Here is a 144179-nt window from a genome sequence, read left to right as displayed (position 1 = left end):
TTATTTATTGTTACACCTTAGCATTCAAGGAAAGGTGGCAATTTTAGGCCATTTCAAAGTGAAAAGAGTGTAAAAATTGTGGTTGGTAAGATTCAGAGAGGAAAACAAAATGCACAGAGAAAATAGATGGATAATGTTGTACCGTATAGTTTGTTTGCTTTCATCTATGGGAACTAAGTCACCCCTATAACTTAAATACTGTCATGGTTGCATGAACTCTGATGAACCTTGGTAAGGACATAGGCAAGGGTTTCATGACTACTAGTCAAATTCATCCTCCAGTCTGACTACACTTGGCCACGAACTACGCTGCAAAGGGGTTGCGGATCTTTGTCAGATGAAAACAAACCAACAATAGTATGAAATGCAACCCCAGCCTCATCTGAATGGGTACACAATGGATTGCAGGACAAAACTGCCATGTTTAACACTTCACAATCATCCTTCTGGCAGGGAGGGAGGGGACTGAGGGTTCTTTGCATTACTCGGCAGCTTCATCAGCTGGCCACATTGGCGTCAAATGAAGGCTTCCCCCTCCGGCACCCATGAATAATGTACAATGCAGTTTGATCAAAGAAGAATTACTAGGTAACAAAGAGGCTGATGATGATGACAATGGTGATAAGACAGGACACAAAGAATCATGAAAGATGGAAGATTTTTAAGTATGACAGGTAACTTTCTATCAACAGCATGTTTTCAGACTCCATTTACTATGTCCAATTCTTAAATATGCAGCTGTTCTCCAGAAGCTCTTCCACAGTCCATTTCTACAGGATTCTGCAATTTTCTAGGTCCATCATCCAATCCTATGTTGTCCCATGAGGAGTGTAAGAGCCCAGGACTAGGCAAGTTGGTCCTGACATTTAAGATGAGTGATCAGCCTCACTCATCCCTGAGTGGCATTACGTGAGCAATAAACCCCAACCACCCCTTGGATATCAAACGGCACAGGCTTAATCCGACTGGAGCAACTTAATTACCCACTTAACCTCCCCGGATCCATAATCTGGTTATGTGGTTATCACCCAGCGTAGTACATGGTTTCCTGGTGTACAGGAAACCATTTGGCTTGTCACTCAGTGTAAAGTCTTCCACAGGCATAAGAAAGAGGAAAGAATGAAGGAAAGAAAGACAGAAGAGGGAGTGTAGAGTCACCTACAGGCAGAAGGGGAAAGAATGACAGAAGAAAGACAGAAGAGGAAGGAAGGAAGGAAGACAGGAAAGGACAGACACCCAAAGCAGCACTACATCAAATGAGCAGCCCCATCAACCTTGGGAGGTGCTGCTATGAAAGCGAAGTGCAGCTACAAGCTTAGTGATTATAGCCTATTCGATCTCATCTGAGAGAAGAACCTTATACTTTTGGAAGCTGGCAGCTGATTAGCTGACTGAGTGCAATCATTAGTAACAATGTACAGTATTTTTAATTTTTATTGTATGTGTTACAATAACAGTTTCTGATGATAAGACTGCTTAATTAAATTATATATATATATATATATATATATATATATATATATATATATATATATATATACAGTATATATATATACAGTATATATATATATATATATATATATATATATATATATATATATATATGTATATACAGTATATATATATATACTGCATATATATATATATATATATATATATATATATATATACACACTCAATCCTCGTAAATCGCGGCAATTTGGGTCTGTACCACTGCCATAATTTACGAAATCCGTGATTTATGAATAATAACTCTTATGTGAAAAATTAATTTGGGTCTGGACTTTGGCCAACCCGCCCCCACAGCACCCTACCTACACCTATCTAGGCACCATCAAACACAAACATACAAATTTAGGAATATTCAGTGCATGTATTAAATAGAAATAAGCCATGTTAAGGGATCTCACCTTAATCCTATGACAAAATTGCTTAAGTGAATGGAGTGGGGTGGTGTTGGGACGAACTTAGAACCTCTCAGCACTTGTTCTTCCCAAACTCTTTCGCCAGTTTTGAAAACTTCTCTCCCCTCTCAACACAACGAATGAGCTCCAAACGTTGACTGTACAACAACTGCGGCAGCTTCTTGACGCCATACTGCTTAGAGCGCTTCATTGGGGGGTCAGGAGGGGCCATGGCAGGTAGGAGGCGGGGGGAAGTTGCACAAAAAAGGCAGTTAGCTCTCGTACTCCACGGCGACGGTCTGTAGTGTGCGGACTGGCAGGACAAGAACAACAACAACATGGCGGCATTAGTATCCGCATATGCCACCAGGGATGCGCAGTGATTGGTTGTTGGGTCGCGATTTTCAATTTGAATGCCGCGGTTTACAATTCTCCTTGGAAAAGGCTCACTTGGGTGCCTAGATCCGCGATTTTTGTGACTTAACAGTGATTTAAGGTTGCCGGCAGTCTGACGGCCACCTAACTGTGATTTATGAATCCGTGATTTATGAACACACGATTTACAAGGATTGAGAGTATATTTATATACTGTATATATATATATGACAGTTTCTAAGATTCACATACAACATAATCTCTTAATGTTAGCAATTCTTACCTTTTATTATTAAAGAATGGCATTTGTTCTTGAATACTCTGTATAAGGATATGCATACAGGCTTTGGAGAACCTGTACCATAGGGAAAATTCGTTGTCAGACGTAGCTTCAAAGGGGTTCATGCTGTCAGTAACAACCCTACAAATTCGCTCAGCTGGTCATATCGATTTTGAATATATTTTTGCCCCACATGCTTGTTTCTGTCATTTTTCTCACCCAGAACCCCGAAATCCCACCAGTCCCCCAAGACACTTGGAGGGAGGTGGGAGTTAATGTGAAAACCAATCACAAGCACCAAAAACAAGGGTCAAATTCATTCAAATCACACCAGAAAAAATATATTGCCAAACCAAAACAGTGCGTACTGGTACAGTACTTGTAAAAGTTTACCAAACGCAAATGTGAGACTCTGTAATTCACAGTAATTGGCTGTGCACAATTCATCTGTTTAGGTAGTACTCGGCCATTCTTTACTGTAGGAATCATTTCATGAACTAATCACACTAATTCCAAAAGTATCATGCATCATATCTGATAAACAGCTTGGTAGAAATACTGAAAAATAAAATGGAAGTGGATACAGCATCTCATCTTTGTTTTCGTTTTGTTGTAAATTAACCATCTCCGGAAAAGCGGTGAAGTCTTTTAAAATTATAAAAATATTAGACACTTTTTTTATTTACACAATATTTATATCATTAAATTAAAAGTCCCATCACACAAATTATATGGTCCTTTAAATTCTACATAGTTTTCTTTGCACAAGAGTACTATAATATGATGAAGGGGCATGCAAAAGGGGGGCTATGAAACTCCCCATGGATCCCAGTACTACACTGCAGTAATCTCTCCCGTTCACTGGGGAACACTCTCCCTTTCGTGCGTTAAGACTACCAGAAGATACAGATAGAGCAAGGTGAACACATGCCCACAGTTCAAGACTACAGCCCATAGTTTCTTTCGACATGTTGCTCCTAAACTATTATGGCTAAGAGGCTGTAATTTAAATCAATTATTGACCTACATGAGAGATTGTTTGTGTATAAGTTTCATCAAATTCGTTCATTAGATTTTTATTTAGAGATTTTATGTAAAAAATTTCTAAATTATATAAGAAATTAACAGGTTCCTAATGTAATCCATAAAATTTGGCTTGCTATATGGCAAACTAATCATAAAGAGTTGCTTTACGGATTCTCTAATACAATTTATAATAGTCGCATTAGAAGAATATCAATGATTTTTTATTTTGATGAAAATCTAAGTTTCCTATTGTACCAATTTCCTGGATGTCTGGCAAGCTCTGTACACCAGCCATATCATTATAAAAATATTCCAATTACAAAATTTACAGTAAATTTTATGGGCTTTCCTGTGGTACCTTTACTTTTTCTGTAGCTTTATTAGTTTAGGAGCTAACAGAGTCCAAAAGTCAACCCCTAAAGTACCATGAATTACGATTGTCAGTTTGCTAGTTTGCCACGTACAGTCATATGACCGACGATTGTAGATGGTCTGTCAAAAACTGCCGAGCACTAAGCCAGCTCCTTTTATGACATAAACGGTTCCTACTCAATCAGAGCTAAGGGATGAAGTGGTGGGAAGGAAAAGCCCACCCCCTCACCAAGTCTGTGGGGGGATCCCCCCCCAGCCACTTCTCCACCTCCTTCCAGCTGATTGGATACAGGCAGCTCTGTCCCCTCCCACCCAAATTACTCACCAATACCACATCAACATCATATGGGGGGGGTGTCTCATGCCTGCTCACCCTGCCCAAGCCCCCTCTCCTCTATCCCCCACTTCCTATCGAATGACATGGCAATTTCCCTGTTATGACTTATGATCACTTGTTTGTTTCCTCCCACCAAAGACCCCCCACCCCACCTCCACCTTCCTCCCTCCCTATCCTTTGTCCTGAATATGATGCGGTAATTTCCCTGTCATGATCAGACTGTCTGTGTATTCTTACTAAAAATTTTTCCTGTATTATTTTTTTTTTTTACTTTCATGCATACTCCTGCACCTAGTTTCATCAATGGAAACATATTGTACATTGATTTCATTGATTTTGGTAGGATTCTTTACCAAATATATGTTTTTCCCCATTTTTTTTTTTTTTTTTTTACTCTCATGCTCACTGTACACCTTGTTTCATTAACAAAAACATATTGTACATTGACTTCACTGATTTTGGTAAGATTCTCTAGCAATAATTAGGTTTCCACGGATGTTTTCCTGTTTTCTCCCTAACCCAGAGGGGGGTCTTTCATAATCTTTGTTGGGCAATTTTGTGGCAACCATTAGGTCTAGGGGACTGAGATTGCCATTTCCAGGTGTGTAAACTCAAGCTCTTCAAATCTGTAAAAAAAAAAAAAAAAAAAAAAAAGGTAAAATCTGAAAAATTAACCACGAATTGTGGCTGGGGATGAAGACAGCTTCAGAAAAATGCGGCGTTTAGGAGTTAAAACACACGTTCTCTGAAAACACCCATCAAAGTTGTCAGGTCGTGGAACACTGAGCAACACATCCTCTCTCTCGTGTCTCTGGCCGCACTGAGTATACAGCTGCGACTAAAAAAGATGCCAGATGTCGAGAGCAGGAGTATTTAGTCGACAATTTACCTAAAAAAAAAAAAAAAAAAAAAAAAAATGTATATTTTGCACAAAACTATATCATGAGGTGTGTAGGAGCACTGACATTGCACTTGAGTGCTTGATATAGGTGTGCAAAATGACAATCTTAAAACATTTATAGCTACATTTCTGAAGATGATATCACTCTGCACAGAGACAGAGGATGGATGCCAGAACTTTGTGGAATTTTCTCAGAATATTAAAAAATTTCAGATTTTTTCATCAAAAATGAAGACAATCGCCTTAAAGGTGCTGTCACCTCACTCACAGGGCACCAAATCATCTCTGGCATCAAGGCACATTGACAGTAACACACTTTTCCTGGTTCTTTTAAGTGTCCGTTTCAACAGCAAATCAGCATTTTTCGAGAAGTCTTTTTTTTGTCTTCATTTCCAATCCTATAGTAATTAACTTTTTTCCAGCAACCTAAGAAGTATGTAGTTCTGTAGCATTCAATATTTTTCTGGCAGCCTCTGAAGTATCCAGTTTTGCAATGCTAAAATCTCTTCTGCAGACATAGTGTGATACAAATCCTTAAAAGTATGGAAGGTGCCAGTAACACCAAGTGCCTGTAGCTGCTTAAAGGTGCTGTCACCCCACTCATGTGCCACCAGGTCGTCCTTGGTGCCGTGGCACATTAACAGCGGCGGCCGATGCACCGCGGGATGCTGATGCAGCACCTGGGTGTGACATCATTATCAACATCCTAGCCTATACATTTTTCACCACCACCACCACCACCACCACCATCATCATCATCATCATCGTCACCGCTGTGACCATTATATTGCTTCATTGTCAACATACAGTAATCTGAACACTCACTGGTATATCAGCATCAACATTTAATCACCATCCTGATCCTTTTTCTCCCCTAAACACAAGGGCACTGCAAAGACCATGAAAATGGGGTAACCAAGAGGTGGTTAAGCCTAAACATGGGGAGGCCACAGCAAAACCCTTTACGGGGTCTCGGTGATTTGACCTGGAAATCAGAGATAGCCAGATAGCCACTGATGTAGCTAAGCACATTTCTGGGGTATCCAATGCCACCCCTCTGCTTATGCCATTGCCTAAATATTTTAGAGCCATCTCCAGCAATTCCATATTATACACTACACATCTGTTCCTAAAAACTACTGTACAGTATTATGTGAAAATTGTTTTATGTGAGCATTCTGCTCAGGCAAGGAAGATTATCTTCTCAAACACTGCATCATTTAAGGCTGGAGATGAGGATCAAGATATTAATTTTCATAAGGAGTTTAAAAACTAAGTGATATATTGAAATACTACTGTGAACTGCATCATCCCTAACCATCAACTGCATATCCTGTCCACTTTATTCACCAGGTTTCTTACAGATTGGCCAGCAAAACACAAGAGAGGCGACATGCTACAATCAGTTTGTTTTCGCCTGACAGACATCCCTTTCCCCTTTCAACTTAGTTGATGGCCATGTGTAGTCTGACTGAAGGATAAATCTGACTAGTAACCAAGAAGACTCATTCCTATCTCATCACTACAGCAATGACCTCTGCTGTTAGACTGCCATGATCTTTTTCATGTAACCGACTCAGATCAATCTCATTAATAAGGCTTATCAAATTTAATGCAACCACAGCTTAGTAATCAAGGTGTGAGAGTGACCCAGGTCCATCAAATGAAACCAAATTGACGAGTACGTGAACCCTGAACGTGCCTGTAAAACATGACATACTGCACCTCATAAACCTTTGATCCAGTGTTGAGAAAAGATGAACACGCAATTATTCCTCCAAGGTCCGGACGGAAGCGGTAGCCCATCTGTAATGCCATGCCACCCCCCATTGAGAACCCTCCTGCAGCAGTGAGAAAACATTATTGTTATTGTTGCAGTTGTGACCTCTGGATCATCTGACTGTGAACCCAGTGGACTGCAGCCCAAAGCTGCTCTATTCTACTGCAATCCACCATATTTTCAGATGGGGGATAGGAATTTATGGGGACATTTGGATAACTAGGCAGTGAAGTTCCCTAGTTATACAATTGCCACCATGTGTAGGCATCCCTCTTCAGGAACAGATGAACATGCAATTATTCCTGCAAAGCAGAGGAACCACTGGCATATCTGCAGTGCCATTCCATCCCCTAATGAGAACCCTCCTGTAGCAGTAAAAATACATTTGCAGACATAAGTACTCCTCGTTTGATGCTAGTTTACTATAGTTCTTCACCTTAACTCCAGAAATGGAGAGCATGAGAGGGAATGAGAAGGCATTCTACTAAGAAAGAATTACAGAAAACATCTAAATAAGATACACACTTAATAAGTCAAAAGGTGAGAGTAAAAGAGAATGAAAGAGTAGAATACTGTACTGAGAGAGAATGATACAGCAATAGGGATTTTTGATCATGTCGACCTTGGTTGAAGGCCAAGTTTAGTCAGATAGGAGGGGTGATTTGAATAACAACCACACACACACACACACACACACACACACACACACACACATATTGATGTGAGTTAATGATCCAGGTTTATGCTAATACTGTATACATGGTGGCCCAATGGTAGAAAGCCTGACTAATGGACCGAAGAGTTGTGAGTTCGCGCCGCGCCCGGGTAGGCTGCCATGCCGGGAGAGGTAGCGCTCACCTGTCACCTAGCTGGTTGTTGCAGCCATGGCTCAGGGGGTTAGAGCGCTCTGACCAAAGGGTCAGAGCTTCAAGTCAACCCAAGGGTCATTGCTAGACATCAGGAAGGGCATCCGGTCATAAAGTGTTACACACTCTAAAAACCAAAGTCTTCTACCCAGGGGCAATGCCTTGGCCCTTATCGACAAAGGGGGACACGGCATAAGAAAAAAAAAAAAAGAAATGCTTCATTAATGTCTAGATGTTAACAGGCAAGATAATGCTTCAGTCCTTTCTTTCCACAGGACATCCTTTTAGTTTATTTTTCCTCCTACCAGGAATTTTATTAAATTCAAATAACAATAGTAGTTGTAGCCACAGGTTTATATGAATGTGAACCCAATGAACTGCAGACTACAGCTGTTCCTCTCCTGCAGCCTGCCATCCTCCTTTTGGAGACAAGCAGGGTGCTGAGGAATATTTGCATAACCAGGCAGCTCCACTGCCTGGTCATACTGGTGCCATTACATGAAGGCATTGCTCTCCAGCACTATTCAACTCAATAAAGAACTCATACTGAAGTAGTTACTGAGGCTGCATTTCCCTTCAGTTCAAAAATTCTAAAAGGCATGAAATAATTTGGATTCACCTTATGTCCCTCAGTTCCTTTCCTGTCCCCTCAAAAGAAGGACTGTGAACTGCAGATGGGCAACTTTTGCCTCCAAGTCACTGGGTTCACATCCAGATAGCCTGGGGCCAAAAAAATATATATATATACTTACCTAATATTATTCTGTCAATACTAATTCCCTGCTTAACTTCTTGATCAATCACTCGGTTAATTTCTTCTGCCATGGGTTCTATGGTTGCTAAATCCTCAGGTATATCTTGTGACAGCTCTTTTCTGGAAGGGCAAATTAAATAGATTATCCCCTTACACATCTGGCCAGCAAGGAAGTACACTTATGGGCCAAAAGTTGATTTATGATTCCACTGTGTCTACTTCACACTTACAGCATGTCTGTCACTTTCTTCCCTGATGCATCCTATCAAAGAGAACAATTTATCGGCAGAGAATATATCTAATCTCCCTCTCAACTAAGAAAACTTACTCACCAGAGGAAAGTGAGAAGCAGAAGAGGTGAAAAGGCATGTCCATCATATTTTTCCCTAATGCATCCTATCAAAGTGATTCGTTTTAGGGCAGGGATATACAAAAAGCCTCTATCTCAACTTTGGAATCTCAGCCAGCAGAAGAATGTGATATACAGAATATGGTTGACTATTAGGCAAACTTTTGTCCCCAGCTGTAATAAGGCAAGTGCAGAATGCTGTAATGGTTGTAACATTAATTTAAACCAGTGGTCCCCAACCTTTAGTAGGCTTCGGGCCACATTTACCAATGTTAATTTAGTAAAGGGTGCTAAAAAAAAAAAAAATCAAATTCAAACAAATACACACACACATATACATGTATATATGTACAGTACATGTGTGTATATATATATATATATATATATACACTCAACCCCCTGCTATCGTGCGTTCAGCTATCACGTTTATCTGCTATCACGCACACATCAAATGCACAACCATACAGGGTATCATGCACCCCAAGACCGCTATCACACGTCGAGTCTGAAGACAGGCTAAGCGAAACTTATTCACACGGCACTTCATACGAGGTTTGCCGAGGATACGATGGTTAATCGGAACGGTAACGTGGTAAAATTGCCGACGATACCACTGGCATTTGGAATGCATCTGAATGGATTCCTGCCGAGGATACGACGGGCAAAACAGTGTGAACAAAACCCATTCGACTCGAAAGAATATATCGTACTACAGCATTGAAATTTAGCCTAACACTGAATACTTATTAATACTGTATTTTAGAATAAATATCAATCATTTTGAAACCCTTATAAAGAGTTAATGTTTCCTATGCCGAGAAAACTGTGATGTCGATAAAGTAATCAAGTGTTTACAACTAAGACGGGGCTCTGGCAACAGTAACAGGAACGTGTGTGATAGAGTGCAAGTTTTGTTCCACTTAAATCTTCCTCGGCTGTTCCTGATACGATGTACCGTGTGATACCCCCTTTAGCTGTGGACACTAAGAAATCATGGAGACAGCTAAAGAGATCTGGCAGCAATTAAGCCACTCCTAAGCCTCGGAACCCATGAAACCACCCAAGCCTTAATTCTTACAAAAGTTTGATGGCCATTTATGCTGAGGTGGTTTGGCCATGTGGAGAGGATGGAGGGTGAAAGACTGATGAAGAGAGTGTATGTGAGTGAGGTGGAGGGGGGAAGAGGGAGAGGGAGGCCGAGGATGAGATGGAGGGATGGGGTGGAGAGGTATATGAGAGAGGGGGGTGTGAGTTGGGAGCAGGGCAGTGAAATGGCGGGGGACAGGGCGACTTGGAGGCGATTTGTTTGTGGCCACCCCAAACGGGATTGAGGCGTCTGGCAATAGATAGATAGATAGATAGATAGGTAGATTTATTCATTATACTGTTATTATTAATATAATAAAGCTTTATTTCATGTTGGAGGAGAGATTGACAGGAAATCGCAGGCATAAAGTAGTTAAAAGTTAGAAAAATGGGCCACTGAAAAACCAATTAGAAATTTTCCCATTGATTGTTCAGTTCAGCTATCGCGTATTCAGCTATCACGCGCGTTTGCTGTGACCAATTAGGCATGATAGCAGGGGGTTGAGTGTGTGTGTGTGTGTGTGTGTGTGTGTGTATATATATATATATATATATATATATACTGTATATATATATACAGGTGCCTGGTGGTTTAGTGGGTAATTATTGCGCTCCAATCGGATTGAACCGGTGAAGGTTTACATCCAAGGGATGGTTGGGGTTGATTGTTCATGCAATGTCACTCAGGGATGAGTGAGGTTGGTCACTCTCGTCTTAAATGTCGGGACCAATTGCCTAGCCCCAGGCTCCTACACTCCTCATGGGGCAATGTAGGATTTGATGATGGATGGATATATATATATATATATATATATATATATATATATATACAGTATATGTATATATACAGAATATATAGTTGGCCCTCCACATTCGTGGGGGTTAGGGGACACAGAACCCAGTGAATGTGGATTTTCCATGATTGTTTGGTGCAACCCCCCCAAATGCCTCTACAGCCACTAATCATCCCATGAGCAAGTGTGCACACACTGTACCTAATAAACCGTATCTGGGACCTCAAAGCAGCATAAAATATCACAAATATTAACCGACCAACTGTATAAAAAATAGAGACCACAATTATTGGGCACAATAAGGAAATTACAGGAGGTTTGGCACGGCAGCAAACAGGTAGCAAAACGACTGTGACAGTGGCAGGAGACAGACTGAGGGGGAGACAGAGGAGCACAGAAGCACGGTAGTTTGGTGCGGAATGACCCACGAGAATTCGCACTGCTACACTTTGTGACTGTGAATGAAATCTTGGCTCCACAAAGGGGCAATCCACGAATCTTCGAACTCCGTGAAAGTTGTTTCCACAAATGTGGAGAGACGACTGTATATTCATTCATTCATCCAATCCTACGATGCCCCATTAGGAGCACAGAAGCCAGAGGCTAGGCAAGTTGGTCCTGACATTTAAGATGAGAGTGACCAGCCTCACTCATCCCTGAGTGGCATTATGTGAGCAATATACCCCAACCACCTCATGGATATAAACCTTCACCGGCTCAATCCAATAGGAGTGCAATAAATACCCACTAAACCACCAGGCACTAAAATTTGATTACATGGTTACCACCCAGCGTAGTAAATGGTTTCCTGGTGTACAGGAAACCATTTGGCTTGTCACTCAATGTAGAGTCACCCACAGGCAGAAGGAAGAGGAAAGAACGAAGGAAAGAAAGACAGAAGAGGAAGTGTAAAGTCACCCATAGGCAGAAGGATGAGGAAAAATCAAGGAAAGAAAGACATAAGAGGATGGAAAGAAAGAAGGATGGAAGAGAGGAAAGGATAGACACAACAGAGCAGCACTACATTGAGTGAGTGGATGGTGAGCGCCCCCACCTACCACAGATAACTGTATATACAGTATATAAATGAGGAGTGATAAAAAAATTTGGTGAGTTAGAATAACGGTATTTTATTGAACATTAGGTGCATACATTAGACATCCCCTTCAAAATACTCCCCTCCTGCACACAAACACACCCACTTGTTCCACAGTTCCTGCCACTGCCCAAAACATTGCTGGAAGTCATTCTTCTTGATCTCCTTCAGAAGGTTTGTCATCTTGGACTGGATGTCTCCAATCGTTTCATAATGACTCCCTTTCACCGTGCACTTCAGTTTCAAGAACAACCAGAAGCCACAAGGTGTCAAGTCAGATGAATAAGGTGGATGCGGCACGTGTGGAATGTTTTTCCCCGCCAGAAATGTCTGGATACAGTAAATTGCTCAAACATCAACATTTCCACAAATGCATCAATAGCAGCAGACATGATCTCACCCTATGTTCTGCCACAGCACACTGGCCTGTGCTGTTGTGGTGTCCGGTGACAACTAGGAAGGTGGACAATGCAGCAACCACTAACACCCAGCCCTCTTGTGTTATCAGATGAGGCTGGATGGCTCAGTTGCTGATGCCTGTCCTGGATGCAACACAGCACCCCATTCTATTAAACAAATTACGGAAGACTGCATTTCACACAATCACCTGCGCCAACAACACAACATACACGCCTTGAGAGCTCTGTGGGAAAGCCCAGTCTCAGCCGTGACCTTTCTTAGGGACTCAGGGTTGTTCGGCCAGACTGCCTAGAGAACAACTACACATCTGGATGGCTTTCCATGTCAAAAGACAATGATCATGTTGTGACAGTGCATGCTATGATCTGTGAAAATCATCATCTGACAGTCCATGAAGTTTCCAATGAAGTATGGATCAGTAAAGGTTTGTGCCACATGATTCTAAGAAACTGAAGATGCATCAAACTGCCACAAAATTTATATCACATCTGCTGATAGATGAGCAAAATCAGTCATGAGCTGTTTGATTGTTCAACTGCTAATGAAAACTCTCTGACACAAGTCATAACAGGTGATGGATCATGGGTGTACGACTACAATGTCAAAATAAAAGGGGAGTCATCACAGTGGGCTGGAATATCATCATCGTGACCAAAGAATGCAAATCAGAGTAATTCAAATGCGAAGGTGATGCTGATCATATTTTTTATTAGAAGGGTGTCATTCATCATGAGTTTGTTCCACGTAGTCAGTGAGTCAATAATGAGCTTTACTTGGACATCCTGAAGCCTTTGAGGGAGGCAGTGCAAAGGATGAGGTCTGATGCATGGACATTCAAAACCTGGATGCTGCACCATGACAATGCACCTGCTCACATATCACTCCTTATCTGTGATTTTTTAGCAAATCATGCGACGACTATCATCTTCCTGCTGCCCTGTTCTCCAGGTTTGGACCCTGCAGACCTTTTTTTGTTCACAAAGTTGAAATTTACCCTGAGAAGTTGCCAATTTCAGACGATAAAAGAGACACAAGAAAATTCACCAAGTGCACTAAACGCACGTTCATTTAAGTGCGTGTACGTGACATGGAGTGATACAGCTAGTGTTAGACTAAAACCCCAGGTCACCACTACACGGTGTTCCCATCGCAACCACACTAAGCTGGCTAGTTGCTATGCTATTTAAAAAGTTAGGTTTCTTTTTGGACAGACCTCATATATACAACAAAGAATCTGGGAAACATAAATGCTCTTAATACATATTTTTCAGTATTAACCTTTTCACCCCATGACATAATTTATATTCCTTTGTTGCTACCACTACATGACTATTCAACTCTGAAGACTCTTTTCGAACTAGAAGAGTTACATATTGCCTTCAATATCCCTCCAATAGCTCTTACCTAGGCTGAATAAAACTGTCTGATGGTAACAAGAATTAAATTAAAAAATACTTGACTGACGGGGTTCATCTATTCAGATTGCACCACCAGACACTAATATTCTCATAGTAAAGGGGTTAAGAATGAGGAGGAGGAATCCACCAAGCTTGGACTAATGGACAATACAGGAGAGGAAGAATGACTGAAGGAAAAACATGAAAGGGTACTTCCCTCACCTGAATAATGTCACTTGGCAGTAGCCAGGCATCTCAAAATAGATGGACCCTGATTCTGTAATTCGGTTTAACTTTCTTAGCTCAGGACAAATTTTGCAAGCTCTTGGACACTTTTATCTGAACATAAAATACCATAATAAAGTTCAGTACACAGCTGACATCTTGCCCTACAAAGGTTAGTAGCTACTGAAGTTACAAACAACAATGGTAAGTGGGATGCCTTCCTCTGGTGGACTTGAATACAGTACTGTGCAACCATGCATCTGTGCTACCTGGCTATACTGGTGTCCCCCAACTCTCTCCCTATCCCAATTGGGGGGGCGCGGTAGCACAGTGGTAGTGCGCCGGACTCGTAATCGGGGGATTGCGAGTTTGAGCCTCGGCCAGGCTGCCGTGCCGGGAGTGGTAGCTTGCTCCTGTAACCCTAGCGGGGCTATATAGTCCAATACAGGGCTTAGCTCGGGGAACTCCATTTCTCCCATTTCTCCCTATCCCAAGAAAGGTGGATGGTGGACTGCAGAAGAAGACTAACTTCAGCCTGAGGCCACAGTAATAGTGAAACTGCAAAGTAGGGTGCATAACATTACCTATCAAACCACACATGCATCATACTTCCAGCAGCAAGAGTGTATGGTCTTTGTGGTGCTGTGGGATACAGGATGCGGATGTGAGGGAAGCACAGGTGTTGTCCATAAGCCAGCCTGATGCCATCGTCACACATGCTCCCTGTACCACCTGACAAACAACAGGAACAGGAATTAATGCTCCCTTTACCACCAAACTAACAATTAAAACACAAATTCAGGCTGTCTGTATCACCTGACAAAGAACCATATCACAAATTCTGGCTGTCTGTATCACCTGAAAAAGAATCATATCACAAATTTAGGCTGCCTGTACCAAAAGATAGAGAACCATTCTACAAATTTACCGTCTGTTCATACTACAAATTTACCATCTGTATCACAAGTCAAAGAATCATAACAGGAACTCATTACTGAGCGGTAGTAATGTCCTATTCTACCACTGAGCTACGGGAAATAAGCTCGAAAAGGTTGAAAATCTCTGCCTAGTTAAAATGAATGAACTATACAAGGCAATAATGAATCCTGAGCAACTTTAGGTGAAGAATATCTTAAGTATTAACTTATCACAAACTTAATAATAAAACAATTTTATGCATGCACAAATGCACATGCATCTGCACACACACACACACACACACACACACACACATATTACTTACCAGAGCCATGCAGAAATATTACTGAAGCACTGTGGATGGGTTTCGTCTGATCCACTATCTTCATTCCAAATATCTTACAGGCCATCCTGGACTCTTTAATACCACCCTGTCAGCCAACAACCTTGAGCACTGAGACCCACATAATTAAAACTGAGGATGTGAAGTTGTGGATAAGCCAAATATTTTTTAATGAAAATTTTTGTAACATGATGATGGCAAAATATATGGGACATGTATGTACTCATGCTGACTTATAATGTGAGACAGGCTGTGTAAACAGTATTAAAAAATTACAGAATTCCATAAATATATCTATCAATCTACAGCCAGACATCTCAATCCCATAATGGATGGCCACAAACAAATTGCCTCCCATGTCGTCCTGTCCCCTGCCATTTTGTTGCCCTCCCTCCAGCTCACACACCCCCTCTCTCATATACCTCTCCACTCCATCCCTCCATCTCATCCTCAGTCTCCTCCTCCTCCCCTCCACTTCACTCACATACGGTACCCTCTCCTTGATAGTCTCTCGTTCTCCATCCTCTCCACACAGCTAAACCACCTCAATGTATTTGTAACACTTTCTATCACATCCACATCCACACCACGAAGTTCCTTTACTTCCTGACTGACTGTCAGTGTAGTAGCAGTTGCGACCCTTGGCTCCTCTAATAATGGTATGTGAGACCAGTACTACTGGATCAAACTGCCCCTTTCCAGCAGTCCTCATCCTCCTTTCGTGAGGCAGGGAGAGAGTTGAGGAACATTTGTATAACCAGAGAGTAGAACCACCACATGAAGGCATCTCTCTCCAGCACTTGAGTCAAATATTAAAGATATGTTCATGCCTTTGCACCCCCAGCTCTAATAATACAGGCAGTCATGACAACACGATATATGGTTCACAAGCCATGATCACTTGTTGTTTAGGGGTGAGGATGACCAAACAGCTGTATTCACTCTGTTGATGGGTAGGGCCTGGGAATGGGGTGTGTTAAATGGATTACCATAATATTTCTGCACCACTTATCAGATTTTCAAATTTGCTACTGAAAAGATGTTAACAATATTAATCATTTACATTAGACTTTACCAATCATTCTACTAAACACCAAGGCCTGGGCTAAAATGGAAACCTTGAAAAAAGGAGCTTTATGATGGCATATGAACTAGATTTAATAATACAGTATTAATAATTTTTTACAACCAAGAATTATACCATCAGGATTAACAAAGCTTTTTTTTTTCGTGTGTGTGTAGTTGGGAGTGGGGGGAAGTAATATTCAGAAAATTACCAAAGGAACTGAGGATGATGACACTTCTCTCTGCCCAGGCTAAAGGGAGTCTCCTCCATTGCCTAATTAGTGGACCAGATGCACCTGGTATTTAACTTTGCAGGAAGAGACTGAGTATGCATATGGATGTCATCTGTAGGAAGAGTGGTGGCAAGTCCTTAACCAAACAATATGGTCAGGATGATAAATAGGGATATCCCTGCTGCCAGGAGCATGGCCTATAGTTTGTACTGTATGTTTTCATTAGAAAGAACTGGGTCATCCATAACTTCAATACTGACTGTCGCATGCATGAAATCAATAAATCTCTGTTATGAGGTAGGAATGAGTCTCCTTGGGTATTAGACAAACTTATCCACAGGTATCACTATGCTTGGCCATCAACTACTGTAAGTTGAAAAGGAGTTAAGCTACAGATCTTCATCCAATGAAAACAAGCTAACTACAGTATGGACTGTGTGGTCAATGAGGATAGTGAACTACAGCACTATCGACAGTAAGAGTAGGAGGAACAGTATTTAAAAAAAGGAAAAAAGAAAGAAAGAGAAAAAAAAGGTCTCTATCATTCCAACTCCTGCGTGAAACAAGCCGACACAACAAATGTGATGGAAGGCCTGAGGAACATTCCTAGATTAATATAAATATATCTTTGCTAAATCAATTACTTCTCCAATACAGTACTGTAGTCCTACTTGGTGTATAACACATTCACATTTACTAACCATACTGACACAGCTGGATTGCTTAGTGCAAAACTCACCGAACCTCCGGTAACCATATACAGTATACATTTTTGGGGTCACATTTTTTTTTCTACTGTGCGATGAGGAGAGGTAGATTGAGATGGTTTGGACATGTGGAGAGGATGGGGGATGATAGTTAGGTGAGAAGTGTTAATATTGGGGGTGGGGTTATGAGGGGTAGACTGAGAAAGACATGGGACGAGGTCATTAAGTGTGACCTCAGGGTTAAGGGACTGTACAGGGAGGCTGCAATGGATCGTGCAGCGTGGAGAGCCGCCATTAGGTGACCAAGGCCGACACATGCAAGCATGTTGGAGCCTTTAAAAAACGAAAACGATAAAAACAAAAACGATGTGTACATGTCCATGCCTTAATCACCTAACAACTAGAAAAGGCACTATCGAGCTGACCGATGCTTAACAGTGTCTCCAAATGTTACATGCAGTATCATTCCATATCACTCAAACTTCTGTAACTTAAGATAAATAATCACTAATTGGTCAGATTGACACTGGAGCTTATTTAACATACAGTTAATGAACACCAACCGATCAGTAATTCTGGACATGCCCTGGGACGGTAAACATGCACTTTACTTTAAGCAGTAAAAGCACCTTGCCAAATCAGTTCTTCTTTTCTTCCTGGTAGTCTGTTATATTGTTCTTATTATTTCTGGGGGGTAAATAAAAGTTTCTTGTTAAATCTGTTTCTCCGTTGTTTTTAGCCATGTACTGCTGTGTCAACTCATCTGATTCATCTACGTAATGACAGAAGCGACCGGCATTCACGGCTTAACATAACAGGAATTTCCACAACTTACATGAAAGAAAGTTCACCAACCTAACGAAATATATTCATTAATTTTTTTACCTAATGGGCATGGTCTTTCCATACTTTCAACCGAAATGAGTCTTTCATAGGGTAATCGGCACCTCTCCTGGATTACCATACTTACTGGGGATTTTTTAAAACTTACCTCTGGAAGCTTTTATTTAGGATTTTGAATTCAGTGGTTAGTGGTAGGTGGTGGTGACCATCATCCACTCACTTTTTTTTTTTTTTTGTGAGGAAGAAGGAACCAAAGGCCACGAGCCTGCAGTAACTGTTCCCTCCAAGAGAAAAACAAAATACAAGAGAGAGCCAAATTCAAGATGTGATCATTTCGAGATGCCTGGACACATTGCATTTGAAAGACTGGAGATCATAGGAAGCAGGAAATACAGACAGAGGGAGACAGCTCCAGAGTTGACCTGTTGCATAAATGAAGAACTAGGAGTAACGGTTAACTCTTGCATTAGAGAGTTGGACAGAGTGCTGCCTACTTCTTCCTTAGCCTTTATCATTCTTTTTCTGTGCCTGCCCTCCTCTCTTCCTATTTCTCCCATCTTTCCTGTCACTTCTTATTGCTTTTCTTTCCTTTACAGGTGGCTTTACACTGAGTGACAAGCCAAATGGTTTCCTGTAAGCCAAGAAACCATTTACAACGCTGGGTGGTAACCATATAACCAAACCATACGTGCTCCCTGCGTGTCAGCAAGTGGGTTGGTGGAGGGTTAGTGCCCCTCCCCATAAAACAAATAACTCAAAGTCAAATGGCCACCCCTTATGGGATTATGGTGTCAGGCAATAGATAGATAGATAGAATTCAGTGGCAGGTGGTGGTGACCATCATCCACTCACTTGATGTAGTGCTGCCTATTTCTTCCTTAGCCTTTATCATTCTTTTTTTGTGCCTGCCCTTCTCTCTTCTGATTTTTCCCATTTTTCCTGTCACTTCTTATTACTTTTCTTTCCTTTACAGGTGGCTTTACATTGAGTGACAAGTCAAATGGTTTCCTGTAAGCCAAGAAACCATTTACAATGCTGGGTAACCATATAACAGAACCATACGTGCTCCCTACGAGTCAACAGATGAGTTGGTGGAGGGTTAGTGTCCCTTCCCATAAAACAAATAATTCAAAGTCAAATGGCCACCCTTTACAGGATTATGGCATCTGGCAATAGACAGATAGATAGACAGAATTCATAAATATTCCCTCAACATCGCCATATCCATCACTGGAGGTCAAACGCTGAGTATACATGTTTTCCAAATGGTGTGTCCGGGATGTATGATTACTTTGGGGAACTGTGTATTACCTGCAGTGGTTTACATCAACTGCTTCCTTTAATATGCAGCCATTTGCTTATCAAGGACACAAAAAACTGCAAATGGCATTCCACAAGTTGCTTTTGGCAGCAGCTGCTCTTTATCTTCCTGGATATTAACTTCTTTGTTTTGTTTTGTTTTTTCTCTCTTACTTCAGGTTCTTACTAAGTTGAATTTTGCTAAGATGGGTTTTGAATCTCCAATATAATATTTCATGGCAATCCCAATTTCAGGGGGAGTTAGGTTAAGATGGATTGGTTTATGTTAGGTTAAAAGTATGGGGGGTTTGGGGAGGGTGTAGCCCCTCTAGTTAGCTTTGGCAAAGTTAGAGTAGGTTGCATTAGGTTTGGTTAAATCGCTATTCCATAGCTTTGACACTTATTCGTGTTTTCTTTTGGGCATTTTTGAGTATGGTTGATACACTGATATATCTAGTCACAGCAATGGTTGGTAAACAACTGGGGCAGTTGGAGAGACTGTTGATATACGGTACACGACATGGGCAACCTGGCCGCTTCTTTAAATACCAAAAAATGTGTATTTTGTGTTCCCAGTCACTTCCTGCAGACCTATCTATCTATCTATCTATTGCCAGACGCCTTAATCCCGCACGAGGTGGCCACAAACAAATCGCCTCCACATCGCCCTGTCCCCTGCCATTTCACTGCCCTGCTCCCAACTCACAACCCCCTTTACTATATCTCTCCACTCCATCCCACCATCTCATCCTCGGCCTCCTCCTCCCTCTCCCTCTCTCTCCCTGGCTCACATACACTCTTCTTGTCAGTCTCTCACCCCCCATCCTCTCCACAGGGCCAAACCATTTCCTACATAAATCACACACCTAACAAGTAACATACTGTATATCCTAACCCACCGGAACATACGCAAACCTAACAGATTAACTAAACCTAACCTAACCTCCAGTTGGGAAATAGGAAACGGAATCTACCTTTGAGTATGGTTCCTCCATTACGCAGGAAACAAACGATCGTGGGTACGGCCTAAGAAATGTGATGATGACGGGGAAAATATTCAGCAGGAAAAGGGCACTTACAATCTTAACATAGAAATACCAAACTGGACGAATATGAACTGAACTGGTCAAGTCTTCCTGCTGCTTGAAGTAAAGCATACCTTTACTGCTGGGGCTTACTAACGTCAGACAAATTACATTACATAGCACTAGTCCGCCACAGCCAAGCAAATCCTGCTGGCCCAGCAATATAGCTCCATCACCATTAGTCCATCTAAAAACCCCCCGAGTAACTTCTGGTGTGGTTGCCAGTGCGGTGTAAATATCGCTATTCGCTCAAACGTTATAGGCAATGGGAAAGGTGGGACAGAGGCCATGAGGCGTTTAGCACGGTTTAGCATTACTTTACCTTAGGCCTTTGAGACTGTACTGGCTACTTAACCACTATCCTCAGATACAAGGCAACTGTATCATCACTTCCCTTAAGGACCCCATACACGGTCAGTCATGACTGCACAATCAAGATGATTGTGCAATCATTAGTTTTGACACCAATCAATATTTGACCTCTATCGCTGATGGCTTTGGCTGATGGGTCGTGACTCGGCAGCTTTGCTAGCAATGATAAACTCTCGGCTGCAGCTAGAATAGTAAAAACTCTGGAGCTAGAGGGAACTAGTGACCCTACAGACCCTTTCTACAGCGTCTCCAGTGAGAACAAACGCTCACTTGATGAGGGATTTTTGCCATATGGAGGCTAGAAATTTTCACCCTTTTAAATCAGCCATGTAGGTGCAAGGCTACAGAGGAACGACCTGACGTGATGGCAGGCTTTCTCATGGGTAGCACCCCGTAATTTATGTAGCCGCCGCAAGGGCGACGCTGGTGTAGCAGCAGCCATGTTACACCACAGCCGACGCCCGCGTAGTACTGAGCTGCTCTGTGGCTGTGGGTTTTCGAAAGCAGCTAATGAATCCGGAAAATATAGTGCCATGGTCCACTGTGCAGCTTACGGAAACAAAAATGGGTCGATTGCACGCTCATACCTGCCTTAGTGCCATAAAGGGTAAGTTCACTGCAGCAACCTTTTTTGGCTACATGTACCCGACATAATTAGTTGAACTAGGCATAAAAAAATCATAATCCATATATGTTTTTGAATTCTAAGCGACGAGTGTGTATTAATAACCACTGCTTAGTGGAAATAAAGTATTTGAATTTGGATTTGACTGGGGGTGTTCCAATATGGCGGCCAAAATCAGACGCTCGCGTCGGAGATGGTCTTTTATGTGGGTGGCATCGATGTGATCTTACCCCGTTGAACAAACGGTGATCATCATCCTCCCTATCCCTCGAAATGAGGATGGTCGGCTGCAGAAGGGCAACTTCAGCATGCAGTCCACCGGGTTCCCGTATAGCAGAACCTAGGGCCACAATGTAAACAACAAACCATCTGAGAGAAAGAGAGAGAGAGAGAGAAAATACGTTAATACTATTCAATTCAGCTTGCTAGAGAGGCCTTTCCAATTGAAAGGGTTAAATGGATTTCCATAATCCCTTCTCAAAAACAGGTTGTTCCAAAGTAAATGAAAATAGCTTGGAAGCAGAAGGAATAATTATCATAATATAAGTGGAATAGGGGGAATTCGAAACATCTACCTCTTAGCGAGTTATTGTTCACATTTGACTTTTTTTTTTATTAACATCACTTATGAAAACCCTGTCGATCCAGGTATATTGAAAATAAGTCGCTAAGGAAGCCACCTAAGCAGCGATCGAAACGCGGGGGGGGGGAGTCTGCCCTCAAATACGATGGAAAAAAAAAATGGAACTACAATACTCAGGAGGACCCACCGTAGGTTAAAAATAAATAAATAAATAAATAAATAACCTTCAGATAAGTAACCTTTACTCTTTTTAGAGTTAGACGACATAGCAATTCACTTGCAGCCTATCGGCGATATTCATCCCTTTGCGAAGAAGTGAGGACGTTTAAGTACTTGGATAGTGTGATGAGTAAGGATGGAGGTTTGGAAGGTGAAGTGCTTGAAAGGGTACAGCAGGGAAAAAAGGTTGCTGGTTCTTGGAAAGCAGTGATAAGAAACAGGGAAGTGAGCATGGAAGTGAAAAAGTTACTACATGACAGTATTGTGATACCAACTCTAACGTACGGAAGTGAAGCTTGGACATTGTTGGAAAGACACAAGTCAAGAGTGAAAGCAGTGGAAATGAGTTATTTAAGAGGAGCCTGTGGAGTCACATGGAGAGACTGGCTGACGAATGAGAATATAAAGGAGCGTTGTGGTGTGGATGTGGATGTGATAGGGAGCGTTATGAGGAACACACTGGGGTGGTTTGGCCATGTGGAGAGGATGGAGGGTGAAAAACTGATGAAGAGAGTGTATGTGAGTGAGGTGGAGGGGGGAAGAGGGAGGGGGAGGCCGAGGATGAGATGGAGGGATGGGGTGGAGAGGTATATGAGAGAGGGGTGTGTGAGTTGAGAGCAGGGCAGTGAAATGGCGGGGGACAGGGCGACGTGGAGGCGTTTTGTTTGTGGCCACCCCAAACGGGATTGAGGCGTCTGGCAATAGATAGATAGATAGTGAAGAAGACTGGAAATTGCTGAGTTTGTAATACCGGTTCCAAACTTGTTGCATGATGAAATTTAGCCACCTCAGCTTCGTTGGGGGGGGGGGTATGGAAACACTTGAAATATGCCAGAATTATTAAAGATTTTCAAAATTTTTCATCCATCCATCCATCATCCAATCCTACATTACGCATGAGGTTTTATGGGCCTTGCTGTGTACTCTTTCAAACACTGCTCCTACGCTGATGAAAATACGAATGACTCACTTCTTTCAACACAGGAAATCCGTGGTAACATTCTTTTTCGCCTTCGTTTACAAAAACCTACTTTCATAATGGAGAGAGAGAGAGAGAGGAAAGGAGGGAGGACGGGGAAAAAAGGAGACAGGAAAATGTTGGGATGCAATAGGGGAGAGAGAGAGTGAGAGAGAATATATATATATACATACATATATATATATATATATATATATATATATATATATATATATAATGTATGTATGTATGTATGACAGATAAGTGTGTGAGGATGAGAAGTATGCAAATTGGTGAGGGTAAGAGACTGACGATTAAGAGACGGAACAAGATGGATGAATTTTGTGCGAAGCGTAATAACCAGGGATTTGGCACCCTTTTAAACGTGACAGCGTTCAGACTGGCTCTATCAGATAGGTATATGTGAAGCTACAGAGCGTGCTGATTTTTTTTTTTTTTTTTTTTTTTGGCCTATCTCATGGAGCCAGGATTCCGTGGGCTTAAACGACGAGTGAATAGAACCGTGGCCCATTGAACTGGGCAAACTTGGGCTGTCTGGACGTTGCTACTCCTCACCCTGCCCTAGGATGGGAAAGGAGGTCCGGATGATGATGATGATATGCCTGTTAATGTATCTATATCTACTGTATAATCTGTATATATATTAACCTTTAATATCTTGCGAGTATTCTCTCTCTCTCTCTCTATTCAGACTTACCACGGACGATTTTATTCAGTTATGTATATAAAATTCGGGCAAATAAAAGTTTTCAAGAATCAGCTTGCGTATATGGGTGAGACATCCTGTCAGATACGTGTAGACAAGGTCTCTCTCTCCCTCCCTCCCTCTCTCTCTCATAGATATATATATATATATATATATATATATATATATATATATATATATATATATATACACACACACAGTCTTTCTCTACCGTACATTCTGTCTAGAGAGATACATACCCCTCATACACTGAAAGATATATACATACAATATACACATTCTGACATACACAATCTTCCTCCCTCTCTTACCCTTACCATCTGTTTATGTATTCATCTTTATCACACACACACACACACACACACACACACACACACACACACCATATTCGCCTTCCCTCTCACTATGTGTTTATCATACACATATACATTCTCTCATACCCCCCCCCCCTCTCTCTCTCTCGTATCCGGCCCAGCACCACGTCCTGCGGAAGGGCGTAACAGATGGCTGGTCTTCTACGTATCCTACCTTGCACTCCACCCAGCCCACCAGTTCACCACAACTCTCACTCCACCAGAACCACCACACCAACCGCATCACATCCACACATCACCACAGCTTATCAAAGTACTCTAATTTAGTCGCTGTGTGTTATATAAAACATCCCAACTTCTACATTCGAAGTTGAATTTCATTTGGCCCTTTAACCGTCCTGTCTACTAAAGCTATTCTACCACAGCCACCACAACCATCACACCACCACACCATATCTACATATCACTACAGTTTATCAAAGCACCCTAATTAGCACCAGGAGTATTTCATATAAAAGAAAATGCTGAAGGTTGTTTGTGCTTCGGTGCTCTTCTTGGCCTGTGTAGTGTCAGCTCGGAGAAGTTTGGCGCTTACCTCACGATCAAGTAAGTATCTTGAACTTTAATACCTTCGGGTCGATGAAGTTTTTTATTTTTTTTTCTTCACCCTACCATGATTTTATTCACATGTCCACTTGTACTGAATGGGTTAATGAAAACTATATCTAACCTCTCAGTGGAGTACACAGACTACTTCGGGGGCATGGGCCTTGGCTAAGGGGAAAAAAAAAATGGGGGGGGGGAGGGGAGGACACCACATTTCTTGCCGGTTACTGCTGGAAATATTGGCGATGTCACAGTGTAAAATATGTCTTCGAACACTAGGCCTCTTGAGATAAATAAGCACATTCTCGTTTTCTACTTCATCACTCTAGCTGCTATGACACATTTGGATAGCTGAAGGCAATATAGAAGTGTTTAGCTGTTTAGGCCTCTCCCAGTGACACTGTTGCTTTTAGAGAAGAAAAAAGTAAGAGAGAGAGAGAGAGAGAGAGAGAGAGAGTCACTTTGTAAACTGCCTGTGCGCAACCTCTCGAGTTGGCAAAGTTTAGAAAAGAGTAGAATCGTCTGGAGGTAGCAAGAATAATATTAAAAACTGCGACATCGGAGTAACGTAAAATCTGAAAAGGTTAAGGGTCAATTTTGTGTTTCCTGTTGAGAGAGAGAGAGAGAGAGAGAGAGTAAAAATTAATCCCACCTCTCCTCTCCCTTCTTCTTCCCCAAGACCGTTGTGCCCTGCATTCCGAAATCACAGCCCTCATCGACAAAGGACACTGCCGGCCCGTCGATCAACCCGTCCCTGTGCCCGTCCCTGATGGTTATGTATCGGTGAGTATAGCGACTAAGATGAGAGTCTGGAACATACTTACGATCGATTCTCCGCCGTAACTTAGATGTGTGTGTGTGTGTGTGTGTGTGTGTGTGTGTGTGTGTGTGTGTGTGTGTGTGTGTGTGTGTGTGTGTGTGTGTGTGTGTGTGTGTGTGTGTGTGTTTTACAGGAAGAAGGGAAGATTTTGCACTCTTTCCCTGATCATCCCTGCAGTAAACAATTATAACCTTAAGTAATTTTCATCTCGCGACTAAGATTCATTTATGAAGTTTGAATAGGAGACAGGAAGATACGACAGCCTCCTTGTCCTTCATTGAAATTAACACCTGCGTAATGACAAGGAAATAACCCATTGTGCGTTTGTGTATCCCTGTTCTGGATATTATAGTCTATAGTTCTTTCACCATAACTTGACCCTGTTTGTTGTTCATTTAATATCACGTAGCTCAGTGGAAGGAAAAAAGACTTCTAAGGCTCTACATTTCTTTCAGAGCATTTCCTCGTGGCTAGCATTATACTGTGGTGTTAATCTGTTGCTGTGGTTTATCATTAAAGATGGAGGGATGCTTTAGGCCAGATTAAAGTCAAATGAGTATAGTCAGCCACTTCGCCAAAGCTCAGTTCAGTTTTATGTATTAATCCTCAGGCATATCTATCTACTGCCAGACTCCTTAATCCCGTAAGGGGTGGCTACAAACAAATCACCTCCGTGTCACCCTGTCTGCCATTTGACTGCCCTCCTATTTCACACATCCCTCTCGCATGCATCTCTCCACTCCATCTCATCCTTGGTCTCCTCCTCCACCTCGCTCACATACACTTTTCTACTGTAGTCAGTTTCTCATTCACCATCCTGTCCTCATGGCCAAACAAACCGACTATACATATATATTCATTTTATGCAGGTAACCCCTTCTGTGGTGCTGTTGCCGCGGTGTGAGGGACTGGCCTGCAGTTCTCAAGCTCTAACTTGCATCCCTCACCCAGAACACATCGTTAACATCTCCATTGCGGTGAGCTACCTTCTGTGTGCAAGGGTAGTCTTATGCCCATACACTAGCCAGTGGATGTGCTTGTAAACACCTACAGTAGTCGGGTAATGTATCTTCTAGTAACGCAATACTGGATGGTCCAAGTAGTTCGATGCAAGGCCTGTCTGAAGCACTTCATTTTGGCCATCGCCAAACGACTTTAATTTAGCTGAAGAAAAACCTTGCTATCTAAATGGTTATTCTGCTGCACTGTTATAACAGCTTGGGGAGGAAATCCATCCAACCGTACATAAAAATAGGCTGGAGATAGAAAGAACAAACTATTTTAAAAATATTGTCTTGAATGAATCATTCAGGTCATTGTAATCACCATACTACATTCACTGTGCTACACTATCCTGTATTGATAATTTAGTCTTATCTTCACTCTCTTATTCTTTTTACTGTAGTATGGTGTCCGGTTAGACGTTCAAGCTCCTCGATCCCTACTAAGCCTCCGAAAGAAGGGATAATAGGCTGGAGAAGGGCAAATTCAACCAGCAATCCAGCTCGTTCACGTTCAGATGAGGCTACTACTACTACTATTACAAAAACAACAGCAACAACAATTACTACTAATAGTAGTAGTAGTAGCAGTTGTTGTTGTTGATATCCTTATTTTTTTATGTGAATCAAGTTGGCTACAGGCTTAAATTGCCCTTATACAGTCCACCATCCTCCTTTTGAGAGATAAGGAAGTAGTTGTGCGACATTTGTATGACCAGGCAAGGGAGCCACTTGTTTGTGTCGGTGCCACCACATACAGGAGTCCGTCTCCACAAGGACAGGGTGGCCCATGAATGACTCTCCACTTTCACTCCGCCGTGCGTTTGTTGTCCAGCAGCATATTTTAGTGTTAAATCTATTTTTGCAATTCAGCATTCAAGATGGGGAGATGATAGTCTTAGGCCCGATTAGAGATTAGCCCAATGAGCCGTCCCCTCAACACACAAAATACTGCCAAGTGAGCTTCTAGTGGGGCACTATTTTTCGGGCCACCTCGATATCCTGTCGTAACCTAGATTTGTTTTTGCAGGAAGAACTTGAGAAATGGGAATATTCTTCATTCTGCTCACTTTGTACTTTCTGCAGAAAGCATCTATAACCAGTGATGATTTTCCCTCTCGTAGATTTTATTATTATTATTATTATTATTATTATTATTATTATTATTATTATTCAAGACCAATAGGAGACATGGGAAAACTTGACACTTTCCTTTCTGTGTCCTTCTTTGAAAAATAAATCAAAGTCGCGACAGGGAATCGATCGTAAATATGTTCGAGAATCCCCCTTATGTTCATTCAGGTTATTCTTTCCAGGTGTACGCATACACGGCACAGCGCAGGCGTGAGTGTATCAGGGTGCCTGTAGTTACACACGAAGGATGTATGTGTGGATGCCCTACTACCTGTCCGCAGAACCAGGTATTCAATTCTGCTTTACATACAGTTTATCACACATCTCTATCACATCTTCTTAGTAAGCTTTTTCTCTATCACGTTTCTTTCGTACATATTTTCTGTATCATGTCTTTTTATTACGTTTCTCTATGTAGCATCTTTATCACATTTCTTTATTGTACCTATTATATCGATATCACATTTCCTTATTGTACCTCTCGCATCATTATCACAGTTCTTTTTTTTGGTACCTCTTTTTAGTGCATTTTTATCACATTTCTTATCGTATCACCCTTTATTACATTTGTACTACATCTCTCACACGACGGCTGCCTCATCTAACTCGTACTTACTTATTACACATTCATTTCTTTATTACACCTCCACCTCATTTTTTTTTTTCACAATTACATTTCGTTTTATTATCTCATTATCAAAATACTTTTATCACATTTATTTATTACATCTTTATTTTTATCACATCCCCCTTTTTAATGCATCTTTAACGCGTCTATGTATCGTTATTTATTGCATCTCTGTAACACGAAGGCTGATTCAGTGGAAGTCCTACAACGTGTCCACAGAATCACGTAATGAATTCGATTTTCTTTATTAGGCTAGTGGAAGGCATTAAAATTTTGAGAGAGAGAGAGAGAGAGAGAGAGAGAGAGAGAGAATGTAACTATTTCCACGTGCAGCGTAGTGACAGGCAGCGCCATGGCGCTGGTGACGTGTGTGTGTGTGTGTGTGTGTGTGTGTGTGTGTGTGTGTGTGTGAGAGAGAGAGAGAGAGAGAGAGAGAGAGAGAGAGAGAGAGAGAGAGAGAGAGAGAGAGAGAGAATTTAATTATTTCCACGTGCAACGTAGTGACAGGTGTGTGTGTGTGTGTGTGTGTGTGTGTGTGTGTGTGTGTGTGTGTGTGTGTGTGTGTGTGTGTGTGTGTGTGTGTGTGTGTGTGTGTGTGTGTGTGTGTGTGTGTGTGTGTGTGTGTGTGTGTTCTTACCTAATTGTTCTTACCTAATTGTATCTTTACAGGAATGAGTCAAGCTCGTATTGTCCCGTGTCTTAGACCATATTTATCGTACATATCCTTAAATTTGTGAATTGTTTTGGCACACACTATTTCATTCGGTAGTGCATTCCATTGATCAATTGCTCTGTTTGGGAAACTGAATTTCCTTACGTCTTTATCACCTCTCTTCTTATGCAGTTTTTTGCAGTGCCCTCTTGCTGATGCTTCTCCATATGTTAAGTAATCATTTATGTCTATTTTCTCCTTTCCTGATATGCACTTATATAGCATTATCATGTCACCTCTTTTCCTTCTCTCCTGTAGTGTTGGTAGATTCAGTTTATTTAGTCTTTCTTCATAGCTTAGGTCCCTTAAGCTTGGTATCCATCTTGTAGCGGCCCTTTGAACTTTTTCAATCTTGTCTATATGCTTTTTGAGATGAGGACTCCAGACTACTGATGCATATTCCAGGGTTGGTCTAATGAATGATGTTATTATCCTTTTTAGCATGTCTTCATTTATGTATGTGAATGCTACTCTCATATTTGCAAGCAGTGTATACATGTTCCGTACCTTCTCGCTGATGTGGTCAGCCGGAGATAGTCTGTTATTGATAATCACACCTAGGTCTTTCTCTCTTTCTGATGTGTATAGGGTTTTATTTCCTAACTTATAATCCCAATCAGGTCTTTTTCCACTTTTACCAAACTTGATTACATGACACTTGTCCACATTGAATTCCATTTGCCATGTACTACTCCATTCATGAAGTTTATTTAATTCTTCTTGTAGCTCCCTACAAGAGTCTGTGCTAGTAATTCTCCTTTGTATTTTTGCATCATCTGCAAACATATTCAGGTAGCTCTCATTTCCAGTGTTAATGTTTATATCATTTATGTACACTAGAAACATGATTGGTGCCAGCACCGAACCCTGTGGTACTCCACTAGTCACTTCTTTCCATGATGAGTAGTTTCCTCTTAGTACTGTCCTCATTTCTCTTTTTATGAGAAAGTCTTGCATCCAACAAAACAGTTTGCCTCGAATTCCTCCTTGATGGTACAGCTTCCATAAAAGTCTTTGGTGTGGTACTGTGTGTGTGTGTGTGTGTGAGTGTGTGTGTGAGAGAGAGAGAGAGAGAGAGAGAGAGAGAGAGAGAATTTAATTATTTCCACGTGCAACGTAGTGACAGGTGTGTGTGTGTGTGTGTGTGTGTGTGTGTGTGTGTGTGTGTGTGTGTGTGTGTGTGTGTGTGTGTGTGTGTGTGTGTGTGTGTGTGTGTGTGTGTGTTCTTACCTAATTGTTCTTACCTAATTGTATCTTTACAGGAATGAGTCAAGCTCGTATTGTCCCGTGTCTTAGACCATATTTATCGTACATATCCTTAAATTTGTGAATTGTTTTGGCACACACTATTTCATTCGGTAGTGCATTCCATTGATCAATTGCTCTGTTTGGGAAACTGAATTTCCTTACGTCTTTATCACCTCTCTTCTTATGCAGTTTTTTGCAGTGCCCTCTTGCTGATGCTTCTCCATATGTTAAGTAATCATTTATGTCTATTTTCTCCTTTCCTGATATGCACTTATATAGCATTATCATGTCACCTCTTTTCCTTCTCTCCTGTAGTGTTGGTAGATTCAGTTTATTTAGTCTTTCTTCATAGCTTAGGTCCCTTAAGCTTGGTATCCATCTTGTAGCGGCCCTTTGAACTTTTTCAATCTTGTCTATATGCTTTTTGAGATGAGGACTCCAGACTACTGATGCATATTCCAGGGTTGGTCTAATGAATGATGTTATTATCCTTTTTAGCATGTCTTCATTTATGTATGTGAATGCTACTCTCATATTTGCAAGCAGTGTATACATGTTCCGTACCTTCTCGCTGATGTGGTCAGCCGGAGATAGTCTGTTATTGATAATCACACCTAGGTCTTTCTCTCTTTCTGATGTGTATAGGGTTTTATTTCCTAACTTATAATCCCAATCAGGTCTTTTTCCACTTTTACCAAACTTGATTACATGACACTTGTCCACATTGAATTCCATTTGCCATGTACTACTCCATTCATGAAGTTTATTTAATTCTTCTTGTAGCTCCCTACAAGAGTCTGTGCTAGTAATTCTCCTTTGTATTTTTGCATCATCTGCAAACATATTCAGATAGCTCTCATTTCCAGTGTTAATGTTTATATCATTTATGTACACTAGAAACATGATTGGTGCCAGCACCGAACCCTTTGGTACTCCACTAGTCACTTCTTTCCATGATGAGTAGTTTCCTCTTAGTACTGTCCTCATTTCTCTTTTTATGAGAAAGTCTTGCATCCAACAAAACAGTTTGCCTCGAATTCCTCCTTGATGGTACAGCTTCCATAAAAGTCTTTGGTGTGTGTGTGTGTGTGTGTGTGTGTGTGTGTGTGTGTGTGTGTGTGTGTGTGTGTGTGTGTGTGTGTGTGTGTGTGTGTGTGTGTGAGAGAGAGAGAGAGAGAGAGAGAGAGAGAGAGAGAGAGAGATAATACTCACAAACGACATTTGCAGGTGCTCCGTAGTGATCTTTGTGGGTGTGAATGTGACAGAGAGCAACAAGCCAAATGCGAGTCACGCCAGCGTCTGTGGGATCCCTCTGGCTGCTCTTGTCTGTGCCCCATCGCTCAGGCCCCGCGGTGCTCCTCTGGCCAGGTGTACATCAAGGAACTCTGCAGGTAAATGTATAAATTGATAGATGGATGGATAGATGGACCGATGAATGGATAGGCAGACAGGTACAATGATGGGTAGATGGATGGATGGATGGGTGGATGGATAGGTAAGAAGATAGATGGATGGATGGGTGGATGGATAGGTAAGAAGATAGATGGATGGATGGGTGGATGGATAGGTAAGAAGATAGATGGATGGATGGGTGGATGGATAGGTAAGAAGATAGATGGATGGATGGGTGGATGGATAGGTAAGAAGATAGATGGATAGGTGGATGGATAGGTAAGAAGATAGATGGATGGATGGGTGGATGGATAGGTAAGAAGATTGATGGATGGATGGATGGACCGATGAATGGATAGGCAGACAGGTACAATGATGGGTAGATGGATGGATGGATGGGTGGATGGATAGGTAAGAAGATAGATGGATGGACGGATGGACTGATGAATGGATAGGCAGACAGGTACAACGATGGATAGATGGATGGATGGATGGGTGGATGGATTGGTAGGAAGACAGATGGATGGATGGGTGGATGGATAGGTAAGAAGATAGATGGATGAATGGGTGGATAGACGGATGGATGGATAGGTAGGTAGACAGATGGATGGATGGATGGATGGACGGATGGATAGATAGATAGGTAGATAGACAGAAGATAGATAGATATAGGCGATGGATACATATGCTGTATAGGCAGATAAAATGATAGATGAATATAAATACATAAATACACTGATAGACACAGAAATACAGATAATTAGATAAAATGTCTACCTATCTATCTATTGCCAGACGCCATAATCCCGAAAGGGGTGGCCATTTGACCTTGCGTTATTTATTTTAAGGGGAGGGGCACTAACCCTCCACCAACCCACTTGCTGACACGTAGGGAGCACGTATGGTTTGGCTATATGGTTACCACCCAGCGTTGTAAATGGTTTCTTGGCTTACAGGAAACCATTTGGCTTGTCATTCAATGTAAAGCCACTTGTAAAGGAAAGAAAAGCAATAAGAAGTAACGGGAAAGATGGGGGAAGTAGGAAGAGAAGAGGGCAGGCACAGAAAAAGAATAACACAGGCAAAGGAAGAAGTAGGCAGCACTACATCAAGTGAGCGGATGATGGTCGCCACCACCTACCACTAGATAAAATGTAAGATATAGATAATAGATGAATAGACAGATAGGCATTAACGTACAGATAGATACATACATAGATAAAAAGTAACAATTAAATAGCCAGATAGATATTCAGATAGATATAGATAGCCAGATTAGACAATGCTCTGGTGCCGTAGTTCTCATCCCGGGTAGGAACTGTGCGGGGAGATAAACGTATTACAGGTACACACACATACATTGAAAAAAAAAACTGCCTTACATACACATATGCATACAGGCTTTCTTATTGTCTCAGAAGCACACACACACACACACACACACACACACACACACACACACACACACACACACACTCTCTCTCTCTCTCTCATCTTGCCTACCTATCTGTCCCACTGTCCAGGTGTTCATCCGGCCAGGTGAAAGTCCAGACGCAAACACATGTGCACAAGCACACACACACACACACACACACACACACACACACACTTTCTCTCTCTGTCTCATCTTGCCTACCTATCTGTCCCACTGTCCAGGTGTTCATCCGGCCAGGTGAAAGTCCAGACGCAAACACATGTGCACAAGCGCGCGCGCGCACACACACACACGCGCGCGCACACACACACACACACACACACACAAGCATATGCAGTCACATGCACACGCCCTTAAGCATGATCCCCACTCTCAGCATATATATATATATATATATATATATATATATATATATATATATATATATATATATATATATATATATATATATATATATATATATATATATATATATATATATATATATATATATATATATATATATATATATATATACCCGTATAGGGGAGAAGATGAGAGAGATAAGAGAGAAGTATATGTGAGCAGGAGAAGGGAGGTGAAGAGATTGGTGAAGGTGAGTAAGAAGAAAGTGGATGAAGAGTTTGGGAGGAATCTGAGTGTAAAATGGAGGGAGAATAAGAAATTGTTTTGGAAGGAGGCAAACAAAGTAACAGTGTGAAAGGGGAAATTGTAGGGGAGTGCAAGATGGGAATAATAGATTGTTGGTGGAGAAGAGAGAAAAATTGAGGAGATGGAAAGAGCACTTTGAGTATTTGCTGAATGTAGAGCGTGAGAGCAGTGCGAGTATAAGTGATTGGGGAATGGCTGGGAGAAGATATGAGAGGAGGGAGGAAGAGATCAGTAGGGCGAAAGTGGTGGAAGCAATGAAGATCAAGATGGGACAGGTCCCAGGAATTGATGGAGTGTGTGGTGAAATGCTGAAGTATGAGGGTTGAGACTGTTGTGGGGTGGATATAGAAGTTGTGTAGATTGGCTTGGGAAGAGAGAAGGGTTCCAGAGGACTGGAAATCAGGTATAACTGTTCCTTTATACAAAGGAAAAGGGGAGAGAGAAGTGTGTGGTAACCATAGGGGTATTTGCCTTCCTAGTGGGACTGGAAAAATATATTGTAGAATACTCATTGATAGGGTTAGGAATATAACAAAGGAGCTAGTTGGAACAAGGGGGATTTAGGAAGGGGAAAGGGTGTATAGATCAGATTATTTGTTCTAAGATGATTAGTGGAGAAGTATCTAGAGAAGGGAAAGAAAGTGTATGCTGCCTTCACGGACTTGGAGAAAGCTTATGACAGAATAGATAGGCAAAGTATGTGGAAGGTATTAAGAATATATGGAGTGCTGTGAAGAGTATGTACGAAGGAGCTATAGGGCTACGGTGCGGGTGGATGGTGAGCTAAGTTCTTTAATCTGAATGAGGAACTGAAACAGGGATGTGTGATGTCTCCATGGTTGTTTAATATATACATGGGTGGGGTTGTAAAGGAGATGCAAGGTAGGGCAGTGGATGTGGGGATGGCTACAATAAATGAGGGTGAGATGTGGAAGATTCCAGTGTTGCTGTTTGCTGATGATACAGTATTGTTGAGTGAAGATGAATGGGAGATGCAAGGTTTGGTGAACGAATTTGGGACAGTGTGTAGGAAGAGAATCTGAAAATTAATGTAAACACGAGTAAGTTATGGTGTTTGAGAGGAATGAAGTCACAGAATACACAGTGAGGTTGGATGGTGAAGATACGGAGAATGTGAATGGGTAGTGTGATGAGTAGATGAACTTTTGGGGATGAAGTGCTTGAAAGAGTACAACAGGGAAGGAAGGTTGTTGGTTCACTGAAAGCAGTGATGAGAAATAGGGAGGTGAATATGGAAGTTAAGAAGTCACTGCATGATAGTATTGTGATCCCTACCCTGACGTATGGAAGCGAGGCATGGACCTTGCTAGAGGGGAACAAGTAAAGACTGAGAGTAGTGGAAAAAGAGTTACTTGAGAAGAGAATGTGGAGTGACATGGAGGGACAGGTTGACGAATGAAGAAGTGAAGGAACGTTGTGGGGTGGATGTGAATGTGCTTGAGAAAATTAGGAGAAATACATTGAGGTGGTTTGGACACGTGGAGAGAATGGAGAATGAAAGACTGACTAACAGGGTGTATGTAGGTGAAGTGGAGGGAGGGAGAGGGGGGGGGGAAGACTGAGGGATGAGGTGGAGGGATGGAGTTGAGAGGTATATGAGGGAGGGGGGAGTGAGTTGAGGAGAGGGCAGTCAAATGGTGGGTGACAGAGCAACTTGGAGGCATTTTGTCTGCGGCCACCCTTTGGAGGATTAGGGTGTTGGGCTATATATATATATATATATATATTTATAAGTCGGCTGCACATACACTGACAGATCATTCTCTCTCTTCCGCGGAATAATGGGTGACAAATTCTAATCTATCCTTTGGCCAAGGAAGCAGGCAACTGGTGGCTCTCAACTCAGGTGTCCAGCCACCCTTTATGGGTTGGCATGTAAAACAAATACCTGGATTAACACCTAAAGGAGGTAACTATGGTAACCTGTATGATAAAGTGACCTTGTATCGCAGTGAAGTGGGTGATTAATTTGCCACATGCCCAAATGCCTCATGACATCTGCCATATCTCCACCTTTTTACCTTTTAATAAAATTTTTTAAAAAGAGTTTATAGCACATATGTTTTTCATTCCAGGTGTGAGAACTATTAAGACCAGCTGCCATGAGAAGGATGCTTCTGTCATATGCACAGAAGTCGAACATGGGGATGTCAAATATACTTAAGATCAATTCTGTCATAACTTAAACTGTCTTTGCAGGAAGAATTAGAGACATGGTAAGATTATGCATTCTCCTTTCCCAGTCTTACATACAGAAAATAGATATAACCTATAATAATTTTTCTCTAGTGTCTTTTTTTAAGGAAGAACAGAAAACATTTAAAGATACTGTGCTCTCCTTTTCGTCATTCCTGTAAATACAAATACAGTACTGTTACAGCTGGGAATTGATCATATTCATAGGCTGGTATGTGTATCTAAGCCAGTTATGAGAGGGATTTGATTGTAAGTTTTGAATCTGGGCCATGCTGGAGTAATACGAACATGGGTGCTCATACTACAGCTGCTTTGTTTTCATTTAACTGGGCCATTCATGCACTTAGAATACCAAGCTGTAGTTAACTGAAATTTTATGTTCCTTAGTTATGATGCAGAAATGAGCGTCTCTGGTTATTTATCAAATCAGCTCCCCTCTAGTCTGACTACACCTGGTCATAAGCTGAGATGAAAGTAGCTAGGGATGTTTGTCGGGTGAAAAGAACCTGACCACAGCAGATCCAGCCCAAGGATAAAGGAGGGAGAGGAAGAGTGGGATAGCATGACCAATATTCTCATACATTTAGGGGGCTTGTAGTATTTCTTCCTTACTAGTTTCGCTCTGCACATGATATGCACATGTTTCCTTATTTGTCATTTGACAGACAAATGAGGAAGTGGAGAATGCTGTGCTGTTGATGTGGATGTGCTTGAAAGCTTTAGGAAAAATACTTTGAGATAGTTTGGCCATGTGGAGAGGATGAGGAATGAGAAAAGGATTAGGAGAATGTATGAATGAGATGGAGGGGATGGAGGAGGGGGAGATCAAGGATGACATAGCAGTATTGGATGAAGAGTTATATGGCAGAGGGGGTGTGACATGGAAAGAGGGCAACCATTTGGCAGAGGAGAGGGTGACATGGAGGCAATTTGTCTGTGGCCACTTGTTGTGGGATTAAGGCATTGGATGATCAATGGGTAGACAGATAGTAGTGACCCCTGCTATATGGTGATGTCTTTATTTTATTCTTGCTATCTTCAAACACTTTTATTCAGCTTAAGAGATAATTTATAAACTGGAACTGTTGATTATGACCTTAACTAATCCTTTAGTATGAAAGGGCTTTCCAAAAGTTGTGCAAAAACAACCTCAAAACAAAACACCTAAAAAATAATGTCACCCAAGTCCAAAAAGTTATAGCAAAATATCTCAAAGATGGAATGATATAAATAAAACACAATAGAATATTGATGCTAAGCAAGTAAAACAAAATCCCTAGAAGGAGTCACTAGAAAGCTTCCTAAACTTACAAAATTATGGACCCAAATCCTTGAAAACCCCCCTCCTCTTTTTTTCACAGTATGGATGATGATGATGATTCTGTCAAAAAGTAGCAATACTGCATATCTATAGAATCATTGCATTAAACTAAACATAACTAAAATGCATGGACTTTTGTCAGTGATAGGCACAGGACTTACTGGGCTTAAAAAAAAAAAAAAAAAAAAAAAAAAAAAAAAAAAAAACTGGAGGTAGGGAAAGTAAATGAATCACTGTATTGAAAGAATTACTTGAATGCCTGTAACTGTCCTCATGTAGTTGCCACTTGGTATCTCCCCCTTCTCCTCCTCCTCCTCCTCATCATCATCATCATTTTCGGATTTGCATACCTTATTGTTTTATCAGCATGGTTCAGAAGGGGTCACCTGACAGCACTCCAACATCCTTGCATGCTATGTGCCAGCTTGCCAGCCTCTAGTACTGTAACATCTCTAGATCTGGTCCTGATACAACAAGGAAGAGAAAACTGCAAAGTATGTCAAGAATATATTGTGTAAGAGTGCAGATCATACAAAGAATTCACAGTTTTTAATGCCATGCATATTATGTAATATGTGATTCTGAAACTTTATTAACTATTCAAAGGCATTATCTTGGAGTGTACAGTACCTTGAAAAATGGAAAACAATGTTTGTGATGGAAACCACAAGGACTATTTTATATATACAGTATATATATATATATATATATATATATAATTAAAACCAAAAACCATCACCTTTAGTTTATACTGCTTCTGCAGTCCATGTATCACCTAATGTCTACTATAATTCTAAGCCAGATACGATCACTGAGAAAATTTTGTGAACGAGAATTCTGTAAAAATACAGTACAGGTACTTCTGTATTTACCATAATGTACATTGTACATTATTAATTTTGTATATGCAAGAACACAAAACACAGACACAGTGTAAAAAGGACTGCTACAATCCCATTATCAAAAGTTGAACTGGACTGATATATCAAACAATGCTATACAATGTAGTCATAAGATGTATGTAAACTTACTATAAATGCAAACTGTAATTTCTGCAATAAAAAAATGCCAATTCAGCACTGAATTACTGTACATACACTTTTTAAACAATATGATCCACAGAGGAAATACTGATGCTAAACATTGCTTATATAATATAATATTTCTTTTTTCCATGCAGCTATTGCACCACTAAGATACTGCAATAAATATGTGACACTAATACATCATCCTAGTGGTGCTTGTGACAGGCTCTGATGAAACAGTCAGGGTCATTTAATAAATTTACTCATTTGAAATGCTGGATAAGGATGCTTTCCTGAGGTGACACTGATGTAAACAGGTGGCTCCACTACCTGCTATGCAAATGTCCTTTATTTCCCTCCCTATCCCCCAAAACAAGGATGGTGGACTGCAGAAGATGAGCAGCTTCAGCCTGCAGCCCACTGGGAGTAATGACAGTAACTCATTTCTGAACTTCAGTCTTGGATTGTTCAAGACATTGCCTTTCCCTCACTAAACCTCAGGTAATGTGAAATATTAACAAAATCATTACCATCACCATCATTACCTAATTTTTCACCATTTACATGAAATGGAGTGGCACTGTCATCATCACCATCATCATTTTCCTGATCATGGATGGGGTGAGGTAGAGTCCAGAGGCCAAGAAAAAACATGAATGAGGATGAATTATCAAAAGCATGCCCAGGTAATTGGCCAAACTCTCATTCACTAACCATTCAAGCACCATGAATTCCAACTCCATGGGCATATACTAAAATACAAAAACGTACACACAAAAGGAGGAGGACCTGTTACTTTTGTAGCATAATGCGCCAAATACCCAATCCCTATATTTTGTTTATCTTAACTTGTATTATTGTCCTCAGCTGTGGAGTAAGTCAGTAATATGATTTTACATTCATTCCACTGCACTTCTTCATAACTAGCACCATATTCTAAAGTTAATCTCTTGTTACAGCTCAGTGCTCAAAATGGAGAGATGACAATTTCAGGCCAAGTTAAAGTCGACAGCCTTCCAAATTCTTGTCTTCATCTCATTGATTACTTCCTCTCTCTCTCCCTCTCTCTATCTATCTGTCTATCTATCTATCTATCTATCTTATTGCATGCAACAGCATCAAGGTCCAAGGTCAGGCTACTCAGTCCAAACATTTAAGGTAAGAGCAGCTAGTCACTTGCCGTTTACTAGCAATGTGAGCAATAGAACCTAACTCTCACTAGATGTAAATCTTTATGGACCATATCTGACTGGAGCGGCTTAACCCACTAAACCACCAGGTGCCAATCTCAAACAAGTAAATTAAGCCCTGACTCTGACTGTACCACAATCATTACAGACATACTACACTTCTCATAACCATGACTACAGAGGCACGTGTTATGTGACCCGGGAAGGAATGCTGAATTCCCTCAATCCAATGACATTTTAAAAAGTTTATTCTTGGGATCTAAACACAGCTTTTTTTTTGAAAGAGATTTTTGGCAATGAAGGGATGAATAAGGTGTGTATCCAACCCTTCAAGCCTGAAAGTCTCTCATAATCTGAATAAAGCTGTCTGGATACGGTAAGAATAAACCAAAGAAAACATCATGTGACTGAAGAGGTAAAACCTGAAATAGCAAAGTGCAATGCAGGCTCCTAATTGTTGACGGTTGTTTAGGTAGTAGATGAGAGGCTCCCACTGACCCTAGGAGATATACTACCATAAGAATGAAGTGTCACTACAGGCAAGGTAACTAACCACACAATCATCACTCTGTGGCATACAACATTCAGCCACAAGGAAGTAGAGGCAAAGCCCAAACTGAAACTCTCACATTGTCACAAATCTTATTACGCATCTCAGATTCTTCCCAATAGTTGTTGGAAATTGCTGGGAATATTCATCTGATTTGGGCTCCTGGTTTAGTTTCTAGTCTACAGAGTACATCAGCTGCACCATGGTAACTTTCAGTGTGTAATTAGAAATTTGGAAAAAAATTAAATTAAAGCCTTTAACTTCAGACAGTCTTCTATGAACACCTGTGGTTATTAGGTATGGTCAGTCTGCATCCCACATCAGACTGCAGTCAGCAACTGTAAAAGATGATCAAAAACGGTCCATTTGCATCACATGCTTGAAAAATTATCATCAACAACTGGAAGTCTGCACTCCACTTGTCAATACAAAGCTTCAGCATTTGACCCATGGAAATAAAAAAATACCCTCATTTTGTACCAGCTCAGTACAAATAGGCACAGATATCTCGGCATTTGTTCAAATAATTTGATACAATGACGTCTTTTGTTCATGCTAGCGGCCAGGCTATCTTGTTCAGCTTAAGGATAAGCTCTCATACTCCAACTGGGGCTGTCTTCATAAAGGATATCAGCCAATTCTTACAATAAGTGATTTTCCACAGAAGTGAAATATAAGAAGAAATTTTGCTTTGTTATCTCTTTAACATTATTAACCACTCTAGATTGGCTCTGAAGCATCTGGTTGCAACAGGAGTGAAGTGACATTTGGCCCTGTGGTAAGGATAGTGAAAGAGAAGCTGACTAGGAAAGCATATAATTATGACTAAGGTGGATAGCGGGAAAGGAAGTGGGGGGGGGGGGAGACATTGGATGAGATGGTAGGATGGAGTGGTGGAGTATATGAGAGAGATGGGTAACAGTTGGAGAAAGGGCAAAGGACAAACAGATGGAAGAGGACAGGATAACAAACAGGTAATTTATTTGTGACCACCCATTACAGGATTAAGGTGTCTGGTAATGGATGACATACAGTAAAACTGTAAACAAATGCAACTTAGACTCAAGAAAGTTTATGAATCCAGTTCCTTGTCTTTCCTAAACTGAACAAGAGTGCCTGGGAGTAGCAGAAGTTGAATACTGAAAGACATCACAGCACAAAGGCATTAAGGGGGCAAAAAGCAACATTACATCATACAGAAATACATAATAAACAACTTAAATTACAGGAATCACAACCATTACCTTTCCCTAACTAAAAACAATAAGGTTATGGGGTATGTTCTAGATCACACAAGGGACTTCCTACCAGTCTCTTCTTTGTGGTTCATTAGGCACAGTACACCTTATTATTCTCTTGCATGTTATTTACGTGGTTTTAATATTAATGCAGTTTGTATCAGTAATATGGAAAAGGACACTGAGGTGTAATATGCAGAATAAATAACTGAGGAAGAGTTGCCAAGCAATCTCCTATGTCATCTAAAATAACACTCTATACTGTAGCTCACTCAGTACAATAGCACAGCACACTAATAAACTCTAGCAGAAACTGTAACATGGATTAATATAATAATAATAATAATAATAATAATAATAATAATAATAATAATAATAATAATAAAAGTAATAATAATAATAATAATAATAATAATAATAATAATACACACTGCATGACAAAACTTCAATACATATGTGACCAAAGGTTGTTTATGTGTCCAAAATTTATCATACTAAAAAAAGGCATTAACACAATATTATTTAACAAGAATTTTTGTTTGCAGTGGTGAAAAAAAGTTATGTGAACTGTCCTTAAACAAATGATAAAAACTAACACATAATTGCTAAAGGAACATATATGGGAGGAAGGGAGGAGGAAGAAAAGGGAGGGGAGGGGAAGGGAAGGAGGTAGGAAGGGGAGGCAAAAGGAACTGGAAAACACAGGAAGGGAAGTAGGAGGGGGGGGGAGGTAGTAGGAATGGGAGGATGGAGGAAGGAAAGGAAAAGGTAGAGAATAAGGAATGAAGGGAAGGAGAATCTGCATAATATAACTCATTTAAGAATCCCCAGGGTCACTAAAGGCAAATTAAGTTGATAATATTCCATAAAGGAACAACAGCTTATAAAATTCATATGCAGAATCAACCATCATCAATTTGACTTTAGAAAATATTGTTTTTGTCACTTTCGTCTTAAGTGTTTATACAATATACTGTATATATAGTGTACTGTATATACATAAATATAATGGTTACAAAGGTACTATCACAATCAAAAGTTCACAGGCACTTCCCTGCTGCTTATGGCAATAATGTAGGTTGTTACATGAAGATTTCAGATACAGGACAGACAGCAAAATGAAGTACACAACGAAAAATTAACAAAGAAGAATGAAATAGACCGACATTCAGGGTGGAACACGAAATGTTCATAGACATAATGCTGGTATGGGGATTGTCAGCTAGGGTGCAGCTAAGACTGGGTGACTGGCTCTAATTATGAGGTGACCCAAGGTAGTACAGTATCTGGCCACTGGAATAGCCAGGTATATTTCAAAGGTGGTGAATGTCACCCCTCTGGTTATGCCACTGATTGTTGCAAACTTTTGTTGGTGATAGTACTGCTAAGAGAGACTATCCTGTAATGCCTGACTATGCCCTCAACAAACTAGGACTCACTCACTTGGATAAAAAAAAAAAGGGGGAGGGGACTCGGGTACTGTATTTCTTTTGTTCTGATGTAAAAGGAAGAAAAGTTAGGTTAGCTGAGAGCATTCAAGACAGCCCCTCTCAACAATATCTGCTTTCTATGCATAAGACACTGGGAGAGGTCTCCAAAGAATTATAACAGACATAAAATGTGAAGAAAACTATAAATGCCATAATGGGTTGCAAAAAGCCATAAGGCTAGGGAAATTCACTACTGTATATCCATTGTCAGTACACAGAAAATGCCAACAGTCATCCCATTTTACCCACTCTGAGGTGTAGGGGCTCATGGCAGGGCTACCATAGACCAGTACATTTAAGGGTAGATGACCAGTCTACTTCCCTCGGTGGCATTACATGACTGATATGCTTCCAGTAACCTTTTGAGAACCTAATCTATCCAAGGTTCTCTTTCTGACTGAGGCATTCTAACCACTAGACCACCAGGTGCCTTAGAAAAATTATAGTCTCTTGCACTGTTTTTCAGTAATAACATCTTTTGGCTTTACAAAACAATTTACAGCTATCATTCCATCAAACAAAATGGGTTATATTTCAGGCAGTACAAGAGGCTTCACAGCACCTCTTCCTAGGCGATTTATTTTGTATATTACACCTTAACACTCTTTTATATGGTATTTATGTACAGTACTTATAATATCAACACAGTTGGCATCAATAACAGACAAATGGATACTGAGGTGTCAGGTGGAGAATATATCATTAGGGAAATGGAGTACTGTATTGAAGTATCCAAACCACTTCAAATATGACCCAACACAGCACACACTGTAAACTGCATTTGTGAACATCTGTTAACTGCAAATACAATATACTGTAAATACACCAGACATATTAATAATAAAATACTATAGCATATTTAGTCAAAACTTGTCACCTATTAAAGATAATGTACAGCCAGGGAAAAAAGTTGGCCTATTAGTTCAATGCATTTACTTCATACTTATGGCAAGTCCACCACCTTCATCTCAGATGCATCTCAAGGAGAGTCATCTACGGGTAAAGAAACATACCAGGCATCATTCAGCTTAGAAATGTTAGCTAGCAGAAGACAGTGAGAAGCAACAAGAAATGACATACTAAGGAAACTTTTGCCCCACACTGTACAGTTAAGGTAATGACCTATATTATAATGATTCAATTTCTGTATGTTTGTGTGTTTGTTACTGTAACACACCAAAAACGGTGCAACGCAGCACAATTTTTGTTAGAGCAAGGTACTGTTAAAATGTTCTAACTTGAAGAATAAAACAATTTCCAGTCCAATCAGGCCACCGGTTCCTGAGTTATGACTCATTTCTGGCATTTTGCTTCAAATTTACTATTTGCTTTTAATGGAGGGGACGGATTTGCCCTTGGTCCAGCAATGAAATTACCAGCATGACACAAGAGTGACGTATTTGTTGCATTATCACTCTTGCCTCGCCTTCCTCCCTCCTTATATTGTACTCCTAAAATTGTATACTATAATGCTGTAGTATAATAACCTGTCCCCACTCCAGAGTGGGTCGGGGACGGGTATTGTTTTCACTCGGTTTGTCTGTTTGTTTGTCTTTACGTGAAAACTACTGGTGCGATTTTGACAAATTACAGGGATGGTGGGCTATGACCTTCTGATCATCCAATTAAATTTTGGGCCAAATTGGGCCAACAGCCTGGCTGTAGGCCCAAAAAATGTATTAAAAAAAAAAAAAAAATTGCCACCACAACTTTCAAATTCATCATATCAATATGAAACCAAAACCTAAGGTGCATCTTTCAAATCCACATCCTATAACATGCTTCATTACATCAAGGGGGTTACCCCCCAAGTTAGCGGTAGCAGGGTCAATGTCAAGTGGGCTGGGCCTAAAATTTCAAATGTGCATATAATTGTCAATTTTCACCTGATTTACTCCAAATTTGATACGTGATATCTCTGACTAGATATCCTGTCGTGTTTATACATTAGCACTGAAATGACTGCCGGGGACTGGTTTGCTATACCTTGGCACCGCTTCTAGTTTAGTATAATACCAAACACTACTACCCTGCCTCTCTCTCTCTTTTCTCAATGGGTGTCCCAGCAGGATAAAAGTAAGGGAAAATTCCTCGCTCTATCTCGTTCATGGCATGAGTAATTCAAATTTCTATTACCTTTCGACTGAAAATAGGAACTGACATAGAGTGGAGCCCGCTGAAGGTGGCCTTTAAGCGAGTAATAACAGTAATATTACAAGTAATAATAATAATAATAGTAATAATAAAAATAATAATAATAATGTTCTATATTTCTGCAGCATTTACAAACAAACAAATGCACTTCAGTAAATTATTAGACCAGTACATTCAAGGGTTTCAGGATTTTCAACAACTGACATGTAAATAACTCAATGAGAGATTAAACTTTTACTCAATGCATTTCTCTCACAGATTAATAAAAACTAATCTAACCTGCCTTACAGTAATCTGGGTATTAGGGTAAAAATGGCATCCTCTGTGCGGGACTTGAATACAAACATCATCATCATCATCCGGACCTCCTTTCCCACCCTAGGGCAGGGTGAGAAGTAGCAATGTCCAGACAGACCATATCTACCCAATCCAATGGGCCACACTTCCATTCACTCATTATTCAAGCCCCCGTAATCCTGGCTCTATCTGATACGCCAAAAACATTCACCAAATTCTGTACCTTCACATAAACATATCTGATACAGTCGGATCGCATATAAACAAACACAAATATTCTAAAAGAATAATGGTGAGTTTTTGAAGAAGCTTATAGGAGAAAAAAAGTGGTGAATTTATTACACAACCACATTACACAATACTGTATATCATCATCATCATTACCACATCATCCAGAACTCTTTTCCTGCCTAAGGATGATGTGAGGCTGGGCTCAAGAAGCAGGAAAAGCTAACAGATGGAGACCTGTCAAATTAAATGGGTCACACACTCTCACTCATCATTCAGGTCTCCCCAAATCCTGCTCCACTGTATAAAAATTACCAAATCCATGACTGTACTAACCTAAAAATTTTCTTGGATTACTACAGCACTCCTGCAGCCTCAATGATTATCCTTGTCCTATCATCAACAGAGATAACTATTTTGATAATGAAAGCATGTGCATGTGAAAGGGAAATACACAAAACTCTTTTTATATTTAACCTCAGCATAATGAATTTGGGGTTTAAAAACTCTCTTCACAATAAACTTTGACTTGCTGAATTTTGTTTTTTTTAATGAACTCTCCGAGCCAACTGAACAACCTCCTCATATAATGAGATAGTGCAATGTAGTGTAGTATAATGTAGTGTAATGTAATGGTGTAGTGTAGTGTAATGTTCCATAGTTCACTGTTATGTAGTGTTGCATAGTTTAGTGTAGTGTAGTGTACTGTAGTACAGTGCAATGTAATGTAGTGTAGTGTAGTGTAGGGCAACGTAGTTAGTGTAGTGTTGCGTAGTGTAGTTTAGCGTAGTGTGCTTTAGTGTAGCATAGTGCAGTGTGATGTAGTGTAGTAGTGCACTGTGGTAGTTTAGCGTTCTTCAGTAAATAGTAATGTTCAAATCCTTGTCTATCAAATTTTCATCATAGGGCACAAGAAGAGAAACAGAAATCTTCTATTCATAAGCATGATCTGTGATAAACCTAGCATGTAACCCTACCTCCTTTTTTTAAAATTTAAATGTAATGTTCATTATATGAACAATTTTTTAGAACACATTCCTGGCATAATGAACAGTAATAATAATAATAATAATAATAATAATAATAATAATAACAATAATAATAATAATAATAATTATTATTATTATTATTATTATAATAATAAATTTAATTCTAACTAACATTTCATCAGGACTTAACAGAAAACATAAGTACATAAAGAATTGCACCAGAGGATATAATTTAAAATGCAGCACAGACTCTCAAATCCAAAAATCCACTTTCCAAAAACCTCTGTTTTCCAAAATATTTTTCATCTGTTATGGCATACTGAAATCAGTTCTCACACCATCAAAGCATGTTTGAAAACTTTTTTTTTTTTTTTTTTTTTTTTTTTTTTGTGGACACATACAACAATATGATAAATTACTAACACAGGGTAATGTACTTCACTATATATACAGCTGATGGTACTGTAAGTCATTTATTACATGATCTTCTCATTAACTTTCCTTATGATTATACACTCCATAATTTTCAGTTTTACATTAGGTTTTTAAAAGGATTCAAGCATATCAGATATGAAAGTCTGTACTATACTGCATAATACTCATTACAGTACTATACTGTCAATTACATATGTAACTGAATACACTAGGTCCTCAGTTTACAGGGTATTGTTCTTAATGTGGATTTTAATTATGGACCTTCCCTCAAAAAAAAAAAAAAAAAAAAAAAAAAAAAAAAAAGCTGATTTTCAATGTACTATTTCTTACCTCTTATTATGATCTCAATTATTTTCAAATTGTGTCAGGAGTTATATCCTGAAGGAAGGAAGGATGGAAGGAAAGAAGGAAAGAAAGAAAGAGGAAAAGAAAGAAGGAAAGAAAGAGGGAAGAAAGGAAGAGAAAAAGAAATTAAGGAATGAAGTAAGGATGGAAGGAATGAGACACGGAGGGAAGGAAGGAAGGAATGAGACACGGAGGGAAGGAAGGAAGGAATGAGATAGGATGGGCAGGAAGGAAGGAAGGAATTAGGGAGGAGTGATAAGATAAAGACTAAAGAAAGTGAGCTTCATCTCCAACATGACAGAAATCCTCATTGGGAAAAAAAAAAAAAAAAAAAAAAATCAAGGGCCACAGTATAAACCTTCAAAAATATCATAACAACCTCCTATGTGTAAAAAAAAAAAAAAAAAAAAAAAAAAAAAAAAAAAAAAATTGCTTTAGATCAGATGCATGTATGGTAATGATTGGTTAGTGCACCAACTTTTTTTTTTTTTTTTTTAAATATCATGTAACATCAAAATCTTATACAACATTTAAGTACATGATCTGTGTTGTTTTTACTCCTATCCATGGTACTCTTTAATATGAAACTTCTGCAAAGCAAATTTACTAGTGATGAACTTTAAGCCCTTCAATTTGATTTTTTTTTCTATTGCTGCTATCTCCAAGCAGTTTCACTGAGTTTTAGAAAGAAGTGCGAGATTGACAAGGGGAAAGTATGTGAGTGAAGTGAAAGGGAGAGGTGGAGACTGAGGATGAGATGGAAGGATGGGATGGACAGGTGTATGATACATGAGGATGTAAGCTGAAGAAAGGGCATCCTGATGGCAGAGGACAGGGTAGCATGAAGGAGATTTGACAGTTACCACCCCTTATGGGACTGAGGCATCTGGCTACTGATAAACATAGATTATAAAGCTACTGATCAAATAAAGCTGTCTGGAGATAGCAAGAATAAACTTATCACAACAAAATACTACAAAAGCATACACAAGCATCATTATCTGTTGTTTTGGATCACTTTTAAGCCAACAACCCATTCAAACTGAAGGTTCCCCCCCCCCCAAATGAATGTAACTGTTTGGTGGTTTAATTCATTCATTTTAACTTGGCAGAGAGTTTTGTCCTTCTGCAGCACAATTCTCATAGCTTGACTGTTGAATAAGATAATACAATTGCTCTAAATCCTTTCTAGAGAACTTCTTCATGACTAGACCACATTGCAGTACAGTATGAATTTCCTGGTAACTCTCCACAATCAAGATGGAGAGATGGCTGGCAAATTTGGGCCACATTAAAGTGAAAAGAGGATACCTGGAACACAACAGTAGGATACAAATGGATCTGAATAGAACATAGAGACAGGCCATAACTCACCCAGACACAGGGGTTTTCCTGTACCTAAATAAATGACTGACCAAGTTAAGCAAAATAAATATCCATAAACCACCAACACTTGTTTATCATCATCATTCAGACCTCCTTTCCCACCTAGGGATGGGATGAGGTAGAGTCTAGAGCACAAGAAACAAAGCTTGACAGAATGAGAACATTTGTTTAAACTTTGATAATTTACTCACAAAACAACTGAACCTTTATACTTCTTAATGTAGTGATCCTGAGGAGACTAAAGGCAGCATTTTCAGTGGCTCTGGTGACTTCTTAACATCTTTTCCTTAGTTGTTCTATTCTCCACCAAATCTCATTATCCTCTTGTAAGGTGTTCAATATGAACTAGGTTAGTACTAGTTGTTGCTACTCTTGTAGCCTCAGGAATTGGACATAAACCAAATGGACTGCAGGCTGAAAACTCTCTCCTCCTGCAGTTGACAAGTTCACCATTCTCCTATTGGGAGACTGGGAGGGACCTGAGCAGTTTTTATATAACCAAGCAGCTCTGCCACTCAGTTATATCAGTGCCACTACTGGAAGGCACCCCTCTTCAGCACCATGTTGATATTAAAACAGTATAAATAACATGCAAGGAAATGTTAGGATACAATGTGCAAAATAAAACTACTATGCAGGGGATGCTATGAAGTTATCTGTGCCACTCTTGGGCCTACATTCTCAGCGATTATGGAGGATCCCCAGCACCTCCTCCTTACCAGCTTATTTCTGCATATGACACACTAATATTCTCTAATGTGTTATTCATGATATATGTGTAGATATTACCAAGATTTGCAAAACTACCCATGCAAGACAATATCAAGGTGCAGCATTTCATAATAAATCATTGAAGAAGTGTGTGTGCTGGAGGGGGATGCCTTCATGCAGTGGCACCAATATAGACAAGAGATGGAACTGTCCATCATACAAACATCCCTCAATTCCCTACCTATCCCCCACAAGGAGGAAAATGGGCTATGGGAAAGGTAAAATTCAGCCTGCAGTCCTCTAGGTTCATGTCCAGATGAGCCTGGGACCACAGCAACAACAGTAAGGAAAAGGTGCCAGAAAGCCTCATAAGTCCACAAGAATATGGACCTTACATACAGGCTGCAATGTCACGCACATGTCGTGATGTTACATGTGCACCGTCTCCTGCCTGTGGAGAGAGAAGTGCATACGGTTACACACAGGACAGTCAACACCTTCACCACAGGGACATCTTTATTCTTGCTGCCAGGAGATGATTTTACTATGTTTAAGAGTCTGAGTCGGAGAGAAAGCAGCCTAGATGTATCCAGAGATGGTTTGGCCATACGGAGAATGAAGAATAAGAGACTGACTAGGAGAGTCTATGTAGGTGAGGTGGAGAGGTATATGGATGAGGGTGGTGTGAACTGGAGGTAGGGCAGCCTGACGGCTTAGGACAAGGTGGCATGGAGCTGATATGCTTGTGGCTGGCTCCTCTGGGATTAAGGCATAAAGTTACAGATAGATAGGCATATAGACAGGGATAAACATATAGATATGTGGATAAACAGACAAGTAGGCAGAGGGGCACAGATAGATGGACACAGAGAGAGACAGATATACAGACAGACAGATATACTATATTGACAGAGGTGAGACTTCAAACATGAGGTGTTAGATACAACCTTATCATCCACCTCCACTGTAGTACTAGGCTATTACTCTGGGCAAAAATAAAATAATCTGGCAGCAGCAAGAATAAAACAACACATGACATCCCAGGGTTGAAAGGGAACTCATCTTTTTATCTCCACAATCTTTGAGCACAAATGAAGACTGCTTTGTACATGACATTACCCCCACAGACATGCACCCCACCTATTTGAGTTTGGGCACAGAATTATGGTTTTGGTTAATCTTTATTATTTATCTTTTCTACTTTTCCTTTTGTTTATGTTTTCACATTTTGTACACCATATTAAGCTGGTACAGTGAGAAACTTGGTTATGACTGATGATGAATAAGTCAGATCAAATCAGACCATATGATAACATTTTTCCTCTTAAGTAATATCCACGTTTTTGGAGGGCCAAAGTAGAGAGATATTTTCTATGATTTGGAAGCTAAATGAAGTGTCAAAAGTAACTATTTCAAGAACACTTGCTGAAAACTTCTGAGGGAAAAGAAATCTGAGGTGTGTTGTAAGATTTGTAATAATCTCTGTGAGCTTCAGATTGGACTTTGGACTTACTTGTGGCTGAGTTTCATGCCTAAGAGAACTGACTGTGTGGGTGGTTACCAAGCTTGTTGCAACACATCACTCCAGAAATTTTGTAATGATCTGTGTGAGCCTCAGTTTGTACATTTGGACTTACTTGTGGCTAAGTTTCATGCCTCAGGGAACTGACTGTGTGACTGGTTACCAAGCCTGTTGCCACACCTTGCTCCAGAAATTTGTTTGGATGTTTGTTGAGAGTGATTTCATGTACAAGCAGCACTATGTCATATAGAAATATGTGCAAGAAGGAATGGAACAGTGTACAGGCATAGGATTACATGATATGTACAGTGAAGTAAAAAACATGCAGGACACGATATCTCACTAATCCAGGTTAGGTTAATAAATCAGTACCTGCTGTAACCTTCTCCACTCCCTCAGAATACACCCTTATAGAAGCCACCTTAACCTGCTAACTTCACTCTCACAGTTCCAAACTCTCTCCCAATCTGAGGTGAAAACAATACCTCAAGTCACTCATGGTTACTCCTACAACTAAAGTGTGTTTGTCCTAACCTGACGAAGATTCCTAACCCCTTTCAACTCAGTTGATGGCCAAGGGTAGTCATATTGGACAGCTGATTTGACTAGTAACCAAGCAGACTCATTCCTACTTCAGTGCCAAGGCTCATCATACTTCATGCCACAGAAATTCAGCTTTCAAGTTAAGGAATGGCCCAGTTCTGTCAGGTGAAAACAAACTGACTATAACAGGGTACAGCCAAGGAAAAAATTTTGCCTAATATTTTACCTCTTATAACTGCACTTTCTCCTGTTGTTACCATTATCATTCCAAAGTTGAGAGAGGTATGTTTCTCTGCCCACAGATAAATCTCTACACTATGATGTGTCAAGGAGGTAAGTGATGTACATGTTCCAACTGTGAGGCAGATGCAGTGGAACAGCAGATTAACTTTTGTCCCTGACTGTATAGTAACTCTCTTCATGCAAGAAACCCCCTCCCTCCTTTTTATGAACGTAGTCAGGTCAAGACTGTCTTTAATGTCATTACATGCAAAAATTTCACTGTTATATTGTCTGGCCTATGCTGAAGTTTATTTATCCATGTAATTTTTGAACTTATCTTTAATTCAGATATCCATTTCTTCATGAACATTATAATACATGCTACTGTACACTATGCACACTTCTGGCAAAAGACATCAACTTACTGTATATCTTGAATTCATCACACAATTTTTTATGTAATAAAAATTACTTTTAAAGAAAACTTGTTGGAAAATGTGAATAAGTTGTATGAGTTGTTGTCGATGTTGTTGTTGTTGTGACTCCTGGTTCATCTGGATGTGAAATCCAGCAGACTGCAGGCTAATGTTACTGTTTTCTTGCAGTCCACAATTCTCCTTTTGGGGAATATGAAGGGAGTGTTGGAATGTTTGTATAACCGGGCAGTAGAGCCATCTAGTTATTTTAGTGCCACCAAGTGAAGGCATCCCTCTCCAACATGGAGTTCAGATGGTGATGTATGCATGTGTGTAATTGCACTGCAATCTCCATGAGGCTACCATGTCAGGGTGCATAGATCAAGCAGTACACTATGCTGTATGGCAAGACATTAAGAATACATTAAGCTAAAGTTTTTTGGTGATACTGAAGATGAAGAAGATAGTCACATAGCACTGGGTCATACCCTAAGTGGCTTTAGAGATCTCATAGTAATCTAGCAATTAATTGTGCATATTACACCCCAGTATCATTTTGCATGTTACTGATGAGAACTAATTTGTTATTAAATGACAAAAATAACATAGAAGCTAATGTTATGGTGTACTGGTAATATGTAAAGGGAACTGCGAAGGAAGATGTGCTATGAAACCTCCTATGCCACTTAATACATCAAATATGTATCTGTGTAACTGCAGGCCCACCACTGCAGTTCAGTCTCTCAGATTAACCCCATGAATCTCACGATGTATTCTTTACTATACTGTATTCTATTTCCTTTAGACAATTTTAGTCAGGATGGACTTTTTGGACTGAAAGGGTCAGATATCATATTCACTAACCCTTTAAAGTCTTTCAGCCTGGTGATGCATTTATTTTCTTCTTGGTATTTTTTGATAAATATAGTAAATTCAGCTTTGGAGAAAATTTTCAGACTGGAGAGAATAGATCAAGCCTTCATATACCCTTTCAATACAAAAGGTATGCCCCAAAGTTGAACAAAATTGTCCAGAAAAGGATGAATAAATTATCTATCTTTCTATCTATATATTATACACACACAAACACACAGGGTGTATGTATCATTGGACTGAAAAGGCAAATCTAAGAGGCTTTTCTTAAAATGAATAATATGAAAGCAACACAAATAAAGTAAAAAACTATATCATCATATTTAAGGAGCTAATTATTTCTGTGCTATAAAGAATGAAACATGCTACACCCATTCTGCTCTAACTTGGTCTAAAACTGTGATCTACTGTATCTTAAATTTTGAGTTGTAGCAATAGATTAACACTAGAATATGATGCTAGTCACAAAGAAGTACTCTGGAAAGGATGCAGAGCCATGATATTGTTTTGTTATCGAGTTATGCAAAAAAAAAAAAAAAAAAGCTACACGGGGACAAAAATCTGGACTAAGTTAGTGTAAAGAGTATGGCACTATAACGGAAATGGTTGAAAGGGTAGTCATGTTTGAATGTTCCCCCATGTTAGTTCCATCTTGCTTATGTCATCCTGTAAACATACTGTACACAACATACACACACACACACAAACACACACACACACACACAGTATATACCTGTACAATATAAACGACATTATAAAAGATGGTGTGCAGTGTAACACACTACCACACCTCACACCAAAACACCTCCTATCTTCTGCACTAAGACATGTCTTATATCCTGTATACATTATCTATCCACCTATCAGTACATTTATCTATATACACTACATTTACATATTAGCAACATATATCTATATACTTCATATATATATATATATATATATATATATATATATATATCCATCCATCCATCATGCAATCCTACATTGCCCCGTGAGGAGCGTAGGAGCCCGGGGTTAGGCAATTGGTCCCGACATTTAAGATGAGAGTGAGATATATATATATATATATATATATATATATATATATACTGTATATACTGGTATATATGTATATAGAAAGTACATTGCTAATGGCTACTATCACATTAATGTAAGAAAACTATCCAACACCGTAGAAAGCACACCTACAAGAAAATCTGCCTTTAAGTTCTCCATAAAAAAAAAAACAAAAAAAAAACTACTACAGCGCATAATTTTGATGTGTTGTCAGTAAAATAAATTATATATTAGTGGCATGACATCATTCTCAGCATGAAGCAACGTACTGTCAGGGATAAAAGTTTGCCAAATTTTTCACCTCTTCTACTTGGCACTTTTCTCTCCTGTCAAATGTTCCTAGGATGAGAGAGACTTGGCATGTTTCTCTGTGCAAAGGTGATTCTCTTTAATGTGATGTGTCATGCAAGAAAGTAATGGGCATGTCCTACTTGTAATGCAGATGCAGTGGAAGTGTAGGCAAACTTTTGACCCTAACTGTCACCTTTATTAATGATAAACAGGGCAGGTTAGCATTAAAACATACAGATTGGTTTTGTATGACACATTTCTGTAACTAAGACCCACATTCTCGGTGGCATGGGAGGCTTCACAGCACATTTTAGTTATTTATTTTGCATACTACACCTTAATATCCTTCTTCATGCTCTTTACATCGCTTTAATATCGACATATGTCACATAAAGAACTTATGATATTAAGGTGCAATGTACAAAATCTACTGCTGGAAAAGTGGTGTTATGAAATTTCCAAAGCCACATAGATTATGGCCAATAAACATGCAATGCAAAAAGGCTCAAGCATCATGCTCCATAATAAACAGTGAATATTATGGCATAAATATCAACACAAAATACACTTACGGTTTATTTCATGAGCAGTGGACATATAACCTGCTTTTGTATGGCTTAAAAAATTACTTTCTTTCTTATAAGACAGCTGCAGATATGTCAGGGAAGTTGAATCTGTAGACACAGGCTTGCACACAATATGAGAAAACGAGATATGGACAAAGTACATTTAAAAAATACAGTGAATCACCATTTCTGGATATATATGTCCGTTTTCAATGTAGTATGGGTAAGATAGGTTCACCAGATAGCACTCCTTCATCTTGCTCTATTCTTTGCTAGCTCTCTAGTAATAATTCTAGTTCCAAGGTCAGCACACACCACCTCATCCCATATAATCCTTGGTTTACCCCTCTTTCAATTGCCTGTGTATTTCTACCTCATTCTCCTTGGGTCCATCCTTTCAACATGACCAAACCATCTAAATCTCTTCCTCTTTGCTTTCTCTCTAATGATTTCCACTGTCCTCATTTACAATGGTTTCTTTACTAAGATGGTGAAGCATTACCATCTTTTCTTCACATATTGTTTATGGGACTGGATGATGGATGGATGTAGGGATTATTATAAAATTATTCCGAGGTAATTTCAAATTCTGAGCATTTAATCCCTCAATCATGAACTCAAAGCATTTCTCACGGTCATTTATTAGTAGTGACGTGAAAGCAAGTGGCAAGTAGGAAGACTGCTGGGCATTAGGGACTGGGCTGTGAAGCCTACTCTCTGAAGCTGATGATGATGATTATGAAAGTAGTCTACCTTTGTGTTTTTCCTATCCCGTTTCTATGAGTCCACCCACCCTTTAGCAATACAGTAGTTAGTTGTGGTATGATCCCTACAGCTTATCTCAAAGATGTTCAGCCCCTTGTGCTTTGGATTTTTTCATTTCATTTTTGCTTACTTGCCTGAATGTTATTTTAAGACTACATATTTTTCAACCCTGTATTCTCTACAGTCTTCCTTCCTTCAGTACAGTACCAATACAAAATAAAACTAAAAACAATTCACTATGCCCACACTAATGCAGCCATCCATTACACAACACGTTGAACTCAGGTACCTCACTATCACAACACAGTCTATCAACATAACCTCAACAAAGATCTCGGGAGCATCTGACTGAAGTGGCTGGTTTTCTGTGGTCCAATGGGTTAACATCCAGATGAGCCTGGTGTTGCAGCTATTGCTAGTATGACCATGCTACTATTATCATGGGGTTGCAAGATTTCCTAGCACCTCTTCACTAAGGTTACCTTTTTCCTTTATTACATTCTGCCCATTGAATAATAATTTTGTGTAATTTGCAAAAGCTCTCTAGTACTGTACAGGCTAATGAAGGCAACAGTCCCCTTCCAGCCTGAAACGTCTTATACATACATACATCATCTAATCCTGGGTTGCCCCATGATAGGTAGAATAAAATAATTTGAAGGCATCAATAAGGTAATTCTGAGAGTTAATCTTTTGTGTCCACCTTAAATGTTACAGTATTTGTCTTTGTAAGACTGACCTATAGTTGTCTATCTTCAACTGGTGGAGATTTTTGTTTGCAGCTTTCCAATAGCTCAAAGGCAGAGTAAGTCGAAACAGTACTACAATACTACTTCCTATTCACTGCACTTGATGACAAGAATAAAATTCTAGTGTAATATCTTGTTGCAGCTCAGTATTATTCAAGATGCTGAGATAGCAATTTTAGGCCATTTTAACATGGAGAGAGCACAGTTTGCAAAACAGATATGAATACTAACATACTATGTGCAGAACTAAATTGTCAAGGAAGAAGTGCCTTCTAACATAAGTTTTGTATTATTCTTGATTCCCCCCCCCCCTTTTTTTTTTAACTAGAGGGATTAGATACAACCTTCATTAACTCTTCACTTCTAAGGAGTTCTCCCAACTTAAAGGAAACTGTCTGGTAATAAAAATGAAAAAATCAATCAATCAATAAAAATACAACCAAAACTTTGTCAATAAAGGGGAAACCTTCCAAATTAGTGGGACTACATACAAGTACAACCTTCATTAACTTACGTACAAGTACAGCTTTCATTAACTCCCTTAAGTGTTAGAGGACATTCCTAAGTTGAGTAAACTTGTATGGTATAGTCAGCTTGTTTTCACGTGAAGGAAATTTGCCACTCCACAACATGAAAATTATAGTTTATGGTTGCATGAAGTTGGATAAGCCTTAGTAGTGAGGTAGGAACTAGTCTCCTGACCCTCCATTCTAACGAAATCTGGCCACCAATTGAGCTGAAAGGGTTAAGGGATTTTTCCAGGGTTAGAACAAATGCACCACAGTAGAAAGAAAGCATGTCATCAGATTGAAGGAGTTAACCTACCATGTGGAAACACATTGCACTCCTTCATGTGATGTGCTGTGCTGTACTGATGTAGTTCTGGAACACTCCCTATGCTCTTCTCATTCACTATACTCATTTCTAACTCTCCCTCTAACCCAAAGGAGTTATCTTTACATTTGTTCCTTTAGGATTTCATTTGGTATTCCACTAATAACTTTTGTCTCGCTTTAACTGTATTGTTTCTGGCTCATGGTCAACCTCTGTCATCATCATCATCATCATCATATTGCACTAATCCAACATGCTCCAAAGGTGGTTAATATTCATCAATACCATAATTATAAACATCATCACCAATCATCACTGTCATAACTCAATATTCCACTACTATATAGGATGAGTTGGGGTGCCCATCATCCACTCACTCAGTGTAGTAGTACAGGTACTCTATTTCAGGGTAGCTCTACTGTACATGGTGTGGCAAGCCAAATGATTTCCTGTAAACCAGGATATCATTTAATATGCCGGGCAGTAACCTTATAACCAACAAATGCATGTTCCCTATGTGTCAACAAGTGGTTTGGCAGAGGGTTAGTGCCCCTCTTCGGAAAACAACGAACTAAAACTACAAACAAGGAGCCTCGGACCAGGACTGACAAACAGGTGACGATCAAGGACCGAACAAAGGACATGGTACCGATTGCAACATGGAATGTAAGGGGTGCGAGCGATGAGGTGAAAGACAGAGATTGTCCAGGTGCTTGAGGGTGCAAAAGTGGATGTATGTGGACTAACTGAGACTAAATGAAGAGGTAAGAGTGTGATAAGGTGGAAGTGTGGATGGGGTATACAGTATGTGTGGGAGTAGGTGAGAATGAGAGGGCAAATGAGGAAGTAGGTATTGTTGTGCAAGAGATGGAAGGAGAATATAAGACAGCATGAATCAGTTGGTTCAGAGATTGTGTGGGCAAGACTGAAAATAGGATTACAAATGTGGGTGACTGTGTGTGTATATGCTAACACAAGATGGTGCAAGCAGAGTGAAAGAAGACTTCTGGGCAAAATGTGGAAGCATGCACGGAAAAGTCTGAAAGGAATGAGAGAGTGTTTTTCATTGGAGATATGAATGGAAAAGTTGGGAATGTGAATGTGGATGGAGTGGTTGGTGAGTGAGGTATGCCTGCAAAAGTGGATGAGAATGGCAGTGCCCTAGTGGACATTTGTGCAGAGAGGAAGTAGTCCATACAAGGAGGGTAGAAAGGTTATAAGAGGATGGACAAAGGGCAGAATATCAGTGAAAAGTGGAGGAGTGATTGGGTAAATATGATTTGGTGCAGATGGAGGTGGAAGGTGTGTGCAAGATATTCCATCCATCCATTCATTATCCAATCCTACATTGTCCCATGAGGAGCATAGGAGCCCAGGGCTAGGCAGTTGGTCCTGACATTTAAGATGAGAGTGACCAGCCTCACTGACCCCTGAGTGGCATTACATGAGCAATCAACCTCAACCATCCCTTGGATATAAACCTTCATTGGTTCAATCCGATTGGAGCACAATAATTACCCACTAAACCACCAGGTGCCAAAATTTGGTTATATGGTTACCACCCACTGTAGTAAATGGGTGCAAGATATTCACAGAAGTAATCTGTGCAGCATGTGGGATGGTGTGGAGTGAAGAGAACACAATAGAGGATGCAAGGAACGGCACGGTGGAATGAAGCGATGAGACAAGCTGTGGTGCAAAAGAAGAAAGCATACAGTGAATGGATGGCAAGCAGAGGCATGGAGGAAGTTGAGAGACGGAAGAGAGAGTTATCTGTAGAAAGGAACAGAAAGGTGAAAAGATTAGTAAGATAACAGTGGATGAGGAATTTGGAAGGAATTTGAGTGTAAAGAGGAGGGAATGTAAGAAAATGTTCTGGATGGAGGTAAAGAGAGTTAGGGTGATCAAGAAGTTAGTACGGGAGTGAAAGATAAAAATGGTAGATTGCTAGTGAAGAAGGGAGAAAAAGTGAGCAGATGGAGAAAACAATATAAGGAACTGTTAAACATAGAGAATAAAAGTAATGTGAGTATAAATGGCTGGGAGAAGAAGGTAGGTGAGAATGTAGGAAGAGATAATTAGGATGAAAGTAGTGGAAGTACTGAAGAGAGTCAAAATGGGGGATTGCCCCACGAACTGATGGAGTGTGAGAAGAAATGATGAAACATGGGGGAGATAGTAGCAGAATGAATATGGAAGATGTGCAGATTGGCCTGGGAGGAAAGTAGAGTCCTGGAGAATTGGAAGTCAGGTATAATTACTCCCCTGTACAAAGGAAAAGGGGAAAAAGAAGAGTGTGGTAATCATAGGGGCATTTGTCTTCTTAGTGTAATAGGAAAAGTACTGTATATGCTAGGATTCTTACTGACAGAGTTTGGGAAATAACAAAGGAATTAGTTGGAGAAGAATAGGGAGGTTTTAGGAAGGGAAAAGGTTATGTAGATCAGATAATCATCCTTGGATCTTTAGTGGAAAAGTTTCTAAAGAAGGGAAAGAAGCTGTATGCAGCCTTCATGGATTTGGAAAATGCATGCCAGAGTGGATAGACAAGGAATGTGGAAAATATTAAGAAAATATGGAGTAAATGGGAAGTTGCTGAATGCCATGAAGAGTAAATATGAGGGTGCTAAGGCTGCAGTGCATGTGGATAATGAACTGAGTGAATTTTCCTATCTGAATGTTGGATTGAAACAGCGATGTGTCACATCTCCATGGTTGTTCAATCTGTATATGGATGAGGTTATAAAAGAGATACACGGTAGGGCAGTGGATGTTGGAGCAGCTGTGATGAGAGAGGGCATTTGGAAACTCCCTGTACTACTGTTTGCAGATGATACTATATCGTTAAGTGAAGATGAAGAGGAACTAGGCTTGGTGAATGAGTTTGGGAGAGTGTGTAGGAAATGAAAGCTAAAGGTGAATGTGGGGAGGAGGGGAGGAGTAAAGTTATGGTCTTGGAGAGAAATGAAGTGGCTGAATGTACAGTGAGGCAGGATGATGAGGAAATGAGAAATGCGAGTGCATTTAACTACTTGGGTAGTACTATGAGTAAGGATGAATGTTTGGAGGATGAAGTGCTTGAAAGGGTACATCAAGGAAGAAAGGTTGATGATTCTTTGAAAGCAGTAATAAGAAGTAATGAAGTGATCATGAAAGTAAAAAAGTCACTGCATGATAGTATTGATACCAACTTTAATGTAGGGAAACGAAGCTTAGACCTTGTTGGATGGACACAAGTCAAGAGTGAGAGCAGTGGAAATGAGTTATCTGAGAGGTGCATGTGGAGTTACAGGGAGAGACAGACTTACAAATGAGGAAGTGAAGGGGCATTGTGGTGTGGATGTGAATGTGATAAAAAGAACTGGGAGAAATACACTAAGGTGGTTTGGACGTGGAGAGGATAGAGTGAGAGACTAACAAGAAGAGTGTATGCGAGTGAGGTGGAGGAGGGGAGGGAGGAGAGGCCGAGGATGAGATGAAGCGATGGAGTGGAGAGGTATATAAGAGAGCAGGGTGTGAGTTGAGGGGAGGGCAGTGATGTGGTAGGGACAAGGCAACATGGAGGCATTTTGTTTATGGCCACCCCTTACAGGATTGAGGTGCCTGGAAATTGACAGATAGATAGATGACTCTGTAACTATAAAAAAAAAAAAAAAAAAAAAAAAAAAAAAAAAGCTTTTAACAGTGTATAAAAGTAGGAAAAAGCATTACATACACTTAGGTAGACAATTAAGTGTCCAAAGAAATGGCAGAACTATTACTAGATGTATGTTGTGGCTAGTGGCACTCTCCATTCACTCCCTCAATATAGTGGAAACTTAAGGTGACTCTGCACTGAATAACAAGCTAACTGGTTCCCTGTAATCCAGGACACCATTTACTGTATTATGTTGGGGGGTAATTACACAACCAAATGATGCCTGGTGGTCTACTGGGTTAAGGCATTCCATCCAGGTGGGGCCAGTAAAGTTTACATTCAAGAGGTCATTGCAATTTACTGTTTACATAATACCACCGAGGGATGAATGAGGCTGGTCACTCTCACCTTAAATGTTGGGACTGAGTGGCCAACCTCTGGGTCCCTATGTTCCTGATGGTGCAAAGAAGGACTGGATGATGTGTGTGTGTGTGTGTGTGTGTGTGTGTGTGTGTGTGTGTATGTATGTATATATATATATATATATATATATATATATATGTGCATAACTAGAGGTATTACTTGAGAACTGGCAGAGAACAGAGCACGGTGGAGTGCTATCAGGTGAACCTATTAGACCCATGCTACAAGGAAATGTAAATCCAAAAATGATGATGATAACTGTTATTCCTAGTTCCAATGCTTGCCTTATTAGGTGAACAAACAGGATGTTCAGTTACCTAGTTTATTGAAAGGCATCCAAGCACCATAGTACAACCTCTAGGAGATAGTATATATCCTCTACAAGATAATAATATACCTTTTTGTATATATAGGTGTGCAGGGTAGAGAAATCCTTAAATATAGGAAGAGGAATTTGATTCAAGCACCCAGAAATAAAATGCAGAAAAAAAAAAAAAGACCACATCCTGCCCTGCTGGATATCTTATGTTTTTATCCTACTGTACCTGGGGCAGTAGCATCCTTATTATGTGATGACAAATGGTTAAAATGACACTGGTACAGTAAAATGTCTCACACTGGGCAAAGGATCAAGTATCTGTTAGAAATGAAGTAGTCTGAAATTACAGATGGATTTGACATACAGTAAACTCACCAACACAGTACTGAACAGCCACAAACTCACCACATCTGTGTGAAAAATGGCCACCTTACACACCTTATCACAAAAGGATATGTGGCTATACACAGATAACCAATTTCATACTGTATATGTTAACATGCAATCCCATACTGTGAGGTATAGCAGTCAGATGCAAAGTTACTGCTGCCCACAACTTAATGCCCTTCAGTCTGATGATGCATTTTTCCATTTTCTACTTGTTATATCCAGATTCAACTTGGGACAGCTTTCAGAATGGGAAAAGATAGATAAAGACGTTACTAACATCTTCATAAAAAGACATTTAGCCTGAGCTGAATAAAAAGTCTGTAAGTGGAAAAATATGTCACTGGATTGAAGGGGTCAGAGTGTAGGTGACCACTGGCAACCTGTGCTCCTTGTGGCATGATATCATTAAAACAAAAATTCATCTGCATTTTGGGACTTAAAACCATCGGACAAACGTGTCCTTCACAACCCGCCATTTCTCGTATGCTCAACAAAATTATCTGGTGGTGGCAAGAATTATGGGATAGATGCTGTTGCACCAACAGGGTCAAGAGTGAAAAGAAAATAATCATCATCATCATTGTTATCATCATCCTGTTCCCTCATAGAACCTCTCCCCCCCAAAGGAATGGCCAAGACAGAACTACCTCCAGGCTACTCTGTCCTCACATACTTCTATCACTCTCAAACAATCCTCCTCCTCTCTCATCAAAGTTGTTCAACATATTTTCTGGTCGAGAGGTATATGAATGAGGGTGGAGTGAGTGGGAGGAAGGGCAGCCTGATGGTAGAGGACAGGGTAATATGGAAGCAGTTTGTTAGTGGCCACCCTATATGGCTTTCCTGGTTACATGTTAGATTATCAGAGACACTTTACTGTACCAGGACAGAACACTGCTGTAAGCCATATTACCAAAACTGAGTGCAAGAAGGTGTAAATAAGGTCCTACTTTATGATGATCATTTATGTCTGGTCATGTGGAGGGTAAGGAGAATGAAAAACTGACTAACTGAGTGTATGTGAGTGAAGCAGAGGGGATAGGGGGAGGAGGAGACTAAGGATGAGATGGAGGGAAGTAAAGAGATCTATGAGAGAGGGCAGATAAATGGCAGAGGACAGAGCGACATAGAAGTGATTAGTGTGTGGCCACCCCTTATGGGACTAAGGCATCTGGTTGTAGATGAGCAGACAGATTAACACCAGCAACTGTTTGATGTGATCAGCTTGCATCTTTCATTACGGAGTGCCGTAAGCAACAATATATAAGGGTCAGACATATCCTATCATCATCACATGATTCAGAAATAACTATGAAACTTGACAGCTTGTTCACACCCCGGCGCACTCAGTTTTAACATCATGACTCTAAGAGTGCAGAGGCAAGCATATAAAAAACAAAGTGCTAGTCGTGAGAACACTGTTTGGTAGACATACTGTACAACAACTATGGTCTGTTCACTTTAACTAGACATAAAATTGTCATTCCACCATCTTGGATGCTGAGTTGTTAAAAGAGATTAATACTGGAATATGGTGCTAGTTATGAAGCAGTGCTATGGCACTAAAAAAGCAAAAGAATTTCTGCCTAGTTAATGTGAACGAATTGTACATCAAATAAAATGCAAACAAATACCCAAAAGCTCTGATTTTTTTATTATGTAGTTTCAATAATTTCAATCCTATTTCTGACCAGGAATGGGTTACAAATCCAACAACATTCTACCTTCAACACAACTTTTAGTATGAATAATGAGCAAAAAACATGTAACCTAATTCAGTGTAATGTCTTGTTAAATTATAACTTGCTTACCACCAGGTTTTTTCAATCAGCTTAGCAAAATCCCTTCATACTGAAGCTCAGAAACTCTCTACTAATGATGACAGCAACAGCAATATAATGAGTTAATCTTTTTCATAGTCTATTCTTGTTACCTCCAGGCAATTTTACCCTATAACATATGACAATACAAATTTTCATATTTAGTTACTGGAGTCAGAGGGTTTTGCTCAATTCATGAAGGACCTTTACTTGATGATGTGTCACTCTGGGCCATATCTATTTCCTCCAGGTTCGAAAGTGTCTCTGAGTGAAAGATAGTATACTAGTCTGAAGATAGCAGAAACAGTATGAGTAGTTGCAACCCCAGACTTGTCTGGAGGCAAACCTGGTGGACTGCAGGTTGAAACTCCTCTTTACCTGCAGTCCATCACCAATAATAATAATAATAATAACAGGGAGTGGACAGTGTGAAAACTGCATAAATAAGCAGCTCCACCACCCGGCCATACTGATGCCACCAGAGGAAGGCATCTCTCTCCAGTGAAGGGGTTAAAATGAAGTTTAAAAAGCCCTCATACTGAAGGGGTTGATTCAGTATGGATTAAATGTTGCTGTATTGTGCTATATTCTCTGCATCAGTATACTGTATAGGGTATAATACAAGATTTTTGAGAAACTTTAGGAGGCAATTTTATGGCTAATTTTTAATGTAAAAATTCTAAATCAACATGGATTCAATTCTCAACTAGATAAGCCTCGTGAAGTACCAAAAAAAAAAATTTTTGTGGGACACCTTGTACAATGGTATATAAATTGGCTTATGAAAAAAGGCAATTATGAGCACAAAAACCTACACAAGAACCTTATCATTAAACAACTAAAATAACTAATAATTCAAAACATTCTAGAGTGAGTTGTATTCCAGGCCACACAGAAGGGTTCACAGCATATATACCTTGGTGATTTATGTTGTATAGTAACATCTCAGTAGCCTCATTTATGTTACTGACACAAGCCAAGTCAATATTCAGGCAATAAAAAATAGCATATGAATCAGTACAGTATAATACATGACTGTATTCTAGTTGTTAAAGTAGGATTTGTAGCACTTCATAATAATAATAATAATAATAACAGTAGCACTGGTGGTGGCAGAAGCAGCAGCAGCAGGAGTAAAAGTAGTAGTAGCAGTAGTAGTAAAAGTAGTAATAATAATAATAATAATAATAATGAACTGAATACTATCTGAAACACATTTGAACTCTTAATAACATAAAATGGGAGAAATAAATGCCACTGTTGTGATAATAGTTGCATGTCCCTGGTACCTCTAGCAATTCTAAGTTGAGAGATTTCTGAAATATCATGATATTATACATAACTACATCTGTAGATTGGGGGGGAAGTGGCAAATCAATTTCATAGGAAGCAATGACAATATTACACAATTTTTCTTTAATTTAAAGAGGACTCAAAAACAAAAAAGGATATTAAAAAAAGCTACTTAGCCACTCACAAAAAGGGCATTCACATTTTACCCCCTCTGAGATGCAGAAGCCCAAAGATAGGATATGGTAGCCTTGAAAATTTAAGGGTAGATGATCAACCTACTTCCCTTTGTGGCATTACATGATCACAAAGCCTCCAGCCACCTTTTGTGGACAGTATCCATTCAAGGGTATCACTCCAAATGGGGCATTCTATCCACCAGACCACCAGGTGCAGAGAGGAAGAGATAATAAGCACACACTGAACTTCTAAGTACAATTTCTTCCATTAGAACAGCTGACAACACTGTGAACTCAAGACCCCTTCCCAGAAAGTTACAACAGTTTCACATACAAAGTGGAATATCTACCTATCAACCAATACTCTATTACTCCATAAGGAACACTGGGGCTCAGGGCTAGGTTATTCAGTCCCAACATTTAAGGCAAGAGCGACCAGTTGCTCTCCTGAGTAGCATTATGGCTTAACAATAATAAATACTAGATGGGCTTAAATGTAAGAACAAGTAATTTACTGACTCCCATCATCATCATCATCACAGTGGCCTTTTTTCCTCATTAAGGATGGAATGAGGTAGGATCCAGAAACAAGGATAGAGAAGTATGAAAGTAAGAGAACTAAGATTGTCTTCCTGGCTGTATTTCTCACCTAAGAATGGGGTGAAGTAGGATCTAAAACAAGGAAAGTCAATGTCTACTTGTAGAATGTGTTCCAGTACATTAGAACTCTTCTCTTACAACTGGTACTTTAAATGTTAGAGAAATATTGAGATGGTTTGGCCATATGGAGAGGATGGGGAATGACAGAATGAATGGAAGTGTGTATGTGAGAGAGGTGGATGGGGAGTCCATGGATGAAATGGAGAGATGGCATGGAAATGCATACAAAAACGAGAAGGGTGTTACTTGATGAGACAACAGTCTGATGGCAGAAAGACAAGATGACATGGAAGCAATTTGTTTGTGCCGACCCCTTATGTGATTATGGCAGCTGATGATAGCCTGATAGACAAATAGATAAATAGACAGATCTATCTATTTATCTATTGTCAGATGCCTTAATCCTGTAAGCGGTGGCCACAAACAAATCGCCTCCATGTCACCACGTCCCCTGCCATTTCACTGCCCTGCTCCCAGCTCACACACCCCTCTCTCATATACCTCTCCACTCCATCCCTCCATCTCATCCTTGGCCTCCCCCTCCTTCTCCCCCCCTCCACCTCACTCACATACACTCTCCTTGTCAGTCTCTCATTCTCCATCCTCTCCACATGGCCAAACCACCTCAGTGTGTTTCCCCTAACACTTCCTATCACATCCACATCCACACCACAGCACTCCTTCACTTCCTCATTTGTCAATCAGTCTCTTCATGTGACTCCACATGCTCCTCTCAAATAACTCACTTTCACTGCTCTCACTCTTGACTTCTGTCCCTCCAACAAGGTCCAAGCTTCACTTCCATATGTTAGAGTTGGTATCACAATACTGTCATGTAGAAACTTTTTCACTTTCATGCTCACTTCCCTGTTTCTTATCACCGCTTTCAAGGAACCAGCAACCCTTCTTCCTTGCTGTACCCTTTCAAGCACTTCATCCTCCAAACTTCCATCCTTATTCATCACACTACCCAAATACTTTAATGCACTCACATTTTCCTTCCTCCTCATCCAACCTCACTGTACATTCACTGACTTCGCTTCTCTCGAAGACCATAACTTTACTCTTCCCAACGTTCACCTTCAGATTCCGTTTCTTACACACTCTCCCAAACTCATCCACCAAGCCTTGCAGCTCCCATTTGTCTTCACTTAACAACACAGATACTGTAGACAAATAAACAGACTTTAAACCGAAGGAAATAGGTAAACCAGTTTTATAGGTCTCAATGAAACCGTAAGTGGCAATAGTTCTGTAATTAACTAACGAACAGGCAAAATGCATTAGAAAAAGGGAACACATAACAAATACTTGCTGCATACAGTACTATATCAACTTTTCCCAAACAAACTGTACCAACTTTAACGTTTTTGTGGCCCAAGTTCATCTAATGTGAAATGGGAGGATTGCCGGCTGAAAATGCACTTCTGCAGTCCATTCCTTTCTTTCAGGGGATAGGGAGGGAGCAGAAGGTCATTTGTATAATTATAGAAATGGTACCTGCCAATGACATCCCGCTTCAGAATCATCACTGTAAATTAGGAAAGCTGACGAATTAGCTTTGTCGATACCAATGGAACTTTAACAGGCAATCTTTGTGCAATTTACTGTGGATATGACTGTTTGAATATGGACATGAAGAAAGGTAATATAAGACGGTTTACAGTATTACATAATTATTACTTTTTTCATTACTAACTTCAAGATTATTCGTATTCTTATTATTATTATTACTGTAATTATTACTACTGTTGCTATTATCACCATATCAGGTGCTAAATTACTAGACTCTTGACATTAAGTAATAAGCTACATACTTCCCTAAATGTTGCTTAACATCTTAACACAACCTAGGCTTGTACTCCAGGTGGGACTGAAATTTTGTAGCATCTCTTTCTTAGCAATTTATTTTGTCTATTGAATCTTAACACTGGCGCTGGCATTTGTTTTGCTTTGTTTATAAAGGCTTCAACATGCATGCATTAGCCACAGTGGCTCTCCACACTGACTGATCTCAAGCAGCCACTCTATTCAGTTCTTTATCCCTGAGGCCGCACAATAACATATCAGGGTGGGACAACTTTATGTGATGACACCAATATAACCAGGAAGCTTCAATGACTGATCATAAAAATATCCCTCACCTCCCTCCCTATCCTCCTAAAAGAAAAATGGTGAACTTCACGAGAGGGGCAACTTCAACCTGTAGTCCACTGGGCCCACATTCAAATGAACCTGTGGTTACTACTACTACTATGTACTACTACCTTAATATCCTCTTACATGTCATGGATGCAATGTCAACAGTATGACAATACAGTACAAGTAACAGAGAAGACTACATCATGGATAAAATGCAAAATAATTCACTAGGAAAAAATGTGCTACAATGTCTCCTATGCCACCTAGAATACAGCCCTCAAGTGTCATGTGAATCTTGAGCATGATAAATAACAAACATAAAGCCATAGGCAAAAATTCACAGACAAATCTCTGCTGGCATTTTGTCCTGCCTTCCAGTTTTCTCACTCCTCTCTAAAGGACATAAAGTATCCTCTCTTCACACAATCTTTTGTTCTGTGTTTCATACAGTGGCCTGCCCTTACTCACAGAACTGATATCCACGGTTTCAGTTACCTGTGGTCAACCGCGGTCTGAAAATATTAAATGGAATATTCCTGGGATAAAATTTTTTATAAATTTTAAATTGTGTGCCGTTCTGAGTAGCGCGATAAATTCTCACGCCACCCTGCTCCGTCCCACCCAGGATGTGAATCATCTCTTTGTCAAGCACATCCACGCTGTATACACTACGTGCCCATTGGTCACTTAGTAGCCGTCTCGGTTATCAGATCAACTGTCATAGTATCGCAGTGCTTGTGCTCGAGTAACTCTTATTTTACTTAACACCTAACTGCCAGGAGTCGGTTCGAACTGACGGCAAAAAGGCACCAGATTCCCGCCGGGTGTCAGTAGGAACTGACACTGTGTTTGTGCCACAGCTTGACGTGGCCTCCACTTTATCTCATCACCAAAAACTTGGGAGAGAGTTCAGCCAGCCGAGCCAACCACACCTTAGTCGCCTCTCTGACTCTGGCAGGTGTAAGACGATGTTTTCTTAATCTTCACATCTGGTTCCATTCCTGCCTCACGTAGACTTTTGCCTCATCCACCCTTGCCAAGCCCCTTTCCAGGGATACCAGGAAAGGGCTCAGTGATACTGACGAAGAGAGTGCCCTGGACACCACTGTATCTTGCTTAGCAATGGAGAAGTTATCACACTCACAGCAAAGCCATAGTCGGGGCTCCAGGTACATGCATGAACACATCCTACCTCTCACGCTACAAAATAGTCCTCTTCCTCACGTCCTTACTCATCAACATGACGACCTACAGACCAGTGAATACTTTCATTCGCAAGAAGAGTTGGTGAGTAATATGGTCTTTAGTTTGTTTCCAAGATATCAAGGTTTTAAAAGAGGCTGTTTTTGGAACAATTTCCATGCAGGGAGAAAGAACGCACTGTGGTGCGGTATAAAAAGCCCAGCGTTTCAGGGTTAATAATGGCCCCAAAGCACAAGAGTAGTGATGCAGTCAATTTGGATATGCTAAAGGGATGTCATAAAGTGCTTCCTTTAAGTGGGGTTTGGTACTATCAGCAGTTTCAGGTATCAACTGGGGGTCTTGGAATGTATCCCCCACGGATAAGAGGAGGCTACTGTATTGCCACACAGAAAAAATTGCTCATACAACACCTTCCTTTGCCACAGCTGGAAGAGAAGTGTTGGTGAGCCTTTACTCATGGCTGTATCTTAAACCTCGGGTATAAGAAATTAATACTGAAAATTCAAAGGAACTACTTACAGTGTATATGTAATGCTAAAATGGCCAGACCAATACACACAAACAAAAATATAATCCCAATAAGCAATGGACAAATAGATACTTGTATCTGGCAAAGCATTTAGCAATAAAACATCATGGACAAAATAAAGCTGAGCTTAACTCTACCATCTAACACTGTCCTCATTGTATGGTATGTACTTAACAAAACATTTTACATACATTTGGTTCTGTAAATTAGGGAAATACCTAACTTGTAAACTGCAACATACCTTAATAGAGTACATACCTCTTGCTGCTATGTACATTTAAATATAAAAGTCCATTTGCCTCTCCTGCATCTCATATCACTGGAGTCATAGATGCATTTATGCATGCAGAAATGAGAAAGCAGCAGATGAGATGAACAGATTTTTACTTCAGACTGTCGTATCATAAAGTTTTGTTTATAAAGGCTCCGCTATGCTTCTATGAGTTGGCCTTGGTAACCTAACAATGGCTTATGACTCATGATAAAAATGAGCTTGTGCTGTAGCCATAATGAGCACTAATGAAAGTAAGTGCAGGAAATTCAGTTTTAATTAATCTCTACTGAGGTACAATCAAAAACAAAATCCTGTTCACATCTCAAACCTCTCTCATAGCTAAATGCATGAACGCATGAATGTGACAGTCAACAAAGATGCATATGTATTATCATCCATCTCTAGGTGATAATAAATACCAGAGTCCACTACATATCATTCAAGCAACTATGACTCCAGCAATGACAGAGTGGCAGGAGGTGAATGGAGTGATCTTTTTTACTGTAATGTGCCTCAATAAAGATTAAAACTGAATTTCCTCCACGTGTTTTCACTGCTTCTCATTATAGCTACAGTACAGTAGATACTGACAAAGAAATCATTCATCAATATTCCAACATGCATTCTTCCATCTCATACCCACATACACGATATAGTCTTTTTTTTTCTTTTTTTTTTTTTATCTCTTATTTACTTATTTTTTTTTGTAGTGGTGGTGGTGGTGGTGGGGGGGGTTGTTGACAAAATACTTAACTTCAAGAAACTGCAGTGGCAAAGTATTGCACATAATGATAAGAAAATTATGCATATTATACATGCTATCGGTATGCCATTCTCTGCAAGAAGAATGGAAATAAAAATCTATTGGAGAAACAAAATATTCATGTTTTTGCACAAAGGGCATGGGAGTTGACTTCCCTAAGACTCACGTTTTATGAGTTAACAGGCATCCAGTAAGTTTTTGGCAGTATTTCTGTAATTAAGGAATTCACACACACACACACAAGAGTTACATATAATGAGGACAGTCTATATACGTAATTATATATATATATATATATATATATATATATATATATACATATATATATATATATATATATATATATATATACATATATATATATATATATATATATATATATATATATATATATATATATATATATATATACATATATATGTCTATATTGGTGCCTGGTGGTTTAGTTGGTAGTTATTGCGCTCCAATTAGACTGAGCCAGTGAAGGTTTATATCCAAGGGGTGGTTGGGGTCTATTGCTCACATAATGCCACTCAGGGATGAGTGAGGCTGGTCACTTTCATCTTAAATGTCATGACCAACTGTCTAGCCCTGTGCTCCTACGCTCCTCATGGGGCAATGTAGGATTGGATGATGGATGGATGGATGGATATGTATATATATGTGGCAAAGTGCTTAGCACTGACACAAGCACAATACTGTACATGTTGGCCTTGATAAAGAAAACCTTACCCCCTTATGGCCAGGACAGCAGGTAATGCCAAACAATTCTAAGGAGATGACACAGAGAGTCATATTGATGTAGGTTAAGAAAGTTCCCTAACACCTTGTCCTTAGCAATTTTTTGGGGATAAGGCTTTAATATCTGTTTGTTATTTATGCAGAGTACTGCAATATTGGAAGGACTTATGTAACTCAAAAGAGGACAAGAAAGTATCATCATCATCATCCAGACCTTTCCCACACTAGGGCAGGGTGAGGAGCTGCAACGTCCATACTGACAAAGTTTGCTTAATTCAATGGGAAACACTTCCATTCACTCATCACTGAAGCCCTTGAAATCCTGGCTCCAACTGATAGACCAAAAATATTTCACCACGTTCTGTAGCTACATAAACCTATCTGATAAGAGCCAATCTGAACACTGCCACATTAAAAAAGGGTGCCAAATCCCTGGTCATGAACTTCTCCGCAAAAAGTTCATCAAGCCAACTCGATCTCTTGTCAGTCCCTTACTCCTCTCTTCCTCAAACACTCGTCCACCATATCCCTCCGACTTTTCTTGGCCAACTTTGCCTCCTCCCTCCTTCAAATTCGAACAGATATACCTTTTTCATCACTCTACTGCTATCCATTCTATCCACATGATCATACCATCTCAGTACACTCTCTTCGATTCTGGTGTCCAGTGACTTCCTCACTCTGTATCTTTCACGAATCACATTATTCCGTATCCTATCCACTCCCAGTACTCCACATACATTCCTCAACAGTCCCATATACACTACTCTTATTCTTGACTTTTCAAGATCTTGTCCAGTACTTGCAAAGACCACAACATGATCAGCATACAACAAATTTGAGATATTCCATCCATCACCAATCATTCATTCAAGAAAGTAAAACAAACATACTAAATAACTTATGAAAAGGTGTTAGGAACCTTCCTCATCTGACAAAAATACAGGCCTGGGTCACAAAAGCCTGAGAGTCACTGTTAACCATTTCATGTTCGGGGCAACTCCAGTATTCTGTTTCGACTAATGCCAAACATTAACCCTCTCATGGTCAGGATAACTCTAGTAATCAACAGCTAATGCCAAACAATTTTATTCTTCTGAAGGAGAGTCACAGGAGCCTGAGAGAGTTAATTCCTGTCAAACAGAATGCAACAAAATACTGATATGGCTCACAAAGAATACTGCACAATATATATTACAATAGGCGCATAATAAAGAACCAACAGTTATATGTAACAATCTAGTGTTTTGTTTCCTAAGAATGGTTGTTCTTCAAAAGGAATTCTTAAGTGCTTGAAACACATTTGCACCATTAAAATTACAAGAACTGTGACATTATTCATATTCAACATAACCTTCATCTGCAAAAGTGGCAACAACAAAACCTTATAGACATTCATAGCAACACCTCTCTCAATTATCGTACCTACTTGACAAGACGAAGACCTGTTTTTATATATTTATTAATGGATTTAATCTTACCCTTTCATTATCCTTACTTACAGTGTACCTGGAACTAAGTGAGGAACTTCAGGATTCTTGGAGTATCGCCGAATAAAAATGTCATATGAACACAAATCTCATTCTCAAATTGACGCTACAATTAGTCAACCTTGGATTCACTATGAGGGAGACCACTTTCACCCACAAGGTCATCAATAACTGTATCTCTGTAATGGCTGAGAATTGGCTCCATGTTGATAATAGCAATTAATACTCAAAATTAGTTCAACAACAACCTCCTGAAGTTCCTCACATATCTCTTGGGACAACCTGTACAATACAATATTACTGTATTATACTGAATGGGCTAAAGGCAAAAGTACTGTACAACTATCACAAAAAACATCAAGGTGGAATTGCTGTTTTGCATGGACAATCAACATATATATACTATATATCACAATTTCAAAATAATGTTCTACTCATTGCACAAATATTTCTGTCACTACGATACATACTTATTTTTATAAAAAGGAAAAACTGAAATAACAGCCAATCTCAATTAAACCACTTGAGGCATGGGAGTCCATCATTAGACTACTGCAGTCTGGTGCACAACACAATAGGCACCTGCTGCAATGACACCCTAAAAGTGCACTGTACAGTATTTATTACTGAGTGAATTCATACACAGAATTGTTCATATACTGTAAAACACTCCTTTTCCAATCCGCAAGATGATTTCCTGTGTTGAGGGGACAGCTCATTCGTCATCAGTCTAACCTACATTATTTAATCTTTTCTTACTCCCACTGGCTCACCCACATCCACAACAGCAGACTGAGCTATCCACACAACATATAAAATACTGCCAGGTGAATTTCTAGTGAAGCACTAATTGCAGACCACCCTATGCACCACTGTACTGCTGGAGTTCTTGTTTATCATAGTGATATTTATCCGCCAGTGCAAATATATATGTACAGGATTGCAGCATAGGTTTTCAAAGCAATAATAAACATGATGCAACTAGGAATATTAAAGTCAGCTTATTTTCACCTAACAAAGATCCGTAACCCATTTTCAGGTAAGATAATGGCCAGGTATAGTCAGATTGGAGGATAAATTCAACCAGTAAAGTCATTCCCACTTTGTAACTAAGGCTCACTAAATTTCACATAACCATGGCCTTGTAATGGAATCCCAAGTCTCAGTTTCATCAGATGAAAAAAAATTGGCTATGTAAGACCCAGCTATAGGATGCAGAGCAGTTCTTTCACAATGCAGAAATCTAAAGTAGTCACCGATCCCTTTCAATCCAAATGACGTCCTTTATGGTTCATACCTAGATTTGCATTCACAGTGGTATAAGAACTTTCTTTACTTTTCCACTGTGGTTTACCATGCACATTACACCTTAATATCCTCTTCTGTACCATCATAATTTTCAACCACCTTAGCATGGGGTGAAGTAGGGTCCAGAGAGCAATGATATACAGGTGTATATATATATATGTGTGTGTGTGTGTGTGTGTACTATATATATACTGTAGAGGTGGTCACGTTTTATGAATGGTTGACTTATGAATTTTCGACTTTATGAATGTAGAAACTCTACTTTGAAAACTGAATTTGATCTTTTCCTGGGCTAGTGATATTCAGTATGATGCAGCAGCAGTGTGCCAAGTCCCAGTCTGCCCAGTCAGTCATTAGTGTAAACAATCAACGCTCTGATACTCTAGTATTCTGTGATGTTACTGTTTTTGGGGGGATACTCCTCCTCTATCAGCTTCGTGTTTTGTGCATCCATCATGTTTATGAAATGCCCATCTGTCTCTCCCGCCACTTGCTGAGAAGAAGAGGAAGGCACTTACTGTTCTCTTGAGATGAGACTCAACTGCCCAGCATGAGTGAGGCAAACCCGTAGGTTCCTGAACAATTCCCCGTCAGGAAGATTCTCAGTCATTTACTTACCTACCAATTTACTTACCACGTATACTAGTTTCTGAGTTATATGGGTTGTAAAAGTGATGATGGTTTATTGTTTTTATGATAAATGTAAAATGTGGCATCAAATGGTCAGTGTTAACAGAAAAAATATAATACTGAAAAGTGAATCAGACAATGCATGATAAATTTCACTTCATTGTTTAACATAAGGCTACATATGACACAGTAGCATTTATTTAATTGTCTGATAACTTTAAGTGAATGAATAATATACATTAAAGGTATATGAATAACCTACACATTATGTGTACATAAATATGTAAGTTTAAGATTCTCAGCCTACTGATGGTGAATCGTCCATATTTTGACGGGGAATTGCCTGACGGCGAATTGTCCTGTTTTTGTGATGGGGAATCATCCTGACAGTGAACTGTGAACCAGCCCGTAATGGCCATCGCACAGGAACTTGGACTTTTCGCAATCGACGATCTCAGTACATTATTCAATAAAACACATGAGATATTAAACACTTTTTTATAAAATAGGCTTTGTGATAATGATTTTCCCCAACTGCAGGCTAATATGAGTTTTTAGCACGTTCGAGGTAGGCTTGGCTAGGTCATGATGTTCAATGGGTTAAGTATATTAAATGCATTTCTGACTTACAACAAGTCTCTCGGAATGCAACCTGTTCATAAGTAAGGGACGACCTGTGTGTGTGTGTGTGTGTGTGTGTGTGTGTGTGTGTGTGTGTGTGTGTGTGTGTGTGTGTGTGTGTGTGTGCGCGTGTGTGCGTATACATACAGTATATATATATACTGTATATATATATATATATATATATATATATATATCATCATCATCATCATCATCATCCACACCTCCTTTCCCACCTTAGGGCAAGGTGAGGAGTAGCAATGTCCACACAGCCCAAGTCTGCCCAATTCAATGGGCCAAGCTTCCATTTACTCATCATTCAAGCCCCTGGAATCCTGGCTCTATCTGATACACCAAAAACAGTCACCACATTGTGAAGCTTCACATAAATGTATCTGAGTCAATCCAGACACTGTCACCTTAAAAAGGGGAGCCAAATCCTTGATCATGCACTTCTCACAACATTCATCCAGCCAGCTTGATCTCTTGTCAGTCCCTTAGCCTCACTGATTTCCATACCTCTCTTCCTCACAAACTCATCCACCATATCCCTCCACCTTCTCCTTGGTCTACCTTGCCTCCTCCCTCATTTAAATTTGCTCAGATATACCTTTTTCATCACTGTATTGTTATCCATTCCATCCACATGACCATACCATCTCAGTACACTCTCTTCGATTCTGGTGTCCACAGACTTCCTCTCTCCACATCTTTCATGAATCACATTATTTCTTATCCTATCCACTCCCTGTACTCCACATACAATCCTCAGCAGTCCCATATACACTGTTCTTACTCCTGACTTTTCATTTTCATGCCACACCATAGTCTCACATCCATATGTTAAAGTTGGCACTAACATTCCATCATGTAAGCCTCATGCAACTGCAACACTCAAGCCTTTGTTTCTTATCAAGGCCTTCATAGCACCAGCTACTTTCCTTCCTTGCGACACTCTACTTTCCACTTCTTCTGCACATCTTCCTCTCTTTTCCATCACTGTACTCAGGTCTTTGAACTCTCTCACCAATTCCAGTCTCTCTCCATTCACTATAACATCACACTGAGATTCACCATCTCCCTTACTAACCATCACTTTACTCTTTTCTACATTTATTCTCAAGGCATGATGCTCACAGACATCCGTAAAAATCTACATTAGTCTATGAAGTTCTTGTCTGGTATATGTAAGTAGTACTGCATCATCAGCATACAACAAATTCAGGATATTCCATCCATCACCATTCATTACCAACACCATCCCTCTCATCATTACTTGTGTTTTTACTTCTCTCATCACCCCATCCATCCATATATATATACTGAACAACCATGGGGACATCACGCAACCTTGTTGCATGCCCACATTGATTGTGAACCATTCACTTAGATGCCCATTTACCCTTACACATGCCTCACTACCATCATAAAAACTCTTGATGGCACCTAGCAACTTACCATTTACACCATACATGTGCAAAACCTTCCACAATCCACATCTGTCTACTTTGTCATTTATAAGATAAAGAATTCAAAGAAAAACTGATCTTGAGTGTATTCATTCACTGAGTCCAGGGTGTTGTTCTCATCATCATAATCATACACCCTCCTGAGAACACCGTGACAGAACAAAGTCTAAGATGTTTTGTCTTCTAATATCTTTCTCCTTCTCTCTCTTTGTAAGCCTAAGGTTTGAATAATGAGTTAATGAGTGTATTGCCAATTTCACTGCTAATAACTTCTCTCTCTTTCTCTCTCTCTCTAGATCATACTCTCCCATACACAAAGAGTAAGTCTGGTAAGGCTGACGATAATGTACTTTTTCATTATTCTATAGATGCTTTAGGTCTATTTCCAGCCTTCCACTCACTGTTTTTCACAATGGTTAAAAGAATTACATTTTGTATTCCAAGTCCTATTCTTGGTGGCACAAGAGGCTTCACAGCACCTCTGCCTTATTTACTTCCCATATTACACCCTCACCCTCTAATGCATATTATCTATATTGTTCTAAAATTGGCATAGTCTGCATCAATAATATATATAAGGATACTAAGATGCAATGTGCAGAATAAATCATTAAGGAAGGGTTGCTATGAAATCAACAAAGCTGCTTAGAATATTAGCTTCTTTTCTATCTGCAACTAGATAATTTTCTTAAGCTTCAGAGAGACCATAAATAGTAATAACAGTAACAGCTAATCCTGGGATCTGAGGCTGGGATACTGTAGTCCTATACATTTATGGGTAGATGACCAGCCTACTTCCCCTGATGGCATGGCATGACTGAAAAACCTCCACTCACCACTTGCAGTATTAACCTATGCAAGGCCATAACTCTGACTGGCATATCCTAACCACTAGATCATCAGGCACCTAAGTCCCTGATGTTTTTTTATAAGGATTTTAATGTTGAATGACTATTTTTATTTGTTCTATTTTTTATAATGTTCAGTAAATATATTTCATTTTTGTTCTGCTTTTACTCCTGTTATATGGCAGCAATGACCTCTGTTGTTATACTGCCATGATCTTTTTAATGCACTCAATCAATCAACTAGGCACCTATGTTTGTAACTCTGGAACTAACATCAAAGAATACAGAGTCTATCAACTATAGTAAGTTGTTCTAACCTGACAAAAGATCCTTATCCCCATTCAGCTCAACCGATGGCCATGTGTTGTCAGATTAGAGAGTTGATTTGACAAGTAACCACAAGGATTCATTATTAACACATAACTAAGGCACATCAAACTTCATGCAACTACAACTTAATATTCAATCTATGGTATTAGCCCAGTTCTATCAGATGAAAACAAATGAATATAATAAGTTTGAAATACCAGTGCTGAAGAAGTAACAATATGGACAACAGAGAGTAGATCAGCTTCTTCCGTTACAAACAGGTATATAACAATGCTTCCCAACTGATGCCAGCACATATATTTAGGACAGGAACAGCCAGCACAGGTAATCTGGACAGCAATACCAATAAGACCAGGACAAAAGCACGGATGATTTTGTTGTTCTTGGTCTCTGCTTTGCTGGGATACAAACTACGCTGCATATATAATACACGTCCCTACGCACACAAATACTTATCACAAAACCCTGTACTTCATATATATCTTTGTACAGTCAGGGACAAAAATTTCACCTGGTATTCCACTACACCCATTTCACTGATGCACCATACCGAGGAACATCATCTATTGGACAGAGAAAACTACTAAGCTTCTCTTAGCTAAGGAACATTAGTCATCAGGGGGGGGATAATAAGAAGGGGAAGGTGAAATATTGGTTAAAATTTTGTCCTTGACTGAACATATCAATGGTTTTCACTATACAAGACCAGGTTGCATTCTAAGTGACTTTTGGAGACTTTGTAACACCTCTTCCTCAACAATTTATTCTCTACATTATACCTGTATATTCTCTTGTATATTACTGATAAAAACTATGTTAATGATAAAACAATATAAATAACATAGGGAAAATGTTTGGGTCTAATAAGAAAAATAAATCACAAAGGAAGGTGCTACAAAGCCTTCTAAGCCACCAACAATACCAGTACTTCATTTTAATTATTACCATTCAAGTTAAAAAGAGTTTGCCTACCTTAATATAAGCCAAGTGGGGGTGCCATTCCATATCAAAGGAAACTAATGCCATGCACACTTAATCAAAACAAACACAGCATGCACACATTGGGGTGAGGGTTGCATTCAAAGTGGCTTTGGAGAATCTTTAACACTTCTTTAGTGATTCATTCCACACATTACACCCCAGTATCCCTTTTTATGTTATCAGTGTAAACTGTCAATATAAAAACAGCATAAATAATATGTAAGAGAATGTAATGGTGTAGTATGCAAAATAAATAACTATGGAAGAAGTGCTACAATGCCTCCTATGCCACATTGACTACAGCTCTTAGACAGAATGCCAATATATACTCTGTTTACTAGCTAATATATACTGGTTTAGTACCACATTGGTTATGCTCCACGTATAATACAAATGTGAGTGTATATCTACAATGTGCTGCAGCTAACTATGGTACAGCTACATCTCTCAAATCCAAATCATAAGGAACAAGGCATTATTTAGAATATGAAGTTTTTGTAATCAATGACTGCTATAAAATACTGTAAATTGTGCTCTTTTAAATAAAAGGTTTTAGAGATAATTTTACAAATACATATGAACTATGCGAGAAATTCTTAAGCACATGAGAAGCAGCGTGTTATGAGTTAAAAACTGTTTACTTCCCTAGACACTAAAAAAGAACAAAAGGTAACAGTCAATCCCACATCACCCTCTTCAAGGTTTAGAGGCTGAAGGCTAGGTTATCATAATCCAGTACATTTAAGGGTTGATGACCAACCAGCCTACTTCCCATGGTGGCAACAAAAGATGGAAAAGCCTTCAGTCACCTCTTAGGGACTGAACTTATGCATGGGTCTCACTCCATCTGGGGCATTTGAACCACCACACCACCAGGGTAAAATTCATAGAAGTTTGGATTTGTGAGAGTCTACTGTACGACTTTGGAGGCACAGGCAGTTAACGTGAAACTCTTGCAAAATACTGAATAATTCTCTCCTCCAACAACATGGACGGATCTAAGCGTTTTAGAGCAAGGTTTTTGGAGCAAGTTCTTTTTGGAACATGATTTTCTGGAGCATTTTTTTTTTTTTTTTTTTTTTTTTTTTTTAGACCAAGTATCTTTTAGAGCATTATAACATTTTTTCATGAAGCAATGTGACTCAGATTATTACAGATGTGTAAAAGAGCTTCAAAATGGCCTGAGAGATTTAACACACTAAATTTTTTCTGCAATATAGGGTCATACTCTAGGTGGCCTGGGAGGCTTTGCAGCTCCTCTTTCATAGTGATTTGTTCTGCATTTACACCTTAACACTGTATTGTATGTGTTATCATTTTAATACTGGCAATATATTCATCAGTAACATCCACATGATACATTAAGGTGTGATGTCCAGAATTAACCACTAACAGGAAGGCATTAAGGAATCTCCCAGGCAACTAAGAATAAAATGCATGATAATCCGTTTCTCAACCTATTATCGGATACTATATCAACTCTGAGATTAGTCACATTAAGGAGTCAATATTATTATGAAATCCATTGTTATTAATTCTCATACCACTAATTTTCAAGGCACTCAAAGTATTTATACCAAGTATGCAACACTCAACATCAATGTCTTTTGGACATGTTAAGAAAATTAGTAAAATAACAAGGGAGGAAATACCACACAGTGACTTACAGTTCCCTCAGTATACAGTTTGCCTTGAAAGAAGAAATGGAAAAATATTATCATTCAAACAGCACTGCTCTACCATATAACCTGTGAAACATAACATCTTTTGCCCACCATGCATGTACAGTGATTCCCCACTTAACACGCTTTCACTTAACATATTAATAATAATTATAAATGCTAAAACTTTCCTTTATAAAACTGCCTGTTGAAATAGGAACACATATCACATAACAAACCGTTCTTCATTATTGAGAGCTTGGATGCGAGGCAAAGGGCTAAGGTTAATACAACTCACTCTAATAGTTTCCCCAACAATATTCCGTACTTCTTAAAAATCCTTATAAATTCTAACATTTAATATATGCAGATGCATTTCCATAATAATCTGCAGCCTTGGATTAGTTTTTTTTAATAGACGGCAATCTTACTGGAACCTAACCCTCATATAAAGCAATACTCACATAACACTGTAGTTTATAGGAACAAATTTAGTGTTAAGTGAGGAATTACTGTAATCCATATCATGTAGCAGTTAAAGCCGTGTCATTCAGTGTGCACATTGCCCAGCACCCAAGTACTGAACTAAATGATGTGCCGTGATGGACTGGGTGTATACGTGTGTGTGTACATGTCCCCAGTAGTGTTCTTAGCGTGCATGTGCATTTCTGATGCATGTGTGTGTATACCTGTCCATGCAGTCCACTGTATAAGTCACTGCTGTTTAACCTATTGAACTCTGGGATGTCTTTTTCATTCTATTTTTGCTCTCTCTTGATGATACTCTGTTTTCAGACTTAAAACTGGAGGGGCTATATATAGTACAGTATTAGTAAACTCAATCCACAAGAGCTCTGCTCAGCTGAATCAAAACATCTGGCCGCAAAGAAAAATGAACTAAAAAAAGGCATCACAATGTTCAAAGGCTTAAAATAATAATAATAATAAATAATACTGTAGTAATAATAATAATAATAATAATGATCTCAATATCACTGGTACTGGAAATGAAAAGACACTGGACCTTCAGTTTTAAGGCTAAAAATAAGACTCTTATAGACAACTTCCTTAGTCTGTCTTTCTCAATCCTAATGATATCTGGACTTTTAAATGTAACATGTCCAGGCACCTAGAGGTGAATCAAAATCTTGAATCTGGCTTTTCATCCTGTTCATATTCATCTAAATGAATGAACTTACTTGATTCTAGAACTGGGTTCTTTCTTTTCTGCATTTATATATATATATATATAGAAAGAGAGAGAGAGAGAGAGAGAGAGAGAGAGAGAGAGGGGTGGTCCCTCACGTTTAGCGTGTTTCAAGTTAGCGATTTTCGCATTTATCGATAGGTTAGAAAAGGTACCAATCTCATGCATTTAGCGATGGTCTTACGCGTTTAACGATATAGGGCTTGAAATGCCTTGCCCGTCCGCCACCAGAACGCCATTGTTATCATTGCTGTGAGCATCTTGTGACCTTGGGTAATTGTTTCTCTCTCACAACGCCAAGCATTAGGCATTTTTCGCTGGTGAGTAGATACATAACCATACAGCAGTGTAGCTGTATAATGTATTGCTAATGCACTGTGTTTCATTTTCAGCACTTAAAAGTACGAAATCCAGGGTCAAAAGGGTGACTTGGATGATGGGCGCAGACTAATTTATATTTTTCCCATATAAAGTACATTTCACATTTAGCGAGTTCACATTTAGCAATGGTTTTGCCAGACTAATCAAATCGCTAAACGTGAGGGACCACTGTAAATATATATATATATATATATATATATATATATATATATATATATTATTTGTAAGTTATTCTGTACCTGATGGCAAAACAAACCTAAAAAATAAGTGCTTATGAAAAGGAACTGCTGTACAATCAGTCAGTCCATGTCCTTAAGCAAAGGATGTGTTCCAATATATCAGGACTACACACCCAAATACAGTACTGTTGTAAAACTGAGGGAAATTGGCAAAACAGCTTCAAAGGTATGCAACTTTTCTTTACTTAGGTCTCAACAGCAAAATACGTCAAACGAGTGACTTATAACAAGGAAATGCTGTGTATCTGTGCCTGTGCCTTAGCTTGTGTGTGTTCTGGCATAGAAGGTGAGAAATCATGCTTCCTGACCTTACTCTGCCTGTACATCTCAGTGACTTCATATGTGGATAAGTATTGTTATGATTCCCAGTATTCGAAGTGGCAAAGGAGGTTTTGTAGCACTTGTTCCTCAGCAATCTATCTTGTATATACAGTACATTAACATTCTCATGTCATTAATAAAGTTTTTATATCAACACAATCTGCAACAGTGATATACATGAGGATACTGGGGTATTCTGTGCAAACTAAATTACTAAACTAAAGGAAGAATTGTTACACAACCTCCATGCCTCTTAGAATACAAACCAAGGACAGACACAGCAGAAGTCTAATTCACTGATCATGGGGACATCTTTTCTTTATTTAATTCTTGCTAACTTCTGAATTTTATTCAACTAAAACAGACACTTCCAAGGGGTTAGACAGAGTCAATGATACACCTCAAAATACCAGAGGAATTTCCCAAGAAGAATAAACTCATTTGGTAACAGCAAGAATACAACAAAAAAGAGCATCCACATTTATGTAATTAAGAGATTTAACCCTATCAGTGCAACGATATTTCAATTTAATCCTGCTTCAGACAATTTTCTGAAACTTAGGAAAGAGCACTCATACTAAAGGGGCTGATGAAGGCCATACTTAACACCTGCAGTTTCATTTAAGAAACTTCCTCTAAACTGAATGAAATGGTATGTGGATAGAAAGAATAAACTATAACTTAAATGAAGCTTCCTCAAAACTGAATGAAATGGTCTGTGGATAGCAGGAATAAAATATAACAAGATATCATTACAGTGAAGGGAAACACCTCTTGGGGTCATGTTATTAAAACTGGAGGATGAAAAGTGTAGTAAGCCCCATAATTTTTATGGCTATTTATGGAGCAACAGTACCTGCTCAATGTGAGTAGCCTGCACCCTACATTACAGTGGAGTTAGCAATGATGCTGCAAGGTTTGACATATTGTATCAGTACATGCTTAAAAAAAGGGGTGGCGGGGGCTTCCCACACCTCTGCACTCTCAGGCTTTAAACTTCAGCTGTAACTGTCTATCTTTCACTGGTTTTCCTTGTCTCCCTTGCATGATTACCTCTGTCATGATGAATAATACACAAATGTAGACAACAACTGCATGGATATCTCAAAACAGCAATATGTGCATGGCAATGGATCAATAAAGGTATCTTTCATAATGTATGCTATAAAATTCATGATGCTACTATAACAAAAAACAAAATAAATTTCTCAGAACTCTCTACAGTACAGTATAACCATAAGGTACTGTAATAATAGATTCACAACCCTGAATCCATTATATTAACTGCCAACAGAATTTTTTAGTGTTTATTACTCTCCTCTACTTTTGCTTAGCCTATGTATACTAGAGATGATGTCCGTACAGCAAATCTAGAAGTAATATCAGCACAGTAACTCAAAAAGTATATGAATGTAACTCAAAGAACATTTTACTGATAGACTGCAGATTGCACAGGTATTAACTCTGCATCCAGGATTGAAAAAAAAAGAAAGAAAGAAAAAAAAAAAGTAACAGCACAGGACAAGCTGAAATGGACAAAACCCACTCCTAATAAACTTTAAAGACAAAAAACATAATACTCATCAATCAATGCAACAATGAATATCAAGAAAATCTACACCTTGAAAGCATAAAGCTGATTAACCTCTTGAGCACATGGATGTACATTTTTTAGAAAATTATTTTGACTAATATTATAACAATCATAAAGAAGGTTAGGGATCATATTCTAGGTGGCACAGGAGGCCTTGTAACACATCTTCCTTAGTGATTTATTTTTCGTATGAACACCGTAACACTGTCAGATCATTTTAATATCACAATCTGCATCAGTAACACACACAAAGATAATTAGGTGTAATACACAGAATAAATTTCTAAGGAAGAAGCACTATGAAATTTCCAAAGCCACTTAGCATACGAGCCATGGCTAGCTTAATTTCACCACATTCTATAAAACATGAAGAAATTTCTAATGATCCGGTTATTGCCCGATTTTCCCCTACTATTCTGAACTCTCTCATGGCCTGGACAACTCTTATTTTCTACCAGGCAATGCCACACGATTTTACTCAGCTGGGAGTTAGTCGTAGGGTCCTGAAAGTGACATTATGAGAGATGCATTGTGTTCAAGAGGTTAACAATAAGGGCTGTATTGTAGGAGGCTTCTTAGCACCTTTTCCTCAGTGATTTACTCTGCATGCTAACCTTAACATTTTCCTATGCACTATCTATATTGGCTTACTATCAGCATTGCATCAGTAACACACACAAGGATTCTGAGGGTGTAATATGCAGAATAAATCACTACTGGAGAGGTGTTAAGTAATTTCCAAAGCCATCTAAACTACGACCCTACAATTTGGCTTCAACCCCAAACAAGACACATTTCCTACACCAACAGGGAATCACACTTGTGGGTCTGGTTTAAGTTGTGTGTTAAGGTCATACTCTCGTCGGAAAATACCACAAGCTTGGGGGACGTCTATTCAATATATTCTTGCTATCTTCTGGTGATTTTATTCAGCTTACGACAGACTTTTCAAACTGGTGGGGTTAGATACAGCCTTGATAAACCCCTTATATCAAATGATGTCTTTCCTAGGCTGAATAAAAATAACCTAGAGATAACAGGAGTAAACTAGAAAGGACATCACACAGGTTAAACTGCTTACAGAGGCTCCATAGCACCTCTTCCTCCCCAGTTTATTTCTGTATCTGGCAAGTTAATCTCTTATTTTCATTTAGCAGATGAACATAGGAAGGAAAACATTAAAAACAGAAAAAAAAAAAAAAAAAAAAAAAATCATGCACCAGATTACATGTCCTCCATTCATTCTGTATGTTATAAACGCAAACCCAAATCAACACAGGTACAAATTACTGTGCACTTATTGTTTCATTCTCTGCTACCCACCAGGAGCATATGGGTCTGGGGCTGGTCTACACAGTCCAAGCATTTTGGGTAAGAGTAATCAGCTGCTCTACCAGTGTGGCAATTTATAACCATTTCTTGAGTTAAAACCTTTATGGATCACATCTGGTTGGAGCACCTTAACCCACTTAACATACCACAGATTGTTGATGTACAACAGCCAAAATAAATCAAAAGGGAAGAGGTACGACAGCAGCCTCCTGTGGTTGTATTCCAAATGGCTTTGCAGATTTCCAAACACCTCTTCCTTTGAAATTTATTCTGCACATTACACTCCAGTATGCTCTTGTATGTTAATGAAGCAAACTGTCAAAAATAAAATGATTTCAACAATATAACACAGCATGAGGTGCTATGCTACCAAGGATATGCCTCTTTAGGTTTTATTCTAATTAGCACAAGAGGCTTCATAGCACCTCTTCCTTGGCAATATATTTTGCATTGTTCATCTTACGTTTCTTGTTTTATATTTATATTTTCTAATACATCATCAACACAGTTTCTGCAGTAACAGTGACATACAAGAGGACACAGATACTATGTGTTGAATGAAATCACCACAAAAGAGGTGTTAGAAAATCTGCAAAGCAATTAGAAAGTAACCCCTACTCCGACGAGAATACACCGAGTGAGGGGAGTGAAGTGGGTTGAGCACAGCCATGGTGAAGCTACTTACAGGGTGTGGTAATTTCGTTCGTTGCGGGATCGGTAGAAGCGGAAGGCAGCATATGCAACTGCCAGGAGAGCCACAGCTAACACCATGCCACCTGATGACAAGACAAACACATTAACAGTGCTAACACCCTATACACAAACACAATACCGTACATGCACGCACAGTATGAAGCAAGTACATGTGGATATTTACGTTAGTGAGGTGAGGTGAAGATTCTGGGGTCCTGAATGGTGAGTGAAAGCATGGTTCATTCAGCAGGACAGACTTTTGCTGGGATTCTCCCATTTTTTTTTTTTTCTTACTCTCTGGATCCTATCTCACCCCATCCTTAGTTGGGAAAAGACCTTCAGATGCCGATATATAGTGGCTACTTCCTTACTTAAGAGCACACATGTGTTCCTGAAAAGTACCATGTTATGTGAAAGTCACAGAAAGTTATCATTATGTTCCAGCAAGACTGGATATCTTTTCAAGTATTAAAAGCCATCAGTCACTGCAGATCCATATCAGTTGAAAACTGGACATACATTGATATAGGATTTATTTATCAAAATTAGCCTAGGAATAACCCACTTGAATTTCTCACATACAACAGAATCCCAGTTAACCAGAAAGTTTGGGGAATTTACCTTTCTGGTTACCAATTTTTCCTGGGTATCTAATATGTACTCTTGTACACAGGCCAATGCAAATGTGTTCTACGATGACATAATCTTAGAACGCATTTGATGACTGCCAATGCAAATGCATTTGGAGATGACAATGCCAATGCAAATGCATTCTAAGATGACATCAACTTACAACACATTTGTACTGGCAGCAAAGATAAACTAGCTGGTAGAAATGAAGTACTTATTTTGTTTGGCAGAATTACTGAGCTTGCAATTCCTACATATTTACTGCATTATCTGCACAACAGCTGAGTGGCGAGTGAGGGGTGGAGTGACAGCAGTCAGGTGAGAAATAAATTAGCAGGCAGTGGCTGTATACAAAACTGTGAGCAAAGGGAGTCACAATAATTGTACTGTACAACACTTCTTTCCCAATCATCAGTTCACCAATAAATGCTCAATATTTATTTCTATAGTTTATTATTCCATGTTGTTCTGAATAAAATAATGACTAATACTTTACAGAATGGATTTGCCAAGGTACTGCAGGGTACTGGAAGCTCGTGGGTAGGGTCAGTTCATTGGGTAGAAAATTGTACTGATACCACACATTTTCGGCTGGTGAAGAGTATACTGTATCCATTTTTAAATGGACTTATTTGTCTTGCTTTTTGCAAACAATTCCTTGGGCCTGGGTCTCTAGGACTCGATAGCATAAAACGTAGAATTTCCTACATTAAATTCTTTAAGGAATTGTTGAATGTAGAGGATAGAAGTAATGCGAGTATAAGTGGCTGGGGAATGGCTGGGAGAAGGAGAGAGGTGAGAAGACAGGAAGAAATCAGTAGGATAGAAGTTGTGGATGCAATGAAGAAAGTTAAATTGGGGAAAGCCCCAGGAATTGATGGAGTGTGTGGTGAAATGCTGAAGCATGGGGGAGAGATAGTAGTAGAATGGATGTGGAAGATGTGCAGATTGGCCTGGGAGGAAGGTAGAGTCCCGGAGGATTGGAAGTCAGGTATAATTATTCCCTTGTACAAAGGAAAAGGGGAAAAAGAGGTGTGTGGTAATCATAGGGGCATTTGTCTTCTTAGTATAATAGGAAAAGTGTATGGTAGGATACTTATAGACAGAGTTAGAGAAAGAACAGAGAAATTAGTTGGAGAAGAACAGGGAGGCTTTAGGAAGGGAAGAGGTTGTGTAGATCAGATATTCATTCTTAGATCTTTAGTGGAAAAGTTTCGAGAGAAGGGAAAGAAGTTGTATGCGGCTTTCATGGATTTGGAGAAAGCATATGACAGGGTGGATAGACAAGGATTGTGGAAAGTGTTAAGAATATATGGAGTAGATGGGAAGTTGTTGAATGCTGTGAAGAGTATGTACGATGGTGCAAAGGCTGCAGTGTGTGTGGATGGTGAACTAAGTGAATTTTTCTCTTTGAAAGTTGGTTTGAAACAGGGATGTGTCATGTCTCCATGGTTGTTCAATCTGTACATGGATGGGGTAATAAAAGAGGTACAAGGTAGGGTAGTGGATGTTGGAGTGGCCCTGGTGAGAGAGGATAGTGTTTGGAAACTCCCTGTACTGTTGTTTGCAGATGATACAGTGTTGTTGAGTGAAGACGAAGGGGAGCTGCAAGGCTTGGTGGATGAGTTTGAGAGAGTGTATAAGAAACGGAATCTAAAAGTGAATGTAGGGAAGAGTAAAGTGATGGTCTTTGAGAGAGGTGAAGTTAGTGAATGTACAGCGAGGTTGGATGGTGAGGAATTGGAAAATGTGAGTACGTTTAAGTACTTGGGTAGTGTGATGAGTAAGGATGGAAGTTTGGAGGGTGAAGTGCTTGAAAGGGTACAGCAGGGAAGAAAGGTTGCTGGTTCTTTGAAAGCAGTGATAAGAAACAGGGAAGTGAGCATGGAAGTGAAAAAAGTTACTACATGACAGTATTGTGATACCAACTCTAACGTACGAAAGTGAAGCTTGGACATTGTTGGAAGGACACAAGTCAAGAGTGAGAGGAGTGGAAATGAGTTATTTAAGAGGAGCCTGTGGAGTCACGTGGAGAGACAGGCTGACGAATGAGGATATAAAGGAGCATTGTGGTGTGGATGTGGATGTGATAGGAAGCGTTATGAGGAACACACTGTGGTGGTTTGGCCATGTGGAGAGAATGGAGGGTGAAAGACTGACGAAGAGAGTGTATGTGAGTGAGGTGGAGGGGGGAAGAGGGAGGGGGAGGCCGAGGATGAGATGGAGGGATGGGGTGGAGAGGTATATGAGAGAGGGGGGTGTGAGTTGGGAGCAGGGCAGTGAAATGGCGGGGGACAGGGCGACTTGGAGGCGATTTGTTTGTGGCCACCCTAAACGGCATTGAGGCGTCTGGCAATAGATAGATAGATAGATAGAAATTCTGTCCCTGATGTCTTTGTTCACCATTTTCAAGACTGTTGCATTTATCCAGCTTTGTTTCAAGATGAGCACAATGTGCTTAATCCCCTCGTGTACTGTAAGTTTTCTGTAAGTGTGTGTGACATGATCAAAGAAAATGCCACAAGAGCAAAATGGACTCGCACACAAAGGAAAACATTCCCACGAACTTTATTTGCCCCAGAAATTGGCTATAATGGTATAAATTGTATACCATCATCTTCCCTGATGTTTATACTATATGATAAGCTAATAAAAACACACAGAATTGATGAGTTAAAGTACTGTGAAAGTGCCAAAATGAGGTGTGAATACTGTTGTTCATCAATAAAAATAACTGCCCTATACTGTAACACAAAACTTTGTCCGCATGACGCAAGAGCTAAGCATATGTCTAGATGCAGAATTTCACGAGCTTTCACGTGGTATTGGTGGGATTCTGATACGACCAATAGTTTTCGAGTAAATCACCAAAAATTGTGCACGCACACCCTCCCCCCGCGAACTAAAAACGAGAGAATGCCAACTATTTGAGAGTGTTGGCCTGGAAATAGACACCCTCCCCTATGACACACCAAATATTGACACATTTCATGCTAAAACATAAGTTTTATTGGCACATTTCATGTAAAACATAAGTTTTAGTGAATATTTTTGTCTAGAACTGCCTAATTGGCATCCCTTCAGACTGTCACTGCAAGAGCATCATAGTGCGTCATCGGTTCGTCTTCAGGGTAAAACCGTTTTGACTCACACTGAGTCATGTTGCACGAAGGGGTCAAAATTAGTTTGCACTTTAGGCATCATAAGTGCACAAATTACTAATCACGACACGACAACACAACAGTGACAGTGCTTGTTTACTGACTGGCTGCGGTAAGCTGACTGGCGGTTTGTGGAGGTATGTGGGGTGACTAAATTAGAGGAGGGAAAAGAGGGGGAAGGAGGGCTGGGAAGCGGATTAACTAGGAAATGATCTTGACCACAAATGCCTTCACTTCACACTGCCTAACTTCACCCAGTCTCATGTGACATGTGACTATCCTGTGTTGGGGTGGGCATTCAAAATGACACTCACTGTTATATTATTAATATATCTGCCAGTCCATGAATTTTTGCGGTTGTCTGGATACTGGATAACTGGGATTGTACTGTATTTCATTGGATACACTGTACAAGTTTATGAATAGTGCACCCATGGCAGACTGGGTTATTAAGAAGCAGGGACGAAGTTATGCAAATCCTGGTGAGTAGTGGCAACATACTCTAGGTGGCACAGGAGTCTTCACAGTATCTCTTCCTGGTAATTTATATTCCATACTACACCTCAGCATTCCCTTGTACGCAGCTTATATGCTTTTATTACACGGAGTCATGCTCAACTCCATACAAGAGGATATTAAGGTGCCATGCATAGAATAAATTACTAAGGAATACACATTGCAAAATCTCCAAAGCCACTTTGAATACTGTATGATGCTTATTTTCTCTAGGTTGATTTAACTCACCAAAGAAACTGGCAGCATCAAAGTGGCGATGTTCTGGTGGGTTGGGAGGGGCACTGGTGGTGGTGGGGGCTGTGAACAAAAAAACACATTAGCACATCACTGATACTACAAATACAGTTCATTTTCGTATTATGATTTGAATGCATTTCTGAAAACCAAATTGTATAATGAATTTTAGTGTTATTGAGGCTGTATAGGAGAAAACAAAATGAATAAAGAGAAATCAGGCATGCAAGCCATTGTAAAGTGAAAAAAACATTTGAAAAACAAAAAAAAGTAGAAGTTTCTGTCAATCATGTAAGAGAATGATCGTATACAGAGGATAAGCTGTACATCCATCAGCAAGAATGCACTGACAATCCTCTCCCAGATTTGTGTTCTGCCCTCCATATTGATCATTCCTATCCAAATGACAGAGTACAGAAATCCCTCGATTATCCGACGTAACAGAGCCAAAGGCATGTCTGGGTAATGGCTCCATCTGGATTATGGACTTCTCCCCTGGCCCCCTTCATACATAACCTAACTTTGAGAGCCAGTGTGGAAGGCCACTATAGTAAATCGTACAACACTTGTTCATGTGGTTTAACACTATATGGTCAAGCAGACCTGTCAACCACAGCCAAGCAATTACCATGGTCAAGCAGACCGATCAACCACATACAAGCAATCACTACTGGGTAAACTACCCAGCCAGACAGAGTGACGCCAACGGGCTATTACTGCCTGGCTGGGCTGAAATGTTCATGCAACCATAATTTCCTTCTGGACACAAGCATTTTGTCTGGATATTACGAAAAAATATGCGAATAATGGTTTTGAACAGCCAGATCACAGCGTCTGGGTAATGGCTGTCTGGATAATCAAGGGATTACTGTATCCTTCTTTCTCATACTCATTTACTTTGTGCTTTTAATATAACTATCACATGAAAACAGTTCATGTACCGGTAGCACTTTCCACTGCCACAGATCGAGAAAAGTGTCACAGATTTTGCTCGTGGCTGTACAGCTGCAAACATAAATACAGTACTGCAAAACAACACACTAGTACATCATTCAAAACACTGACACTTTTACTCTCATTACATATTACAGTGCAGCCTCGTTATGTGATAAATCACTACAACGATATTTCAAAAGTTATATCCTTCCTGGGTACAGCATTAGAAATTTAAAATGATTTCGCTCCAACGATATTATCGATGGCCGCCTCTGGGGAATTTCATGCAGACGCAATGATACATGTAGCCAAAATGGCCACCCACATTGGCTGTGACTGTTGCCTTTCGTTCTATTTTGTGCATGAAAGGCCACTGAAACACCACTGTTATCACCAAATAACCATGCAAGTGCTTAACAAATAGTGCAGTGTGCAATATCAAGTGAACTGATACTTAATTGTGTGGAATACTGAAACTTGTGACTTGGAAATCGTGTCAACCTTACATAACCATCATCCTCTTAACAGGCGTCTACTCAGGTGACTGGGCCAAGATGGCCACCCAGTGTTTATATTCACTGTGATCGTCAGCCTTTCATATTATTTTGTGTATGAAAAGCCACTGAAACACCATTGCTATCACCAAATAAGAGCAGGTGCTTAACAAATAGCCTAGTGCTGTTGATGATGCTAAGTGAAGTGATACCATATCTTTTTGTATGGAGTGATTGTCCAGGTCCTCCAACTGTCCTGCTTTCTTGAGTGTATGTGTGTGTGTGGAGGGGGGGGGTGTTGGTGATGACTCATACTGGCACAGGACAAATTCATGTAGGTAATGTTTTGGGGAAGTCGGGGGGAAGGGAGTTAGGGAGGTCACTCTCCCTAACACCACTGACCCCATATTATATTGAAAGCATTATGAGATAATTTGTTATGCAATAGATCTTTACCTGATGCAACCCTCTTGCATACTGAGGCTGCACTGTATTTTACCCTTATTACTACCAGACACAATATAGATGGGGCAACACAATAACAACACACCATAACATCTATCACTATGAAGATGTCTTATTTCATTCTTGCCACAACCAAATGGTTGGCAGGGGTATACCTTGGACTTGAAAAACAGGCTGGCCAAAGGAGAACTCTTAATGGGGGTTTTGGGGTATGCTCCTTGAAACTTGGGGTCCACTGATGGTTGGAGCTACAAAACAATAAGAACTGAATATACTGAGAGCCAACGGCCATACGACGTTGAGTATACCGCTTCCCGTCCGATCAGCGAAGTTAAGCAACGTTGGGTCTGGTTAGTACTTGGATGGGTGACCGCCTGGGAACACCAGATGCTGTTGGCATAACGTTCTCCCTATGTGTCAAGTGGGGTTGGTGGAGGATTAGTGCCCCTCCCTGTAAAACAATTAACTCTGAGCCCTTGGCCACCCCGTTTGGGATACATGGCGTCTGGCAATGAATGAATGAATGAAGAAGCACGTAAAGAGACTAGTGAAGAGGAAAAAGGAGGAGGTAAATGATGATCTAGGAAGAAAAATGAATGCAAACTACTCTGAAAATAAGAAGTTATTCCAGAGGTACTACTCTGAAAATAAAAAGTTATTCTGGAAAGAGGTGCGGAAATGTAGAAGTGAAAGCGGAAAGAAATGTGATGATGTGAAGGATGTAGGTGGTAGATTAGTAACCCATGGGTATATGAAGTAAGGACCAGATGGAAAGAATATTTTGAAAGCCTGATGAATGGGAATAGAGAGAGCAGAGAGGCTGTAAACATGATTGGTTTTGAGGGTGTGCAGAGAAGGAATGCAGTACCAGGAGACGTGACACTCACACAGGTGAGGAGTGCTGTGAAGCATCTGAAAAATGGGGAAGCAGCTGGGGTTCATGAGGTGTATGCAGAGAAGCTTAAGTGTAGTGAAGAGAGTGGAATGAAGTGCTTGTTGGAGATATGTAAGATGGCATGGATGAGTGAAACTGTGCCTGCTAAGTGGAAAAAGGCTGTGATTGTACCCCTGTAAAAAAAATAAAGGTGAGCAAAGTGAGTGCAAAAATTATCATGGCATAAGTTTATTGAGTGTGGTAGGGAAGGTATATGGAAGAATTATTATAGAGAAAGTAAAAGAGATATCAGAAGTCCTAGTGAGTGATGAACAGGGTGGCTTTAGGAGTGGCAGAGGATGTGTGGATCAAATACAATGAGACATAGCACAGAAGGCTTGTGAGAAGAACCATAAGGTGTTTATGGCATTCGTGGATCCAAAAAAAAGCATACGACAAAGTGGACAGAGAAGGATTGCGGAAAGTTCTGCACATGTAAGGTGTAGATGGCAAGCTGCTAGGTGTCGTCAGGAGTTTTTATGATGGTAGTCAAGCATGTGTAAGGGTTAATGGGCATGTAAGTGAATGGTTCACAATTGGTGTGGGCATGTGACAAAGTTGTGTGATGTCCCCATGGTTGTTCAATATACTGTATACAGTGCTCGTCAGAAGTATGGAGCGCCCTGCATCCCTCCTGAGAAACAAACCTTTCAACATTGAAAAAACATATAAATAATGCATTTTATTTACCTTTAGTGCTTCGTAGGGTAGCCTTTACGTTTCTTCATGGACCTGAGACGTCTTGGAAGTGAAAGGGCGAGGCTCCTGAGGTGCTGGAGCGGTATTTTGTCCCAGGAGTCACGAATGGCGGCTTCCAGCTTAGGCAGAGAGCTCACGTCCTTCCCTTGGAAACTCTTCTTTACGAGGTACCAGAGGTTTTCAATCGGGTTGAGGTCTGGGCTATTTCCTGGCCAGTCTGTCATGAATGATACCTCGCAGTCACGAAGCCAATTGGTGACCGATTTGGCCTTGTGAGCAGGTGCACCGTCCTGCTGAAACACTCGTGCACCTGTTAGCTCGAAGGAGTCTGGTAAATGATCACACAGAAGCTCCAGGTAAACATCCTGATTCACTCTGAGGTTCTTGGGAAGTACAACAAGCTTCCCCAAACCCTTCCCTGAGAAACAACCCCATACCATGAGTGAATCAGGATGTTTAACTGTGCTTTCTACATACCGTGGGTCAAGTGGGTCACTACCTTTGCGTGCTCCTCTGTTACAGGTAACACTAAACGTTGCCTCATCAGACCACAACACTGACAACCATTGCTCCTCACCCCAGTTTAGATATTTATTAGCAAAGGCAAGCCTACGAATTCTCTGGCTGCTAGAGAGAAGAGGCTTTTTCAAAGGCCTGTGACTTGTGTAACCAAGCTCATGCACCCTACGAGACACTGTTCTCACTGACACCTCACCAAACACTTCTGGGTTGCTCTCCTTAATTTTCCTTGCACTCACACGAGGATTAAACTCCACTGCACATTTTAAAACATTAACAGACCTTGGGGAAGTTTTCCTAGGCCTACCAGACCTCGGTTTCTTTGTGGGAACTTCACCACTGTTTTCCTCCCGAAACCGCGCACACCAACGACGCACTGTCGATCGTGCCACACCAACCAATTCACTAATTTCCTTTGTCTGGTGGCCTGCCTCCTTTAGAGCAATGATCTGGGATATGATTTCACTCGATAGTTCACGGGTAGGTGCCATAACAAAGTTTTAAAGGCCAAAACACTGCGGGACACTCGGTAAAAAATGGCGCAATTTGAGAGGGACACTCGGCGGAGTTCCTCTCTCTCAGGCAGCCCGTGGGCGACTGAGGCGGGAACCAACCAGCGTGTCGGAAGGCCTCAGGCTACCGTGACGTCATGCTCGGAGCTCAAACTTGTGGCTCAATTCTTACCCCCAAAAATGGGTGATTCTTTTTGGGCCATAAGTATTGCGCGCCTGGCGGACAACGCTGAATACTTCTGACGAGTACTGTATATATGGATGGGGGGATGAGAGGAGTAAAAACACGAGTAATGGAGGGATGGATGGCATTGGTAATGAATGGTGATGGATGGAATATCTGAAATTTGTTGTATGCTGATGATGCAGTACTACTTGCAAGTACTGAACAAGAACTTGGTAGGCTGGGGCAGAGTTTTGCTGAGGTCTGTGAGCATCATGCCTTGAGAGTAAATGTAGAAAAGAGTGAAGTGATGGTTATTGAGAGAGAAGATGACTCCCAGTGTGATGTTACAGTGAATGGAGAGAGACTGGAATTAGTAAGAGAGTTCAAATACCTGGGCACAGTGATGGAAAAGAGAGGAAAATGTGCAAAAGAAGTGGAAAGTAGAGTGAAACAAGGCAGAAAAGTAGCTGATGCAATAAAGGACTTAATAAGAAACAGAGGCTTGAGTGTTGCAGCTGCACGACGCTTACATGAAGGAGTGTTAGTGATGTGAGACTATGATGTGGCATGAAAATGAAAAGTCAAGAGTTACAGCAGTGGAGATGGGACTGCTGAGCAATGTATGTGGAGTACAGAGGGTGGATAGGATAAGAAATAATGTGATTCATGAAAGATGTGGAGTGAGGAAGTCGGTGGACACCAGAATTGAAGAATGTACTGAGATGGTATGGTCATGTGGAGAGAATGGATAACAATAGTGGTGAAAAAGGTACATCTGAGCGAATCTGAAGGAGGGGGGAGGCAAGGTAGGCCAAGGAGAAAGTGGAGAGATATGGTGGATGGGTGTATCAGGAAGAGAGGTTTGGGAGTTGGTAAGCCTAGACAAAAAAATCGAGCTGGCTGGATGAATGTTGTGGGGAGAAGTGCATGATCAGGGATTTGGTACCCTTTTTAACATGGCAGTGTCTGGATTGACTCAATCGGATATGTTTATGTGAAGCTAAAGAACGTGGTGAATGTTTTCAGCGTATCCGATTCAGCCAGGATTCCAGGGGCTTGAATGATGAATGAATGGAAATGTGGTCCATTGGATTGGGCAAATTTGGGCTGTCTGGACACTGCTACTCCTCACACTGCCCTAGGGTGGGTAAGGAGGTCTGGATGATGACTTTTTCTTCCATCCATCCATAAATCCAATAATACAATCAAAGGAGAATGCTCCTAACAGACAGTGGCTGGTTTGGCTGGAGGTGTGGCAGTGGTGGCAGGTACTCTCGTTGTGGCTGTGTTGGAGGTTAGGTGACAGACGGTTCTGTGGCGGTGGTTATAATTTGATGGCAGTGTTAGTGACATGTGGTTTTGGCAATGGTATAATTACTCACCTGGTGTGGTGGTGGGCTCTACGGGAGGCAGTGTGGTTGATGCCTCAGTCGTAGTTGTGGCTGGGGCAGGTGTGGTAGTGGTAGCAGGTGGGGTTGTTGTGGTCGCAGGTTCAGTGGTAGGCACCTCTGTGGTGGGCGGTTCAGTTGTTGGTGGCTCGGTGGTGGTTGTGGTAGGCTCGGTTGTGGTAGGCTCAGCTGTGGTAGTGGTTTCTGGTGGTGTGGTAGTGCTGGTATCATTACCTGAAAAACGCAGACAATTTTAATAACAGTCTACAAAAGACACAACACTTGAAAATCATATAAAATCAAATGACATCAAGCTTCCTCTCATGGAAATCCTACACTAAGGCTGGCCATGGCATAGCTCAAGCCTTCTATGGAACGGAAGCTAAACCGTGTGCCAAAACCAACTAATTACTTCAACAATTCCTGGAAACTGTTTTGAAAAAAGAAATTTTCGATGTATAATAAAATTTGTATCAATGTAAGAGCCTCAACTTGGATGTTACATTATTTACTTTTGGCTGAGGTTGCTCCTTGAGAGTACCGTAATGACAATGTGGCCAGTTAATTAGTTTGTGGTAACACTTCACTCTTATGGAAATAACTCACAGGGTCAAATGGTGGCCATTCACATACAGTAATAAACAAATCTCAAATACAAAACAAGTTTTGAAAATGTAATACAACTATAACAATGCACTGTAACAAATGACATTCAATAAAGTAACAAAGTGGAAAAATAAATGAAACAAACAACCAAAATTAATAAATATAACACTGTAGTGAAGAGGTTAAATCAGATTAAATATAACATCATCACATTAAATAAAAGGTCATTCTCTTAATATAGTTTAGGTGTTAGTAAGATCGTAGCACACATTCCTTGACCATCCCAACATGCAATTTGTCATTATATGTTGACCATTACAACAGATATTGTCAGTCAGTATAAGCAAGGAAATGGTCAATGTCAGAACCTCCACTAATTTTTTAAATTTTCTGCATTTCCTTAACCCACAAAGTGCAGCACTGGAGATCTGAAGTGCACCCCATCTACAAAAAAAGCACTAGATTTTTCATTTTTCATGTTTGTTTTCTTATTTTTCTGGTTGCTAGAATGTGATAAAGCATAAACAAAAATTTTCAGGACAATACATACCATAGTTTAGCTGCTAGTGTTGTGACTTGGCAATTTTGGACCACCAAAAAAATACATATATACAATAGTGAGTTTTCGACATATGAAAGGGATAGGGACCAAAAAAAGCTTTCGTAATTCGAAATTTCGTATATCGGAACGATTTTCCCCATTGAAATAAACATACTGTATAAATGGGGAGATGTGTCCCAGGACCCCCTCAGACCCCCCACCTAAACTTTACCCCCCCACTTCATTTTGAAGTAATGCCTGTATACAATTATAGAGAAGGAAGTGGTCTTATTCTTTCTTGTACATCTCCTTTTTCTTCGTCACAGTCCCAACAGTGGAGGCTGCAAGGCCTAAAGCATGCCCAATCTCTGAGACTCCCTGCCCCTCCTCATGGGGTATTATAGTGTCCAATTTCCCTTCCAGAGTTAGAGAATGGTGCTGCTGCTTCTTTGCAGCGGGCTCCCCCAATGCTGGAGATGATGCAGGGCGCTTGGAAAGCATGGTGAAACAATACGAGCTGTGAAAATATCCTCACGCACAGTGATGCTGCGAGGAAAGGAGGGACATGGACTCAACTGAGAAGCGCGCGAAAATTTGTTTACCAGAGAGGGGTTAATTTGTTTTCTCTTGGCAAGCGAGCGTGGCGATGTGCACCGTGACCATTTTGAATTTTTCATACAGTATTCCATTAACCCTTTTTCATACAGTATTCCATTAACCCCTTCACAGCTGCCAGCCTTGAACAACACTTTACTGTTTCGGTGTCAGTGACATTGAGTTAGGACGTCCTATAAAAAATTGCGAACAATGATGGGAAGGGAACGAAGGTCACTGGTGTGTTTACACGCCCCTACTCTACCATCCCAAGCAAGAGAACATAATTCACCACACTCAAAATAGTCATGAAAATACAGACGACAAACTAGAGGAATATGAACTGAATTGATAAGGTCATTAGGCTGTATGCTTACACGAAAGATTATGGGTTTTACAATTTTAAGAGACGATATGGAACAAGAATGTTTGTAATCAGAAAAAAAAATTACTCTTTCGTCCCACATGTGCTTGTGGGTTAGAATTCAGTTCCACATTCTTCATTTGGTATCGCTCTTCCCAATATATTTCGGACCGAATGAGCACAGTTATTTCTGCTCCTTAAAGTCAGTGTACATTTACTACTCATTCTTTTGTTTGTTCTTATAGATGCTGGCCTTGAACAACGCCTTACTGTACTGGTGTCACTGATGTTGAGTTAGGGTGAGCTATAAAAGCTGTGAGTAATAATGGGAAGGGAACAAAGGTCACTGGTGTATTTACACGACCCTACTCTACCATCCCAGCACTCAGGCGCTCACAGTTCACTTCATTCCAGATGTTTGCGCAGATGTTTACATGCTAATGTAACACGCATCCTAATTTTATTCATTCTTACACGAATCATAGCAAATCACAGGATGGGTTGGGGGGGGGAGGCCAGGTGTGCCAGACGAGTCTTGTCACATATGTAAGAAAAAGATATTGATTTTAGATTCCTGAAAAAATGGTCCCAAGGCCGACCACAGGACCGCGCAAATTACTGAACCCACAGTCACTGAGGGGGCAAAACATACACTTTATTTTAAGCAGTAAAAGCACCTTACCACATCAGTTCTTCCTGATAGTCTGTTATATTTTTCAGATTATTTCTGGGTTGGTAAATACAATAAATGTTTCTTGTTAAATCTGTTTCCCCATCATTTTTAGATGTTCTGGTGTGACAACTCTTGTTTATTTCGTTAACATAATGGCAGAAAGGACTGTTCTTCCCTAAGTGTTTAACTAAACCTGGCCTAACAGAGCTTATCTGTACCTAATCATTTAACCTAACCTAACTTCCAGTTGGGAAATTGGGAAACGATATCCATCTTTGAGCATGTTGAGTTTCTTCCACTGCGCTGCAAACGATCGTAGGCAAAAGTGACGATAATAGCAGGGAGGATTCAGCAAGAAAAAGTAATTTCCCAAACTGAAAGGAATCAGAAAATTATAGAACCATGCTGGAGGATTATGAATTGAATTGGTAAGGTCTTTCTGCTGCTTCAAGTGTACAATGAAAGACACAAGTATCTTTCCAAAGACTGACGAATATAGGGTGGAAAAATCGAACCATTTGAAACATGCACTAGTAGAAACAGGGTTTCCATTGTATTTCTATCTATCTATTGCCAGACGCCTCAATCCCGTTTGGGGTGGCCACAAACAAATCGCCTCCAAGTCGCCCTGTCCCCCGCCATTTCACTGCCATGCTCCCAACTCACTCCCCCCTCTCTCATATACCTCTCCACCCCATCCCTCCATCTCATCCTCGGCCTCCCCCTTCCTCTTCCCCCCTCCACCTCACTCACATACACTCTCTTCGTCAGTCTTTCACCCTCCATCCTCTCCACATGGCCAAACCACCTCAGTGTGTTCCTCATAACGCTTCCTATCACATCCACATCCACACCACAACGCTCCTTTATATCCTCATTCGTCAGCCTGTCTCTCCATGTGACTCCACAGGCTCCTCTTAAATAACTCATTTCCACTGCTCTCACTTTTGACTTGTGTCCTTCCAACAACGTCCAAGCTTCACCTCCATACGTTAGAGTTGGTATCACAATACTGTCATGTAGTAACTTTTTCACTTCCATGCTCACTTCCCTGTTTCTTATCACTGCTTTCAAAGAACCAGCAATCTTTCTTCCCTGCTGTACCCTTTCAAGCACTTCACCCTCCAAACCTCCATCCTTACTCATCACACTACCCAAGTACTTAAACGTACTCACATTTTCCAATTCCTCACCATCCAACCTCGCTGTCCATTCACCGACTTCACCTCTCTCAAAGACCATCACTTTACTCTTCCCTACATTCACCTTTAGATTCTGTTTCTTACACACTCTCCCAAACTCATCCACCAAGCCTTGCAGCTCCCCTTCGTCTTCACTCAACAACACAGTATCATCTGCAAACAACAGTACAGGGAGTTTCCAAACACTATCCTCTCTCACCAGGGCCACTCCAACATCCACTACCCTACCTTGTACCTCTTTTATTACCCCATCCATGTACAGATTGAACAACCATGGAGACATGACACATCCCTGTTTCAACCCAACCTTCAAAGAGAAAAATTCACTTAGTTCACCATCCACACGCACTGCAGCCTTTGCACCATCGTACATACTCTTCACAGCATTCAACAACTTCCCATCTACTCCATATATTCTTAACACTTTCCACAATCCTTGTCTATCCACCCTGTCATATGCTTTCTCCAAATCCATGAAAGCCGCATACAACTTCTTTCCCTTCTCTAGAAACTTTTCCACTAAAGATCTAAGAATGAATATCTGATCTACAAAACCTCTTCCCTTCCTAAAGCCTCCCTGTTCTTCTCCAACTAATTTCTCTGTTCTTTCTCTAACTCTGTCAATAAGTATCCTACCATACACTTTTCCTATTATACCAAGAAAACAGATGCCCCTATGATTACCACACACTTCTTTTTCCCCTTTTCCTTTGTACAAGGGAATAATTATACCTGACTTCCAATCCTCTGGGACTCTACCTTCCTCCCAGGCCAATCTGCACATCTTCCACATCCATTCTACTACTATCTCTCCCCCATGCTTCAGCATTTCACCACACACTCCATCAATTCTTGGGGCTTTCCCCGATTTAACTTTCTTCATTGCTTCCACAACTTCTATCCTACTGATTTCTTCCTGTCTTCTCACCTCTCTCCTTCTCCCAGCCATTCCCCAGCCACTTATACTCGCATTACTTCCATCCTCTATGTTCAACAATTCCTTAAGGTGTTCTCTCCATCTGCTCACTTTTTCTCCCTTCTCCACTAGTAATCTACCATTTTTATCTTTCACTCCCCTGCTAACTTCACTTCCACCCTGTCTTACTCTTTTCACCTCTTTCCAGAACATTTTCTTACAGTCCCTCCACTTTACACTCAAATTCCTTCCAAATTCCTCATCCACTCTCTTCTTACTCTCTCTTACTAATCTTTTCACCTCTCTCTTTCTTTCTACATATAACTCTCTCTTCCACCTCTCAACTTCTTCCACGGCCCTATTTCTCATCCATTCATTGTATTTCGCTTGGTGTAAATTTTCTTCAGACGGAACTGGGAAGATAGTTGTGTCTTTCACTGTACAGTACATTTACCAGTAAGTAAATAAATTTAAAAGTACTGTACTTGTGTTTTGTTTACACTGGATTAATTGTAATTTCAGACTATTCAGGCACCTCTTCACACCATACAGTCTGGATAATCGGGCTATCTCTGCATTTCCTTTCGTATCGATTTTCGTATCATTGAGACAGATACTTTCATATTGTGGAATCTGTCCTATATTCATCGCTTTCGTACCATCGAAAAATTCGTACTTTGGATTTTCGTATTTCGAAGACACTGTATATATATATATATATATATATATATATATATATATATATATATATATATATTATTTTTTCCAAAGACTAGTTAGATGGGCCTAATACTGAAGAGAACATGTTGCAGTTAAAGTGTGCAAATTCTCAGGCCAATAATTACTGTCATTTGGCAGTAAAGGCTTGGATGTTTTCTTTAATGTGAAGGTGGGCCTTAGACAAAAATGCAGATAACAGGAATTTTCACCATAAATTTTATGAGTAACACATAAAAGAGTGCCTGCATAAAAAATATGCAGCAGAAAATTAGCCTAATATCTACCTTGGTATAGTCATAACTAATTTTCTAAAATTTGATGGGCCAAAATTCACCTTCCATTGTACCAGACAGTGACTACTGGGGCATGCACAGGTAGACTGTGAGAAGCGGAAAAAGACTCCAGAGGCCTTTACATGACTAATTTTAAGTATTGTCAACCATCCACTCCTCCTCAATTGAAGGTGAACCTGGTGGACTACAAGCCAAAGATGCTCTCTTCCATCAGGGGACAGAGAGGAAGAAATGGGACATTTTTAAAACCTGGCAGTCGAGCGGCATGGATTATCAAGGTGCCACCGCACAATGGTGCCCCTCTTCAGTTTTAGCCAGCCAAAATATGTTCCAATGACCAAAAAAATGACATTCTCAACTCATCACTATGTGTGAATGTAGGCACCTGGAGTCTTCCCACTTTTCATTCACATGCAGCAAGACAGATTTGTGCATATATGGTTAGTTTTCACTCTCATCTTAAATGTCAGGACCAACTGCCTAGCCCCGGGCTCCTACGCTCCTCATGGGGGAAAGCAGGATTGGATGATGGATGGATGGATGGATTTTAATGACTTCTTAGTACAGTATACTAAGAAAATTCTTATAGTGAAAAAAGGCTATTTTTCCCAAAGCTCCTGCAACACAGATGTCCCATCTGACAGCCATGTTGTAGGGGTTAAGAAGACAGCCATTACAGTTATTTTACTTAATTTGGTCAAGACTTTTGTAACTTACTTCACACAGCAAAGAGGCAAAAAAAGACAACAGTACAGCTCTACATCCTATCCATGTCACTTCATCATTAACATCACATTCCACTATTTATGTCATTAATACGCAGCACTCGAAGTGGAGTGATGGCAATTTATGAGCAAGCTGCAGTAAAAAGAGCATAGTTCCCAATCCCTGGACATGCAAAGAATTAAAAAATCAGAATGTCAAAACATACAAGGAACTTCATTACAGCCTTCAGCTGCCTCAGGAAACTGGCAACTGGGTTCAAAATTCATACACTGAATCCAATGACAGGATGCCGACACACAGTCATCACACGTGTCAATGAATGTGCAGTTATCTGAAATAAAAACAGCAACCAGCATGCTGGCTAATCAGTCATAAAAGTCACCATAAGTTCTAGCTACATCCCAATCCTACACTTTATTCCGTTTATTTTTGTGTTTGGATAATTTACACTTCAGGTGATTTTTCTTTTCATCTTTTGATGTACCCAACTCTGCCCATGGGCTTTACAGCTTGTTCCCTGAGACCTGGCAGCCTTACATACCATACCCCACATGTCACCTGGGACTACAGCAACAAATCCTACTACTACTACTACTGATCCTTGGGGGGGGAGGGAACAGCAGCACAAATCAGCCAAATGGCACAGTCATCACAGTGTCAATTACCATGCCATTACCTAAAACAAAAACATCATCAAATAAGCAGGGTACAGTAATTATTTATTATTATCGTGACCTTCTCACTGAGAGTTTGCCATACTGTATTTATTTTACAGTACTGTACAGTACTCATGTTATCTCCACATGATTTCATTCACCTTGGGAGAGATTTTTGAACTGGAGGGTTAGATACGTCCTTCATCAAAATACAACAAACAGGGGGCGGCCACAAACAACCCACCTCCATATCACCCTGTTCACTGTCAGGCTGCCCTCCCTCCAACTCACACCACTTTCATTCATACACCTCTCCATCCCATACCTCCTGCTCTTCTTTGGTCTCCCCCTTCTCCTGCAAATCACTTATTTACACTTATCAGCACAATCGCGCATTCTCCATTCATAATTCTTTAAAAAAGTTATTTCAGAGCAGTGATTCTCAAACTACGGGTCATGATTCAAAGGTGGGTCGTGAAAGGAATTTTGATGGGTAGCAGAAACATAGAATAGGCCTAATGCTTTCAATGTATTTTATTTACTTAATTGAAATTGTAATTATCCTTATTATACTATTATCTATCTATCTATCTATCTATCTATTGCCAGATCCCTTGACCCGCCACGTCCTGTTGATGTATATATACTTCCGAACGTTTTGTCACCGTCACTCCTGTTGACGTATATAAATGGGCAGCAATTGCAAGGTCTGTCATTTGCACACATTTCAAATTTCGCTCGTGATTTTTGGTACGTATACATGAGACACCTTCCTCTACAAGATATCAGGCAGGGACAATGCCTTACCCCACATGACCTCCGCCCCCCCCCCCCTGCACGCAATTGTCTCAGCAATTCACCTGTTACCAGTGACCTGGCCAGTAAACACATCATGCCATGGTACGAAAGTCAAGGCCAGAGTGATTCCCGAATTGATGACAATGTGGAAGACAAAGTTTACGTAGCATTAGAGGAAGAAACAGTCAGAAATGGAGATCAGGTAATGTCGCCAAAAAAGGTCAGGTATATTGTGTCTGGTGAGTGAAGCAATGCTTATATTGCCTATATTACGGTGTGAAAACCAATATACTTTCGTACTACATAGAAATTCATACCAAATAAATAAATAAATACAGTTTATTAGTGGTGTGAAATAGTTACCCTCCCATAGAACTCGTTTTCTTTGGAGCCAGCCTGATAGAAAACCTAGTAAGATAAGGGGTACTTCTACCTGTATCCAGTATTTTAAAACTCAGGTAACCGATTTCTCAATGAATTTTCAATGTTTCTCACCACAAGCGGAGGTTTGAGCCAAAAAAATTTTTTTTCCAAAATTGGTCAGGATTGGGGGGAATCAGTGGTGGAAAATCGGTTGGGACGGAGCAGGTTAATCCCATACGGGGTGGCCACAAACAAATCTCCTCCAAGTCACCCTGTCCCCCACCATTCACTGCCCTGTTCCCAATTCACATCCCCCTCTCTCATATACCTCTCCACTCCATCCCTCCATCTCATCCTTGGCCTCCCCCTCCACCTCACTCACATACACTCTCCTCATCAGTCTCTCATTCTCCATCCTCTCCACATGGCCAAACCACCTCAGTGTGTTTCTCCTAACACTTCCTCTCACATCCACATCCACACCACAACGCTCCTTCACTTCCACATTTGTCAATTTGTCTCTCCATGTGACTCCACAGGCTCCTCTCAAGTAACTCATTTCCACTGCTCTCACTCTTGACTTGAGTCCCTCCAACAATGTCCAAGCTTCACTTCCATACGTTAGAGTCGGTGCCGGTATCACAATACTGTCATGTAGTAACTTCCATGCTCACTTCCCTGTTTCTTATTCCTGTTTTCATCAGCAACCTTTCTTCCTTGTTGTACCCTTTCAAGTACTTCACCCTCCAAACTTCCATCCTTACTCATCACATTACCCAAGTACTTAAATGTACTCACATTTTCCATTTCCTCATCATCCCATCTCACTGTACACTAGGTCACAAAAGTATCAGTGCACAACATGCTTGAAACATTTGGGACCACAGAATGAAGGTCACTGAAATATTAGTATCCGACCTACCACACGTTGGCAGCCCTGATGTTGGGAGGTGTCATATATCACAAACTAGCAATATCCTCTTGCAAACATATAGCAAATGTAATGTTTATATAGACAGAAACTGATGATTCACAATGAGACATTGGTAATGTCACCAGTTGTTCAAACCTTTTCAGTAGGCATTGCAGTGCACCGATACTTTTTTGATCGAGTGTACATTCACTGGCTTCACTTCTCTCCAAGACCATAATTTTACTCTTCCCTACATTCACCTTTAGACTCCGTTTCTTACACACACTCCCAAACTCATCCACCAAGCCTTGCAGCTCCCCTTCGTCTTCACTTTACAACACAGTATCATCAGCAAACAACAGTACAAGGAGTTTCCAAACACTGCCCTCTCTTATTAGGGCCACTCCAACATCCACTGCCCTACCTTGTATTTCTTTTATGACCCCATCCATGTACTATTAGCATGTTCATAATAACTATGATAGGCTATATACTGGCTACTTTCTGTGTGTGTGTGTGTTTGATTTATTTATCCTGTGGGTCACGAAGTCTTGAAATATTCTAAGTAGGGTCACACACTAAAATGTTTGAGAATTGCTGTTTTAGAGTACTATTTTTTCCCCACCAGGCAATGAACAATAAGCATGTCCCACCTAAATATCTATCTATCTATCTATCTATAGCCCGACGCCCTAATCCCGCAAAGGGTGGATGCAGACAAAACGCCTCCAAGTCACTCTGTCACCCACCATTTGACTCCCCTCCCCCCAACTCACCCCCCCCTCCCTCATATACCTCTCAACTCCATCCCTCCACCTCATCCTCGGTCTACCCCTCCCTCTCCCTCCCTCCACCTCACCTACATACACCCTCTTAGTCAGTCTTTCATTCTCCATTCTCTCCACATGTCCAAACCACCTCAGTGTATTTCTCCTAATCTTTTCAACCACATCCACATCTACCCCACAACGTTCCTTCACTTCTTCATTCGTCAACCTGTCCCTCCACATGCTCCTCTCAAGTAACTCATTTCCACTGCTCTCACTCTTGACTTGTTCCCCTCTTGCAATGTCCACGCCTCGCTTCCATACGTCAGGGTAGGGATCACAATACCATCATGCAGTGACTTCTTAACTTCCATACTCACCTCCCTATTTCTCATCACTGCTTTCAGTGTACCAACAACCTTTCTTCCCTGCTGTACCCTTTCACGTACTTCATCCCCCAAAGTTCCATCCTTACTCATCACACTACCCAAGTACTTGAATGCACTCACATTCTCCATATCCTCACCATCCAACCTCACTGCACACTCTGTGACTTCATTCCTCTCAAACACCATAACTTTACTTTTGTTTACATTAACTTTCAGCTTCCTCCTCCTACACACTGTCCCAAATTCATTCACCAAACCTTGCAACTCCCATTCATCTTCACTCAACAATACTGTATCATCAGCAAACAGCAACACCGGAAGCTTCCAAATCTCACCCTCATTCATTAGGGCCACCCCCACATCCACTGCCCTACCTTGTACCTCCTTTACAACCCCATCCATATATATATTAAACAGCCATGGAGACATTACACACCCCTGTTTCAGTCCCACATTGAGATCAAAGAACTCACTCAGCTCACCATCCACTCGCACCGTAGCCCTAGCTCCCTCGTACATACTCTTCACAGCACTTAACAATTTCCCCTCCACTCCATATATTCTTAATACCTTCCACATACCTTGCCTATCTATTCTGTCATAAGCTTTCTCCAAGTCCATGAAGGCAGCATACACTTTCCTTCCCTTCTCTAGATACTTCTCCACTAAACATCTTGGAACAAATATCTGATCTACACACCCTTTTCCCTTCCTAAATCCCCCTTGTTCTTCTCCAACTAGCTCCTCTGTCATATGCCTAACCCTATCAATGAGTATTCTACCATATATTTTACCAGTCACACTAAGAAGGCAAATACCCCTATGGTTACCACATACTTCTCTCTCCCCTTTTCCTTTGTACAGAGGAACAATTATACCTGATTTCCAGTCCTCTGGAACCCTTCCCTCTTCCCAAGCCAATCTACACAACTTCCATATCCACACCACAACAATCTCACCCCCATACCTAAGCATTTCACCACACACTCCATCAATTCCTGGGGCCTTTCCCAGCTTAATCTTCTTCATCACTTCCACTACTTCCGACCTACTGATCTCTTCCTCCCTCCTCTCAACTCTTCTTCTCCCAGCCATTCCCCAACCACTTATACTCACACTGCTCTCACTCTCTACATTCAACAAATCCTCAAAGTGCTCCTTCCATCTCCTCAATTTCTCTCTCTCCTCCACCAACAATCTATTATTCCTATCTTTCACTCCCCTACTATTTCCCCTTTCACACTGCCTTACTTTCTTTACCTCCTTCCAAAACAATTTCTTACTCTCCCTCCATTTCACACTCAGATTCCTCCCAAACTCTTCATCCACTTTCTTCTTACTCTCCTTCACCAGTCTCTTAACCTCCCTTCTCCTGCTCACATAAACCTCTCTCTTCTCTCTCTCATCTTCTCCCCTACCTCTACTCGCCAATCATTCACCGTATGCCTTCTTCTTTTGTTCCACAGCTCGTTTCACCTCATCATTCCACCATGCTGTCCCTTGCACACCCTTGCATCTCCTCCTCACTCCACAAACCGCCTCACATGCTGCGCTTATCTCTTCCGTGAATATCTTACATACGTCTTCCACCCCTTCCACCTGCTCTAGCTCATACCTTCCCAATCTTTCTTCCACTATGCTCTTATACTCTGTCCTTTTCTCACTATCTTGCAATTTCTCCACTCTTCTCACAGGAGCTGCTTCCTCCTGTCTTCCCCTTCGCCTCCTCAACCACTTTCTTTGCAGCTCTACCTTGGCCATCACTAAGTGATGGTCCGAGACTCCATTCCCCCACCCTCTCCACACCCTTGCATCCAACACTTGTCTTCTCATTCGCTCATCCACACACACGTAGTCTACCATTGCCTTTCGTTCAACAAGTTCACCATCCATCCTCCTCATTACTCTCCATGTATACCGGTGGATCATCTTATGACGAAAGTAGGTGTTGGCTATTGCCAACCCCTTACCAGCACAGATGTCCACCAAAGCACTACCATTCCCATCTACTTCAGCTGGCACACCCCACTGACCAACCACTCGTACATTCCCAACTTTGCCATTCATGTCTCCAATCAACAGCACTCTCTCGCTCCTCTCAAACTTGTCCATACATGCTTCTACTCTCGCCCAAAACTCATCTTTCACTCTTGCCACTCGATCCTCTGTTGGAGCATACACACATACAATCGCCCATGCTTGTATACCTACTTTCATCCTCACCCATACAATCCTTCCACCCACTGTTCCATACTCTCTTATATTCTCCTTCCACTTCTTGCTTATCATCAGACATACTCCCTCTCTTGCCCTCTCATTCTCATTGACTCCCGCACATATACCTACACCGTATTCCCATTCTCTCATCCTTTCACCTTTCCATTTAGTTTCAGTCAATCCACATATATCCACTTTTGCATCCTCAAGCACCTGGACAATCTCTCTCTCTTTCACTTCATCATTCACTCCTCTCACATTCCACGTTCCTACCCTCAGAATGTCCTTTGTCCGTTCCTTAGTCGTCAACGTATGGTCCGTCCGGGTCCGAGGCGCTTTATTTGCTTTTTTAGTTAGTTCTTTTTACGGGGTGGGGCACTAACCCACCACCAACCCTTTTAGTCGCCTCGTACGACAAGCAGGGATACTGGGGGAGTATTCTTGAAACCCCCCTACCCCCATATTTAGACTGACAACCTGACTCCAGATAATATCCAATTAGTGATTTTTGATGTTACCAACGTATTGTCTCTCATTCTGTTTAACCCCTTGAATCAGGGTGATTTCCTTTTTAATTTACTCTTGATGCTATCAGATTATTTTGTTAAGCTTAGGAACAGCCTCTCATAGTGAAGGAGGTTTATTAAGGCTATATCTAACCCCTTCATCTCAAAAAGTCTGTCCTGAGCTTATTAAAATCACTGGAAGATAGGCAGGATACATGAAAAAGACATCCCAGGCTCAGTGGGTTACGAGAGCACCCTGGAAGTGAAGAGGTTAATGACAGCTGTATCTAACTCCTCCAGTTCAAAAAGTCTCCCTTTAGTTGAAGTAAGGTCATCTGAAGAGAGCAAAAGTAATATGGAAAATTTGTTCCTGAACACAAAAGGTTAAGTGAGTATAACTGACAATATGATTGCTAAAGAGTTATCAATAGTACACAAGATATTATAAAGTGATGGTAAATGGTGACCCACAAACTCAGGCCAAATGGATGCTAATGTTCAGTGCTGATAAACCCCAAAAGTGAACACTGTATATAGTGCATTTGTTCTAACCTGGAAAAATCCCTAACCCCTTTCAGCTCAGCTAATGGCCAGGTGTAATCAGACTGGAGAGATATTATAAAGTGATGGTAAATGGTGACCCACAAACTCAGGCCAAATGGATGCTAATGTTCAGTGCTGATAAACCCCAAAAGTGAACACTGTATATAGTGCATTTGTTCTAACCTGGAAAAATCCCTAACCCCTTTCAGCTCAGCTAATGGCCAGGTGTAATCAGACTGGAGAATCTATTTCATTAGTAAACTGGGACATTCATTCTTATTCAATAATTAAAGCCCATCAAATTTCAAGCAACCACAACTTCCCACCGAAGATGTGGGAGCGGCCCAATTACATTCGATGAAAACAAGCCAACCTTAGCAACCTATCAGTTTCTGTGTGGTGCTGGGTGTCACCATTGATAATACCTATTACTGCTCAAATTAATCATTACATATATATACATGTATGGTATACATAAACATATGATACTATAGGATGGATGAATATTTTCATGGTTAAGTTAGGTCCCATTGGGCTTGGTTAATGGGTATATACTGTATAACTGATGAGGGTCTAAGTATCTGCAAAAGTACAGTACTGTACCATAACCTGAAAGACTGAATAGGATAGTGTATGCAAGTGAGGTGGAGGGGGTGGCAGAGACTAAGGATGAGATGAGGAAGTATGTGAGTTGGACAGAAGGCAGCCTGATAATGGAGGATATGGGGATATGGAAGTGAACTGTTTGCTGCCAACCTTTTTAGGATTAAGGCAACTGACTAGAGACAAATATAGAAGAATAATTAACAATTTTAAAATCTGTTAATTTGATAATCAGATTATATTTACTACCAGCATAAAAAAGAAAAAAAATACTGCCTTATGTATGGGAGTTCTCCTAGACTTTTATATGAACTTTTGCTGTTTATAGTACCGTACATTCACCGAATTGTTACAGGAATTTACTATCATTCCCATGAAACAATCTGCTTTGTTATCTGTATCCTTATCAGTCCTGTGGCACGACATCCTGTACCACTGATTCAAAAACAAGACTTAGCTTTGTTCATCACATGTGAATAATGTAGATGAATAATATATATAGATTTATTCTACATTGCCAAAGGGTGCAGCAGCTTTCTATGTAGCCTTCAATCAAAGTGTCGTATTTTATATTTTGTTCTCTCTGTTTTCAGACGATTTCGTTCAACTCAGGAAAAGGCCTCTCATATTGAAGAGGGTTATTAAGGCTGGTCTAAACTCACCAGGTCAAAGTCTATTGTAGTGTTAACTAAAGTGCATTTAATGGAAATCTGTACAGGTATTGTTGCCATAATACAAGCTACAGTACTAATTACTGAATCAAATAATAATGCTGTACAACCAAAAATTATAATAAAATAAATACAGATAGACATATATACTGTAAATAGGCTGATAGGCAGACACTGTAGACAGATATAAATACACAGACAGGCACCAAATGAACTTCAGAATTAGCAAAGAAATACCTATGACCAAAAACTTCAGAGTTGCACCATACATGAAGTAAGATAAATAAATAACATACACAAAAGTAGAAAGTCCAAAAAACAGAAAATTCAAAAACATACATCTGTACAGGACCTACCGGTACTTCAAATAATCAGCAGATAAGGGAACACGTCACAAGCAACCTATTTCCTGCAGTTACAAGATAACCCTCGTGTGGTATCAGTACTCCAAAAGACACAGTACTCCAAAAGACAAACATTATCATATCAAGAACTGATATTAAGAATGAAAATCAATCAATATTATAACATACATGACCTGGCAGGAAATTTATTTACAGTATTAAGTTTTAAGGCAATAATTATATGCTGCTTTTTCTGTTTATGTTTTAATCATGTATCATCCACTCACTTGATGTAGTGCTGCCTACTTCTTCCTTAGCCTTTATCATTCTTTTTCTGTGCCTGCTCTCCTCTCTTCCTATTTCTCCCATTTTTTTCTGTCACTTCTTATTGCTTTTTCATTCATTCATTCATTGCCAGACGCCATGTATCCCACACAGGGTGGCCAAGGGCTTAGAGTTAATTGTTTTACAGGAAGGGGCACTAATCCTCCACCAACCCCACTTGACACGTAGGGATTTATTGCTTTTCTTTTCTTTATAAGTGGCTTTACATTGAGTGACAAGCCAAATGGTTTCCTGTAAGCCAAGAAACCATTTACAATGCTGGGTGGTAACCATATAACCAAACCATATGTGCTCCCTACATGTCAACAATTGGGTTGGTGGAGGGATAGTGCCCCTCCCCGTAAAACAACTAACTCTGTCAAATGGCCACCCCTTACGGGATTATGGCATCTAACAACAGATATATAGATAGACCTGTATAAGTAGGAGTCTTCTATATGACTATTTTAGTAGCTACTCAGTATACCCTCTCTTCCTTATCTATTAACACTATTTTAAAATTTGACCAAAAAATAAAAATAAAATAAAATAAAATGAAAGCTAACTTTAACTGTGCAGACATCTCAATCAGTGTAAAAAAATTACAATTCAAAAAGTCCTACTCAGTTATGGATATAAAGTTTATTAATATCTGTGAAAGTACCGGCATTACCTCACTTTATTCTCTTTTAACCTACACTAACCAAACCAATCCAACCTTACCTTTATGAGGCTGTGCTGTATTAACTAAAGTAACTGGTCCTCAAAATTCTTGTCATTGGGAGAACTCCATTAGAGAACAGAAAAATAATGAATTCCGTTACGAGTTAAAGCGATAATAGAACCTTAATATCCAATATTATAATATGCACAGATGATATCACCGTGTATGGAAAGGCTGTATTAATTCACCAATTGAGAGTTCTGAATAAATCTTGACAATGTACAACTGGACTGATATATGGTAACCCCTGCTGGAAACTGTCTTTACCTTTTAATGTATCTTTGTCATATATCTGAACATAACCGCCATTTTCTATTCTCCTGGAATGTTAAGTCACACACACAAAAAAAGTGCAAGTCTGAATGTGGGAAATTATGGGAAATACCCATGCACAGTGCTATTTAGTCCGTAAGTTGTAAAATATAGCAAAAATCACTTTATTCTCTTGGTTTCTACAATGGTCCATATATTTTACGCCTGGTTCAGATTCAGATAATAACAATTACGAGGAAGCAACAATATATTGCGCAATGATAATATTTCCTAGTCACTGGGATACTGCGAATTCAAAGCTTCACACAGCGTAACCGCAAAAAACTACATGTATATAAATAAATTAATATGTAATACTATATAATACCAACCATCGGCAACAACAGAACACGCCAAGAGGCCCAGGAGAACGATAATTACGGAGAATTTCATGGTGGCCGGTGTCCTACGTCCTTCCATGTCCCGTGACCTCTTCCCTAGAATTCGGCGAGAGACTGTCGATGTTTACAGCTGACGCTAGAGGTCAAGTGAAAAATTGATCGAACTTTTCATATGGATTAAAAAACCATGAAAACGATCTTATATGGACATAAAAATTCTTATTTTTCTTATTTTAAAATCAGAAAGGAATGTTTTGCTAGTAATCATTATATTGATGAGGATAGATGGTGACCAACAAAAGATTCTTATGGTACATGGTAATTAAACAATTATGCATTTAAAAATAAATTAATACTGTCATCGCATATACTTTAAAATATTGGTTATTGACAGTGAAATACAGGCAAACTTAATCAACATGCAAATATTTCAACCTTTCTTGGGGAACTTCATTTGACTTTGATATTGTTTACCAACATGTCAGGCGGTATGGCTGAAGAGAGAGAGCGAGCTGTTTATATGAAGCTAGAGGCCTTAAAAGACATTAGGTATTTCTTTACATCAGGCACTTTTGTAAATTATTGACTCATGCTACCATATCTGATTAGAAATAATGTTTTAACGATGCATGTATGATTTATAATGCTCCGAAAATTTTGACAGACTGATAGAGGGTTAGTTGCAAGGGGAAAGGAGACCAAGAATTAGATGAATAGAAATAACTGAGGTAGAGGGATGGGGTGGAGAGGTATATGAACGATGGATGTGAGTTGGAGAGAGGGCATCTTGATAGCCGAGGAGAGGTTGATATGGAGGCGATTCGTTTGTGATCACCCTATCTGGGAATGAGGTATCTAGGTGTAGAGCGCCTACCGTAGATAGAAAAAGTACGATGAAATCATTCAGGAGCCAGATTTATTGGTGTACCTATGATTATTTTTATATTAAGGACCAGAAAATGAGAATACAGAGTTAAAGCCTCCTGTTACTTACGGTATATAATTCTTAGTTCTGAAGTTATCATAGGTAGCTATTGTATGTTTTTCATAGGGACAACAAGGAAAGGGAAATGCAAATCTTTTCACATGTCCAGTTCTTTTTGCAGAAATTAATCCTAGAGGCTACAAGATATTGACTAAATATATTTGAGAATCCAACCCAAAAATACTATAAGCATTGTTGAAATTTTATGCCATGAAAAATTATGTCTTCTGTTAAAAGAAATGCTGGTAAATTTGGAGTCTGGGGCAGTCAAGGTTATCTTGATTTTTTTTCCTAACCGAACCAACTAACTGATAGAATTTACCGTTAACTAACGTAATCTAATCCAACCTAACCCAAACTAACCTAAGTAGCACAAGTGAGGGATGTGACTTTTCAAAACTGAAGAAATGCCAGAATGCTGACAGCATGGAGCTTGGGTGTTGTGGCATTAACTCTTTGAATATGATTTATATCCTTTTTAATTTAGCCTAGTACTGCTGCCAAATTAACAGAATCTCTGATAGTGAAAGGGTTAAGATCATAGCCAACCCCTCCAATTTAAAAAAGTTTATCTTGAATAGAAGATAATTGTCAGGTAGTAATAAAAAAATGAGACATTTATGGACTCATTGGATGAACTTTTAAGGGATGTAAGGTAATTCCTAGCTGTTAAGCTGAATTATAGCATCAATACCGGTACCGGGTAGTTGTTAAATTTTGCTGCACTACACGAGCCCAACCTAACAAGACCTAACTTAACCATGAGTTGCATTTTTTCCCCTCTTGCCAAGTCTAGGAGTGAAGGATACCAAGAGTAGGACTGAAGTACAAAGTCTTCATGGTTAGGTTAAATCTTGTTAGGATTGCCTTATGTAAAATCTGTAAATAAAGCTGTACAACTAAATTTGCTTGAGCTAAATATATATTTGCCTTTGTACTACAGGGAGTTATGGTATCAGGTATCATAAGATTTTTAGAGTACAGCAATATTTAAAAATAAATATACAGTACTTTCTCCATTGTTTCTAGATAGTTACTGCCTCACCTCATCATTTATGTTGAACTAGACAGAGATGATGATAATAATGTTTTGCACACAGGGCCAAGGTAGTGGCAGTTGAAAGACTGCGAGGACGGCTGGCACAGGAGGTAGAGTTGGTACAGGCAGAGGAAGCCAGTCTGGCTGAGTACCGAGCAGAAATGGAGCTACTGTTGCAGGAGAAGATGGCACATGTTGAGGAGCTGCGGCAAATACATGCTGATATCAATGCCGTGAGCTTTAAATCATTTGCAGTTGTTACTGTTGTCAGTTTGTGTACATCTGAAGGAACTGAGCTGCATGTACAAGTTGAATATCAAATTGTGGTTCCATAAAATACAATGACCCTTACTTGTAATGTAATAGTCCAACTTCTTGGTTAGTGTTCAGATCTACCCTCCATTCTGACTACACTTGGCCATCAGCTGAGCTGAAAGGGGTAGGGATCTCTCTCAAGTGCACCATAATCTTAGTGGACATTTAAGAAGTTGCAGAAGTGTGGTCTCTTTGTATGTTCTAGCATCCTTACTCCATCTTGAGGTTCACTTCATGACATATACAAGCTCTTTTACTCACAAATAGCCATTCCAACACAGTCTCCACATGAACTCTTCACCATTCACTCTAAAAGCCTTCCACACACATACGTGCGTGTATAAAGCGGCGAGTGGGAGTCTGTTATTTCTCCAGTGTAACTGCAAGAAATGGTGTTGTTAAGCCGTGTGGTTCAGTTACCCTTCATGACCACCTGTGACTGAACTCATGTCCTTTCAGACAACAGTCCACTTCTTCAACCACTTAAAATATTTCAGATGGAGAGCATAATAAAATCTGCTGAAGACCTGCGGAACAAGAGCCTGGACCATGCCCGGCGCCTCTATGATGAATATCATCCACTTAAGCAAGAAGTTGGTCGTTTGGCAGCACAGCAGCTTGGGCATGACCTTACCCTACCTAATTTGACCCAAGAGGATGACCCAGTGCCCCCAGAGTGAGTATAGGGGAGGAGTGGGAAGGAAGAGAAACTGAGTAGAAAGAGATATGTAAAGCAAAATAAGGTGTAGTGAAGTCCAGTATGATAGGTTTAATTAGTTTACACATATATATTGTATACAGTAATCCCCATACTTTCCGGACACTCCACTTACCGGACATTGTGGGCCTGGACCTTCGGAACCCTAAAATGGCCAGAAAAACAAAAAATCCCCCCAAAATCCTAATTTTTTCCTACCCGTAATTTGAAATTGCCGCACGGCACCGAACAGCTGGTTTACACCACGGCCCCTTCACCCCTTCTGTCCATCCCCTTCCCCTCTCCCCTGTCAGGGTTTCCACTTGGTATTTTTCATTACCAAATGTGGCCCAATTTGGTAATGAAAAATTTGTTTGGTAATGAATCAGAATGATGCATTACCAAATGGATTTTTCGGATGGATGAGGATACAAAGGATGGAGATGGTGGATTGTTTGCTCTCTCTGATTAATCTACTAGCCAACACAGCATGAAAATAATCAACATGCTGTTCATTATGAGAGGGGTGATTACATGTATTTCTCTGTCTATCTATCTATCTATCTATTGCCAGACGCCTCAATCCCGTATGGGGTGGCCACAAACAAATCTCCTCCACATCGCCCTGTCCCCCGCCATTTCACTGCCCTGCTCCCAGCTCACACCCCCCTCTCTCATATACCTCTCCACCCCATCCCTCCATCTCATCCTCAGCCTCCCCCCCTCCACCTCACTCACATACACTCTCCTCATCAGTCTCTCACCCTCCATCCTCTCCACATGGCCAAACCACGTCAGTGTGCTCCTCCTAATGCTTCCTATCACATCCACATCCACACCACAATGCTCCTTTATATCCTCATTTGTCAGTCTGTCTCTTCATGTGACTCCATAGGCTCCTATTAAATAACTTATTTCCACTGCTCTCGCTCTCGACTTCTGTCCTTCCAACAACATCCAAGCTTCACTTCCATATGTTAGAGTTGGTATCACAATACTGTCATGTAGTAACTTTTTCACTTCCATGCTCACTTCCCTGTTTCTTATCACATGTATATATAATTTGTGAAGAATAAATGCTAGCTTTACTAATTTGGTAATGAAAATTGAGGAGTTTGGTAACATGGCCGTTGCCATCTGACAACTCTGTTTCCCCATCACCAACACTCCCAACAGTTACTGCCTAACTTCAATGGCGAGTAGATGCCTATCGCAATGGAAGCCACACATGCTCATTTTTTGTGAATAAACTGTTATACCTCGCCACTAGACCACACTGGAATTTACAGTGTTGTGCAATGTTAAGAAATTAGAATTTAGAGTGCAAAGGATTAACTGGGGAGTGCAAATTGGCGGTTGAAACTGGTGTGGTGCAGTTAAGAACAATGTGCAGTGTTAAACAATTATAACTCACACTGCAAAGAACTAAGTGCAGCACAACACTGGATCACTGTACATGCTTCAAGAGCATTTTCACCACTGCCAAAACCTTAGAAAAGCTGGCCACAAATGTGCTGTAAGTACCTTGGCTGAGGTACAGTCACTTCTAATTCCTCATTCTTTGGTTCCTTTTCATTTATTTCATGCTATATGTCCAATATTGGTGTGAATAGGGTCTTAAATAGGTTTAAATAGGTGCTATGCATGTCCAGTAGGGAGTTATTTAGGTGGCTTTATATATATATATATATATATATATACCCACCACAAAAAACCTTGATACTCTCCCGTATATGGCTTGAAAACTTCAACATAACATGACTCTGATAGGCGAAAACATCACTTTAAAGTGAGGTGTTTGCCTATGAGAGTTAATATTTTTGACTTTTGTACGTCACTCAAATACTTTACAGGCATCTTGGAATATGTCAGGTGAAAAAATTGTGCTAGGAAGACTTAGGGAAGAAACTGAGAATTTATGCAGCAGGAGCATCAACAAGATACACCCTCCCCTGACAAGAGCTTGGCGAGCACTGGCAAATTTTATGCATCAGTGAGTCTGGGAGTGTTCAGGATGTTGCCAGATGTACATTAACAGCCGGATTAACTCGAGAGATGGTTGGAGTTAAGCCTACCTTAAATGTGTTTTTCTTAGGTCTCAGAGGGGTGATGGGATCAAGGTTTTTTTGCGGAGGGTGTATATATCCATCCATCCATCCATCCAATCCTACATTAGCCCATGAGGAGCGTAGGAGCCTGGGACTAGGCAAGTTGGTCCTGACATTTAAGATGAGAGTGACCAGCCTCACTCATCCCTGAGTGGCATTACATGAGCAATAACCCCAACCATCCCTTGGATATAAACCTACGCCAGCTCAATCCGATTGGAGTGCCGCATTTACCCACTAAACCACCAGGAGCCAAAATTTGGTTATATGGTTACCACCCAGCGTAATAAAAAAATGGTTTCCTGGTGTACAGGAAACCATTTGACTTGTCACTCAGTGTAGAGTCACCCACAGGCAGAAGGAAGTGGAAAGAATGAAGGAAAGAAAGACACAAGAGAGAGTGTAAAGTCACCAGCAGGCAGAAGAAAGAGGAAAGAATGAAGGAAAGAAAGACAGAAGAGTTGTACTACTGTACTCAACTTCTTCAAGAATATCATTGCTTATTCTGATGACACTCTTTGGACAGGGGGACGTGGAGGCGATTGGATTGTGGCCACCCCGAACGGGATTGAGGCGTCTGGCAATATATATATATATATATGGAGCCTCTGTGGTACAGTGGTAAAGTGTGTGTTTTCGCTCACTGGAGAGAGAGGGTTCGCGCCCCGCCAGGGTAATAAAGTTTGGAAGCGTTCTCCTGGCCTTGTACTACTTTGGCGGACACAAGGGGTGCTGTGGTTGAACCAGTGTCACATATTGTAAAGTATGTTTGCACCCAGTCGGCTTGTATGGGCCGATTACACTTGGTTCACAGACTACGCACACATCCAAAACCACTCCAACACTACAGTCACACTTACAAGCACTTCTCATCCTACATACAATCTCTGGCAGACATCCTAAGCCACTTGCTTGAGATACATTGGCTGTATCGTCTCTGCTTTGGTCGGGATAGGCCGGTCCTGCAGTGGACACTCAAACGTCTCATGATGATGATATATATATATATATATATATATATATATATATATATATTTGAGAATCCACTGTATATACAGTGCTCGTCAGAAGTATTCAGCGTTGTCCGCCGGGCGCGCAATACTTATGGCCCAAAAAGAATCACCCATTTTTGGGGGTAAGAATTGAGCCATAAGTTTGAGCTCCGAGCATGACGTCACGGTAGCCTGAGGCCTTCTGACGCGCTGGTTGGTTCCCGCCTCAGTCGCCCACGGGCTGCCTGAGAGAGAGGAACTCCGCCGAGTGTCCCTCTCAAATTGCGCCATTTTTTACCGAGTGTCCCGCAGTGTTTTGGCCTTCAAAACTTTGTTATGGCACCTACCCGTGAACTATCGAGTGAAATCATATCCCAGATCATTGCTCTAAAGGAGGCAGGCCACCACACAAAGGAAATTAGTGAATTAGTTGGTGTGGCACGATCGACAGTGCGTCGTTGGTATGCGCGGTTTTGGGAGGAAAACAGTGGCGAAGTTCCCACAAAGAAACCGAGGTCTGGTAGGCCTAGGAAAACTTCCCCAAGGTCTGTTAATGTTTTAAAACGTGCAGTGGAGTTTAATCCTTGTGTGAGTGCAAGGAAAATTAAGGAGAGCAACCCAGAAGTGTTTGGTGAGGTGTCAGTGAGAACAGTGTCTCGTAGGGTGCATGAGCTTGGTTACACAAGTCACAGGCCTGTGAAAAAGCCTCTTCTCTCTAGCAGCCAGAGAATTCGTAGGCTTGCCTTTGCTATTAAATATCTAAATTGGGGTGAGGAGCAACGGTTGTCAGTGTTGTGGTCTGATGAGGCAACATTTAGTGTTACCTGTAACAGAGGAGCATGCAAAGGTAGTGACCCACTTGACCCACGGTATGTAGAAAGCACAGTTAAACATCCTGATTCACTCATGGTATGGGGTTGTTTCTCAGGGAAGGGTTTGGGGAAGCTTGTTGTACTTCCCAAGAACCTCAGAGTGAATCAGGATGTTTACCTGGAGCTTCTGTGTGATCATTTACCAGACTCCTTCGAGCTAACAGGTGCACGAGTGTTTCAGCAGGACAGTGCACCTGCTCACAAGGCCAAACCGGTCACCAATTGACTTCGTGACTGCGAGGTATCATTCATGACAGACTGGCCAGGAAATTGCCCAGACCTCAACCCGATTGAAAACCTCTGGTACCTCGTAAAGAAGAGTCTCCAAGGGAAGGACGTGAGCTCTCTGCCTAAGCTGGAAGCCGCCATTCGTGACTCCTGGGACAAAATACCCCTCCAGCACCTCAGGAGCCTCGTCCTTTCATTTCCAAGATGTCTCAGGTCCGTGAAGAAACATAAAGGCTACCCTATGAAGCACTAAAGGTAAATAAAATGCATTATTTATATGTTTTTTCAATGTTGAAAGGTTTGTTTCTCAGGAGGGACGCAGGGCGCCCCATACTTCTGACGAGCACTGTATACTGTATATATATATATATACTGTATATGTGGTAGGTGGTGGTGACCATCATCCACCCACTTGATGTAGTGCTGCCTATTTCCTTAGCTTTTATCTTTCTTTTTCTGTGCTTGCCCTCCTCTCTTCCTATTTCTCCTATCTTTCTTGTCACTTCTTATTCCTTTTCTTTACAGGTGGCTTTACATTGAGTGACAAGCCAAATGGTTTCCTGTAAGCCAAGAAACCATTTACAACGCTGGATGGTAACCATATAACCAAATCATACGTGCTCCCTAGTGGGTTGGTGGAGGGTTGGTGCCCCTCCCTGTAAAACAACTAACTCAGTGTCAAACGGCCACCTTTTACGGGATTATGGTGTCTGGCAATAGATAGATATATATATATATATATATATATATATATATATATATATATATACAGTAATCCCTCCAATATCCGACGTAATAGAGCCATAGGCAGGTCCGGATACTTGTCCTGTCCGGATATTGGGCCCCAGCTTTTGGACTTGTACTTATGGACCCTGACTCAGAGAAACACCTATACAACTCCCTCTGGACATGCATAGCACCTATTTAAGACCCAAATCACACCAATAAGGCACATAAAAGACTGAAATATGCAAAAAAAGCATAAAATGAGGTTTTTGAGATAGGTTCGTACAATATTCAACATTCTGGGTACTTACAAGTCCCTGGCTCCTGGACTGGTACTTATGGACCCTAACCTAGCCTAACTCAGAAAAACACCTTCCTACTGCACATGCATAGCTCCTAACACCCTATTCACACCAATAAAGGACATTAAAGAGTGAAATGAGGTGTTTGAGGTAAGTATAGTATGGAAATAAGTACAGTATGAAACATTCTGCCTACTTACAGCAAGTCCATGGCCATCATGATGAATAACCGCCTCCTCTCGGACTGTGACAGTAAGAAGGATTTCCTGAAGCACTTACAGTACACTGTTCATGAAGTCTTGCACTGAACTTAGTCAATCGCACTCAGAAGTCCGTTCTCTTCACAGTGCGCACTCTTGTCTAACTTATGCTCCATTGTAACTTACTGAGTGTTGCACTCTGCACTTTAACTTTTCAAACCCTTCTAACCATTTTCTAAAGCAAAAACAAACAAGTCTGTTTACGTTAAATTTAGTTCAAAAATTGTCTTTTCACTCACAACTGTAAATCCTTAACACAACGCACTGTTTTTTTCACTGCACAACACTGTAAATTCCCATGTGATCTAGTGGAGAAGTTCTTGCTGTTTAATCACTGTCAGAGTCCGAGAGTATCACTGGCAGGTGACCTAGGGGTGCGTCGCTGGGTCGTGGTGATGGCGTATCCACTGCAGACGACTCTGAAGATAGACGCAAACTCACGTCGAGCGGTGACTCCACCGTGGCTGATGTGCCGGGCTGTGGCTCAGAGCATGAGGGCATGTCTTGGGGAGGCAACGGAGTGGAGCCAGGGCTGGGCACAGCGGGGGTCATGGGCCTGAAAAACTGTCAGTCGTTGATTGACGCAAGGAACAACGATTCTGACAATTGATGATGAAAGCACACACTTCCTCCACAAGTCCCAAGGGCCCCATCTCCCTGTCGCAGTCAGGGTGTTCCAGATAGTCAAGTATGAACTCTAGGTGTTTCCGGAGTGCGCTTAGCTTGGGGATGGCTTGAGTAGTGTCATGCTGAGAGGAGTCCGCATCATCGTCGCCATCCATGTCGGAATCTTCAAGCTGGGTACTGACACCTGCAGCTGAAGATGTGATCTCGATATCAGACAATGTCTGATAACCAGGATTGCCCTCGTCATCATCCAACCACTCACTCACATCGTCCACATCAACATCGTCGCCATGCGTACGTAGACATGCATGGAAGTCATCCACGTCAAAACCTAAGAAATCGTACTCCACATCCGTTCCGAGAAGCAAACGAGACCAACCATTTTCTAGAATCTTGACAGGGACTTCCTTCCATGCACTGGCCCAGTTGTAGATTGCAGACTTGATGTTGTAGCGGCAAAGGTTTTCCAAAGTCAGCTGGCCTCGCGTGTCCCGTCCCTCCCTGTGCTCGTCCTCGTCCTCGAGAACAACCATCACCTCATCCAGGAACTTCCTTCGGTATAGGCGCTTTGTTGCCATGATCACTCCTTGGTCCATTGGTTGGATGAGAGCAGTTGTATTAGGTGGCAGAAACATGCACCTAATCCGGCCATTCTCAGCCACCAAGTCCTTGTCGCGCGGGTGGGCAGGTGCATTGTCGAGGAGAAGGAGGGCCTTTACCTGGTCACGCGGGATTCCCAGTGTCTTCGTCTGGTAATATATGACCTCCTTGACGAAGTGGCGGTGGAACCAGTCTTTGAAGATCTGGGCTGTAAACCATGCCTTCAAAGAATGGTACCAGATGACAGGAAGGACATCTATCACCCCACAAAGACACCGAGGCTGCTTTGTACGTCCAACAATAATGGGCTTAAGCCAGTGCATGCCGTTAGCATTGGCACAACACAAAGCAGATATCCGTTGCTTGGAGAGCTAGCGGCCAGGTACATGCTTCTCCGTCTCCTCGGCTAGAGTATTCGTTGGCAAAGAGCGATAGAATAAACCAGCAAGAAATAAAGTCTTATAACCAGTTTACATGATAGGCGTCAGAATATTGCCTTTTTTATCTGTTCGTTTAAGATTTGCTGCACTGATTTTCCACAGTACGGTACTGTATTTGTAAGTTAAATACTGTATTTACTGTTCTGGTATGTAAGTTAAAGCACTTAAATAAAGTTAAAGCATTAAGTAAAGCCTTGTAACCAGTTAACCTGATATATATGATTACCCGTGATCGGCGGGTTCCGAGACAATTCTCTGTCAAGTCAATTCACCGTCAGACAATTCCCCGTCAAAACTTGGACGATTCCCCGTCAGGACAATTCGCTATGACTGCTTAATCGTTTCGTTTTGTTTTCGTTTCATTTTTAAAGGCTCCAACATGCTTGCATGTGTCGGCCTTGGTCACCTAATGGCGGCTTAATAAACTAAATATTTAGCAGTATTTTTCGGTTACTCTAAGTTTTGATGATTCCACAACTTGCACCACCATGTTTGTTTACAAGTGATCAGGTGATGGTGTGTGCTGCATAAGCAGTGACGACAGCTTTGTATTAGGGGTGGTAGTTGGTAGTGTCAGCAGTGGAGGTTGATAATATTAATGTTGATGGTTGATAATTTTAGTGTTGTTTGTTCATAGTGGTTAGAGTTATTAACAATGGCCAATACTGGTGATGGTGGTCGGTGGTGATATTTGGTAGTGCGAAGGTAAGTACTGTGACTTAGCCTACCATGATAGCTTACCAAAGGGTGTCACTCTAAATTTTCATGATTCCTGTACATGAAAATTTCATAACCAGCACATGAATAGTTATGTGAGACATTCAGCTAGGGGGTCTGGGGTTAGCTGCATTTTTTTATTTTTCCCAGATTAGGCCTGCCAAAATTGGGATGCACCTTATATGCTCGTGCGCCTTATATGCCCGAAAATACGTTAAGTTTTACAACACTCCTTCTTGGAGTGGGCATACCAGTTTGTTTGGAAGGTGGCTAGGGGCTGCCTTTGGAGATGTAGGACAGCCAGTGCTCCCACTAGAAGCCCCAGAAATGGAAGTGGAGTCCACAGGACTTGAATCATATGAGGAAGCCATCCCATGCTTCAGATCTGAAGCATCAATGAGCTCTCCAACAACATCCCCAGGTAGGGATGGGACCAGAGGTGAACCATCAGCGTCAGATGTCATCTGGATAGATCCCTCAGCCTGTTGGGCAGAGGGAACAGGAGAGGTGTCAACAAAAGGATCAACAACAGAGACCTTGGGTGGCCGGTCTTCATCTTTAGAGGACTCTGACGAACAACGGTGACGTTTGTCAGGTACAGGTAGAGCCTCGGGCTTACTGGGTAAGACGGGAGAAGGAGCCTAGTCAACATGGACATCTGCCACCACCACAGAAGTGTGCAAGCCGTCAGCCACCAAAGTGGGCGCAGAAACTGTCGGAGTAGCGGTCGGGCAAACATCATTCCGACAAACAGTATTAACCATGGGGAGAGCATTCTGCATATCACAAGTTGAAGGAGTGGGTACTGGAATGAGACCTCTTCCATGTGTTGCCGTCACAGTAGCATCTCCCAACTGAGACGTCTGTGACAACTGATTACCCTGAGAAGCAGCTGGGGCAGCATGAAGTGTTGTCTTGTACAGTGGGACCTTCTTACGATGTGAGAAAGCTGAAGCAAAGGTGACCCCATGGCAGATAAACATCCCTCTGACTCATTCCTTTGCCTCTGCAAAAGAAATCTTCTCATGGGTTCGAATTGACATGACTTCATTCTCAAACTTATACTGGTCACACTGTGTTGATGAAGCTGGGGGAGCACCACGGCAATTGATACACGAGGGGGGATTCGGGCAGTCCATCTCACCATGTGAATTACCACCACAATTAACGCACACTTGTGGGAGACCTTGCATATTCCTACAACAAGACCTGCTGGCATGCCCAAATCTCAGGCAGTGGAAGCACCGCCTAGGTCTTGGCACATATGCCCTAACCCAAAAGCAGTAGTAAGCTACCTTTAAGACATCAGGCAATGTCAACCGATCAAAGGTGACAATCAGTGATGGTATTCCAATCAATATCCCATTTACCTTTTTCTTTATTCTCTCCACCTTCACAACTCCCTGGTCTTTCAGCCCGTCCAGGAGGTCCTCCTGCGAGTACCTAAGGAACTCCTTAGAGAAGACAACACCCAGAGTCTAGTTCAGGGTGGAATGACTGGTGAATGTGACATCACAGGAGGCTAAGCATTTAATGGCATGGATGCGAGCACTTTGGTCAGCATCTCTGGCCTCTATAAGGAGTGACCCATCTGCCTGTGGAACAACCTTTGGGGATGACCCACAAGCCTTGACCAGGTCATGGTGAACCTTAAATGCTTTCTAGTCCCTGAAGGAGGAACCATCAGCCAACTTCAGTACTAGGGATTTCATGTATTGTTCAGGCACAAAGAAGCCAGGGATCGTCTCAGTGAAGGGGGAGAGGGCTTTCTTGGAGGGCTGTGTGCTGCTCCCTCGAAAGAACTCCTTACCCTTGTTGAACTTAAGTGGTTCAGGGTTGGCAGGAGCAGAGACGTGGCTGGTTGTTGGGGACTCGTGGGCCCGGCCACCTGCCACACAAGTACCAAAACTGGGGGGAGATAGCCATAATAGACCAGAGAATAACTTCATTCCCCCACCCTTCCACCCACCATGGAGCCCAGCAAAGGGAGGTTGTATGCCAGAGACAACACCATTGGTGACCCCAGAGGTAGTGGGAGAGTATACGCGGGTAACCACTGGGGGACCTGGGTAAGGATGGCTCCAGGACCGTAAGAGCCCCCAGGCCCCCCAGTGCCCACTTGACCCTAGTCAACACATAACCAACTGATTGACCTAGTCTGGCCCAACCAGGCCCCCCGTCTAGCCAGAATAAGGGACCAAAGAGGTGTCACTCAACCCCCAGAACTCCCATCTCCCAGCATTACGGGATGCCACGCACGGCAAACTTGTGAGAAGGCAACAGTCCCACCCTAGATGGCAAATAGACAGGGCCTAACATCACCAGCAGTCCTCCTCCACCAGTGATGTAGCGGATGCTTGGTCCACGTGGCCAACAAATGCAAAACCCTATAAAGGTAAGCACGCCTCCAAAGTAGGTGGCATAGTCAATCACGCTTCAAGCCCCGCCACCACGTCAAGGTGACCCCCCCCCACAGTGGGGAGAGAGAGAAAGAGAGGGGGAGGGGGAAGAGAGGCAAATAAATAGACTTCCCTTCATTTTACAAAAGTTTGACTATGTCTCATCTTCTATGATTGTTCTGGTTTTCTCTGAGCCATGCAGTTTATTACCTCTGCCAACAAAGTTGGAGGAGGTTATTTGTTCACCTACATTATGTTTGTCTATCTGTTTGTCTAAATTATATCTCCAAAAAATTCTCACTGAATTTCAATGAAATTTTGTCGAAGGGTGGGCTATGGGCCAAGAAAGAATTGATTAAGTTTTGGGGCGGATCCAGATCTGGATCCTTTTGAATGGCAGTGGCATTGGCAGAGGGATGTGCTCTTGGAGTGCTTTCTAGTTCCTCAACTTGTCGTTAATTCTCACCTTTTCCATCCATCATATATTTATAATTCTTTGTTTGTTTTTCAGTTTTTTTGAGAAGGCTGGAGTTGAATGGAGTATGGATCATGATGATATCCGTGGTGGTGGTTTGAGCTTACCTTCCCTGGGGGCTATGAATGCCCCACCCTCATTCCTGTCGCCGCAGGCCCCCCTCCCGGCCCCCCTCCGCACCACCCCACATAAACCCGACCAACGGCCCCTGCCACCCCCACCAGGACCACCCACACCGGCATTTAGGTGAGATCATGGGTTGTATTCATAAGTTTCACCAGGCCTGACCTAACCTAACCTTGTCTAACCAATTCATCATCATCTCATCATCTAATCCAGTGTTCCCTCAGGAGGTGCGTAGGAGCCTAGGACTAGGCAAGTCGATCCTGACATTTAAGGTGAGAGTGCCCGACCTCGCTCATCCCTGAGTGGCATTACGTGAGCAATAAACCCCAACCATCCCTTGGATATAAACTTCCAAAGGCTTGATCCCATTGGAATGCCCTAATCACCCACTAAACCACCTGGTGCCATAATTCGGTTATATGGTTACAGCCTGAACCAAACCCAATGTGGCCTGGCGACCTAATACAGTAATTCCTCGATTATCTGGATGTCCATCATCCAAACAATCCATCATCCAGACGTGATCTGTCTGCTCAGAACCATTATTCATACATTTTCCCATTTTATCCAGACAAACTGATTGCGTCCTGGTGGAAACTGTAGCCGGGTGAACATTTTCACCTGGCTGGGCTGTTTTTTTCATATTGTCACTGCAAGGTGGCCCTGCAGTGGTGATTGCATGTCTCTGGTTGATGGGTCTGCTTGATCATGGTAATTGCTTGGCTGTGATTTATAGGTCTGCTTGACCAGATAGAGTGGTGTTAAACAACAGGAACAGGACCTGGAGCGGTGGCATTTCGTTGTGGGTCTACCCCCCAGAGGCTGTTGAAGAGGAGGACAGCATGGGGGCCAAACCACCACATACCCCTCTGGCCCTTCACGGGGCCCAAGAACCTGGGAGTGGCTTTGGTCGCTTGGGCAAGTACCACACCTCTCAGCACAACACGTACAACACCGCTGTTTTTTCTGCGCTGAGAAATGACTCCCCGGCGGTCATTTCTCGACTACTTCTTCAGCCAGGGACATTGAGAGCAATCCAGGACCCACCAGCAAGTACCGGTACATATGTCCAACATACTTAAAACCTATCATGTCGAGCCGACAGACTAAGGGTTCAGTTCAATGCAATTCCTGCAAGAACTGGACCCATTACACCTGCACAACACTTGCATCCAGAAAACATTACACAAACACCTGGACCTGCTCCCTATGCTCCTTCCCCCCACCCACAACCCCCCCCATCAACCCTGCTCCTACTTCCTCCACACCTCCTCAGCTAAACCCCCCGATTTTTCCTACACCATCCAATCCCTCAACCCCTCCCATTGCACCCCATCCTAATCCACCCCAACCCTTACCTCCACCACAGCCTTCTTTTACCTCCTCCCCTCCACCCACACCACCACCTCCCTCCTGTGCTGCAGCAGCCAACACACATCGCACACACAAGGTCCTTTAGTTAAACGTAGATGACATAAACACCAAAAAACAAGAACTCACACAGTTCATCAAACAACATAACATACACATCACATTGCCATCTTACAAGAAACAAAAGAACACAAAAAACACCTACATTTCACAATTTCACCACCATTTGACAAGACCGGGCCGACGGCGGTGGTGGTGGACTCATCACCCTGGTACACAAATCCATTAACTTCTCGGATACCAGTGCACACACAAAGTCACTTCTCCCCCCACATGACACCACAACAGACGTACAATCAGTTAAAATACGCACTGCCAGTCAGTCTCTGAACATCAGAAACTTCACAAATGGCATCCCCCAAGGATCTGTTTTGCCCCCTACACCCTTTAACCTATACATGCGCAACATACCCACACCCCACACACCACAGATACACATAGCTTCCTATGCAGATGATATAACACTCATATGTACACACCAAAATGCAAACACAGCTGCACACATCCTCCAACCTTACCTCAACACACTACACGAATGGTTCACCACAAACAGGCTCAAAATAGCTCCAGCCAAATCTACAGTGACCCTTCTCACAAACTGGACAGGAGAACACAACTACATTCTACACCTCACCATAAACAACACTCCCCTACCACACACACACACACACACAAAATCCTTGGTGTAACATACAATACATCAGTGTCTTTTAAACAACACATCACAAATATTAAAAATAAAATAACACCAAGATGCAATGCCCTGAGGTCACTTGCCCACACAACATTTGGACACAACAAAGAAACCACCACCACAGTATACAAACAATATATACATTCAGTGATGAATTATGCAAGCCCTGCTTGGGCTTCTAACCTCACCAAAACACACTACAACACTCTACAGACCATACAGAACAAGGCCCTACAAATAATCACAGGCTGCACATCTGCCACACCCACAGACCACCTATATCAAGAAACCAAAGTCCTCAAAGTCAAGGATCACCTAGGCATGAGAAGCACCCAAATTCTCGCTGCAGCCTCCACAAACCCACAACATCCACTACACTACATGGCAACATACCCACACACACCAGGGAACATCAAAACAACACCCAGCACATATCATACACAAATACTGTCATCTCTCCCCCCTCGCCTGCCTCAGACCAGCTTCCAGAAACATATCCATGCTCAGATCACTCGCTGCTCCATTCAGTCATTTAAAGGCAACACACAGCTGCATGCACGGCCTCCTGATATCCACCCCTCTGAATCCTATCTCCCTCGTGAGGACAGGGTCCACCTGGCCAGGCTGGGATGTGGGCATCATCCAGCCCTCTTAAGTTACCAGAAGAGGCTGGACGACTATGTTGCTGATGCATGTCCAGAATGCAACACAGCACCCTATACTATTAAGCACATTATGGAAGACTGCATTGCACACAATCACCTATGCCAACAACACAACATACACTCCTTGAAAGCTCTGTGGGAAAGCCCGGTCTCGGCCATGGCCTTCCTTAGGGACTCGTGGCTGTTCGGCCAGACTGCCTAGGGAACAACTACTACTATTGCTACTACTACAACAGGAACAAGTGTTGTATGCTGTGCTGTAGTGGCCTTTAACCCTGGCTCTAAAAATTAGGATATGTATGAAGGGAGGCCTGTGGATGACTCTACGCTGAGTGACAAGCCTAATGGTTTCCTGTACACCAGGAAACCATTTACTATGCTGGGTGGTAACCATATAACCAAATTTTGGCTCCTGGTGGTTTAGTGGGTATTTTTTTTTTTTTTTTTAATGTGTCCGACTCTGGGCATAGGCTTCACAGCCTGCTATCAAGGCCCAGCAGTCCTCCTACACACCATGCACCTCTACATGCGGCACTCCAATTGGATTCAACTGGTGAAGGTTTATGTCCAAGGGGTGGTTGGGGTTTATTGCTTAGGTAATGCCACTCAGGGATGAGTGAGGCTGGTCACTCTCATCTTAAATGTCAGGACCAACTTCCCTAGCCCCGGGCTCCTACGCTTCTCATGGGGCAGTGTAGGACTGGATGATGAATGAGTGAAAAAAAACGAAGGGAGGTGAGGGAGAAGTCCATTATCCAGATGGATCCACTATCCAGACATGCCTTTGGCTCTATTACATCGAATAATCAAGGGATTACATAACCAAGCCAGACCTAAGCGGTGACCCATCTCATTACCATTATTCTTGAGTGAAAAAGGACTCTACCACAGCAACATATATTTATTGCAAAGTCTGGCTTACAAATGTCTAACATGAGAAGACAGGTGTACTTTCCTGTGCCCATTCAAACTATTTTCGGTGTGTCCGAAAGGGCAGCTGCAGTTTTTAGGGCTGAAGAAACCACTTCCACCAGGCTCTCTGGAATATCTTTTAGTGGTGATGTAGTGACGAATTGTGTGGTGTGATAGTGAGATGCATGAGGTGAGTGTGTTGTGGTGTGGGGGCTGCATTACTTTGAGGCCCTGAGGACATAATGAATTGTGATGTTTGTGTGTGTGTGTGTGTTAGTAATGAAACAGAGAGAAATTGTTTAGGGAAATAGGTTAAGACAATGATGATGATTTTTTAATTTTTACCAACAGACAGCAGCCACCAGAGAAACTTTATGTAACTGAGTAGAATTAAGGTGATGTTTTTATTTTTGCTTACAGACAACAGCCGCCACCAATGAAGTCATGCCTAAGCTGCCACCAACAGATCCACCGCAATGCCCCCATCTGCCCGTTGTGCAAGGCCAAGTCTCGTTCACGCAACCCAAAGAAACCCAAAAAGAAGGACTAAAAAGCAAGTGTTGGGTGTAATTTATTGTTTATTAGGTAGTATTAGTGATTGCAATCCCAGACTCATGTGAACATGAACCCAGTGGACTCCAGGCTGGTTACCCATCTCCTGCAGTCCACCATCCTATTTTGGGGGGATAGGAAGGGAACTGATGGATGTTTGTATAACTAGGCTGCCGAGCCACTGAACCACTCAGTCGTATCAGTGGCACCACGTAAAGGCATCATTCTCCAGAAATAGTTTATATTCTTAAGCTGAGGGAGCCTTTGTATGTGTCTCTGTCTATAGATGAATCTTTGATATGATATGTCAAGAAGGAGAGTGACAGACATGCATAGAATGTGAAGTAGATGCAGTGGAATTGTAGGCAAACTTGATTGTACAGATATTTTAACATGAGTGATGCATGAGACTGAGTGAGGGGAGTAGATGCAAATGTTTGTGGAAAGACTTGGTAAGGTAGGTGGATGAGTGAACAGTTGTAAGACAGGTGCACAGTGGAGGTGGATTTGGTGGCTTAGCCATGTAGAGAAGTTCAGAGTAAGTGGTTGACTGTAGTTGCTTTCTTTTCATCAGAATGAAGTGGGCCACTTCCATAGTTTGAATACTAAGTCATAATTGCATGAAATTCAGTTAGCCTGTGTTATAAGGGAGGAATGAGTCTCTATTGTTATACTGTTTTTTACCTGACAGAACTTGACCTCTCCCACAGCTTGTGTACTAAGCCATGGTTGCATGAAATATTGGTGAACCCATCAAATTTCATGGAACAACAACCTATCATTTAAGGTCTGGGAGTGACTCAGCTCTGTCAGATGAAAGCAAACTTTCTGTTGATGCTCTTCATAGACAGACAGCTTTAAGTCTCATTTGAATTTATACGAATGTTTTAATGTATCAACACTTTCGTGGTCTAACCCCCCTGCAGCCAGCAGAACCCTCATGCTTTCCCCCCACCCTGCTCTCCCTCCTTCCTTCCCTGCTACGTGCTCAAGTTTTTTCTTTTCCAATCATTCTTTCACTGTGAAATATTTGGATTAGCGGATTCGTTTTATACCGTTAGAATGCTGAGACTTTGTAGAATATGATGAAAGAAAATAGAAAGTAGTGTTGCAAAAATTAGATTACTTTAGTTATGACGAGTATAAGTTGAAAAAGTGCATAGAAATGTTTATACCACTGTCTTTTTCTAAACTTTTTTTTTTTTGTCACATTTTTAAATTTTCCCATGAATGAAAATAGAGTCACCGAACTGAAATTCTGTCAGGTTAATATCAAACCAAATTTCAGGATGCTAGACACAATTCCTGATTTATGGTGAATATTTCTTTGTTTGGACGCGGATCCATGTCTAAAGAACTGGTTGGAGACTGTCAGGTTGGATGCAGATCCATGTCCAAAGATCGCGAGTGTTAAATTATCTCAAGTTGTAAGTTAATCCTAATTTCAGAATTTAAAAGTTAATTCAGGCTTATCCAGTATCAGTACCACCTATAACCCGTGTCATAAGGACTTACTACATTACTCAAGAATTTTTTCTTCTCTTTCAGAACACATGGTACAATATGGTACGTAGTGTAGCTTCCATGTACAGTGTAATGTGGAATGTTCCTGCTGTTACCACTGGAACACCTTTAGTCCTATGACATTTTATTTTATATATATTTTTCATGCCAGCACCAGGGAATATTATTCAGACAACTTGGATGTAGCCTTCATTAAGTGTGTCACTGTTAGGAAACTCTCATAAGCTGGAAGGGAGAGACTTTTTAAGGACTTACACACAGCTTTTAGTAACCCTCTTCTTAAGGGTGAGCAAAATTTTTTGGAAGTAGCAAGGAGACACAGAATGTCATCATCATCATATCATCATCCAGACCTCTTTATCTACCTAAGGATGGGGTGAGGTAGGGTCCAGAGAGCAAGAAAAACCTGATAGAAGGAGCACTAACAAAAGCTAGCCAGTTGATTGGGTCACACTCTTATACTCACCATCCAAGCCTTCAGAGTCCTGACTGCACCTCACATGCATGAACATGCACTGAAACTAAATACAGTATACATCATAGTGTTCAGTGGTAAATTGTCAAAACTGAATGGAAAGACTGACACAAGTGCTGCTAGAAGTTCCCCTCAGTTTGGGAAATAGCCAATGTAGCATTCATTTTATTCATGCATTTTCCAAATAGTATTACTGAACTTCAAGAGGGATCTTTGCACCTATAGGGGTTTTCATCTGAGGGATGGTTGGGGTTTTTTGCTCATATAATGCTAGTGAGAGGTGAGTGTGGCTGGTTACTGTCGCCTTATATGTCGGGATTGTGTAGCTTAGTTGAGAGCCCTTACTCTCCTGTTTATCTGGGGCACAGTGGGTTTGGCTGATGGATGAATGGTTGGATAAGAGAGAGCTCCAACACTGAAATGACCCTTCTAGTTCAAGAAGTCTCCCCAAACTACATAAAAACGTCATCAAATGAAGAAAATAAGTCACTGGACTGAAGAGATTTTTGGAGTGTTAAGCTGGTGTTAGACTGGGCAAGGTTAGTTGTCTGGCAGTCATCAGTCAGTCACATAATCTCATTCCACTACAAGGGATCCCACACTGAGGTTGACAGTGGCACAGCTGATGTTTTTTTATGGATTGGGAACTGAGGAAAGTGCCAAAAACCAGCTTAATACTTCTCAGCAGTTGCTGGAAAATGTTGGAAGAAACAGTTTGGAACAATGTGTATCAGCTTGGACTTTGTGTACTTGTGACCAAGTTTTTGTTAAGGAGAATAGTGTGGATGTTAATTTGTGGCTACGGTTACTGTGAATTAAGTTGGGAAAAAAGAACAATATTTTTATTTGTGTGCAGGATGTGTTAGAGAGGGAACAGGTACAGTACAGGATCAGTACAATTTGAGGAGACTTCAATGCTGGGTCAAGTGGTAATCACACAGCTTACAAGGACATTTTCAGCTGTATTCTCAAGGGCTTGGGAGATTTCGTAGCACCTCTTTGAAAGCAATTTATTCTGTGCATTGCACCCTAATAACCCCTTTTATATGTTATTAATTCAAATAATAATGATATTAAAACAGTATGAATGAAGCACCAATTTTCAAAATCAATTTTAAGTGTTTTTTGGAGACCCGTAAGCACCTCTTCCAAAGTTATTTATTCTACACATTGCACCTCATTATCCTCTTGTATATTATTGGCAGAAGCTTTGTCAGTAGTAAAATGATATCAATAATGCACAGCAAAATGTCAAAGTGTAATATGTAGATAAATTACTTAATGGAACGGTGCTACAAAGCCTCCAGTGCCACCTAAAATATGGTTCCTCATCCTACTGAAGGAGTTAAAAAGACATAGTGTACGTAAGCTATAGTGTAATATGTAAAATACTGTAATTTTCTTAGGAGCAGTCAGTCAGTCAGTCAAATGAATCCAATCTTTCCTCTGAAAGGAATCCCCATATTAAAGTTGGCCATGGAACAGCTGATAATTTTTGTGTATAGACTGAAAGTCAAACCAACTGCCAACAGCAGCTATTTACTTCCTGCAGTTGCTGGAAATCTTTGGTAACAAGGAAGTCTGAGATGTGTAACAAGATGTATAACAGCATGCGAGTCTCAGCTTCATGTCGTATTGTATCATTTATAAAGGCTCTAACATGCTTAAATGTATCAGCCTTGGTCACCTAATGGCAGCTCTCCACGCTGCTTAGTCACTGGCAGCCTCCTTATTCAGTCGCTTATCCCTGAGGTCACAGTCTGTGACCTCGTTCCAGGCCTTTTTCGGGTGCCTACCCCTGACGTTCACACTTCTCACATTCCACTCCCAGTTGTCATCCTCCAACCTCTCAACATGCCCAGACCATCTCAGTCTTCCCCTCCTCATCACAGTATTTTCACACTCCAGTCTCATCCTTCCTTCCAACTCTTGAGTTGTAATCCTAGCCCCCCCAGGCCTCACATTTAGGGACGCATTACACATCCCTGTAATCATTGTCGTTTCTGTATGTTTGAGCGTGCAAATGTCCTCTTCCTTTATTGCCCAGGTCTCACTTTCATACAGCCTTACACTCCATTACACTCCTAACATATGCTTCATACAAGGATCCCTTAGCCCAGAGGGAGAGTCCTCTCAATGTCAGGAGAGGCAGCATCTCCCTGAACTTCTTCCAGTCACTCTATACCCAAGCTATAGAGCAGTCCCACCTCCAGCACATAACATGTCCCACAAATAGCAAAACTCCTCCACACATTCAAGAGACTCACCAGCAAGATCAGACCTTTCACTGTGGACACTGTACATGCTCTCCCCAACACATCGCATACACGAAAGCAGCATTATCTTGCAGTCTTCCTCTGGTGAACACTACATCCCTTATGCACCCACTTATTGCAAACAGTGCACAGGATGGATAAACTTTTTGTACAATTGTGGCTGAGTTTCTTGCTTGATAGAGATGTTTTGTGGCATGTTACTAAGCTGGTAGCCACATTTTACGCTCGTGGTATTACCTCCCAGGGTTGGTGGTAGCTATCCATCCACTGCATATACAGTAATTCAGTAAGGAGCTAGTGTTACAAACCATTCTAAGTTTACAAAAAAATGGAACAAATTTCAGGTAACACAGGCAACTTTTGTAGCTCTCCTCCACAGCTATTTAATTAGCATGTTGCACCTTAACATTCATGTGTACAGTATGTTATTTATTTGGTTTTAATATTGACATTATTTGCATCAGTAACATTCAAGGGGATACTGATGTGTAATGTGCAGAGTAAATTGCCAAGGGAGAGGTTTTATGAAATCCCCAAATGACATAGAAAACAACCTTGTGGCTCTTGCAGTTGCACAGACTGTCAACCATTCACTCTGATTATTTTTTTTCTGGCTGTTTATAATTTTGGAGAGATCTGAGACTGACTGGGGTAATGAAGTCTGTCTATAACCCTTCAGTTTGAAAAAATCTCTCCATAGCTGTATGAAATTATGTAGAGGTAAAAAGAGTGATAAAATGCATCATCTGAGTGAAGTGGTTAGAAGTACAGTATTGTAGCTGTGAAACTAGATTCTCAGAAATGCATATGTACAGTAATATACATATATTGCTTGCATTTTCGTTCAGAATGTTAATGTAACACAGATCTTGAATAAGTGATGATTCTTACAGTTTAGGATATGTCAGTTGAAGTCCTTGGAGCCAGTAGAGCAAGTCAGCCAACATTCAGCTAAGACATTGGTCCTGTTTTGAAAACTTTGTCGAGGTGTGTATACTCTGTTCACTCCTCCCTGAATCTGAGCTGTAGCAAGAGAATAATGCTAGAATGTTGTGCTAGTAATGAAAAAGTGGTATTTAAAGGATGCAGGGTCATAATATTGTCTTATTCTGCCATTGAGTTAAGTGTAATAAGTTACTACAGGATGAATATCAGCCAAGTTAAAGTGAACTGTAGCATTTTGTGACCAGATGCCCATCCTGAAAATGACCTTTGGGTGGGATCGACTGCTTAACCCTTTGGTAAACAGCATACAGTTTAACCCACAAGACCATCACTGAAACATGGTTTATTATCAAGGCACAAGAAAAAGAGGCACAATTCTTAATTTAAATTACTGTAAATTTAAACTAATTTTGGTTGATTTTCCCATCAGATTCCAAGAATATCAGCTGTTCTGCAGTTATAAGTCAAAGTTGGCATTTCCTGTGTTGATGGTGTTAAAGCCTACCTCACTGAGAAGATACTGTTTTGTGGATTTTTGTATGTGAGAGAGAGAGTTGGAGGGAGTGTGTTTGATTGTGATTGGTTGTGTATTTGTTTGCCTGTTTTTGCATGTGTCTTTGTTTCTCTATATTTGTGTGTGTGTGTGTGTGTGTGTGTGTGTGTGTGTGTGTATTTACCTAATTGTATTATACAGGAATTGAGTTAAGTTCGTGTTGTCCCATCTCTTTTTTACAAGTATTTATTATTCAGTTGACATTTAAACACATAGATGCTCTTTGCTTGCACCGCTTCTCCCTCTAAATGACTCCAGTTGTCTGTTGTTCTGTTTGGAAACTAAATTTCTTTACTACACTGAGGCATCGACTCTTCTTCAGCTTGAATTCATGTCCTCTTGTTCTTCCTTCATCTTTCACAGAGGTCCTCTTTTTCCACACATTCCATTCCTCTTACGCCTCTAAACATTGCAATCAAATCTCTCCTTTCTTCTCTCTTTCAGGGTTGGCAATTTCTGCTTTTCCAATCTCTCCTTATAAGACAACTCCCTCAAGCTTGGTGTTAATTTTGCAGCTATCCTTTGTTTTCTTTCTAGTTTACTGGTGTGCTTTTCCAAGAGTGTTGACCATATCACTGTTGCTTATTCCAGTCTCGGTCTTATCATGGTCACTATTAACTCTCTCAGCATCCCATCATCCATATAATTAAATGCCACTCTCATGTTAGTCAGTAGCCTGTAAGCTCCTCCAGTAATCTTGTTTATATGCTTCTCTGGTGATAGGTTATCCTGCATAGTCACACCAAGGTCCATTTCTTCTTTAGCCTTCCTTATTATTTCATCTCTCATCTTATCCACATACCTTGGTCACTTATCACTGACTCCTATTTCCAGTACATGACATTTATTAGTATTTAATTCCATTTTCCACATCTGACTCCACCTGTAGAGTTTATCTAGATTCCTTACATCAATTTGCACTTTTAATATGTTTCATAATTTTTGCATCATCAGCAAATAAACTTAGGTTGGAACTCATCCCTTCAAGCATGTCATTTATACATATCAAGAACATGACTGGTGCCAACACCAAACCCCAGGGCACTCCACAAGTTACCATTTTCCACTGGGAAAATGTATCTCTAATTTTGATTCTCATTTGTCTTTCAAATTATTTTCAATCCATTTCAACAGTTTTCCATGTACACCTCCATAGGTTTTCAGTATCCATAATAATCTTCTGTGTGGCACTTTATCTTTAAATCCAGGTAAATACAGTCTGCCTATCCTTCCCTTTCTTGAACAATGTCTGTCACTCTGCTATAGAAGCTCGACAAGTTTTTAACACAAGACGACCCTTCTCTAAATCCAAATTGCTTGGATGTTATTATCATATGCCCTTCAAGGAATTTTATCCATTTTTTCTAATGACATTTTCACTTAGTTTGCTGACTATACTAGTGAGGGAGACCAGTCTGTAGTTAAACAGGTCCTCCCTGTGGCCACCTTTATAAATCGGAACTGTATTTGCGCTTTTCCATTCAGTAGGTAGCTTCCGACTTTCTATGGAAAACCTTATAATATAGGTAGGCCTCACTGACTGGTTTGCATATTCATTCAAGATCCAACCAGCTACTTCATCCAGTCCCATTGCCTTTCTCACATCTGTATCCTTCCTCAGCTGAAGTATATATCTCATTTCTCACAACTATTGTTGTTTCCAATTTCAGGGGTTGCATCTCTGTTACAGGTTCTAGGGACTCCTCTTCTGTTACAAATACTGACTGCGATTTATCATTGATTGTGTTACACATTTTCTTTCTTTTTTATATATTGCCTCACTGCCTCTCAGTCTCACTATGCTATTCTTTGTTCTCATTTTACTATTAATAAACCTGTAGAACAGCTTGGGTTCTCTGTTGCTTTTATAAATTATATCCTTCTTATATATATATATATATATATATATATATATATATATACAGTATATATATATGTTCCTCCTCCCATCTTACTTTTACATATTCATTTCTTACTTCTTTGTACTCTTTCCAAGCTTTCTCAGTACAATATATATTTTTCTTACTCCATCCTATGCTTTATTCTCAATTTCAAGTGCCTCCCTACATCTTTTATTAAACCTATCTTTCTGTCTTTTTTTTTTTTTTTTTTTTTTTTTTTTTTTTTTGCAGCAACTTTAGGAACATGGTTTCTGATTCCCTCCTCATATATTTTCATAAAGGTATTATATTTCTCATGGATATTTTCCCCCCTCTCCATTTCACTCCAGTCCATATTTCTGAAATATTGTCCCAAAGAGTAAAAACCTGCTTTCCCATAGGTATATCTATTTTGTTGATATATCTCTTCTGTTTCTCCTGTGTTTCCACCCGATACCTCCATCTCCACAACCAGGTGGTCACTCTTTCCTAGGGGGCAATGATACTGTGATTTCTGTATATCATTGCAATTTCTTGTTAAATCTTATCCAATCTTGATGGTTTCTCATCTCCCCTAATTCTTGTATTTTCTTTAATCAACTGTCTTAACATATTTTTCGTTATCAGCTCCATCAGTCTATACTGCCAGGTTTCCACATTGTTGCCTGCATCAGTTCCTTCCCAGTATGTTCCCTGCATCAGTTCCTTCCCAGTCAACCTTTCTACAATTAAAATCTCCCACTAGCAGCAGTCTGTTTCTTCGCTCAATTATCTTCTGTAGCATATCTAGAGACTTACTCATTATCTGTTCATTCTCATCCCTATTCCATGCTCTGGTCTGTGGTGGCATGTACATCACTACTTTGTCTAACTTTTCTCCATGTTCTACCTCTATTTCCACTCCCAGTATTCCCATTTTCATATTTCTAATTGTACCCTCTTTGCATTTACCCTTTTATCAGTCATAATTATCACACCTCCTCCAAACTTTCCTTCTGTGTCTTTCCTCCACACATTATAAACTTTCCAACCAAGCACAGTTGCTCTGAATTCACTCAATAATTCAGTTTCAACTAGACGTACCACTTCTGGTTTCTTTTCCTTAATACAGTCACCAATTTCTAGTTTCTTTGTTATCAATCCATCCACATTTCTATACATTACCTTTATCTTATGAGCCTTAATCTTCATAAGCACTTCCTTGTTTACTCCAACTGTACCTAGGCCTACCAAATAATTTTGTACTTTTCTCTTTAGTCCTTTATTTACCACTTTTTGAGTTTCATGTCCCTCTCTCTTAAAAAAAAAAAAAAAAAAAAAAATCTCTGTCCCTGTAATCTTTCCTCATTTTTGTTTTTAGCCTCTTCATAAAATGTTTTTCAGTTTAGTTATTTCATTGGAGTGCAGATCTTTTATCATTACTTTTTTCAAATTTTCATCATCACTCAGCCTATGTGCTGCTCCCAACATGTCTTTCGCCACATTTTCATTTGTAAATTTAATCCGGATGGGCTTTATATTAGGTCCTGTTTTATACTGGCCTACTCTTCTTACATCCTTTATTTCTTATTCCCAGAGTCTTCCTTCTTCATTTATCTTGGTCATCTCTTCATTCTTCCTAGCCTGCTTTAACTTCTGGTCCTTTTTCTCAGCTCTGAAGATGATCACACATCTATTTCTTTCAACTGTGTTCCTCACAGTTGCCTCTTTTTTTTTCTTTTTTCTTTTTTTTTAGGTGCTTTTTTGTTTGTCTACTGATTTTTTTTTTCTTCATTTTGTTTATTATTTCTCTCAGTTTTGACATCTCTTCACACCCTTTAACCACCTATCCTGTTTGTTCGTGCACTCATTCCAGAGCTGTACATACCTTCTTGGTCTTACATTTAGTTTCACACAGTTTCTTTCTATCTATCTACCTATCTGTTCTCAGACACCTTAATCCCAGAAGGGGTGGCCACGAACAAATTGCCTCCTTGTCACCCGGTCCTGTACCATTTCACTGTCATGCTTCCAGTTCACACACACCCTCTCTCATGTTTCCCTCCATTCCATCCCTTCATCTCATCCTTGGCCTCCCCATTTTTTTTTTCCAGTTCTTTATTTTCCTCCTCCAAATCACTTATTTTCATCTTGAGGGCCCTCCTTGACAGTACTCAGCTCCTTCTCATCTTTTGTTTCACCTTTCTTTGACCTTAAACTGTCACTTGTCATGTTCTCGATTACCACTTCTTTCTTTGAAATTCTAATAGTTAAGGCCTTTATTAACTCACGCATGTCAGTTTGATGGTCAGATTCCTCGAAATCACCACATTCATCAACCATGTGCAGCTCCACTCCACTTCCCCTGCCTTCCATTTTCTGCCTTCAGCACAGTTCCCAAAGAGCATCCAAATGTTTCAGTAATGCAGGCAAATCTCTCCACCTTTAACTTCAGTCACAAACAGTTTAGAGACGGGATTTCATTTTGTATTTTAAAATTATGGCAAATTTTCAGGAGCCTTCCTGCAAATGCGTGTCATCTGTCTTGCTTACATCCATGTGTGTGTGTGTGTGTGTGTGTGTGTGTGTGTGTGTGTGTGCATTTTCACAATAGTTATCAGTAGGATGGGTGCAAGTAGACGGGTAACTTTAGTCAGTGTCCGTAGCAGCAGTGAGTACTGTACAGTAATAATCATTTTGCATACTGTATTTACAAAGTTCCTGCATATGTTTTGTGCCAAAGTATTTTGTGTGTTTTCTGTAGTTGAGCAGGAGTGTTTGGTAGTAGAATTGTTATACAGTTTATGTACATTGTGTCATCTCTTAGAATTATAAAGGCTATGCATAATACCAAATATCTCGTGAGTTAACTTGCAGTTAGGCATCATTGCTGTTAGGCATCATCATTATCACCATCATTGTGCTGGATAGGGACACTGTACATGGTGGCACCATTATAACGAGGCAGTGGTTATAGAGAGGTCCTACAGCTCTATTCCCTTCCCCTGAAAGGAGGGTGGTGGCTTGCAGACTGATGTTGCCCTTTCCCGCATTCCACTATTCTCCTTTTTGGGGATAGGGAGGAAGTTGAAGGGTATTTTTATAACCAGGCAGTGGGGCCATCCATATCTATTGGTGCCATCATGTGAAGGCATCACTACAGCACCATGTGTTACTGTGAGTCAGTTATTTACTCAAATCTTCCACTTTGTCTCACTTCACTGCATTCTTGGTGCACCCTATTTGTAGTTCACCATCATCATCATCATCATCCCAACTTTCCCACCAAAGGATAATGTGAGGTAGAGTCCTGGAGGCAAGGAAAGAGAAAACACAGTCGAGGGAGAACTAAACTCAATAATACGCCGAATGAAATGAGCCACACACTCATGCATTCTTCATTCAAACCTCTAAAATCCTGATGCTACCTCACAAGTTTAATGATCTACACAATTTTGGGAGAAATATTTTTTTTTATAGAAACAAATAACAGTATCACCAATTATTATTAGCTGTGATTACTGTCATTGGATGCCATAAAGTTTTGATAGAAGAGCCCACTGATTATATCCTGTTATGCCATGAAGGATGCCTGGACATCTTGAAAATATCACTTTATGACTAGAAGTATAGCATATGCCTTGAGATTTGTGTACGTGTGTATTAAGCTGATATGTCATTTTATTTTTAAAATTAAAGTGATCCCTATAAATGACTTACATGTAGAGTAGTTTGTTACTTTTGTAGATTGTGTGTTGTTGGCATTAACTGCTTTATATGTGTTGTGACTGTAATCTGTATGAGAACCTTGCCTTTGGATGTTAGTGAAAACACTTGCTTAAGTAGCTCACACT

The 144179-nt window shown here is 40.6% G+C and overlaps 4 protein-coding genes and 1 non-coding gene across 7 annotated transcripts; 3 read left to right on the top strand and 2 right to left on the bottom strand.

The window, feature by feature from the left end:
- Positions 1–5476: 5476 nt before the first annotated feature.
- LOC145410684 (lysophospholipase-like protein 1) lies at positions 5477–20612 on the bottom strand. Its single transcript, XM_080280797.1, has 5 exons — positions 20572–20612; positions 14547–14694; positions 8594–8715; positions 6921–7036; positions 5477–5875 (listed from the first exon to the last, which is right to left on the bottom strand). The coding sequence occupies exons 2-5, from the start codon at positions 14678–14680 to the stop codon at positions 5648–5650; spliced, it is 600 nt and encodes a 199-aa protein (XP_080136923.1). The 5' UTR covers positions 14681–14694; positions 20572–20612; the 3' UTR covers positions 5477–5647.
- Positions 20613–24657: 4045 nt separating this feature from the next.
- Positions 24658–36146, top strand: LOC145410783 (uncharacterized). 2 transcript variants are annotated; one of them, XM_080280887.1, is made up of 6 exons: positions 24658–24859; positions 25539–25642; positions 26549–26656; positions 27997–28101; positions 31630–31793; positions 35977–36146. In XM_080280887.1, exons 1-6 carry the CDS (start codon positions 24775–24777, stop codon positions 35990–35992), a joined length of 582 nt encoding a protein of 193 aa, XP_080137013.1. In that variant the 5' UTR covers positions 24658–24774; the 3' UTR covers positions 35993–36146. The 2 variants fall into 2 exon arrangements, with proteins under 2 accessions (XP_080137013.1, XP_080137014.1); XM_080280888.1 differs by lacking the exon at positions 26549–26656.
- Positions 36147–49846: 13700 nt separating this feature from the next.
- LOC145410532 (uncharacterized) lies at positions 49847–114632 on the bottom strand. 2 transcript variants are annotated; one of them, XM_080280645.1, is made up of 7 exons: positions 114523–114632; positions 104266–104391; positions 97420–97659; positions 91307–91375; positions 86764–86854; positions 81011–81033; positions 49847–49907 (listed from the first exon to the last, which is right to left on the bottom strand). In XM_080280645.1, exons 1-6 carry the CDS (start codon positions 114608–114610, stop codon positions 81018–81020), a joined length of 630 nt encoding a protein of 209 aa, XP_080136771.1. In that variant the 5' UTR covers positions 114611–114632; the 3' UTR covers positions 49847–49907; positions 81011–81017. The 2 variants fall into 2 exon arrangements, with proteins under 2 accessions (XP_080136771.1, XP_080136770.1); XM_080280644.1 differs by lacking the exon at positions 81011–81033.
- LOC145410876 (5S ribosomal RNA) lies at positions 93488–93606 on the top strand. The gene has a single exon (XR_013899328.1). It is a non-coding gene; the product is annotated as a 5S ribosomal RNA (ribosomal RNA).
- A 377-nt stretch (positions 114633–115009) lies between the features above and the next one.
- Positions 115010–132691, top strand: LOC145410713 (zinc finger C4H2 domain-containing protein). The gene is made up of 5 exons (XM_080280822.1): positions 115010–115080; positions 116617–116788; positions 117368–117546; positions 128350–128559; positions 132562–132691. Exons 1-5 carry the CDS (start codon positions 115010–115012, stop codon positions 132689–132691), a joined length of 762 nt encoding a protein of 253 aa, XP_080136948.1.
- Positions 132692–144179: the final 11488 nt, after the last annotated feature.

This window comes from Coenobita brevimanus, chromosome 86, assembly GCF_032717465.1.
Source record: "Coenobita brevimanus isolate Jiangsu-jjx chromosome 86, ASM3271746v2, whole genome shotgun sequence".
Taxonomy (NCBI): Eukaryota; Metazoa; Arthropoda; class Malacostraca; order Decapoda; family Coenobitidae; genus Coenobita; species Coenobita brevimanus.
The sequence above is the reverse complement of the archived record's forward strand: the minus strand, read 5'-3'. Positions and strand labels throughout refer to the sequence as shown.

What these genes read in the sequence shown, in the direction of transcription:
- LOC145410532 (XM_080280644.1), bottom strand. Translation starts at nt 114,610, where the DNA reads ATGGAAGGACGTAGGACACCGGCCACCATGAAATTCTCCGTAATTATC. An exon ending in AGGCTGTAATGAAGTTCCTT is followed by an intron (nt 97,660 to 104,265) that starts GTATGTTTTGAC and finishes TGCGTTTTTCAG; the next exon opens with GTAATGATACCAGCACTACC. An exon ending in GAACGAAATTACCACACCCT is followed by an intron (nt 49,908 to 86,763) that starts GTAAGTAGCTTC and finishes CTCTCTCCACAG; the next exon opens with GCAGGAGACGGTGCACATGT.
- LOC145410783 (XM_080280887.1), top strand. Translation starts at nt 24,775, where the DNA reads ATGCTGAAGGTTGTTTGTGCTTCGGTGCTCTTCTTGGCCTGTGTAGTG. An exon ending in GGCGCTTACCTCACGATCAA is followed by an intron (nt 24,860 to 25,538) that starts GTAAGTATCTTG and finishes TTCTTCCCCAAG; the next exon opens with ACCGTTGTGCCCTGCATTCC. An exon ending in TCGTTAACATCTCCATTGCG is followed by an intron (nt 26,657 to 27,996) that starts GTGAGCTACCTT and finishes TATTCTTTCCAG; the next exon opens with GTGTACGCATACACGGCACA.
- LOC145410713 (XM_080280822.1), top strand. Translation starts at nt 115,010, where the DNA reads ATGTCAGGCGGTATGGCTGAAGAGAGAGAGCGAGCTGTTTATATGAAG. An exon ending in TACATGCTGATATCAATGCC is followed by an intron (nt 116,789 to 117,367) that starts GTGAGCTTTAAA and finishes AAAATATTTCAG; the next exon opens with ATGGAGAGCATAATAAAATC. An exon ending in CCACCCACACCGGCATTTAG is followed by an intron (nt 128,560 to 132,561) that starts GTGAGATCATGG and finishes TTTTGCTTACAG; the next exon opens with ACAACAGCCGCCACCAATGA.
- LOC145410684 (XM_080280797.1), bottom strand. Translation starts at nt 14,680, where the DNA reads ATGTGTGACGATGGCATCAGGCTGGCTTATGGACAACACCTGTGCTTC. An exon ending in TATTGACAGAATAATATTAG is followed by an intron (nt 7,037 to 8,593) that starts GTAAGTATATAT and finishes TCACTGCTGCAG; the next exon opens with GAGGGTTCTCAATGGGGGGT. An exon ending in CTGGATCAAAGGTTTATGAG is followed by an intron (nt 5,876 to 6,920) that starts GTGCAGTATGTC and finishes TGTCACACCCAG; the next exon opens with GTGCTGCATCAGCATCCCGC.